General features: G+C 35.4%; 5 protein-coding genes, 2 long non-coding RNA genes and 1 other non-coding gene across 11 annotated transcripts; 4 read left to right on the top strand and 4 right to left on the bottom strand.

The window, feature by feature from the left end:
• Nucleotides 1–15,827: 15,827 nt before the first annotated feature.
• On the bottom strand, nt 15,828–23,912 carry LOC129927310 (uncharacterized). Its single transcript, XR_008778965.1, has 2 exons — nt 21,645–23,912; nt 15,828–16,314 (listed from the first exon to the last, which is right to left on the bottom strand). It is a non-coding gene; the product is annotated as an uncharacterized LOC129927310 (long non-coding RNA).
• A 9,575-nt stretch (nt 23,913–33,487) lies between these two features.
• Nucleotides 33,488–51,023, bottom strand: LOC106062165 (T-cell activation inhibitor, mitochondrial-like). 2 transcript variants are annotated; one of them, XM_056035587.1, is made up of 11 exons: nt 50,969–51,023; nt 47,889–48,137; nt 46,168–46,333; nt 45,367–45,484; nt 43,805–43,916; nt 42,885–42,995; nt 42,440–42,663; nt 41,375–41,466; nt 37,101–37,345; nt 35,647–35,778; nt 33,488–35,459 (listed from the first exon to the last, which is right to left on the bottom strand). In XM_056035587.1, exons 2-11 carry the CDS (start codon nt 47,924–47,926, stop codon nt 35,216–35,218), a joined length of 1,482 nt encoding a protein of 493 aa, XP_055891562.1. In that variant the 5' UTR covers nt 47,927–48,137; nt 50,969–51,023; the 3' UTR covers nt 33,488–35,215. The 2 variants fall into 2 exon arrangements, with proteins under 2 accessions (XP_055891562.1, XP_055891561.1); XM_056035586.1 differs by lacking the exon at nt 50,969–51,023 and having other exon boundaries at nt 47,889–50,956.
• Nucleotides 51,024–51,279: 256 nt separating this feature from the next.
• LOC129927271 (39S ribosomal protein L38, mitochondrial-like) lies at nt 51,280–65,214 on the top strand. Its single transcript, XM_056035588.1, has 8 exons — nt 51,280–51,521; nt 54,873–55,025; nt 55,520–55,728; nt 57,585–57,703; nt 59,539–59,697; nt 61,902–62,038; nt 63,380–63,467; nt 64,828–65,214. The coding sequence occupies exons 1-8, from the start codon at nt 51,374–51,376 to the stop codon at nt 65,042–65,044; spliced, it is 1,230 nt and encodes a 409-aa protein (XP_055891563.1). The 5' UTR covers nt 51,280–51,373; the 3' UTR covers nt 65,045–65,214.
• A 9,633-nt stretch (nt 65,215–74,847) lies between these two features.
• On the bottom strand, nt 74,848–77,887 carry LOC106073122 (CCAAT/enhancer-binding protein alpha-like). 2 transcript variants are annotated; one of them, XM_013233600.2, is made up of 2 exons: nt 77,599–77,887; nt 74,848–77,430 (listed from the first exon to the last, which is right to left on the bottom strand). In XM_013233600.2, the coding sequence occupies exons 1-2, from the start codon at nt 77,645–77,647 to the stop codon at nt 76,580–76,582; spliced, it is 900 nt and encodes a 299-aa protein (XP_013089054.2). In that variant the 5' UTR covers nt 77,648–77,887; the 3' UTR covers nt 74,848–76,579. The 2 variants fall into 2 exon arrangements, with proteins under 2 accessions (XP_013089054.2, XP_013089053.2); XM_013233599.2 differs by having other exon boundaries at nt 74,848–77,887.
• A 3,767-nt stretch (nt 77,888–81,654) lies between these two features.
• Nucleotides 81,655–82,077, top strand: LOC106073121 (CCAAT/enhancer-binding protein gamma-like). Its single transcript, XM_056034397.1, has one exon. It carries the CDS (start codon nt 81,655–81,657, stop codon nt 82,075–82,077), a length of 423 nt encoding a protein of 140 aa, XP_055890372.1.
• A 16,296-nt stretch (nt 82,078–98,373) lies between these two features.
• LOC129927384 (uncharacterized) lies at nt 98,374–122,237 on the top strand. The gene is made up of 3 exons (XR_008778999.1): nt 98,374–98,493; nt 119,715–119,809; nt 121,774–122,237. It is a non-coding gene; the product is annotated as an uncharacterized LOC129927384 (long non-coding RNA).
• A 2,432-nt stretch (nt 122,238–124,669) lies between these two features.
• On the bottom strand, nt 124,670–124,742 carry Trnaa-agc (transfer RNA alanine (anticodon AGC)). Its single transcript has one exon. It is a non-coding gene; the product is annotated as a tRNA-Ala (tRNA).
• A 3,281-nt stretch (nt 124,743–128,023) lies between these two features.
• Nucleotides 128,024–142,914, top strand: LOC106067673 (NFX1-type zinc finger-containing protein 1-like). Of its 2 annotated transcripts, XM_056036604.1 has the most exons (4): nt 128,024–128,191; nt 129,832–129,970; nt 130,817–130,920; nt 136,522–142,914. In XM_056036604.1, exon 4 carries the CDS (start codon nt 136,531–136,533, stop codon nt 140,992–140,994), a length of 4,464 nt encoding a protein of 1,487 aa, XP_055892579.1. In that variant the 5' UTR covers nt 128,024–128,191; nt 129,832–129,970; nt 130,817–130,920; nt 136,522–136,530; the 3' UTR covers nt 140,995–142,914. The 2 variants fall into 2 exon arrangements, with proteins under 2 accessions (XP_055892579.1, XP_055892580.1); XM_056036605.1 differs by lacking the exon at nt 129,832–129,970.
• The last annotated feature ends 1,265 nt before the right edge of the window (nt 142,915–144,179 follow it).

Here is a 144,179-nt window from a genome sequence, read left to right as displayed (position 1 = left end):
ACGGACAAGAATGAAGAACGATCGAGATCGAGACGCCAAGGACTGTGCCCTTTTTATTCATTAAATTTTTTTGAAGTTATCAGCTGGAGTTATTGAATCTATCTCTTGATTATTCTGTTGTTGGTTGTATTCTTGACTTCTTATCTTATATAGGGCCTAATACAGACGTTACTTAAAAAAAGAAGATGATTACGTCCTATGCGTCATGCATTCAGTCATGCATATTAACCAATGATTTAAATTCTGCGAAGTCATTGGTTTTCCTGGCTAGCTTAGGCAACCCATTTCATGCTCTAATAGCACTAGGGAAGAAGGAGCTTTTGTACAAATTTGTCCCAGCATATGGGACGAGGAATGTGCCTTTATCTTTGTGTCTTTCAGAGTATTTTATTAAATTTTGTTTTTGTATTTGAAGATTATGGTTCAGTGTTTTATGTATAATTGCTACTTTACTTTTGAGCCTTCTGTCCTGAAGGCTTTCTAAATTTGGTGATTTTACTAACGGTGTTACTCTAGTCAAATGTGAATATTAGTTTGTTATGAATCTCACTGCTCTATTTTGTGTCTGTTCCAGTTTCTTAATGTTTTCTTGACTTGAGGGGTCTTAAACAGGATGCACATTCTATTATTAGCCTACTCGCGGCCAACATCTACATTTATCAACTATCAACAGGAATTTTAAGTATGGTACTGGGGGCGACAGTGTTGACTATATCACAACTCTCAGCTGGTGTGGCAATATGTTGATTTTGTACACGTTTCATCTTCTATATTCCTTTCTTTCTTTCATCTAAGATTTTAACGAGTAGATTTTTATGAAATCTTATAGTATGATTTAACCTTAGTGGAACCCAACCTTATCTAGATTTAGGGACCCTTTAAATCTATGGCATGTATCAAGTGCATCAGGTCCAACAATACAGAACCTCAGTGGAACCCAACCTTATCTAGGTTTAGGGAAACCTTTAAATTTCCGGCATGTATCAAGTGCATCAAGTCCAACAATACAGAACCTCTGCCGCCTCGTTGTGCACTCAGGAAAAGTTTCGAGAGGCCGAATAACATCTCGTCTGGAGCCGGATCTCGCCTGCGGGCCAGAGTTTGGGCTAGGGCCGGCCTTGACCGATTGCTCCAATTGAGCCATGGCTCTTGTCACAGGTTATCTAACATGTAGGACTTAAAGGGTTAACATATTTAGTGTAGGCCTATCGAACGATTGACGTAACTTTAATTAGCCCACAGGCACCTATGGCGTTTGAGTTGCTTCCTATGTATGTTGTATAGCAAATGTTGGTATAATGATCTAATTAATAGTAATAGTTATTATTGTAAAGAAAAAAATTAGAAGGGGCCTCGCAAGCATACATTAAATAGGGCCACGCAATTCGTAAGGCCGGCCCTGTCTGGGGCATCAAAGTTAAAATTGGACCAAATTATCCACCCCTAAAGATCAGGTGCAAGTGTACAATCCTCATATTCATACAGTCAACCTGACCTAGCCAACGACCCACGTACTTCTTATCAGCCTTTTATCCATTTCTAACCAGTGTCTTCATTTATCAACTTGTATGTATCTCAATCCAATACTATACTAAACTAAAGTAAAGTAAGCCTTTCAGACATTGCGATCTATAGGAAAGATGGTGTAAAGCTCATCTGTTTCTATAGCCGACGGTTAACGTGGGTGTAGTGTAGCCAGCACAATGACTAACCGCTTTAATTTCTCCTATTAATGTCAGATACCCATTAGAGTTGGGTGGGCTCAGGGGAGCCCTTAAATCCCAAGTCTTCACTGAGATTCGAACTCGGGACACCTCGGTTAGGAATCTAAGCGCTTTACTTCTCGCTTATTATAGATTAGCAAACTGCAAACTATTAGAAACTATGAAGAGAAAACTAGCAATAGAAAAAAGAATACTTTTTAAAAACAAAGCTTATAGGGGAAAAACGCTGATTAATGCCATTTATCTGAATATTATATGGTTTAATTACTTGCGAACGCCGGTATGAACAGTATAGAGGGACTTCTTTTGGTCCGACAGTTGCGCTGGGTAGGGCACGTATCCCGTATGGGAGACGAACGTATACCAAAAGCAGTCTTTTTTGGTGAGCTAAAAGGTGGTCGACGTAACAGATGCGCCCCACGGAAATGCTTCAAAGACCAGCTTTGGCGTCAACTTTCCTTGGCTGACATAGAAGAGAGCACCTGGTTGCATGCGGCCTTAGAACGAGACAGCTGGAGGTCCCTCACGAAGGCCGCAGGATACACATTTGAGACCAAAAGAAAATCTGCTGCCGAGGACAAACGCAGACGGCGAAAAGAAAATCTAAATCGACCGCCTGCGGACAATGGTTATGCTTGCCCTGGATGTGGCAAAATATGTAGGTCACAGCTGGGACTGCGCAACCACGGGAAATTCTGCATTCCTCACTAATCTTCGGACTCGAAGATTAGCCTTATTATTATTATTATTATTATATGGTTTAGATCCCTTTCTGCTTTATGAAACAAAATTAATTAATTAGTACTAAATAATTAGCTAAGTGGTTAATTTATGGATTGATTCGTGTATTGTTATTGACTATCAATAATTGTAGGCCTACAACATTTCAACTTGATTCGAAAATGTGAAGTAGAAGAAAAAAGTGTCGAAACTTAAAAAGGGGACTAAATCCACATAGATATCCACATCTCTCATCAAGTAGCATTTATTTCCCTTATTCAATATCAAACAAAATAATTAATCACCAACAGTGAATTAACTAATTGTTAAATTTTGTATTGTTTCATGTCTTGTCAGGTTAAATGAATAATTGCGCAAAGTTTTAATATATCTGGACTGGACATGGAGATCTTGACGTAAAAATGTGAATGTGTTTTAAAAAGTTGAAACAAGGCTTTTTTTGTAAAGTAGGCTAGTTAAAAGAAGTAAAGTTTTTTTGTTTTTTTTTTTCAACCCTAACTTATGTAATATATAATTTAATTTTTAGATCTAGATCTAGTAATTGAACATCAAAAATAAGAGTCTCATAATTATTATTTTGCAATTTTTATATATATAGTATAGAAAGATCTAAGTAATCAATCTATGTAAATGTACATAAGATGATTAAAATCAACAGACGTGAATAATTTCAATCTAGGATATTTGAAACATTATCTCAATGGAAACTAACAGGAAATGGCTTTGTTTCATATATTTGCATGAATTTATAGTTTTTGTGATTAATAGCAAATTCTAAAGAAATCCGAGAAATGATGCTGCATTATTTCTAAACTTTAAAAACTAAAGATCATTAGTTTTCTAAGACAGAAAAGATTGATTGGGGTGACTTCCCTTAGAGCTTGAAAAAGAGTTACGTACATAAAATCTATACATAAAGGTCTGTGAATCGTTCAATCGCGGTTAAGAATTTGTTTCCGGTTTCCAGTCTAGATATAATATAGTTAAGTTTATGGTTCAAACATTTACCAGACAGACAGAAAGGCAGACAGAGTGAGTTGATATAAGCTTTGTAATATGCTTAAAAATCTTTCTTCTTGTCGTCAGGGCGACAAAATGTTGCAGGATGCTGAGAGCATGATATGAGTTCAAATGTCAAAGTTCAACGCCTCAGACGTCAACTTCCTCCCAGGAAATGTTTGGTGACAGGTTAGAGAGATCATGAAAATAGCGATTTCACGAGACGTCTTTCAAAGCTCTCACTTCGTGTCGTAATTGAAACCAGCTCCCGCTTCTCAGTGTTTTGTTTTCTTATGTCAATAATCTTGCAAATTTGTTTCTGTTTAGACTGCTTCAACTGATTAGCCACATTCACAAATAAACTGCTTTCTGTTGCCCCAGAGGAACAGTGTCTGTAATATCGTGTTTATCCAAGACTTCTAATTTTAATATTAACAAGTTTAATTATATGAGGCAGGTTCGTTAACCGCAATTGTCAAGATGAAAACCTCGAGGCATCAAGAGCACGAGGAAGAGAGACACCTCAAATTACTTTTTTATGTTTCGGATATGTTAAAATTTAGTTATTTCCATAGACATAAATAAATATAGACTGGCCGAAGGAAGTAACTTCATGTAACTTGAACACATGTATATCTAGTGTATTCGGATTTCCGAATTATGAAAAATTGCGTGATCTTCATTCTTAGAGATTAAACAAAACTACACTGTCTCCTTATTTACAATATATATATAGGCGTGTGGCTGAAATAGATATGAATACTTAACTTTTATACTGCTCATAAATGCTGTATAATAAAGTACACAAAATTGCAAGTCACAAATTTTCATTTCATAAAACTCTTTAATCGGCCAGTCTATATTTATTTATGTCTATGGTTATTTCTTAAGCCACAGTGTGCATTTTTAAAGTCTCAAAATAGAATTCACGCAAGTGTAAATACCTCACTCAAGAATCGCTGCAATTATGTTATATATAGATACAAAAGTGTTTTAATTAATATGTAGACTACAGACCTATATATAGTACTAGACATATATGTTACCCGCGACCCGCGGGTCTTTATTTGCGCATTACTGTCGATATAGTCACTGAGAGTGTTTTGTAAACAATTAAACGAAATAACAATGTAATAAGTAAAGCGAATGTGTCAATGTAAAAATAGTGTGAATGAAGCTATTAAATCAAAATAGCTAATAGGCTTAATTAAATCCATTTTTTTTTTCAAACTAAAACATTTGCTTGTAGGCCTACATATATTTGATTAAAATTTGAGATGAATAGACTAAATTTTGTATGTTCATGTGTATAAAGTATAAAGTAGATCTTGAGGTAGACGTAGATCTAAATCTACACTAATCTAGAGTTCTGTGCTGCGCATGCGTGAACTTTTTTTCATGAATGAATATAGGCCTATCTCAACACGGCTACGCAGCTTTAGCGAACAGCGAACGAATGTATTAAAAATGCTTTAGAAAAACAAATTTGAATGTTAATTTGATTAAAATATCAAATGAATGGACAATAATTAGTATGTTTATGTGTTAAAGCATAAAACTATCTTTGCGAAAAGAAGTTTTATCATCTTAGAGTTCAGTAAGAGTTTTAGACCTAGGCCTAGGAATAGACTCAGTAGAGAGATGTGTTAATGTGTAACCATTTGGTAATGTCTAATGAAAGAATGTTCGCCAGGAAATCTGTAGATATCAGGAACTAATTTATGTAAAAAATGCTTTTGAATAATCTAGTGGATTGGATTTATATGTATGTTAAACTTAGCTAATGATCCTTTCACGTTATTTCTCTTTCGCTACGAAAATAAAATTAGGTTTGCGAAAATGGGTTTACCCGAAGTCGATATATACATTCTTATCTATTAAAAACGAAAAGAGCGATAGCTTTGTTAAATGAATGGGATTATAAAGTGAACAATTAAACGAAATAATTTTTAGTACGCGATTCATGAATGAATATAGATCTAGGCCTATCTCAACTCGGTTTCGCAGCTTTCGTAGGCGAATGTAGCTTTAGAAAACCAAATTTGAATGTTTATTTGATCAAAATATGAAATGAATGGACTTTAATTAATATGTTTATGTGTTAAAGTATAAAACTATATGTGCGAAGAGAAGTTTTATCATCTTAGAGTTGAATTATAGTTTTAGATCTAAGGATGGGATTATAAAGTAAACAATTAAACGAATTAATATTTAGTACGCGATTCATTACGGAATTGTCTAATGAAAGAATGTTCGTCAGGAAATCTGTAATCACAGATATAAGGAACTAATTAATGTAAAAAATGCTTTTGAAACACAAAATTGAAGGTTAATTTTATTATATAATGAAATCAATGGATCTTCTTTTGTATTTTCATGTGTCAAAGTAAAAAACTATCTGCGCAAAGTGTATTTCTTAAAATTAGATCTAGGTCTAAATCCTTTCCATCTTTTCTCATGTCAACATTGTAGACATGGCCTAGATCCATAAAATACTATAGCTGTAATATAGTCGGACAACTTTATTTTTTTTGAGGGTCTTAAGTTTGTTTTAGGGCTACAATACATTCACTAAGGTCTAAGTTGGTACCCAAGGAACATTCCTGCCTAGTTTTATCAAGATTGGTCAAGCGGTTTTGATGTCTATAAGTAACATACATACATACATACATACCCCTCACATTCTACTTTATAATATAGATATACTAGACATATGTTACCCGCGACCCGCGGGTCTTTATTTGCGCATTACTGTCGATATAGTCACTGAGAGTGTTTTGTAAACAATTAAACGAAATAATAATGTAATAAGTAAAGCGAATGTGTCAATGTAAAAATAGTGTGAATGAAGCTATCAAATCAAAATAGCTAATAGGCTTAAATCCATTTTTTTAAATTAAAATATTTGCTTTTGAATAATCTAGTGGATTGGATTTAGATGTATGTTAAACGTAGCTAATGATCCTTTCACGTTATTTCTCTTTCGCTACGAAAATAAAATTAGTTTTGCGAAAATGGTTTACCCGAAGTCGATACATTCTTATCTATTAAAAACGAAAAGAGCGATAGCTTTGTTAAATAAATGGGATTATAAAGTGAACAATTAAACGAAATAATTTTTAGTACGCGAGTCATGAATGAATATAGATCTAGGCCTATCCATGGAACTATACTAACTCGGCTTCGCAGCTTTCATAGACGAATGTAGCTTTAGAAAACCAAATTTGAATGTTTATTTGATCAAAATATGAAATGAATGGACTTTAATTAATATGTTTATGTGTTAAAGTATAAGACTATCTGTGCGAAGAGAAGTTTTATCATCTTAGTGTTGAATTAGAGTTTTAGATCTAGGGATGGGATTATAAAGTAACAATAAAACGAAATAATTTTTAGTACGCGATTCATGAATGAATATAGATCTAGGCCTTTAACTCGGCTTCGCAGCTTTCGTAAACGAATGTAGCTTTAGAAAACCAAATTTGAATGTTTATTTGATCAAAATATGAAATGAATGGACTTTAATTAATATGTTTATGTGTTAAAGTATAAAACTATCTGTGCGAAGAGAAGTTTTATCATCTTAGAGTTGAATTAGAGTTTTAGATCTAGGGATGGGATTATAAAGTAAACAATTAAACGAATTAATATTTAGTAAGCGATTCATTACTGAATTGTCTAATGAAAGAATGTTCGTCAGGAAATCTGTAATCACAGATATAAGGAACTAATTAATGTAAAAAATGCTTTTGAAACACAAAATTGAAGGTTAATTTTATTATATAATGAAATCAATGGATCTTCTTTTGTATTTTCATGTGTCAAAGTAAAAAACTATCTGCGCAAAGTGTATTTCTTAAAATTAGATCTAGGTCTAAATTCTTTCTATCTTTTCTCATGTCAACATTGTAGACATGGCCTAGATCCATAAAATACTATAGCTGTAATAGAGTCGGACAACTTTATTTTTTTTGAGGGTCTTACATTTGTTTTAGGGCTACAATACATTCACTACGGTCTAAGTTAGTACCCAAGGAACATTCCTGCCTAGTTTTATCAAGATTGGTCAAGCGGTTTTGATGTCTATATGTAACATACATACATACATACATACATACATACATACATACTCCACACATTCTACTTTATAATATAGATATGGGTCTGTGATGTAGATTTTAGAGTCGCTGGACTATAGGGAAAGGACTGAACAATCATAAATAATAGTAACAATAGACATTGTCTTCGATTCCAAAGATTAAGGATAAGTTCAGTATATCACATGACCAGGCAAACCAAGTAAAGGCCTGCATATTTTGCCACATCTATTGCAGACAAATCCGTTGTCTTTGAAATAATTAATTACAACAAAACATTTGAATGTAGGTCTAATTTGATCTACTTTCTAGCTTTGTGTTCAAATAGCTCACTCATTTTTTTTTTCGGTTTGAAAGGGCGTGTTAGAACATGTGAAAGGGTGGTAGGGGCTTTGTGTTTAGGTACCAATTAAATTTCATTGTGGCTGGTATCGTCTGGATTCTGACTCATGGTCGTCTGCTGGATATATAAAAAAAAAGTTGTGCTCTGGTTTATTAGATCTATATCTTCTTTGGCCTCCTTTCAAACCCCCTTCCCCCCAACAAAACACATTCAAAGCATGCTAGCGTAGACTCAACTTGTTGTTGTTTTTTTTAGTCGGGATGTACACAACGTCAGAGGCGTCGCAGATGAAGAAGGAAAAAGAGTGGGGGGTGGGGCATCAAATGAACAGGACATTGTTTCATTTTAACTCTGTGCATGTATTTTGTGCACAGATGTTCGTGATATGGACACAAGAAAAGATCTCAGCGGACAAACAAATCCTTGACAAACTTTTGTAGCGTCTAAAAAAAAAGCAAGCACAATATAAAAAATCATTATGTACAAAAAAATAGTTAAAAAAACAACTTATCTAAGGAAAGAACTCCGCAATTAAAACTTTATCTCCGAAAATGTATATTTTATTTCCCTCATGGGCGTAGCCAGGGGGGGGGTTGAACCCCCCCGAAATGAAATCCCCCCCCCCCCCCCGAAGTGGGGAGTCGGAATTTAGTGACTGTTTTTTGCTTTGATTTTGTTTATTTTAGGTGAGATTTTAATACTAAACCATCACTTGCCCCAGCACAACCAAAGGGGTTTTGAGTTTAAAACCCCCTACCAGGGGGTTTTGAGTTTAAAACCCCTACCAGGGGGTTCGAGTTTAAAACCCATACCAGAGGGGTTCGAGTTTAAAAAAAAACTACTAGGGGCTTTGAGTTTAAAACCCACTACCAGGGTTTTGAGTTTTAATCCCCCTAGCTGGGGTTTTTGCAGTTAACTCCCCCTCTTCTATAAAACAAAACAAAAAAAATGCAAATGAAAATCCCCTAATTCCAAGAGCACAGTTAAGGAAGATTTTGATTTTAAAACCCCGTCTAAAATTTACGATAAACCCCCTCTTTAATATATAAAAAAAAACTAATTACGCACTCAAAATGTTATGAGCGTAGCTAAATTGTTTTGACTCAGTTTTGAGTTTAAACCCCACTTCAGCGGGGTTTGAAGGTAAAAATACCTCTTTAATAATAAAAACAAAGCAAATTATACACTAAAAATGTTATGAGTGTAGTCAAAGGGGTTTTGAGTTTAAACTCCCCTCCAGTGGAGTTTGAAGCTAAAAAGTATCTCTTCAAAATAAATAAAAGAAAATTACTCAGTATAAAATCTATGAGCGTAGTCAAAGGGGTTTTGAGTTTAAACCCCCCGCCAAGGGGGTTTGAGGATAAATTTAAATACATCTTCAGTGTAAGAAAAAAAGCAAATTACGCACTCAAAATGCTATGAACGTTGCCGAAAGGGGTTTTGAGTTTAAACCCCCATTCAGAGGGGTTTGGTGCTAAAAATACATCTTCAATATAAAAAAAAAGCAAATTACACACTAAAATTATTTGAGCGTAGCCAATCCAATCGGGGATTTTGAGTTTAAACTCTTCTTCTACAGATGGCTTTTTTTTTAAGTTTAAACCCCCTCCAGATGGTTTTGAGTTCAAGATCCCCCTACAGAGCATTTTGAGGTGGAAAACCCCCAACAGAAGATTTTGACGTTAAAACTTCTCTTTTCGATATAAAATCTAAAGCAAACTAGTCACTTAATTCCAAGAGCGTATTTAAGAGAGGTTACACATTTTTACCAGTGGCAGGGCTCCATTAATAAACTGCAGTGAATAGTCATCTACCGAAATCGAAAAACACTAAATGTAGCTCAACAAAGATAGCTAAGACAGATTTTAGGAGTCAGTTATAGAGATCGGGTCTAAATCAAGGAAATCCTATGCCGAAATGGGAGTCGACCCCTTAGTAAGATTGTGAGAGAACGACGCATGAGGTTTGCGGGAAATGTTCTCCGACAAACTGAATTACGCATAAGAAGAGTTGCAATGATATCCTAGTACAACTTGACGCCACTCATTCATGGAGGTCCTCATGGTAGGTGGGAAGAGGCTTCAGACATTACCAGTAACAGATTTTTATGGAAACAGCTTGACGTCAAATGCTCCGAACGGCGTGGGAAGGTCTAAGTCAGTAAGAATAGCACATTAGGTTTTTTAAATAAAACTTTTTAATAGCAGGAAAATGCAGTGTAGATACCTCAGAATATGCATTTTGTTGGCTTTCAATACCAGAAATAGTGCTTGGCGGCGGGGCTTCGCCCCGCGATAGGGAGCTCCTAGCGCTCCCCCAGACCCCCTTGCTAGTAATGGCGGGGAGTCTACAATTTTATGAAAACAGCTTGTTGGCAAATGCGCCGAACGACGAGGGAGGGTCTAAGTCCGTAAGAATAACACATTAGGTTTTTGAAATAGAATTTTTTAATAGCAGGAAAATGCACTGTAGATACCTCAGAATATGCATTTTGTTGGTTTTCAATATCAGAAATAGTGCTTGGCGGCAGGGCTTCGCCCCGCGCTGGGGGAGCTCCTATCGCTCCCCCAGACCCCTTTGCTAGTAATGGCGGAGAATCTACAATTTTTCCACTAACTTATGGAAGAACCTATTCTAGGGCACAATAAACGTCTTCCGAAAGAATGAAGGGTAAGAATGTAATAAAGATTTTGTACGCACACACATAAATACATATAGTTTTTTTTTTCGCGGGCGGGGGGGGGGGGGGGGTCGGGAGGGGAAAGAATTCACCCCCCCAACCCCCTCCCCCCGAAAAAAAATCCTGGCTACGCCCATGATTTCCCTTATTCGTTATCAAACACATAACTAAGTACCAATAATTAATCGACGAAATGGTTAATTTTTTAATTGATTCGTGTGTAATAAAATACAATAAATAGTTGTGTAAAGTTTCAACTTGATGAGAGCATGGTGTCAGGGGGAGCTATAGCGAGAGTACATAATAATCTAATATTTTGGTATGATAGTTATATCCCCTTGTGTATGTATTCCCAGGTTGTGCATGTGAACAGTCTTGCACGTGTTGTGACCTGAATGGTTAAGTCTTCGTTGAATGTAAGTGAGAGTGTGTTAAGTTAGTGAGATCTTGCTTCCGGTCCAGGAAGGTTGGACAATAGCTTCCTGGACTGTTGTTTATGTATTATTTACTGACAGTTAATATAATTGTGTGCTTATTAGGTATTAAAGTATTATTTGCATTTCCATGGATATCTGAGTTGGAGTTAAAGTGTATCAAGTAGTAATTGTTCGTATTTGTGTAGCAAGTATTGAGTAATTGAAATTGAGTAATCAAGCAACCCCCTAGCGAGCCACAGGAACCAAGTCAAGACAAGCTATAAATCAACCACTGACACATAGGTGTGGGAGAAATAGCGTGGTCAATTATCTAAGGGGACGAAACCCTACATATTTAGCCGTATATATGAGTACTGAAGGATTAATTTCCCTTGTTGGTATTGAGCAAATTAATTAATTTCCAGTAATTAATCGACTAATTGCTTAAAATTTTATTATTGATTCAAAATAAAAAATGTCTTGTCTATGCTAATGAGTAATTGCGCAAAGTTTAGAGCTTGATCCGAGAACGGTGTGAGAGAAATAAAATGTACAAACTTTTGACCAGACAGACGGACAGACAGAGTGAGCTGATATATAAGTTTTGCGAAGAGAAAGAGAGAGAGAGATTCATTTCTGTTTTATAATTAATCAATTTCCTTCCATTTATTAACATTTTCAACAGCTTACATTTTACGAGAGGTTCAGAGGTTAGAAAAAAACAAGGTGGACGACGCCAATCCCTTGCTTGACTTTGGGTCTGAACGAGCAACAAAATAAAAGAAAAATATTGTATTTATATTTCTTTTTACAACATTGAATATATGTTCGATTACAGTTTTGAAGACTCTACAGAAGTAGTGTTACCAGATACCTGCATCTCCCATAGAAGGGCAAAAAGCAGGACAAAGTCTTAGAAAGAAGACACACATGCACCTGCAAAAATCAAAGCAGACTTTAGAACCTGTGCTTAGGATGTTTTGGTGAAATGTGCCATATTTCTCTTTGTCTGTGTAGGGGCCCTTCGATGACTTGCTGACCAGTGTCCAAAAAACACAAACTGAAACTTTATGGCCATATCGCAAGGAACTCAGGGCTCGTATAGACCTTCCTTCGGGGAATCGCACCAGGAAAAAGAAGACGAGGCAGACAGAGAAAGTGATGGGAAGACAACATGAAAGAGTGGAAGGGCCTGTCATTGAAAGAGGTTCTAATCCTGACAAAAGAAAGAGAAGGATGGAAGGCGATGGTTGTCAATTCATATGAGGTGTCCCAAAGATACAACAGACTAAGGGTCAGGTGAAGGTGAAGAGTATAGATTCAATAGGTCAAAAGTAAACATTAAAAATTACCTGATGTCTTTTTTACCGCCCACTAGGTATGAAGGAGTGTGACAGACAATAAATAGTCTTGCCCTTTGAGGACGAACGAGAATTTTATGTTTTGAGAATGAATAATTTAATTCGTTTGTTTAGTGCAATATCAATGGATAACATTTTTACAAACGTCAGAGATAGTAGAGAGAGGCAGAAAGACAGAAGTAGAGAGAAACAAGGAGGAAGAGGGTCAGAGAGGGAGACAGATGGTGAGAGACACACACAGAGAGGGAGAGACAGAATTATAAAGAAAAGAAACAAAAGGGGAGGTAACAAGCAATATGAGAGTAGATGGAATATTTCGGAAAACACGCAACTTTCTGTCATAAACTTTATAGTCTTCAGCTTCCTGTCCTCAAGGTGGCTCTGCCAACCTTCCGGAAGTGATACAGCAGGCGCCATTGTCCTTGGTCAGGTCAGTGATCAGCGAATGTCTTTAACGGTTCGTATTAAACTAAAAAAAGAAATGTAGATTATGTGCAGGAGGCGTGGGTGAATTTTACAGCTCATTCTATTCGAGATGTGTCTATTTATAGTAAAAAAAAATGACCTCAAAGAAATAGACCATATAGTTTTAGAAAGTTATTACCACCATCACTCAACAAAAATATATATATAACTTTTTAGTACCTAAAAGATTGTACTTCGAATCGCGTGGGATGTATGGGTAGTTAATTTATAATCATCAACGTAATATGGGATTGATAATCAAAAGGGCAGACCTTATTACACTTTGAGCGGGGTTTGTAAACCAAGCCCATTTGCTCATATATAGTGGACGCAATAGCTAATTATATTGTATACGCAGTGGCATAGCAGCTATGGCACGAATGGGCTCATTGCGCTATGGGTCATGCTTTTAGGGCCCAGAAGAGACCTCGAAAATGCTTGCTCGTTGGTTTGTAGCTCCGAACAGCCAGTAGCCACCAACTTATCTTATCTTATAAAATGCAGACTCAGGCAACCAATTTCACGCTCTAATAGCACAAGGGCAGAAGAAGCATTTGTACAAATTTGTGCTAGCATATGAAACGAGGATCGTGCTTTTATCTTTGTGTCTTTCTGAGTATTTTATTAGGTTTTGTTTTTTTATTTGAATCTTATGGTTCAGTGTTTTTTAGCGGCCCCCGAAAGGGGAAAAGACGCTATTAGTTTTGTGCGAAATGTCTGTCCGTCTGACTGTCTGTCCGTCCGTCCCGTTTAGATCTCGTAAACTAGAAAAGATATTGAAAATCCGACATCACAATATTTTAGACCATTCAAAGTTCTGATGCAACGGCTACTTTTTTTTTTCTGAAAGCGAAAAATCTAATTTTTAAATTCAGTTATGCAAGCAGTTTTTAAAGAGAAAAAGCTAATTGGTATGCATTATAAGTGAGACCTAATTTAAAATAAATAGTAATCTTATAAACATCATTTTTATAAACATTTTTTTTTATTGCGGAATTTATTTTTTTTTTTGAGGATTTGAACAAGAGATTGAGCCTTTTCAAAACAATTAGGTCAATTATAAGACATCAGTTAGGCCAAGGGAGGCGCGGTGGCTGAGCGGTAAAGCGCTTGGCTTCCGAACTGGGGGTCCGGGTTCAAATCCTGGTGAAGACTGGGATTTTCAACTTTGGAATCTTTGGGCGCCTCTGAGTCTACCCAGCTCTAATGGGTACATGACATTAGTTGGGGAAAAGTAAAGACGGTTGGTCGTTGTGCTGGCTACATGACACCCTCGTTAACCGTAGGCCACAGAAACATGAACTTTACATCATCTGTCCTATAGACCACAAGGTCTAAGAAGGGAACTAGTTAGGCCAGGTTCACATCTAACTTTACATTCACTTACATCTATCCTTTGATCTGCGGGACCGTTGGGGCACTACACAAGATCTGTTAACCTTCTTTCTCCATTCTTATCTCTCATTTGTCTTTGATATAATTTCATTTGGATGTTCTTTCTGAAAATATTGAAGCCTGCCTGGGTGGACCTCTTCGGGGGCCGATTTTGAGTTTGTGTTTCCATACAAACTGTCTTTTGTAACCTTGTTTTTTGTATAATTGCTACTTTACTTTTGAGTCTTCTATCCTGAACGCTTTCTAAAAGTGATTTTGCCTAAGCTGTTACTGTAGTCAAATGTGAATATTCGTTTGTTATGAATCTCACTGCTCTATTTTGTTACCAGCCCGATTTATGCGTGTTAAATTCTGAATGAAGAACTTGAAATAAACTTTAAAAAACTTCTTTTAAAACAAAACTGAATATAACTTTTACTTATAAATTTACACAGATTCACCTTGAAAGTAGTTATATGTAGAAATACAATTGAAATGATAATTTATACAAGATAGAACTCACTACAAAGTTGCATTACGTACTAGCCCAAACTTCTACCGGACGGCATGTGATTACGCAGGCGGGGTGATAACTAAGAATCCTCGGGACGACAGTCCAAAGCGCAAACCACACTATCAGGCAGCAGTCTTAAAGCTACTCAAATCAACATCTTTTTCCCCTGACTCTGGAAGTATCTGAAGTGATTGCTGTATTACCAAATTACATTTATATTCGATAAAATATTGGGTTGTATTGAGCTCTACTACACTAGTGTGGTCCGACTGGTTCACTTCCAGTTGTTGTCCTGAAACTTAATATAAAAATATTTAAAAAACAAACAAACAAACAAGAAATGTATTAAAAAAATACTTTTTTAAAAGACAAAGCTTATATAAGAGAAAGAATTGCAAAAATAACTACCTTAGTGAAAAATTTATCTCCCATTTTCTATATAAAAGAAAATTAAATAATAACTACTAATTAATTAACTAATTGGTTAATTTTTTGATTGATTCGTGTATTGTCATTGGCAATAAATAATTTTGAAACATTTCAGCTTGATTGAGACTGGGAAATGGGAGAAACAACGTGTACAAGATTTGTACCAGACAGACAGACAGACAGAGTGAGTAGATTTTAAAAATGAAAGTTTAAGTAAATATAACATGTTTAATAGTTCAACGTGTAACAAAGGGATTGTGGAGCTAGAAATCCAATTAACCGAGTTTCCCAACTTGTTTCCATATTCATTAAAAGCTGATAGACTCACTCAGCCATGATTCGCGAGTAAACGTCCAAACTGGCACATCTTGCTACTAGCTCTACGTAAGGAACTCGGGTTAGTCCAATACAGGTGCAGCTCGTGTAGAGGTATGATTCTCACATGCAGACATTTACATGTATAAATATTATAAAGTATCACGAAGGAGTATGAAATTAGTATTTATTTACAGCCAACAGCAAGTACTGTGATGTTGCTAGTTCAGGCTGTCTTGAAGTCAACCAATTACTCTGCAATCGTTTGGGTGTAATTGTTCGGGTGTATTACGTGTAGTTGACCAACAACACAAACAAGAACTGGCACATCAATTGTAACAGGTGAAGAGATGTAGTCAACGATGATGAACAAGTTAATATATATTTATTATGATAAAAGGCCACAGTAGAAGTCTCTGTCACTAAACACGTCGTTACCCTGGAATGTTCTAACGCTAACTGATTTTCCGGTCTCTAACCCAACATATCCCAAACGTCACTAGTCCCGTTCAATATGCGTCTACTATGGTGCGTCGCTAAATAACTAAAATAACTAACCTATATAAATAAGGTGTCTAACAGATTCCTCCCCCCCTTGAAAAAAAAATATGTCAATATTTTTCCACTACTGTCAAGTCTTACAAGGGCATTTTCAATTTAAGGGGAAGACCACAAACATAAAATCTTGACATCTTCATCTTGACATCTTCATCTTGACAGTTCCTCATATTCAATGTTCATAACAGTTCATAACATTCCAAAATCATCTTCATTGGTACACCGTTCATCATGGAGGAAAATGTGGCATCTTATGGGCATGTCCTACACATCTCAAATGTTCTTCACTGGCAGTAATCTGATAAAATACAATATTTCAAAAAACAATTACAAACTTTATTTACACATTCAATACATTTTTTCTTACCACCCTTTTATACGCTTTTGTCCATTTTTCTTTTATACTCACCCTTTTCCATAGAACTAACTTTCGTCAATGATATATGAAATGATTCACACAAAAAAAAATATATCCATACTTACTTTTAAATGCTTAACATCAAATTTACTTATCTCCCTTTTTCATAACATATAAATGGTGTCAATATATTAATATATATTACATACTCAATATAATCATCATCAATATAATCATAGTTTGTTTATAAACTTATTTCATTTCAATGTCATTCTAGACAATAGATCAGCTACAATATTCATAGATCCACTAATAGCTTTCACTTCAAATTTATATTCCTGTAGTGCTAAGAACCATCTATAAACACGACTGTTTTTCATGCTCTTTTGCTGTATATATTGAATAGGTTTATGATCAGTTAATAATATGAATTTCCTTCCTATTAAATAGCTCTCTAGCTTAGTAATTACCCATATTACAGCTAAGGCTTCTCTTTCAATGACACTATATTTTTTCTCTGCCTCTGACAATTTTCTGCTTACATATAATATAGGATGTAAGTTATCATAGTTCTGCATTAAACAACCACCAATAGCATTACCAGATGCATCAGTTGTGACATAAAATATTTTGTCTTTATCAGGTAGTCTTAATATTAGTTCATGACTAAAAACATCTTTAATTCTGTCAATAGCTTTCACACATTCCTCATTACAAACTACTTTTTGAGGTTTTCCTTTTTTAAGTAAGTCATTTAGTGGATTCACTATTTCTGCTAAGTTTTTTATAAACTTTCTGTAATAATTTACTATTCCCAATATACTTTTAATTTGTCTTTTTGTTGTAGGTATTTCAATATTAAGTACTTTCTTTATGTTATCTTCAATAGGGCTAATCATGTTGTTATTTATTTTATGTCCTAAGAAAATTATTTCCTCCAATCCTATTTCTACTTTTTCTGCTTGAATTGTAAGTCCACTTTCTTTTATTATTTTGAATACTTCTTTTACATCTACCAAATGTTCCTCCCAACTATTATTAAAAATACATATGTCATCTAAATAGCAAATAACATTTTCTTTGTTTCCAATTATCATGTTCATCATTCTATTAAATGTGGCAGGTGCATTTACTAATCCAAAACTCATATAATTCCATTGAAAAATACCATATGGTGTTACAAATGCTGTGTAAGGTTTTGCATTTTCTGTTAAAGGTATTTGCCAATAACCTTTAGTTAAATCTAATTTAGTAAAAAATTTTGCTCCATTTAATTTATGTAAAATATCCTCTATATTTGGCATTGGATATGGGTCAAATTCTGTGATGTTGTTAAGTTTCCTATAATCAATACATAACCTTATATCTCCATTCTTCTTTTTGGCTATCACAATTGGTGAAGCATAAGGAGATGTTGATGGCTCAATTATACCTGATTCTAGTAAATTGTCTATTTCTTTCTTTACTTTGTCTTGTAAATGTAGCGGTATTCTATATGGCTTAAGCTTGATAGGTTTTGTGTCTGTTACTTTAATGTCATGTTTAATAATATTAGTTTTTCCTGGTATGCTGGAAAAAATTTCTTTGTATTCCTGTATTATTTTAGTTATATCTTTTGACTTTTCCTTAGTTAAATTATTAAGATTAATCTTTTGCCAAGTTTGATTCTCTTTTGTTTCTATTACAGGTATTTCCTTAATATCATTTTCATTGTGATTTTCATTTGTTATTATCATCAAGCATTCTTCTCTTTCTGAAAATTTATTTTCTATTTCCTCCTGAATGTTTTGTATCAACTCATCTTCTCTATCATGATACAGTTTCAAATTATTTATGTGATATGTTTTAATTTTCCCATTTATTTCAATTTGATAATTCACATCACTAATTTGTTTTATCACCTTAAATGGACCTTTCCATTGTTTACCAATTTTATTTTTCAGGTCATTTATCAATATTAATACATTGTTTCCTACTTCTAGTGTTTTCAATTGTCTTTTCTTATTTATATTCTCATGAGCACTTTGTTTGTACTTCTTATTGTTGTTATATGCTTGAGTCCATATTTCTTTCAATTCTGTTGTGATTGTTGTTTCACTGTCATTATTTAATTTATTCTCATTGCCTATTAGATTTTCTTTAAAAACATCTAATTCATCTCTGGGTTTTCTTCCATGTATTATTTCATATGGTGAAAATTGTGTTGCTTCATGGATGTTGTTTCTATGAGCAAATAGTACATAGTTAATGTAATGATCCCACTTGTTCTGATTATTCTGAATTATTTTTGTTAGTGATCTTTTTAATGATCCACCATATCGTTCACATAAACCGTTACTCGCCGGGTGGTAAACCGAAGAGTATATGTGTTGTATATTGTATTGTTTAGTCCATTTCTTAAATTGTTCTGACTTAAACTGAGATCCCTGATCACTCAATATAATTTTAGGTATACCATGTCTTGTAATTACTTTTTGAGTTATGGCATTAATGATATTCTCTGCACTTGTATTTGATAATGGAATTGCCTCTGGGTATCTACTAAACATGTCTATTACTGTTAGAATGTATTTGTTATTATTTTCAGTTTGAATTAAAGGACCTATTAAATCAATAGATACTTTCTGAAATGGTGCTGTAGGTTCATCCATTTCTTGAATAGGTGCTTTATTCACTATACTTTTGTTAGATCTCTTTTGACATATGTCACATGAGTTTATGTATTTGTTGATTGTTGCTTTCATTTTGGGCCAAAATACTTGTTTTGACAAATTCCTATAACATTTCTTTACTCCCCTATGTGCTGCTAAATTATTATCATGTGTCATGATTAAAACATCTTTCCAATATTTCTGTGGTAAGACAAGTTGTTTTATTTTCTTGTTATCATTACTTGTTTGTCTAAATAATATTTTATTCTCTATACAAAATTTCTCCATTGGGTTATTATTGTTTTTATCTGATATTCTTGAATAAATTTTCCCAATAATATTGTCATTCATTTGTTCTAATGCAAATTTGGGTATTGTTTCTTTTTCACTTTGAGATATTTGTGTTTCAAGACTATTTTGTGTTTCATTTTCTATCTCTCTTTCCTTAGTATCTGTATTTTCTATTTGTATTACATTACTGGTTTCTTTTTCTTTATCATTACTTATTACATTTATTGTATTTTCCTGTTTCTCATCTTTTTTATCCATTGATCTTGTTATTACCATACTTGTTATATTTTGTGTTTCTATGTTTTCATGATTTTGTCTTATGTTTTTGTATTTGTTTTGCCAGTCTTCTAATTCTTTTCTTGAACATTCTTTAACTCCTTTTATGTTTCCTACTAACATATCATATCTCATTTCTGGTATTGCAATGCCATCACAATAACCAGTGAAAAATGGAGTTTCAATGTATACCCTTATAGCTTTAAATTCCCTTACAGTGCCATCTGCTAATTCTACTTTCTTAGTAAACCCTTTATACCAATGAGGTTTGACAAATTTAGTTTTTACTGCCAAAGTGTTACAACCTGAATCCCTGATTAATTCCACTGGAATTCTATCTACAAACCCTGGGTACACTGCAAAATTGTTCCTATTTCCTTCCATGAAATATACCCTATCTGTACCTTTATTTTTGTATTCCCTACTGTAACTCCTATATCTATAATTTCCCTTGTCATTCCTATCTCTACTCCTATATCTATTGTTATTTTGTTCATTGTATCTATTTCTACTTCCAGACCTACTATTCCCTCTTCTACAGTTAGCTGCTATATGACCTTTTCCTTGACATTTAAAACAGGTTATTTCACTATATTTTCTATTTCCACTATTTGATCTGTTTCTATTTCTACTTCTATCAACATTTTCTTTGGTGTATCCTATTAAATCTACTTTGCTCTTATCCCTATCAGAAAATGGTTTATTTGGATAGGCATTTTTGTATACTCTCATTATTTCTGTTATTTCATCTATAGTTTTTGGGTTTCTTTCTCTAATAAAAGATTGTAACTGAGGATCACATTTATTTACAAAGTTGTCCACTAGAATAAAATTTTTTAATCCTTCATAAGAGTTATTCACTTTTTCTAATTTTACCCACTTATTGAAAAAATCCTTTTCCATATTAATGGTAGTTTGGGGTTCTATTCCTAATGATGGTATATTGTCAAAGTATTTCTTTCTAAAAGTTGTAGCATTATGACCATATGCATTTAATAACTCTCTTTTTAAAACCTGATAGCTATCATCAATATGATGGTCATGATTTTGGCATATTGTTAGAGCTTGACCATGAACAAAGTCTATCAGTATTTCAGACCATTCCTCTTCAGGCATATTAAATGTAGACATTTTTGCCTCATATCTTTTCAGGAAATCACCAATGTCATCCTTCTGTTCATCAAAACTTTGTATCTTTCTCTTTAGCCATGTCTGTGAATTAGGGTTGTCTCTTTGAGTGGTATAATTATTTGAGTTATTTGTGTTATTTCTTTGTTCAGTTTGGGCTCTGGCTTGTGCTGCGTCCAATCTCATCTTCTCCATTTTAGCTTCATGCTCTCTCTGCCTTTCTTGGTCTTCTTTTTGCTTTTCATATTCTTCCTTTCTGATCCTTTCTTGCCTCTCTATCTCTTGTCTTTGATGTTCTTCTTGTCTTTCTATCTCTTCTTTTTCCCTTCTTATTTTATCTTGACGTTCCATTTCTTCCCTCACAACTTGCTGTACATAAGCGGCTAAGTCTTTTCCTTTTAACTCCATGGCCTTTCCATCCTGCATAGCTGTTTCCTTAACCTCCTTAAGGTCCACATATGATGATGTAGCCATTGTGTTTTATATTTTATATATATTTTTACTTAGCCTATATTGGTTATGGCTATACTTTAAAAGTTTTTACACACTTTTATACCAGTTTTAAGTGTTATGTCTCTATCTATAGATTTAGTAAATGTATAAATCTAGTCTGAGTTATTATGGTTATATTCAAATCTGTATATTGGATCTAGTATCACACAAATTTAAATCCAGTATATTATAGTATGTATAATATTACCATTTAGATCTAGTTATCAAGAGCACTATGACTATTAGATCTAGTATGACCAACTATGATCAATTTTAAAATCTGGTATGACTGAAATGTCTAGAGTAAATTCAAAGACTGTCTAGAGTCTAGATCTAGAGTAGATTATGGTTCTATTTAACCGTATAAAACAAATATGTTTATACAATGTCAAATATATCTTCAACAAGATATATATATCTAGAATGTACTACCTTCATTCATCTTCAACTTAATAATATTTCAAAGTAGAGTCTAGATAATTAAATTGTACCAAAGAGATGTACAACAATTTGCAGATCTAAATTTAGCCAGACGATAGTGTTTGACTACATAGCCAGTTTCGGCATTATTCTCATGGCAAAATCATATTTGATTTTAACCGCTCAAACTAAAATTATTTTAGTCTGATTCACAGTAAAAGAATCCTACCCGCACTTTCTATCATTAAGTGAAAAAAATTACAGATCTAATTAAATTAATAAAAATAAATAATTTAAAATAATATAAACAAATGAAATAATTAAATGAGACTATCGCTATGGGTTGGGATATGACAATATGGCACACAATGATAACGTCACGAAGTAACCAGGCAACAACGGATATGACGTTTACACAAACAAAACAAATTACAACCCTAAACGTATAATATAGCTTTTCATCTAAATTACGTCTTCTACCCCGACGGGTTTTAAGGCGCACCACCTGATTTTACTCAGGCTAACGTACCAAATTTAGACAAAATCTATTTCTAAGGGCAATCTAAACATATACTAATAAGAAAAATGGCACTTAGCTTTTGATAAGAAAGATCCCTTTGTTCGGACTCCCGAATATGCTAGATCACAACAAATTCCACTGCCTCTCTTCCAGTTCTGACTCTGTTCTCCGGTGCTACCAGTATCCCACGTAATGCCACAGATGTCCTGATATGCCACAGCAAAATGTTCCAGTTCCTTCGACGACTGTTGATGACCGTATGTGTAGTTCCGACGACTTTGTGTACACAGTTACTGACGAAAAGGTTAACGGTTCTTCTGGCGATGACTTGATTTGTTTAGATGACTACTGACAAATAACAGTCTCTTGACGGCAACTTGATCTGGACGACTGACGAATAACGAATTTCTTGACGATGACTTGATCTGGGCTGACGAATAACGACTTTCTTGACGATGACTTGATCTGGGCTGACGAATAACGACTTTCTTGACGATGACTTGATCTGGGCTGACGAATAACGGCTTTCTTGACGATGACTTGATCTGGGCTGACGAATAACGGTTCTCTAAAATAGTTCACTGCTTCTGCTGCTATTCCGGTAGTACGACGAAGTTTGCTGTTGTACTCTGCTTCAATAGACCAAACTGTCCAATGTAGACTAGGTGAAACCAAGGTCACCTCCGACGACGTTCCGTTAGACGATTAACGGTTTTCAACGAAATTAAGTGGATGTAGCTGTTTCCACAACTTCACTGCTAACAAGTCTAGGTATGGTCTAGACCGACGAATACTAGATATATCAATGTTCAGTACTGATAAAGATTACTTCACTAACCTTCCAAAGGTTAAACACAGTGACCGTTATAAACGTGGCAAGCAACCGGTTCAATGAGCAAACTGCTCCACAAGAATCTCTCCAAGGGTAAGACGACAGAGCGATTTCGATTTAGTTAGCTACCAAACTTGTAGTACTCACAATACTTCTGACAGCGGGCAAACTGTCCTTCTCGAACTGGCGAGGTAAAACTTGATACTCAATGTGGCTCCTATGACGAAGAAAAAATATGTCCAACAGGTTCACTAACGATCTCTCACCCGTTATGAATGAACGGTTTCTCTGGTTGTAGGTCGATTCAGCATATGAAGATCAGGCGTTGCGATGATTACGGTCCTGACGAAGGTCACCCTGAGTTAACGGCTCGTTGAACGTGCGATCAAACAGGCGACGACTGCTTGTAGATCTAGAACAAAGTCACTCTGCGATGATGCTGTGTTCAGCCGTACTCCGATGAAATCTTATAACTTCGAGTGCACGACCCTCACCTGAGTAAACGTTCTGCTTCGAGGTCCGGTTCGATGTTCGTCGGGCTTCGAGGTTCGGGCTTCGGGCGTCGGGGGTCGCCACTGTGATGTTGCTAGTTCAGGCTGTCTTGAAGTCAACCAATTACTCTGCAATCGTTTGGGTGTAATTGTTCGGGTGTATTACGTGTAGTTGACCAACAACACAAACAAGAACTGGCACATCAATTGTAACAGGTGAAGAGATGTAGTCAACGATGATGAACAAGTTAATATATATTTATTATGATAAAAGGCCACAGTAGAAGTCTCTGTCACTAAACACGTCGTTACCCTGGAATGTTCTAACGCTAACTGATTTTCCGGTCTCTAACCCAACATATCCCAAACGTCACTAGTCCCGTTCAATATGCGTCTACTATGGTGCGTCGCTAAATAACTAAAATAACTAACCTATATAAATGCCACTGTGATGTTGCTAGTTCAGGCTGTCTTGAAGTCAACCAATTACTCTGCAATCGTTTGGGTGTAATTGTTCGGGTGTATTACGTGTAGTTGACCAACAACACAAACAAGAACTGGCACATCAATTGTAACAGGTGAAGAGATGTAGTCAACGATGATGAACAAGTTAATATATATTTATTATGATAAAAGGCCACAGTAGAAGTCTCTGTCACTAAACACGTCGTTACCCTGGAATGTTCTAACGCTAACTGATTTTCCGGTCTCTAACCCAACATATCCCAAACGTCACTAGTCCCGTTCAATATGCGTCTACTATGGTGCGTCGCTAAATAACTAAAATAACTAACCTATATAAATAAGGTGTCTAACAGTACACATATAATATTGAATGCACAATCATCAATAACTGAAATACTAAAATGTGCCCAACTTACATAGTCCTACTACAGGGCGCTTAGACTAGATTCATTTAACATAGGCCATCAATGCTACACATCATATTACCCCCAAATAATCCGTTTCACACACAAGCAAGAATCGTAATATAAGTTATAACATCTCCTTACACTAGGCATAACAAAACTGATAATAATCACAAGCACCCTACTCAGACCAGGTCAGCTCTCTAACTGCTAGACTGACCGCTAGAAAACCTTATTGTCCCCCCTTGAAATAAAAAACAATTCACAAACAAAAAACTACTAAAATAAACAAACACACACACAATCTCACATCTTACACACCCCTGCTCTAGACACTCTAACGACCAGGAACCATGCCTAGGATTGCCAGATACCTGCACACTCAAAGGAGGACAGGACAGACAACTAAGCCATACACAAGTGGGGGAAAAAAATCTTTTCTTATGAAATACTGACGTTACTTCAAAAAAAAAAAAAAGATGATTACGTCCTCCTAGGTCAATCTAGTCATGCATGTTAATCAATGACTTAATTTAATAGGCTCATTCCTATACATCTCTAAGATAGATATCACTTGAACATAACTACAACTTTACTGTTATGGACTTCTGCCTTTGCAGGTGGGCTGTGATAAACACCACTTCCTTTCGTTAAGACTTTAAAGCATTTACAGATTAAACCAAGAAAAAAAATATTTAAAAAACAACAAAGCTTATATTAAGGGTAGTTGTATCAATTAGTTTCGCCCAGTTATGTAATCGAATTTATAATAGATCTAAACTAAAAAATAATAAATCTATGCGATTAGAAATATTTTTCACCAATTGTTTTTGTTTAGCGCAATTTCATATTTTTAGCTTTCTATATCTTATCTTTTCTTATATAATACAGACGTTACTTCAAAATATATAGGCTATAATCATATCACTTGTTTGGACTAATTGAGAAAGGGTAGTGGGTAAAAGAATGGGTTATCTGTGTGAATGTTAACATTATCGTTTCTTTAAATAGATTTATAAAAAAAAAGTTGAACGACCTGAAATTGAAGTCGAGGCTCAAGCCGCCTCAAGTTAATACGCTAGCCACTATGCCAAGGAAGTGCTTATGAAAATAGAAGATTTTATTATATATTTGTTCGTTTCAAAATTTAAAACTTTCTCTCTAGAAAGTATAAAGGGGACTGGGGACTAAATCAATTTATACCACCACATCAGTCAAGTACAATTTCTTACCACTATTAAAAAAAAAAATTAATTACCAATAGTTAATGAACTATTTTTTTTATTGATTCTTGTTTTTGTTTTTTTGAAGTAAGTAAATAATTGTTCCAAATTTCAGCGTCATCTGAGATTGTGTGTGAGAAATAACGTGCACAAATTGTTTACCAGACAGACAGACGGACGGACAGAGTGAGTTGATATAAGCTTTGTTACTAGATCTGACCAGTCATAAAAACCAGTGTTAGCCTACTGTCAGTTCAACGTAAGGGACAAGCGAAAAAACAAAACAAATTATTTCACGAAATTTTCGCTTAACAAAATTGTTTAAAAAAGAAACATAGAATTGAAAAAAAAAAACACAAAAAAAAAAAAAAAACGAAATGGATGTTTGCGATCAAGCTGGAATCCCAAGTTGTCGTCTGCGACCTCGTTACGGTGGAATCAACAGATAAGCCGATATCCGGACAATAATTCTCTCCCCTGGACATCTTTTTTTCTTTTCAAGATGATTAAGATAAACGCTGCCGGAAGAGTTACCTCCTACCGCATTTGTCAACCTAGAGACAAGGGAACTAACCTTTCATTCCTAGAATTTTAAGCAAAACCATTGTTTTAATGGTTGCATTAATAAATATCGAGATACCTACACATTTAAGCAAATGCCTATCTATCTATCTATCTATCTATCTATCTATCTATCTATCTATCTATCTATCTATCTATGTTCTTAAAAAAAAAAACAACGCCCACACCAAGGATGCACACAATAAAAAATTACAACAAGGTTACAAAGACAGTAATTGTGTGGAATCAGACTTGAAATCGGCCTTCGCAAATGGTCCGCTTAGGCAAAAATATCAAAAACTATGAACTACAAACTATCAACAACTACAACCCTATCTCCTTCGATACAAATAGAAGAGACGTGCCGAGAGAGTGTTGCCCATTCTCTTGTCTTGTTAGTCCGACTAACTACATGATACCACAGGATACGGAGATTTATTCATTGTATTATTACTGCATTGTTATTGTTCATATGTATTCAATGAACTGATAGTTAAGATTAAGAAGATATATTTTAATATGAACCTGGTCAAACTAATCTTATCTTATATAATATAGACGTTACTTAAAAAAAAAAAGAAGATGATTACGTCCTACGCGTCATGCATTCAGTCATGCATATTAACCAATGACTTAAATTCTGCCAAGTCACTGGTTTTCCTGGCTCGCTCAGGCAACCCATTCCATGCTCTAATAGCACTAGTGAAGAAGGAGTCCCTATTTGTACAAATCTGTCCTAGCATATGAGATGTGATATGTGCCTTTAACTGATGTTATTGAATGATTATCTAATTGATTTAATTGTTTTATAAATGGTCTATCTCTCATTCCAGGTTTTTGGTTAAATGGTGAAGTGAGTTTTTACATGTAGATAATCGCGCTTCACGCGTATAATATGAAACACTGCTTTTTAATTATTGTCTTAAATTATATTCGACTTATATATATATATATTCTAAATAAAAATAAACAAATAAAAAAGCTAGTATAACAAAAAATAAATAATTAAAGAATAAATTTTTTAAAAACATTTTTTTTTAAACAATACTGAAATCGTTTGTATAAATGTGTTTTAAAATACTGAAAAACCACCTTCTTTACTAAATAGCCTCCCGTGTTTTCTACTTTTAATAGTGAAAAGTTGTTAAAATGGTGTATTTTTATTTGTATGCTTGCATAGCTAATTTTTAAAAATTAAATTTTCGCTTTCAGAAAAAAAAAAGTAGCCGTTGCATTAGAATGTAAGAAGATCTAAAATATAATGATATCAGATTTTCAATATCTTTTCTAGTCTTTCAAATCCAAACAGGACGAACCACACAAAACTAATAGCGGCTTATTTGCCCATTTCGGGGACCGCTAAAAAGATGTGAGATGTCCGGCAAGATTTAGTTTACGAAAGGTGCACTTCTTATTCCATATACTAGGACTAGTTCGTACAAGTGATCCTGCTTCCCTAGTACCATCAGAGCATTTAGCGGGTTGCCTGAATCAGCCAGGAAAACCAATGACTTTAGCAGAGTGTAAGTGTTAAATTGGGGTAGGGTGGCTGAGTGGTTTGGCGCTTGGTTTCTGAGCCTGGGGTCCTGGGCTCGAATTTCGGCAGATACTTGGATTTTGAAATTTTGGGAATTTCATGGCGCCCCTGAGTCCACCCAACGCTAATGGGTAGGCTACCTGACTTAAGTTGGGGAAAGTAAAGGCGTTTGGTCGCTGTGCTGGCCTCATTGATAAATATATAAAAAAAATAATGATATGGGTGGGCCATAATAATTATCTTCTTTTTTGAAGGGACGTCTGTAATCTATACATTTCATCAGCACAGAATATAAGGAATAAAATATACAAAATAAAATCTCTCATTCTCTCATAACTAATTTTGACAAAAAATTTGACCAATCATAATGAAATACGAATCTAATTTGCCTCAACAGAGGCTGTCTTTTGTGCGTGTGTGTGTGTGTGTTTAAGTGTACATTAAGCTTGTCCTTAATGTTATCAATCGCAAATTTCCGGAATGAAATGACACATCATATAAACCTACAAACGGACCTGACTGATATACTTTTCTCAACATATTACCAATGCTTATGTTCTGATCCCCAGAGTAAACTACACTCTTCAGTTGTTGTTTTTCATAAAGGCTAACATTGCTTCCTCTTCCCTGTCTCACATACACATTTTCTACCATTTAGAAAACGCCCCCCTGGCAGACTCATTTCTCAAGTGACAGTCACAAAGTCTTCCATCAAAAAACTGTCCAGCTAATGATCCGAGCAGGGAATACACTTTTGTAATAGCATATCGGTATCGGGAAAGAATCAATTAGGAGAAAAACTAAATTGAACACAAGTGAGCTAATTCAAAAGTAGTAGATATAGGTTCTAGTTCAAATGAAAACCAACCACTCAGATTTATAGTAAAGCTCATCTATCTATGTGTCTCTATTTCAAAACTCAGAAAATTATATTATTAGTCTTATGTAAAGAAAGTGTTAGGTAGGCTTATATGGTATACATATGGGCCAAAAGAAACACACAGAGAGAGAGAGAGAGAGAGAGACGTAGAGACACAGAGAAAGAGATTTAACATTATTTAGGCAGTTATTGGCAATGTCATTGGCTATATAAAAATAATATTAGGTCAGTACTACGCGTGTGCTAAATTAAATCCCTTTAAAGATCTATCAAACTACGCAAGGGCTTTGTTGAAGCTTTTGCCTATCTTGAGCTCATAAGAGAGATTGTGACATCAGAATAGAACTCTTGTACATTTTCAGATCTCCATATGTCAGACAGAGTGCAGAAAGCCAATTTGCTTTTCCCCTACACAAGTTGTCCCCAAACTCATACAAAATGTTGCCGATGCTTTAAGCAACACTATGCACAACTTTTGTATGTAATTTAATGCAATCAATAAGTTCAATCAATAAATAATTTTTTTTACTATGTGCAATCAGTAAATTATGTTCACATTGTGAAATAAATAAACTATATGTTCATGTTGTGCAATCAACAAATTAATGTTCATGTTGTGCAATCAACAAATTAATGTTCATGTTGTGCAATCAACAAATTAATGTTCATGTTGTGAAATCAATAAATTAATGTTCATGTTGTACAATCAACAAATTAATGTTCATGTTGTGCAATCAACAAATTAATGTTCATGTTGTGCAATCAACAAATTAATGTTCATGTTGTGAAATCAATAAATTAATGTTCATGTTGTGCAATCAACTAATTAATGTTCATGTTGTGCAATCAACAAATTAATGTTCATGTTGTGCAATCAACAAATTAATGTTCATGTTGTGCAATTAATAAGTTAATGTTCATGTTGTGCAATAAATAAGGTATGTTCATGTTGTGTAATCAATATGTTATGTTCATGTTGTGTAATCAATAACACTAATATACCTATGGATTTGAGAAACTTTTATGGGTCTACTTCAAGTTGGAGACAAATGATTTTCACATGTAAAGGTACATAATGAAGTTCCATACATTTTCACTGAAAGTATTAATAATATATTTTTTAAAATGGAAGTTTTAATTTTATTTTTAAATATATATCTCCCCCACACACAAATGTTATATTTAGTTTCAAAAGAAGGATTTTTTAAAAAGGTTGGTTATATATGCATTATATTACGTGTGCCTGACAATGTAAGTCAATTGTGTATTCTCTGTAGACCTTTTAGAAAGAATAAAATATGAAAAAACCCACGCCACACACATCCTAAAAAAAAATAGAAATGAGTGAACAATTTAATTTTCAACAGTTTTATTGTCATGACTAAATGACCCTTGACTGTAACAATTTATCTACAATAACAATGATTCATGGAATCCTATTAGTTTATCAATAGACTGTACCAATGATCATGTTAAAAGCACAGTACTAATGATCATGATAAAGTGAACAACAATATTAATTACATGTCATACATACAATTAGTAGTCTCAAGGTTACTGGCCAGTTTGGTTTTTTTAAATTGTAGGATTCTTTTTTTAACGCTGTTTCAGACTATCAAAAACATTTCCACATAAAAGTAATAAATAAACAAGAATTCAGTCATAACACTTTCTGATAAGCGTCAAGCAACAGATACTCCAAAAGTTCAGGTCAAGAAAAAGATCTTACAAGACTAAGACTAAGACTGCTTTGTTGATCCTTACAGAAATTTGTTGTGATTACAAGGACTCGTTTCTCATATAAAGATAACATAATGAACAGGGGTGCAACATTTATTAACAGATCTACCACATCTTCGCATGACAACCTTCTGGTAAAGGTTAAAGGATAATCTATACTCATTAAAAGCTAGATTGTCATAATAATATAACATTTTGACTATATCTTGTCTACAATTCCTTTTCACAGTATATTGCACTATCAGCTGTAGAAGAAACTCCAACCATCTAGCATGGTTATGATGAGTCTTCGTATGCTGATAAAAACTTATGAGTTAGAATGATCTAGAGATGAGCTGTAAGCAGCTTCATTCCAAAAAGTTTCAATCAGTGTTTTCCCCTTGTTAAGGAAGAGTTCATGTCTGGCTAGTCCACACTACTTGTCTTAGCTCTGTACATTTCTACAAATCAAGGAAAGATCACAGGGAGTAGGAAAGGCAATTACTGTGACCTGATAACTTTATAATGTTTTTCTACCTCAGACTGCTTAATTCAATCTATTTCTTAATATTAGCAAAAGTTTATTTAATGGTTCTTGCAATCTGGAAGCTTTGCATAAGATAGTGAAAGTTACTATTGCTTTCACTAAAACATCAGAAGCTTGGTTTGAGGGTGAAATAACTATGTCATTGTCTGCTAGGTTGCAGAATCTAATCTTGGTGGAGACAGTTTACAAGCAGATTTAAGAAAGTTTCTGACGTGACCGAACTATCTTTGGGAGAAACAAATAACTTGTTAATAATGAGTTTCTTTAAAAAATATGTCACCAGCAGGTAAAAATGATAGTAGAACTGGTACTGTACATGAAGTTCAGATGTAGAACTGGTATTGTACATGAAGTTCAGATGTAGAACTGGTATTGTACATGAAGTTCAGATGTTAAGAAATGTAAACAAAAGGGGAAAATGTTTAGAAAGGGGAGATTTGTTCCCCAATAAATTTGAGTTTCTATTGCTGTTATAAAATCTAATGAGGTAAAAAATGAAAAAGGAGCCCAACAATGTTGTCAACTATTAGAGTGCAAAATTTTCTCTTCAGAGCCATAATACAACAGCCTCAATAATTTGAAGTGGTAGAAATGGATCTAGTTAAACTATAAAGACAATGTACGTATGTTCAGTTGCCTAAATAATACTTTAGGTGTAAATACAAACACCTCACACAAAAAGTAAAGTATGACAATGTTAATACAGAGACTATGCAGTTCTTTTTTCTCTTTTCATCTTCTAAACAAACCAAACAACGTGTTGTCATCATTAGACATTACCATATGACTGGATGCAATATATTGTATCAGTAGTGTAAAATTAAAAATACAATACATTTATGTAAAAATGTACCATGATTCAAATGTCTTGACTTTGGTCTTTTCTAGATTATCAACTACACCCATACAATGTAAAGCTTGCTGTAAATTATTGCACTATCCCTACTTAAAATGCTTAATTCTAAGTTCAAAGACACATCATCAACATTAGCACCCACTTTTTAATACTATATTACTAGATGTACTCATTATTAATAACCATTATAAAACTTAACTAGTGTGTGCACTGTAAGACTAAAAAATAAATATACTTTATGAAGCTGAAGACATACTTTCATGTAACATAAATACCATTAGACATTATTGCTAAAAGGTTACCTATTTTAAAACAACAAAAAAAATGTATAAAGTGTGTAACTTCTAAGGGTTATGATGGATATCATGAACTGAAAAATTGATATGACTATCATTATAAATATCAAGACAATGATAATATTCAAAATGGAAATCAATTCTATGACCAGAACTGTAGCAACCTTCATGCACACTATTAAAACTTCCTATAACTAGTTCAAATCACAACCAATGCCATAATATCACAATGAATAAGTCATCTTCATGAAATAGTCATTATTAGCTAATTCCACAAGACAAATACATCATTAATACCACAAAACAAATACATTAATACCACAAGACAAATACATCAGCTAAACAAAGAAATTAGAATTTAAAAAATTAAATAAATAATAAGGTAGATTTCTATAGACTAATTTGAAATTCATTATAAGGATAAGATCAAATGAGTATAAGTGACAAAGCCCACATGAACACTGTAATTAAATGTAGTCATTGTTTTTCCCCCCTGCATATATTTTTCTGCATACACTTTTATCAACATATATAGGTATGTACAATCAAACTGGATTATATTAAAGAGCAGAGTCCTAACAAAATTGAAGATTATTAAAAACTTTTTCTTTTAGTCCTTGCTGGTTTTTATCCAATTATTTCACACAAGTGTTGACAATTGCTACGCCATTTTCAGAGAGCTGCTAGGTATATGCTTGTTGCATTTTCTTGCAAATGCTACATTTTTATTTCATTTTCATTTGTGTATTGACAAATTGTTTTGCAGCAATACATTTGTTGAACAGCCGCCATGTTCAGTTTTGATTCTGATATGGTTGAGGTAAAGGTACAGACAAACACAATAAGTAGAGCACAATTGGCAGGCCAACAAAATCTTATCTTCTTCTTATCTTATATAATACAGACGTTACTTCAAAAAAGAAGATGATTACGTCCTACGCGTCATGCATTTAGTCATGCATATTAACCAATGACTTAAATTCTGCCAAGTCACTGGTTTTCCTGGCTAGCTCAGGCAACCCATTCCATGCTCTAATAGCACTAGGGAAGAAGGAGTATTTGTACAAATTTGTCCTAGCATATGGGACGAGGAATGTGCCTTTATCTTTGTGTCTTTCAGAGTATTTTATTAAATTTTGTTTTTGTATTTGAAGATTATGGTTCAGTGTTTTATGTATGATTGCTACTTTACTTTTGAGCCTTCTGTCCTGAAGGCTTTCTAAATTTAGTGATTTTACTAAAGGTGTTACTCTAGTCAAATGTGAATATTCGTTTGTTATGAATCTCACTGCTCTATTTTGTGTCTGTTCCAGTTTCTTAATGTTTTCTTGAGTTGAGGGGTCCCAAACGGAGGATGCATATTCTATTATTGGCCTAACCAAGGTTAAGTAACATTTTAGTTTTATGTTCTTATTTGATTTATAGAAATTTCTTTTAATAAATCCTAATGCTTTGTTAGATTTTTTTGTAGTTTCATCAATATGTGGATTCCATGATAGTTTTTCATTTATTATAACACCTAGGTATTTTGCGTTTTTAGTCTGTGATACTGGTTTGCCATGAATAAGATAAGTGGAATTAATTTGTTTTAGTTTTTTTGTTACTCTTAACAACTGACATTTTTCTGGGTGGAAAGACATGCTCCAATTTGATTCCCATTTCTGTAATTCATCTAATTCTCTTTGTAAAATATCTGTGTCTTGTGTTGTTTTTATTGTTCTATATATTATGCAATCGTCTGCAAATAATCTGACTTTTGTTCCTGAACTAATGCAATTTGGTAAATCATTTATGTAAATTAAACACTGGATGAAAGTTGAATATGAAAGACGCTATTGGAAAAATACTGTGTATTGCTGTAATAGAACTGCCTAACAAGACATTATCCCATCAACTAAATCCTATTTTTAATTACATCATAGTCGCTAGCTGTGTTACTGTTAAAAATAAATACAAACCAACCCACAATTTATGAGCCAGATCTATTATTATCTCTAACCCTTTTATGAAATATTTGAAAATATCCTAAAATTTGAAAGTCCATTTTTTTGTTGCGTTTTACCCAAAATAAAAAAAAAAATACATTTACAGTAGCCTCTTCATCTTTTTAAGACAGAAACAATTTGGTTCTCTATCTAACGTCTATGTCTGTCCTCAGCAGTGAACACAGGTAGAGCCATGTACAAAGAAATGACTATGCCTAACAAACTGGACAGTATTAACTTCCTCCCCCGCAAAGAGCAATCTACAATTTCCAACTAAGAACAGGACACACACCACTATTAAATTACCACCTGAACAAAATAAACTCTACACAACTCCCCCTTTGCAGACACTGCACCCATCCTTATGAAACCGTAAACCATATCCTCTTTGAATGCCCCTTCCTAATCCACCTTAGACTGACCCTACTTCCACTACAGCCCAACATAACTAACACCCTGTACGGCAGTGCTGAACAACTGAAGAAAACAGCACACTTTTTTCCTTGGCACAATCTGCAAAAGAGCTCACAGCTCAGCAGCAATAAAGGTGGCTAGAAGAAGAAGAAGAAGTCCTCAGCAGTGGATTTGCTATTGGTCTCAAATGCTTTTAAAAAATTCCATTCATGGTTCAGTGGAACAAAATTCTTAAACATGCTTCAACTCCGAGAGGTGTAATTAAGAAAAGTAGAGTTCAGAAAAGAGACTTGTCACATCGATCATTTTGCTAAGTAAAAAAATAACTACAAGTTATAGAATAGAAGCACCATCCTAAGAGTGAATGCATACTTAATTACTAGTGATATCTAACAAAGTCACAAAACATTTCATTTAATCACAAATAAAAAGAAGACTTTGAGGTATGTATTCAAAATTCTGTGATTTACATCAAGATTAAAGCAACATGAGGTGGATCACAGTAATTTCTTACTGCGCTAAAGAAGGTAAATATTTGACATTAATATAATCCCCATTATATCAAGTTTAAGTCAGCAGTAGATAACTGTAGGTATGGCCAAGGAAAGAATAGAAATCCATTACTTATAAGACACTTTGAGTTAAAAGAGGCTGCACCAGGAAACATTCAATGCAAACTCAAGATAACACAGAAAGTGATCATGTCTTACAATTCACTTCTGGCAACAAGTTTTGCTTTGAAACATTTGTTGAATACTTTACTAAGCAGTGTGGGTTGATGAGTTGCTTAGCTAGAGCTATTTGTTTATGAGCAGCTAGATGAAAGGGTCAACACAAAATTGCTTCGAGACATTCAATCATCATCTCCTAACCAGTCCCAAGGGACACAAATCTGACCATCCTGCATAACAGAGTAGTAGTGGGATATGCGGATCCTTGACTTTGCCAGAGAAACGCCAAATCGCCAGTACTGGTCAGCCAGACGTGAGCAGCAGGAAGTCATTTGGGAGGGGGTGACACTCTCATCTTTTTGAAGATCAGTAAGACAGAGCTCTTCAATTGCTTTTTGTCTACTTTGTTCTTCTTCATAAAGAAACCTGCTTAAACAAATAGACTTTATTATGTTAAGTATATTATATAAAAATATCTTATGATAAGAAGATACTGAGTAAAAGTTTTTTTTTTAAAAAGTCCTTTTAATGCCTTTAATTCAGAAAATTATTATTTTTTTAAATTATATTATTTTTATTCAAAAGATATTTTTAAAAATGAAAAAAGACTTACCTTTCAATATCTTGTAAAATGCTAACAGCATTCAAGGAATTGTTAAAAATAAAGTCCACAACCAAAGTTCCAGGACAAGAGGCAGGTATAAGAAACTGACCAGATGAGGACAACATCAAAGGACTAGACTCCCTACAAATAAAGGCAATAAAAACACATAACATAAAAAAAGAGAAGCAAAATGTATAAATATTAGGGTTTTATTTATCATTGCATGAGAATCTGCTGTCTGGTTAAAAGTATTAGCAGAAGGAAAAAATAATTCAAAATTCAGTATATGACTGACAAGGATCATAGGAAAAAGATGTATAGATTATCAATTAGATAACATTTAGGAAACCAATAGCTATTCACCAGCTTTGTACACTTAACATTTCTTAAAGGGAAACTCCGATGGTTTTGACAATTTTTGATATAATATGTGTTTTGATTTACAGATAATGAATATATTCTTCTTTTTTTAAAATTTGCAATAATAACTTAGTAATTGATGTTTTTCCGACGTAATTTTCCTGCGCATCCAAAACAGTCAGACTTTCACCGGGTTTCTATGTGACGTCACAAAGGTGTTTTAATCTATTGACTATTGAAAGTATAACAGGAGACCATACAGCAAAGTTTACATTCTCGTAAAAGAAATATATCTTTGTCTATGCAGTTAGATCTAGGATCTTGTAAGCAAAGAAAAAATGCGTATTAAAAGTAGATTTACATGCTTGACTAATCACGGCAGTGTGTATTTTCTCGCCAGACCACTCAACACACAACAAACACTATCGCTTGGTTGTCTTGTCATGACCGACTACACGTAGTCTCGACTAGCCTTACACTGACCATCTTGTTCGAATCATTCAGACACACGATCTATTTACTTCTTGGGACAGGGAGAGGCTTAGATGAAAATGTTACTTTTTTTTCTCGAGTTGGTTATCCTAATGCTTTTGGATCTATCTATACATGTTTATATATATAACTGTATCATAGCTCTGGACTAGGCCGTCACTAAGCCTAACAGCTACTGTAAGAATGAAGCGATATGATTGGTTAAATCAAGTTTCTCTTTCAGTATTGTTTAGGGAAGTGACGCATGAAATAACTTAAAACAAAATCTCGCAGAACCCCGTTTTTTGGGGGGCGTGAAGAATTTTCTGTCTAATTTATTAAATATAAAATTTTCTGAGCATTTAAATAAAAAATGATATAATGTTTACTATTACAACTTTTTACGCAGAATTTAAATAAGTCAATAACTAAAATTTGAAAAACTATCGGAGTTTCCCTTTAAAGTATTCATAAATTAAAGGGCAACATTTATACAAGACTTTAAACCAAAATTTTGATCCTGAGGATGTCAGAAAAAAAAAAGAAGACAAGAAGAAATAACTGAAACAGAACAAGCTGAAAAACAAAAAAATGAAACAAAAAGCTAAAAACTGAGAAAACGAAGTGCTCACCCTTCGACTGCTAGCTGCAGGCTTGACAGATCTCTCTTCCCAAAGGTATTGCTGACAAGTTCCTGACAGCGACGAAGTGAATTCAAAATTTTGTTCAGCATAAGCTCATACTGCTCTGCCATCACATGGTAATGTTGCTTCTCTCTTCTCACTACCTGAATGTTGTTCATCAGAGATGACAGCTTGGACTCCATCACAGGCAATCTGGAAAGCACAGCTTTATAAGCTGCCACAGTCTGTAAAAGCTGGATACATAACAAACAATGAAATACAAACTGTTGGTATCTAGGCAGAAAAGAAACTTATGGCACTACCTACTAATTTGAAACTCAAAAATAAGATTGAGGTTCATTCTAAAAAAGCTTTATCTCTAGATGCATAAATAAGTTGTTTGTTGGTATCTAGGCAGAAAAGAGACTTATGGCACTACCTACTAATTTGAAACTCAAAAATAAGATTGAGGTTCATTCTAAAAAAGCTTTATCTCTAGATGCATAAATAAGTTGTTTGTTGGTATCTAGGCAGAAAAGAAACTTATGGCACTACCTACTAATTTGAAACTCAAAAATAAGATTGAGGTTCATTCTAAAAAAGCTTTATCTCTAGATGCATAAATAAGTTGTTTGTTGGTATCTAGGCAGAAGAAAGACTTGTGGCACTACCTACTAATTTGAAACTCAAAAATAAGATTGAGGTTCATTTTAAAAAAGCTTTATCTCTAGATGCATAAATAAGTTGTTTGTTGGTATCTAGGCAGAAAAGAAACTTATGGCACTACCTACTAATTTGAAACTCAAAAATAAGATTGAGGTTCATTCTAAAAAAGCTTTATCTCTAGATGCATAAATAAGTTGTTTGTTGGTATCTAGGCAGAAAAGAAACTTATGGCACTACCTACTAATTTGAAACTCAAAAATAAGATTGAGGTTCATACTAAAAAAGCTTTATCTCTAGATGCATAAATAAGTTGTTTGTTGGTATCTAGGTAGGAAAGAAACTTATGGCACTACCTACTAATTTGAAACTCAAAAATAAGATTGAGGTTCATTCTAAAAAAGCTTTATCTCTAGATGCATAAATAAGTTGTTTGTTGGTATCTAGGCAGAAAAAAGACTTGTGGCACTACCTACTAATTTGAAACTCAAAAATAAGATTGAGGTTCATTCTAAAAAAGCTTTATCTCTAGATGCATAAATAAGTTGTTTGTTGGTATCTAGGCAGAAAAGAAACTTATGGCACTACCTACTAATTTGAAACTCAAAAATAAGATTGAGGTTCATTCTAAAAAAGCTTTATCTCTAGATGCATAAATAAGTTGTTTGTTGGTATCTAGGCAGAAAAGAGTCTTGTGGCACTACCTACTAATTTGAAACTCAAAAATAAGATTGAGGTTCATTCTAAAAAAGCTTTATCTCTAGATGCATAAATAAGTTGTTTGTTGGTATCTAGGCAGAAAAGAAACTTATGGCACTACCTACTAATTTGAAACTCAAAAATAAGATTGAGGTTCATTCTAAAAAAGCTTTATCTCTAGATGCATAAATAAGTTGTTTGTTGGTATCTAGGCAGAAAAGAAACTTATGGCACTACCTACTAATTTGAAACTCAAAAATAAGATTGAGGTTCATTCTAAAAAAGCTTTATCTCTAGATGCATAAATAAGTTGTTTGTTGGTATCTAGGCAGAAAAGAGACTTATGGCACTACCTACTAATTTGAAACTCAAAAATAAGATTGAGGTTCATTCTAAAAAAGCTTTATCTCTAGATGCATAAATAAGTTGTTTGTTGGTATCTAGGCAGAACAGAGACTTATGGCACTACCTACTAATTTGAAACTCAAAAATAAGATTGAGGTTCATTCTAAAAAAGCTTTATCTCTAGATGCATAAATAAGTTGTTTGTTGGTATCTAGGCAGAAAAGAGACTTGTGGCACTACCTACTAATTTGAAACTCAAAAATAAGATTGAGGTTCATTCTAAAAAAAGCTTTATCTCTAGATGCATAAATAAGTTGTTTGTTGGTATCTAGGCAGAACAAAAGCTTATGGCACTACCTACTAATTTGAAACTCAAAAATAAGATTGAGGTTCATTCTAAAAAAGCTTTATCTCTAGATGCATAAATAAGTTGTTTGTTGGTATCTAGGCAGAAAAGAAACTTATGGCACTACCTACTAATTTGAAACTCAAAAATAAGATTGAGGTTCATTCTAAAAAAGCTTTATCTCTAGATGCATAAATAAGTTGTTTGTTGGTATCTAGGCAGAAAAGAAACTTATGGCACTACCTACTAATTTGAAACTCAAAAATAAGATTGAGGTTCATTCTAAAAAAGCTTTATCTCTAGATGCATAAATAAGTTGTTTGTTGGTATCTAGGCAGAAAAGAGTCTTGTGGCACTACCTACTCATTTGAAACTCAAAAATAAGATTGAGGTTCATTCTAAAAAAGCTTTATCTCTAGATGCATAAATAAGTTGTTTGTTGGTATCTAGGCAGAACAGAGACTTATGGCACTACCTACTAATTTGAAACTCAAAAATAAGATTGAGGTTCATTCTAAAAAAGCTTTATCTCTAGATGCATAAATAAGTTGTTTGTTGGTATCTAGGCAGAAAAGAGACTTGTGGCACTACCTACTAATTTGAAACTCAAAAATAAGATTGAGGTTCATTCTAAAAAAAGCTTTATCTCTAGATGCATAAATAAGTTGTTTGTTGGTATCTAGGCAGAACAAAAGCTTATGGCACTACCTACTAATTTGAAACTCAAAAATAAGATTGAGGTTCATTCTAAAAAAGCTTTATCTCTAGATGCATAAATAAGTTGTTTGTTGGTATCTAGGCAGAAAAGAAACTTATGGCACTACCTACTAATTTGAAACTCAAAAATAAGATTGAGGTTCATTCTAAAAAAGCTTTATCTCTAGATGCATAAATAAGTTGTTTGTTGGTATCTAGGCAGAAAAGAAACTTATGGCACTACCTACTAATTTGAAACTCAAAAATAAGATTGAGGTTCATTCTAAAAAAGCTTTATCTCTAGATGCATAAATAAGTTGTTTGTTGGTATCTAGGCAGAAAAGAGTCTTGTGGCACTACCTACTCATTTGAAACTCAAAAATAAGATTGAGGTTCATTCTAAAAAAGCTTTATCTCTAGATGCATAAATAAGTTGTTTGTTGGTATCTAGGCAGAACAGAGACTTATGGCACTACCTACTAATTTGAAACTCAAAAATAAGATTGAGGTTCATTCTAAAAAAGCTTTATCTCTAGATGCATAAATAAGTTGTTTGTTGGTATCTAGGCAGAAAAGAGACTTGTGGCACTACCTACTAATTTGAAACTCAAAAATAAGATTGAGGTTCATTCTAAAAAAAGCTTTATCTCTAGATGCATAAATAAGTTGTTTGTTGGTATCTAGGCAGAACAAAAGCTTATGGCACTACCTACTAATTTGAAACTCAAAAATAAGATTGAGGTTCATTCTAAAAAAGCTTTATCTCTAGATGCATAAATAAGTTGTTTGTTGGTATCTAGGCAGAAAAGAAACTTATGGCACTACCTACTAATTTGAAACTCAAAAATAAGATTGAGGTTCATTCTAAAAAAGCTTTATCTCTAGATGCATAAATAAGTTGTTTGTTGGTATCTAGGCAGAACAGAGACTTATGGCACTACCTACTAATTTGAAACTCAAAAATAAGATTGAGGTTCATTCTAAAAAAGCTTTATCTCTAGATGCATAAATAAGTTGTTTGTTGGTATCTAGGCAGAACAAAAGCTTATGGCACTACATACTAATTTGAAACTCAAAAATAAGATTGAGGTTCATTCTAAAAAAAGCTTTATCTCTAGATGCATAAATAAGTTGTTTGTTGGTATCTAGGCAGAACAAAAGCTTATGGCACTACCTACTAATTTGAAACTCAAAAATAAGATTGAGGTTCATTCTAAAAAAGCTTTATCTCTAGATGCATAAATAAGTTGTTTGTTGGTATCTAGGCAGATAAGGAACTTATGGCACTACCTTCTAATTTGAAACTTAAAAATAAGATTGAGGTTCATTCTAAAAAAAAGCTTTATCTCTAGATGCATAAATAAGTTGATGTTCAATGATTGCCTAGTAATTGTTTCATGTTGAGATTATTTATTATTGCAAGCTATTCAACTATAACTAGTTAATTCAATATCTAATTAAAAACAAACTATATTGATCATTTAAACAACTTTTATGTACTGGTATTCAAAAAGTGATCCTCTTGCCAACTTACAGAGATCCATGTCTGTGGTACATCTTCACTACTAAGAACTATTTCTCCCAGCCGACTAACTCCAGTACTATTGCTGAATATTAATGACTGGCCTGAAGGAGATACAGAGGATGAACATTAGTGCATAGTCATTTTATGAGTTCAAAGTCACTGAATGGAAATAATGGATAATATATCTAAAGACCTAAATAATCTTACTGAAATTTATAAACATTTCTTAAGCACTAAAACAAATATGGAAAAGCTCCAGACCTTTGTTAACAGATGCCGACGCTGGATATTAGGAATTAGGTGGCCAGAAAAGATAACTACTATCGATTTGTGGGAGAGAACTAGACTAAAGCCCATAGCCCAAGACATAACAAAACGAAAATGGAGCAGGATAGGACACATCTTGCGAAAACCAGCTACCAATGTTGCAAGGCAGGCACTTGACTGGAACCCACAAGGAAAAAGGAAAGTGGGCAGACCCAAGCAAACCTGGAAGAGGTCAGTCATCAGTGAAGCTGAGGGTACTGGACTGACATGGGAGCAGATGAAGAAAGCTGCTCAGAACCGAGTTCGGTGGAGAGGTGTGGTTGCATCCCTATGCCCCAGGGAGTGCACAGGATTAAGTCAAGTAAGTCAGTCTTAAGCACAAAGGAAAACTATAACCTATGCATAGCATGTATTTTAATCACTTCAGTTGTTTTTAATCATTCAAAATATTTAATTCTCCTGAATGACACTTAGCAAAGAAACACTGTCAACATTTTTCTTAACATATGTGTCGAGTCAAACAGAGTTTTATGGTGTCTTTCTCCTCAGAGTTTCATTAGATAATTTGTAAACTCAACGTTTTAAATCTCAATGCAATTAAACACACTTGCTGTCAAATTTTGTGTTCTAAACAAAAGTTTTTTTAGGTTAAGTTTAGTTACTGAATTTCAACTAACTGTTTTAGTTTTAAATTAGATTTAGCCTAATGACAAAAATAATTCTTAATCATTATAAAAAGTGAACAATGTTTACAAGCTTTTCCTAATAAAAAAAAAAACTTGACTAAAACGTTTCTTTCTCAACAACCTTTTAAAACATGTTGTAGAAACTTGGGATGTGTCGTGTAAAGTCTGTCGAAAGATTTCAGACAACCCCTGAAGTGATGAAATCCCCAGACACTGTCAAAACGTATGGAATCTATGCCGATGTCTTTCTTTAGCTTGTCTTGTAGTCTCTCTATGTCGTCCTGAATGTGCCGGACAGACTCTTCTAGTTTACGAGATTTGTCTATATTTTCCTGCAGCCATCCCCTGTAGCCACAAGATTACAAGAGTGAATGATGAAAAAAAAAATAGAATTACCAATTAAAAAAATTGAATTTACAAATATTTAAGCAAATTGTTTTCCCCCTACAATGTAGTATTAAATAGCACACATTTATATTACAAAGATTGACATTATAACATTAAAGCTTGTTGTATTTTCTTTTAATTGTTACTATTAAAAGTGTATATTAAGAACAAGTAACAACCTTAATGATAGCTCCAAAGGTTTTTTGTTTTTAGTTGAGGCCTTAGGATTAACTTTGCCTGTTGCTGCATAATAAGATGGATGCCACTCTATAGGACGATCAGTGCCAGCCCTGTAGGTAGACCAGTAATAGCAGAGGTTTTAAATTTACATGTAAAAAGCTTGTATGAACTTCTAAAAGTTTATCTTAACATGCATCTCAAAATATAGTAAAATATTTTATCAAATCAATTTTTTAGCTGTTCAGTATGAAGATTGCTATATTCTATAAGCCATCGACCATAGAAACAGATGAGCTTTACACCGTCTACCTTGTATATCACAAAGGACTGAAAGGGGTACTTTACCTTACTTTATATTCTATAGTGTGGCTGAGTAGTAAAGTGTTTGGCTTCCAAACCAGAGGGTACTATGTTCAAATCCTAGTGAAAACTGGGATTTTTACTTTTGGGATCTTTAGGGCACCTCTGAGTCCACCCAGCTTTAATGGGTACCTGACATCAGTTGGGGAAAAATTAAGGTGGTTGGCCATTATACTTGACGCATAATACCACCATTAACAGTGGGCCACAGAAACAGATGACCATTACATCTTCCCTTTAGACTGAATAGTCTGAAAGAAAAACTCTACTTACTTTTCTTTAGTACATTAGAACAATCTTTCCTTTTCATATTGAGATGATTTTATAATGATATCAATTAATTGAATTAAATACTGTCAAGTCTATTTCTGCAAGGACCTGAGTTGATGTAAAAATTAAAAGTGATGTTGACGTTAAGCTTCATCAGTCCTACTCTTCAATCCTACCGACAATGAGATTAGCATCCTGGACCAATCAATCAATTAGACATCCTAGTGGCTAGAAGTCTGCTAAAAATACTGAAAATGTTTTAATAAACAGAGAAAGACAAAGCACTCACGTGACTGCCGCAGACGGCAAGTGACTGATGGACAGACCACAAGCCACAAGGATTCCTTTCACTGTTTCGTGGAGTCTTGTAGTGGTCAGTGTTATCTTAATCTGTTTCATCTCTGAAATACAAGAGCATTTAAATAAAATGAATGTAAAGCTCATTACAAATTATATTTCTGCTAAATGTGAATCTTTGTTGCTTTTATAAATGAAAAAAAAAAAATAATAATAATTTAATTAACTATATCAAATTTCTGAAATCACAAAATTTAATATAAATTTTATATACTAGTATAATAGCTCCCATCTAGTCTCTATGTAATTACATGAAATACGGCATTAATTTTCTAATTTTTGGACTCAAAGACAATGTGCTATTATTATTTTAAAGATAAGCCTTAACAAGTATTTTTTTTTTTACACTTCGTTTCTTTTATAGCCTGTTCCTTTTTGCTCAGTTAATGCACACAACATTGTCATTTTCAAAGAATCGTTATTGAGATAACTTAAAGCCTTTATGAGCTCATGTTTTAGAATTATTTTTTTTTATCTTATAGATTACAGATGTTACTTTAAAAGAGAAGATAATTACATTCTATGTGTTTTATGTGTCAATCTAGTCATGCATGTTAATCAGTGGCTTAAACTCTGCTAAGTTGTTGGTTTTCCTGGCTGATTCAGGCAAACCATTCCATTCTCTAATGGCATGAAGCAGCACTTGTACGAATTTGTTCTAGCGTATGGAATAAGAAATGTGTCTCTATCTTTGTGTCTTTCTATTTCATTAGGTTTTGTTTTTCTATTTGTAAATTATGGTTCCATGTTTTAAGTATTAATGCTACTTTACTTTTTTTACTCTTCTGTCCTGAAGTGTCTCTAAATTGAGCGATTTTACAAATGGTGTTACTCTAATCAAATTTGAATGTTATTTACACATCTATAATTTTCGTGTGCTAATTGTTGCTCGAGATGTATTGAGTTTGTTTGATAAAGAGGTTTGATGAGCTTGTTTGGTTTGTGATAGCCTCTTGGCATGTTTTCTAAAGGCTGACATTTGAGAAATTGAATATCGCATTTCAAGGATCATGTCTGCCAATTTGTATTACTAGAACAATATCTGAGGAGTCAGACTCTAATGAAAATGAGTATTCCACTGACAAACATAATGAAATTTGACATAAGTAGTCTATAGAATTGCTGTTTTGTGATCTTTCCTGTTTAACCAGTAAGCTTCAGGAAGGAGGGGCTCATTAGCCATCGCTGGCTACCCACCTAGGAGAAAGAAAACTCTGAATTCAAACCTCTGTTGCCTTGCAGCTATACCCAATCATGGGAAATGCTTTGGGAGTCAACCCTGAGGAAAAATCAGGAGCTGGCGACCCTAAGGAAGTTTGCAGAACCTGCGACGCCTTATCCTTTGGATACATCAGCTGCATGGAGAGGGGGGAACTGATGTGTGGGCGACATTATTCCAGTCATGGCTAATGCCCAGGCCCAGTGCCAAATAGTTTTTGTAGGAATCCAAACAATGCACCCTTTCCTTTCCTCTCCAAAGACCTAATGGCTTACCTTGTATGTTACCCTGAGAGCGAATGAAGAAAATGATTTCCTTGCTTTCATATTTGCTCACACTGGAATGAGTAGCAAGATATTCATTCAGCACTTTCAAGGAATTTTCATTTACAGCCTAAAAGACAAAAAAATAATATTGGTAAAAAAAAAAGTTTTATCAACATATAAAGCAGTGAATCATAGACTGTTTTAGAAATTTTTGTGCAGACTAAATGCAGTGTGCAATAGAAGTGGGAGATTATTTGGAAATAGCATTACACCCTATGTCTTATGACAGCAAATGTTTAAATATAATATTTCAATCTTGTATCATATTGTAGAATAGAATGATGCAAACAATTGCTGATAGCAACACATTACAAAGAATGCTGAATATTATCGTATTCATCGTAGGATATTTTTTTTTTCATCTCTATTAATAATAAAAAAAAAAGTAACAAATGTTATAGCTGAAACTCTATGGCTATATTATAAGGTCTTCGGGGCTTGCAAAAACCTTCCTTCAGGGAATAGTACTAGGAAAAAGAAGAAGCGGCAGACAGAAAAAGTGATGGGAAGACAACATAAAAGAATGGACGGGCCTGCCATTGAAAGAGGTTCTAACTAAGGCAAATGACAGAGAGGAATGGAGAAAGACGGTTGACAAATCTTGCATGGTGCCCCAATGGTCCAATAGACCACGGGATAGGTAAAGGTAAAAATAAACATTATATTTCTGAAGTTGTTAAAATGAAAAAGGTAGGCGTTTATATAAAAAAAAAGTAATATTCAAACACAAGTTTTTTGTTCAAATAATACCCTTTCAGTTGGGTATTGACCAAAAAGGTCAGGGTGGACTATGAAAAAGAAAGGCCGTAGAGCTGTTGAAGCGTCCTGGATTGTGAATCTCCTCACAGGCTGCGGTAGAAGACATTGTCTGTTTAATCCAACAATTGAAACCAGTACTTGTTGGCACTTGTGGCATCTGTCGGAAAGAAAGATTTGTTTAAAAAGTCAACTTTACTTGGCCATAAAAATAGCATATAAATGAATTAACATCACTATTGAGCTAGTCACTCAATCAATTGTTTTGGAATCTCCATATATTGGCAATTTTGAGATATTTTACCTGCAGAAGCAAGTAATATTGTTTTTTTTTTTCATTTAGCAAAATAATTAATAACTAGTTGATCGGCAGCGTAGCATACGGCACTATTTTGCAGGGCTGGCCTTAGGCCACTGCAATCTATACGACCACAGTGGGCCCGCACTAATTCTAGGTGTATAAATTATTAAATTAAACCTTTTTATAACTTATAACAGATTTCCCACTGCCTCCTGTCAATTAACCAGGAGCTCCTGGAAATCTCCTGAAATTGCAAAAGGTCCGAAAAAGTCCTGGAAATATCTGGAAATTATTAAAATCTTTAGAAAACAGAATTCTTATGATATACTGTATGACTTCACTACACGCAAGGTTCATGTAGTAATTCTGTGCGTAGTAAAGAATGAATAAAATGCAAAGGTGAATATATTTTCCAATACAAACTCTTAATTTTCACTTATTATCCGTATCCTAACACAAACTGAGCCCCGCGAAATCTGTTGGTTAAGCCCAGCCCTGCTATTTAGTGACGGGTGAATACTACTTGTTCCCCCCCCCCTCTCTTTTCGCCTCTAAAATTACAAGGTGTAACTCTAGTCCGTCCGACTTGCAGAAATAAAAGATCTATAGATCTTTCCATTACTTGGTGTCTCTTGAGCCATGAAGAGAATTATATAGAGAGATGTTTTTATATCTCCAAATTATTTATTTTTTAATAATACATAGTGGTGCAATTTTTAGCGGGTCAGTTAAGAAAAATTGCTGACCAGAGTTTGTAGAAAAACTATGGCCATGTGTAGCTCTGGTCAGCACATTTTCTTCCCACTGTGTGAGAGAGGAAGACTTGGTCAGTTTTTTATAGATCATCTTGAAAAAGCTGAGAGTGAAGAGGAACAGATCAGGTGACAAACCAGCCAAACAATACAGCGAGTCTTAAAAGATATAAATTTAAAGAAAAGAATTATGGAAGAAAACAGCATAGGATATATTTATAAGCTGTAATATAGATGACATAACTTCAAATGCTTTTACAAATAATTTCATAAGAATGACAATTTTGAATAATATGACATGACATTTTCTACAAAAATGAAACTGCCTTAGTCAAGAGAAAGAAAAAGAAAACTGCCCTATCAGCTAGCCCTAAAACAGATGCATATACATGCACAAACTGTGGCAAACTCTGCAGATCCAGAATAGCTAGGCTTGATCAGTCACTACAGATTCTGTCCGTCTCAAGACAAAACAAAAACCTTTGACTCATCTGGGAGCATTTATTGTCTTTTGAGAGAGAAGTGAGCGATAGGTCTATATGTTAAATATGTATTATATATATATATATATTAATTCTACAATCATATCTATTATATGTATATAGGCCTATATATATTAAACTTTAAATAACATACTATCTGTAAATATTAGAAAGGCCTACCTGAAAAACTGTATAGCACTAGATCTAGATCTATACATTATTTATTAAATCATAAACGAAAATTTTTTTTATCTCTAGTAAACTCTAATAGAACTAGATCTAGTTCACAAAACAGGAATTTAGTGATGGAAGTCCACATTTAGTTTGAAGTAAGTTCTAGGCTCTATATTTAGAAACTATCTGGTTCTGATTCTGTAGTCTTCTAGAAACTAGGATTGAGCAGTTAAGACACCTAAAATGAGCTAGTGACTAGAAAAAAAAAAGATTTAGTTTACAAGTCTATTAGCAATGATCATATGGTATAGCTTGGATCTATTTTTAAAGGCTTATAATTTTTAGTTTTGTTCCTAATTATACCAATCACATTGGGAAACCATATTAATCTATAGTTAAAAAATATGGAAAAATATATGCTTTTAAAAAACAACTTGTAGCAAAAGTCAATAACAGCCTAGACCCTCATCAATTTGCATATAAAGCAGCTAGAGGAACTGAGGATGCCATTCTATTGCTTTTGGACCAGCTTTATTTAATAAGCATCTCAATATACCCAAAACATATGCACGAGTCCTCTTCGTAAATTTCTCCTTGGCTTTCAATACCATACAGCCACATCAAATGATAAACAAACTGAGTAACTGAAATGTAAGTCCTTACGTACAAGCATGGGTTCTAAACTTTTTAACCCAACGCCTCCAGTATGTTAAAGTCAACAACACCAAATCGTCAACTCGAGTACTATGTACAGGTGCTCCACAAGGTTGTGTACTTTCTCCTGTACTGTACACTCTTTACACTAATGACATAGGAAGCATCTATGACTCAGTTAAACTCATTAAATTCGCTGATGATACTGCCATAGTCGGTCTTATTTCAGGAGACGAAACTCAGTATCGAAGCTTGATAGAAGAGTTTACAAAATGGTGCCCCGACAACTTTCTAGAACTGAATGCCACAAAAACTAAAGAACTTATAATAGATTTCAGAAAGAAAAAACAAACTATACGTGAACTGCAAATAAACACTACATCTATAGAACAAGTAAAGGCATATATATATATATATATAAATATCTAGGCGTTTTCATCAACAGGAAGCTTTCATGGGAAGACCACCTTGGAACTCTGACAAAGAAAACAGCCCAGCGACTCTTTTTTCTATACAAACTCAATAGCTTTAAACTAAACAAGAAGATCCTTGAGACTTTTTATGGCGCGACTATACAAAATCTGCTAACATACGGAATAACTTACATTTGGCAAGGCAACGCCTCACCTAAACTATTGTGACGTCTAGAAAACATCATAAAAAAAGCATAAAAAATTACACTCACAACATTACCACATTTAAAGGAACTTTTTGAACAAAAGTGCCTAAGAAAAATTGAAAAATTTTGGAAGACAACGGCCACCCGCTCCATCAGAACTATGTCAGGTCGTCGCGAAGTGGGCGACTGCTGTCAATCAAAACAAGAACAGAGCGGTACAAGAACTCGTTCGTACCTCACTCGTTCAGACTCTATCACCGCCACTCATTGATCAGGGAACATGAAAAGCACCAAGATACCTGGGTGTAGTCGCTGAATGAACTCTTTATGTTGTGTCTGTTGTATTTATGTGTATTTTTCTGTTGTGTTGTCTTTATATGAGAAAAGAGTCCTTGTAATCACAACAAATTTCAGTAAGGATCAATAAAGCAGTCTTAGACTTAGTCTATATACGAAACCAAGTTGACAAGTTTCTAGCATTATTAGCAAGTTGCATAATTTTATATATATTGTGACACATAGCATTGTGCTATTTGGAAATGGATTTTTGAATTCTAGCAGTAAACACTGTATTTGTGATTTTTGATTGAACACCTAGTTGTATTATTATTCTATTCATCATTATTTCCATCATTCTCATTGTATCTATCAATATATATATATATTCCCCTTTTTATCTCCTCTTTTAGAGACAGGTCATCTTGAATTGTGGATCCCACATAGCAGAATTCATTTACAGCATCCAGCTTGTTATCGTCTATGAGGATGGAGGGTGGTGCTGTAGCAGGTGGTCCCATAACATTTGTTTTCTTCACGCTAATAGTTAAGCCATATTCTTTACAGATAATAGGCTGTCCACCCAGGCTACTAAATCTAATTGTATCTTTCCGCTAAAATATGATGGGTACAGTGCAATTCAACGGTGCCAGCTCCGAAAGTTTAAGTATAAACAGCGGAGTTAAACAAGGATGTATCCTGGCCCTCTTTGGAATACTATTTTTACTGCTAATCCACAACGTGTTTGACAAATTCACCGAAGGCATCTATCTTCATTCCAGATTTGAGGGCAAACTCCTAAATATTGCCAGACTGAGGGCCAAAACTAAAATCAGAACCACCCTCGTAAGACATATGTTATTAGCGGATGATGCAGCGGTAGTGGCGCACACACAAGAGGAACTTCAGTCACTAATGTCGAGCTTCTCTCAGGCCTGTAAAGAATATGGCTTAAAACTATTATATATATATACTATATAAGTATATACTAAAATGTCTATATAGTATAGTATATACTATAATATGTACTATATAGATATATATAGTCTAGTAATCTAGTATTATATAATAATATTATAATAATTATATAGACTCTATACTCTATAGTTATAGTCATAGACTACCAGCCAGCTATCTTATCTTCTTATCTTATATAATACAGACGTTACTTCAAAAAAGAAGATGATTACGTCCTACGCGTCATGCATTTAGTCATGCATATTAACCAATGACTTAAATTCTGCCAAGTCACTGGTTTTCCTGGCTAGCTCAGGCAACCCATTCCATGCTCTAATAGCACTAGGGAAGAAGGAGTATTTGTACAAATTTGTCCTAGCATATGGGACGAGGAATGTGCCTTTATCTTTGTGTCTTTCAGAGTATTCTAGAATTTTATTACTATAGATCTAGTTTTTTTATTTAGATTTATCATTTTATCTTATTTATTAATAGTTCAGGTCTAGATCATTGTTTGACCAGATCTAGATCTCTAGGTTTACTAGATTTATTTACTAAAAGCTTAAACTAAAGAAGCGACCTTTCATAGATCTAGAATCTAGAGATCAAATAGTAGGCCTAGTCTAAATAGTGCTAGCCTAAACAATTATATATAGGCAGTCTATATCTAGATCTCCAGATAAAAAGTTTAATAAAACTTTGCAAAGATAAATGATCTCCAATCTAGATCTATTGCCTATTTTTGTTTTTCCATTGCCATAAATTTACTTTCGACATTGATATAGGTCTAGATTTAGTATCTTTTTATATTCAAAAATAAAAGAAATGATCAGAAAGAGTTATTAAAATTGTTATTAGATCGAGATATATACTCTACTTTTGAAAAGAATTTTCATTTCTAAGAAAATGCTATTTGTTTTTATTCCTTTCTTCAATCATTAATTTGGCAACAAATTAAATAAACCTGGTAGAAATATTAGTAAACATGGCGACTTGCATGACACTAAATAGTAGACTGTGTGTACAAACAATTTTGAAAACTAAAAATAATACTCTTTTACCTGTTAGATATAGATGGAAGCCACCAGATCCAGATATTCAAATCTTGCCACCCTTTTCGAAGCGCTTAGCAGGTTATCATAAATTTGCTTTACATTTTTTTAATTTTCACTTTGACTAGTTTGACACGACTTTTTCAAACTCTGTGAGTCTTTGACTTTGAGATTTGAGTTGACTGACACTTTCACTTTCACACTTTTGTCTGTCACTGTCAAACTCACTGTCTTTGTTATTGTTATTTAAGATTTAGATCTAAATATTTTTGATAGATCTAGATGCAGCATTGTTTTTGATGATCATGACTCGTTATTATATTTCTTTAGACATAATTTTTTAAACGTTACATTTTGATTTGCCCCTTCAAAAAAATCATAATCATCCCACTTGCTCCCCCCTGCCCTAAGCCAAGGCCCAAAGCCCCTCATCAGTGTCACTAATCGTCTATAATTCTATATACTTATATAGATATAGTCAACTGTATCTAGTTAGACTTACTCTTATATATTATATTATAATATGGATTATAGGTAATCCTGTAGATTAGCATACTCCGAGTCAGTCTCATGACATTCTTTTGTTGTCAAGACTCAAGACTTGATCAACAACTTAGCTAGATTATTGCCCAGAAGGAGGGGAGATCATTTCAAAAGCTGCCAACTACAAATAAAAATTTCTTTTACAAATGTAGCTAGATCTCGATCTATATTAATTATTATTTTAAAAGAAAACGATTTTTTATGCAGTTTAAAAAAATTACAAAGTATTTGACAATTTGGATTTTGTGCAAGTGAAATGTGTTAACCATGCAAAAAAGAAAGAGGAGTAATATAGTTCTAAATATAGCTTATATTTTTTATGGCTGAATTTTTCACTTGCTAAGTAATTGATCTAGATCTAGCTAGGTATATATTTTTAGGGCTAAATTTCATATGCAGAGTAATTGTTTTAGATCTAGCTAGATATAATATATATTTTTAGGGCTAAATTTTTCATTTTTTATATGCAGAGTAATTGTTTTAGATCTAGATTTATTTCTAGGTTTATTAGATAACAATATAATTACCAATATAATTAATAATTATTTCTTATGTTATTATTTAGGTTTTGTTATGCCACATCCTAGTATTATTCCAAAAAATAAAATATAAACTAGTTTAAAATTACAGCAATCAAATTAATCCAGAAAATGTATGCTGGGAGTGAATAATATAAGATATAGAATGGCTGTAAATGTACGAAATATTAGATTTAATTGAATCCAGAATAATTAAACAATAACAAAATTGAAAAATGAACTTAAAGTTAACCAATAATAATACTTATTTCTACCATCTAAAAGGCCCAATTATAATCTTTAAAATAAACAAAAATGGCTTCTAATCTTATAGGTTACAAACATTACTTAAAAAAGAAGATGTCCTAAGCATTTCATGTTTCAATCTAGTCATGCATGTTAATAATGTCTCATCCATGAATGTTTTGTGTGTGTGTCACTATCGTTTGGTCTATGAAGTTGTCTTGATGTTTTACTATAGAATGTAAAGTCCATTAGTTATATTTCCTACTTTAGCATAAGCAGCCAATACATGATATACTATGTGCATTCCACTAGAAAAGATTTTTTAGAAAGTCTTTCAACACACAACACCTTCAAACACATAGTGGCCTTCTCTCCACTGACCTCTTCTATGGTATTTACAATGAAAGTATTTTGTTTCATCAATCTCAACATTTGTAGCTCCGTTTTCTTCTGTGCTGCATCCATCTAGTGTTCACATTCATCTCTGCAAAAATTGCACCAGTCTATCTCTGAAGGAACATCCGAAACATGTAAAACATTTTACAGGCTGTTTTGGCAAAATGTTTCTTTCATGGATAATGTTAAACTGGGGCATGTCAAAACACCAACAGTAAATCAGCTGTAACAACTGGACAAGTGATGTTTGTTCTTATCTTCAAGATAACTAACTCATACAGACCCATTTCACTAATATCCATGAGAATGAGGAAGAGAGAACCAGGAAGACAACCCCTTCAGAAGGCAAAATTGTCGAACGGATGTTTAACGAGCAACTTGTTGGGTGTTTTTAAAGTACCAGTATCCTGGCGCTAGAGCGGGCCGGCTTTAGGGCAAGCTTGAGCCCGTTAGACCAGGTCACTGTATTCGCGCATGTGTCCAGACAAAATATCGCAGATCGAATATTAGAAATTTATCAATATTTTCCCGTCATTTTGCAGTAAGCACTTCAGATATCCTAGGGCTAAAACTTTGGTGGTGGTGCAGATATGGGTAGTTGTGTGTGTGTAGTCAGCCGACAAAATCGCCCCAGGCCAGCGCTAGACGGGTGTATCAACCAGAATGGTTGAGTGATGATCCGTCAGTTTCTGGAAGACCAGTTTATTTATTAGAAATTATAAAACGCCTACATCAGGTCAGTTGTACTAGCTGTCTGGAGCTACAAGCCAACAATATGAAAAGGGGGAGGGCAGCGAAAAAATGTTTTATTTTCATTGTAGTTATTAATCCATATCTAAATATTTGTAATATTAGATGTTTTGAAAAATTTAAAATATCTTAAGTAAAGTAAGAGACCTCGGTTCATCTTCTAATAAGATTTGTCAAGAGGCGTATGCAAAAAATAGGTCAAAACTTTTTGAAGAGAGCATTTCAAAACGTCTTCGCTAGTGTGATTCTTGTGGAGTTTTGTTTGTCTCTAGATGGTTTAATTTCTTCCGACAATTGCACTTTATTGTACTGACAACTTTGTGTGAAAAAAAGGTCAGCGGCAGAAATGTCTAACTTAAAAAAAGATCACGCCCGTTACAACAAAACAATCATCCATTCAACCACAACCAACAAACCACATCTAACCAGCCAACCATTTAACAAAACAATTATCCATCAAGTCAGCCAACATACCAGCCAACCATCACCATCCATCCAACCAACCACATCCAACATACCAACCAACCATTCAAGAAACCACAACCAACATATCAGCCAACCTACCAACCAGCTAATCATTGTAAACCTCCCATCTATCCAGCCAACCAACAACAACCAACCTGTCAAACAACCACAACCAACATATCAGCCAACCACCCATCCATACAGCCAACCAACAAGAACCAGCTATCCATCCTAACCACAACCAATCATAAAAAATATTTATTCATCAATCCAAACAACCACAACCAACCTGTCAACCTACCACAACCAACCTACCAAACAACCACAATCAACATACCATCCATACAGCCAACAACTTGGGTCTGGCAACTGAATTGCTTTATGTTTAATTAACGAATAGATTTTTTTTAGTATAAAATAGTTTGCTATTTTTAGATAACTAATTAGAGTATTTATTTTTCTTGTTAAGGAAAAGTAAATCTCATTCATGTTGATAATAATTTATTTATTTCAGATTGGAAATCTAGATATCAGTTGCCAGCCAGCCATGGAATCAATATTGGACTTCGCTATGACAACACACAAAAAAGTTCAACAGATAGAACAATGGTTAAGAAATGGATTGAAAAGAGGCAGCCTTTAGAAGCTGCAGCACGCCATGGGGAATGTTTGTATTATTTGAAATATTTGTTTCTTTGTTTAAATTTTCTGCTACATTTTCATTTCAATAAATGAAGAAAAAAAGTCGTAGCACCTTCCAATCTATATATTTCTGTATCTATGGGAGGGCTTATCATTCTAACTCATGAACATTCTTAGTAGTATGTATTAGAAGAGAAGGCTGAGTGGTAAAGCGCTTGGCTTTTGAACCTAGGTCCTGGGTTTGAATCCTGGTGAAGACTGGGATTATTATTTTGGGATATTTGGGCGCCTTTGAGTCCACACAGTTCTCATGGGTACCTGACATTAGTTGAGGAAAAGTAAAGGCAGTTGGTCGTTGTGCTGGCCACATGACACCTTCGTTAACCGTGGGCCACAGAAACTTTTGAAGTAAAGAATGTATGTTAATTTGTATAGTTAGTTGAGGTAGAAGAAGAGTGTGTAAATATAAAACTGCTTTTTCCAGTCATTCATTTGAAAGACTTTTGTTGATCTCCTCAGTACACGTTGACCTTGATCAAGTGCGAGATGAATGGTACAGAGAGAGGATGCCAGAACATGTGAAAACTATTTCAGAGCACTACGGTATATTCCGAGACTTGTTTGATGGGGCTCACTTCCTCCCTGTCATACCTCTGCATATATCCTATGATTATAATGAAGAGTATGTCACCCCTGTCAGATTTGGAAATATTATACCAGCCTGTGATGTAAGTCAACTTTTATGATTTTAGTTGCTTTTTTTTTAACATAAGGTAGACATGCAACATTATTTAAAAGGAATTTTCACTTTTGAAGATGGAATCAGCATTTCCAAGCTTTGCCTGGAGTGACAGATGACCAGTTCCACGTGCTGAAAATAAATGTCCATTATATTGAAGAATCTTTTTGACTAAAATTTAATAATTTAATTGGCTAAGTATGTATATTTTGGGGACGCTGTGGCTGAGTGGTTAAGCGCTTGCTTTTCAAGGGTCCCGGGTTCTTATTCTTGTGAAAACTGGGAATTTGAATTTCAGGATTTTTAGGGCGCCCTGAGTCCACCCAACTCTTGTGGGTACCTGACTTTAGTTAGTGAAAGTAAATGTGGTTGGTCATTGTTTGTAAAAATGTCTTACATGTTTCAGTTGATCCTTCAGAGTTGAAGATAGTTTACTTCCTAGTCCAACCCTCCCACAGGACATCAGGGGATGGGAGTGGGCAGGGTTGCAACCCATGACCATCAATAAGTCCTAACAACAGTCCAGCGCGCAAACCTGTGACCAGGCAGCCATCCACATGACACCCTGCTCATTAACTGTTGGTCAAAGAAACAGATGGCCTTTACATCATCTGCCCTATAGGCCGCATGGTCTGAAAGGGGAATTTTTTTTTATGTATATATTTTAATTAAATGGAATGAGAGATGCTGAAGATAGGGTAGTTTCTGAGAAAAAAAAGTTAACAATGAAATAGTGAGACTTTCAAGAAGTGTGACTATAGTCATTGGTTTTCATCAAGTAAATAGGGTGGAGTGCATGATGATGTGATAACAAACAATATTCACCAGAACCAAATAAATGTAAGCTTTTCAGCATTGTTTGAATTATGTTTTTCAGGAGGGTATATATATTTGTTTTAATTTTTGACAAGAGGTGTAGTTACACAGATAAAATATTATATAAATACAAAGCCTTTAACATGGAAAGCAGAAGTGGCCTTTTTTTTTCTAACTTAAGAAAAATAGGATGCCCTCCAAAACTACCAAAGTTCATTAAGTGTTTTCATTTGGGAACAGTATGTACTGTGAAATGTAATGGAGCCCAGTCAGCACCTTTTGAGGTCAGCAGCGGTGTCTAGCAGGGATGTGTAATCACACTTACGCAGTTTGGCATTTTTTTCCCTGCCTACTACATTATGCTGACAGCGACATCATCAAAGGTGCTGCTTATTCAGATTAAATCTGAAACATTATTAGGTTATTAGGATCTATATGGTTTGATTTACTGGAGTTGACTGTATTTAATAATACTTTTAAAAAAATGGTAACATGAAATAAATAAAAAATTTTCTTTCCTATAGAAAAATTACGTATAAAAAAAAAGAGTTGGAAAACTATTAAAAAGATAGCATTATTAAAATTAATGAACACGTTTATGACTTAATGTTGTTGTTTTTTTAATTTATATATTATATATTTCTGTAATAATATTTTAATAATAATAATAAGGCTTGTCTTAGAGGAATGCAGTTTTTCCCTTGACTACGCAGCTCTAGCTGTGACATACATATTTTTCCACATCTAGCTTAGGCATAATCATTGGTTGATTTATATTTTCTTTTTGCCGTTTATGTCTGTCCTCTGCAGCAGATTTTCTTTTGTAATACTTCTATAGTTATATACAAACTATCTAAAATTTGAATCAATTTTATTAATATTATTGTCACTCTTAATTGCTACTATTGTAAATAAAATCTTTATTCATTATATAATTGCAATTATTAATAACTTTTACAAAATGAACATTTGTATTTATATCATGCTCAACATATTGTAAAAGATTTTTTTTTTCTTTCCTAAATTCAGGCTTCGTCCAAGCCAGTTGTGAATTTTGAATCATCAGATGATAGTTTGTGGAGTTTAATTATGACAAGTCCAGATGGTAATCTTGAGGATAGCAGCAAAGAAATACTGCATTGGTTTATGTGAGAATCAAGCCTAATAGTTGCTTTTTAATTGATATACCTAGTTCATATAACAACATCTACATAGTGAAATCAAATACTGCTCAATTTCTTAACCATTTCACAATTAGAGTCCTCTACAATCACCGATTTAGAGTTGTTTTGTTTGCACATGCGCTGCTAGATTTTAAACCATACCTTATACTATACCTTTACATTTCTGACCTAAGTCAGCGATAGTGAAGCTATTTTTAGAGTGGATTTTTATCTTTTTTTTTTTTTTAATTAGGTGTTTTTATTTTTGATAGCCTACAAAAATGGAACATGTTTAGGCTAATCTGTAGGCTTTAATTGAATATGATTTTAGTGGGAATATTAATGTTTCAGCTGTAGAATAAGGAAATAATGGTTAGGGTAAGTGACTTAGAGTCATTTGAGACCAGTGGTGTAGCACCAGAGAATGCAGACCACATAATCCAAAACTGCTCTCTGTACCAAGAGGCCCGTATAAGACATTGGCCCCAAATCACCCCAATAGAAAGGAAACTATATGGAGAGCTCCCTGATTTGGAAACCACTGCGCAGTTCATCTCATGTATTGGTCTACTCATCTGAACACTCCAACATAACAATGAGAACGAAAAATAAGAAGAAGAATTTGAGACCAATAGTAGGGATAGTGAAGAAAAAATTGAGCTAGATCCAGCATTGATTATGTTAGGTCTAGTCAAACTGGTCATTAGAATGCCACTAAATCTGACATGATATTTTATGGAGCTATTTATGACTTTAAACATTATGTTAATCCCAAGGTCTAGTCTCCTCTCATTAAAGGAAGAGTGTTTTGTTTTTTCTTTTTTTTTTTTTGTGAATTTAGTAAAACAAAAGCAATTTTTTTTAAATAACTGATACAGAGTTAAACCCCTTCTCTCAGGGATGGGTGATAGTTTCTGACAACACTGTCATCATGGCTTCACATAACATCAAACAACGCTATGGCACCCCTGTAATAATGCAGTGGGTACCGAGTCACATAGGTGTGACTGGCAACACAATCGCAGACTCTTTGGCCCACCAGGGAGGGCAAATTCCACCCACTGATCAGGCTGTAAGCTTTCATCAAGCCCTGGCTATAATACAAAAAACAGAAATGGAAAAGTGGTTTGAGTGCTGGGACAAGTCCCAAAAAGCCCGTGGAGTCTGGGAGCGCATGAAGCGCCCTGACCGCACTTCCCCGTGGTGGAGGCTGTCCAGGCCTGAGCAAGCTATTATAGCACAGTGCAGGACAGGCCACTGTCCTGTTGGCTCATATTTCTCGCGGCTATGGCCAAATTTCGATTCACGGTGCCCTCGCTGCGGGGAAGAAGAGGAAACCGTGCCTCATATTCTGTTTGACTGCCCCAGACTTGCTGATCTCCGTCTCGACAGGTCTGGGAAACCCAAAATTCTCGACCTGTATGGCGACATTCATGCACTACGCAAGACAGCAGGGTTTCTGTCCAGGGCTTTTGCAAGAGAGGATTTGAGCCTCTCAAGCCCTCACTCTAATGGAGTTTGATGATGATGATGATGATGAGTCTCCTCTCATTAAAGGAAGAGTGTTTTTTTTTTTTTTTTTTTTTTGTGAATTTAGTAAAACAAAAACAATTTTTTTTAAATAACTGATACAGAGTTAAACCCCTTCTCTCAGGGATGGGTGATAGTTTCTGACAACTGCTTTAGGGCTATATGGTTAATCGTTAGACTTGAAAGCCTTTTTTTTTTTTATTATTGCATATAGTTCATATAATAATAATTTTAATGCCCAGAAGATGTATTTTTTGTAATTTATTTATTTTTTTTGTTTCTTTTTCCAGAGGAAATATACCTGGTAGTCTGGTTGACAAGGGGGAAACAGTGTGCAATTATCTTCAGCCGTTCCCACCTAAAGGCGTTGGGTTCCTGAGATATGTGTTTATCTTGTTCAAACAGAAAAAAAAGATTGATTTTAAAGATGTTCAAAGACCTGAAAATTGGTATGAATTGTTGTTTTTAAATAGTACACCAAACTGTGATTTATTTTTGTATTACTTTTATTTTCACGTAACATCACACACATTGTAACAAAAGTTTAAAATCAACTTATGGGTAGACAACTGAAGCCTTACTGGAAATAGTTAAAATATCTATAAGGGGACAATACAAAACCAGTTGCAGAATAACAATCTGCATTATAATGGTTCATATGCTTGCTTAATACACAGCAGAATGAATTAGCTGGTTATTGTTGTGGTTGATCCAGACAGATCAAATATAATAATAGAAAGCATCTTCTTTTTTTTTTCCTATTAGCTTTATAAAAAATTATAGTTATAAAATGTGTGTTGCTCGTGTATAAAGAGGATGTATATTGTTTTACAATACAGTCAGTGTTCTGTGTTTCCAAATGTACAGCATTGGCTGTGAATTTATTGTTATTATAGCAGACCTGCCTACCGTTACGCAAAATGCGTATTCGTTACGCAAAATCTCCCAAAAATGACCGTCAGTACGCAAATACGCATTTAACCCGTCGCGTTACGCATTTCTTATCCTTTTTTTCCCCCCCTCTCTAGACTAGCTTACAAGTGGTCACGGAGGTCACGCTAAGCCGTCCTGTTGGGGGGGGGGGGGACAGAAAAGTTGGGGGAACACATTGTGTCCAGATCTATACGTTGATTGGTTCTTAAAAGCAATTAGAATTAGTCTAGAAATGAAGAACGCGAGATTGAGGGAGTGGCGGGTTGGTACCAGGTTGGTACCGTCAGTTAGCTGATACACCAACGTGACTTTTTTTTTTTTTTTTTTTTTTGTAAGTTGAAAAGTTCATTAGTAGAAATTAATTATGTTGAATCCCTGATTCCCGTATTCATTTGTATAGAAAAAAATATCGAAGTGCTATCGATTCAAAACACATTGAGTGACATTGTAGATATCTAGTCTAGATCTGGATTCTAGAATCTAGATAACTTGTAATACAGGAATAGATCTAACTAGTCATTACCGTATCATGATTACGTTATCATTATGTCATGATTCTCTACATTACTCTACAATCTAGATCCAATTTAGTTGTAGTATGATTTAGATTGACTAGAATAGGTCTAGATCTAGATCGATAACATCTACTACCATCTAGTCTAGATCTAGACTAGATTCTCAGTCTTAGTATAGAATAATAGATCAAGGATGAAAGTAGGCCCACGAAAGTTTGGAGTAGACCTACGTTTGTAGCGGATCGTGACCTCCGTGACCCGAGCAGATCCACGGCATCGGTAACACTCTTGAGCACAGATCTAGAGTAGATTATATTCATTATATAGACTATAGATCCAGATCTAGTCTAGATATCATCTCTATTGTCCGACAATTGTCGTATTGATCTAGATTTAGATTGTAGATCTAATCATGACATCGCGATCTAATATTATATATATATATATATATATATATATATATATGACAAAATAGTGGATCGCGTAAGTGTTACGCATTCTGGTGCCAAAATACGCATTTTGACCATCAGCGTTACGCATTTGGACTTTTTTTGGTAGGCAGGTCTGTTATAAGGAGTTACTTATTTAGAGCCTGAGTTGCCAAGTTCTTTGAGTTGGTTGTGTTATGTTGTGCAGTTATTTAGAGGCCTGATTGTCAAGTTCTTTTAGTTGGTTGTGTTGTGCAGTGTAAGCAGAGAGCCTGGTAAGACATTTGTCACTGTGTGTTTAATAAAAATAATGTGACCACTCCTGGCGGCACAGACAACATCAAGCCAATATGAAAATTCATCCTATACGCGCTTTAGGATGTCCCCACTCTCTGTGTTGATTGCAGCTGTTATTCAATCTTTTCATGTCATTGATATTTACTGGCTAAGCTGGAGCAAAAACTTTGTTGTTAACATACCTCCACAGGAAAAAGTCACACACTGTGAGGTCAGGTGACAAGGTCTTTAGCACTTCTTCTTTGTTTGAACCCTGTGATGCCAATGTGGCAGTGCCCCATCTTGTTAAAAAAAAAAGTCAGTTGAATCTGTTAGCAGTGGAGTGAACAACCAGTTTTGGAGCATTTAGAGATATGCTGTTTTGCTTGTCCTGATGACACATTCTTTTTTAATCATCCATTTTATGTTTTGTTATTTGTTCTTGTTTTTTTTTTTTAAAGTTCATTCTTTTGCTCAAACAATGTTTTGTTTTTCTTTCAGCTTATCTTTAAAAGCAAGGTCATTTAGCACTTTAGAGTTTTACAGAAGCCACCAGGAGGACATGACGCCTGCTAGCTTGTTGTTTTTCCAGAGTGAATGGGACAAGTCTATCACCTCAGTTTTTCATCATTTGTTAGGTCAGTAAGCTTCCAAGGTTCAGCTGAGTTGGCATGCGTCTTTGCTCTCTGTGTTTGTCTTTTGAATAGGGTACATTAAAAAGTACATGATAAGATGACTGTTTCGCTAGTAGTTTTAAAACTTTTAATAAATTATCATGAACAAGTACAATCTTATCTTATAAGTTACAGATGGTCCTTCAAAAAAAAAAGATGCTCATTTTCAACTCTTCTTGTTATTATTATAGCTTTTATATAGCGCTACTTTCATGCTTATAGCATGCTCAGAGCGCTTTGGTCCAATCTCATTTATGGACCAGTGGCGGGGAGGGGGTATCTAGGAGTTGGTTTTCCATGCTGCCTTTTGTCGCTAGTAAACACAACTCTGTCCGAGTCGGGTGTCAAACCTGGAGCCCCCTTCTAGGTAGCCAAGCCAAGTTCAAGTGCACTTAGCCTCTCGACCACGCTTCCCACTAGATATATATATAATATTACTGTAGTGTTTTAGTCTTCCAAAAATATTTAAAAAATCAACATTTTATGCAAGTATTGTTTTTTTTTTTTTTTTAGTGCTACAATAGCTAGCACTTTGGTTGCAATAAATATTTAATGCAACTGTGTAACAACCAAGACCTGAAAGGGTTCTTGCACCTTGGCCCTTGACTTATTGAAAGATAACAATTCTTTACTTTTAAGAGGCGTAAGAGTGTTGGGTGTCATGACACAGTTACTTGTAAAAAGTTGCTACTGAATTGAATGTAAGCTCACAATTATTTTAAAAGGCAGTACATCAAATTGAATGTCATTTTTCTACATGTTCTGATACACATTTTTTACTTTGTCCCTCAATCTTCTAGTTTCTATAAGTTGGAGGGGGTGGGGGAACCCGCATCATATTCTTGAACCTGTGCCCGTGAGTACATTACAATGCTGCTGGGTCTGTGTTGATATCTCAAAGTGTAGCCTACATTGCTACAATCAGTTTGAAAGCTCTATGTGCAGCTGTGTAGCTCATGATTGTATGTAGTGCTAGCAAATGGTTGTCTCATAACTTTTGTTATAGTTCTAATTCTTTGTGACAGAAAGATGCTTGTACTTGGTGACCTGTAGGAATGGACAAATGTTGATTGGCTGGACTGAAGTTGATAAGCATGATTTGTGAAAGTGTCTGGGTTTTTGAATATTTCAGTGAGTTATGATTTATGAACATGTATGTATCGAGACTTGTAAATAATGAAGTAAGTGGCTGGTAAGTTGTTTGATGAGTGACTGAGTTTCTTCAGAGTTGCTGTGCGGCGTATGGTACAGAACATTCTGACATACATATGGTGGACCATTTATTTTTTGTCTTCTACTGATCAGATATGAAAGAGCCAAGATTTGAATTTCTCCATCCACCCGAGTACTATCCTCTTCAGGAGGACTTTCCTCACAGACGGCCTTTCAATGTGTAAGTCTATAGTTTTTTGTTATGAATCTGTACAGATAAAGTATTAGTAATTGAGAATTAATATAAAACTCCATTTTCATAGTTGAAATAGATGCATCATGCATTTTGTTTAAACATATGTATATTAACTATTTTTACCATTTTTTAGATCGCTTTTGTATAGCGTATCTTTCATGCTTATAACATGCTCAGTGCACTATGGACCAGTGAGGTTAAAGGGTATCTGGGAGAAGGTTTCTGTGCTACCTTAACGCTCAGCAAACACATCTCAAATTCGAGCTCCCTTGATAGATAGTGTTATTGGTGTGTACCTCTTAGCCACACATCATGCTTTTTAATGTTGTTGAAGATGAATTTGCTATCTAAAGATGATTTTTTTGAAAAAAAAAGCTGTGTAAATCTCATCAACAATTCTATGATTATGATATAAGGAACCAGGGCCGTATTTAAGTATCTGGAGGCCCCTGGGGAAAGAGTTTTGTGGAAGCCTCTGGGGCAAGAGTTTTGTGGAGGGCCCCTACAATTTTTCGAAAGCTTTAAAAAAGATCTACTTAGAAATGAAAATATTTATATCTGAAAGCATGCTATAATTTAGAACAAAGAAAGAGTTCTTGTCAATTAAATCTCACTTTCTATTAAAAAAAAAAGAGCTTGTGGAGAGTAAGGCCCTTTGTTGACACACTGTTGTAAATCCAATGGTGTATTTACTTATTCCAAGCATGCTACAAGCGTACACTTCTTAATCATGACATTTTTGCTAGCCCTAAAAATGTTAGAAAAAAGTTTCGGGTCTATCGAAATTTGGATATATTTTTATATATTTTGCGGGGGCCATAGCCCCCCCCCTCCCTTTTCACCTCCCCTCCCTAAAATCTGGTCATGTAAAGAACAAAGCTGTATACATGCATTAAAAGAAAGATGGATAGGCTTAAGATAACACTTTGTTGGCACATGTGAACGTCCATCATCAATAGCATGAACTGCCAATAAAATCTTGTTTTAAAAAAATGAGTTAAAGTTTGAATGTACTTTTTATTTTAAACAATAGTGCGTGTGATCAGTAAACATAAGTAGCATTTGCACCCAAAAACACATAAATACTTGTTATATAAATTATTTATTACAGTACTTTTGAATTAATTAAACTCTGTATAAAAATTTAAAAAAAATATAAAAATTTTCCTTTCTGAAATTATGTAGGCTACCAACCTATTTCAGTTTATATTGTGTAAGTCTTGTTTGAAAACATAGTTTTCCTATCGGATTTCAAAACAGAATGGTTGAGTTTCAGAAAACCAAACGTAGTCGTTGCTCCTATTGTTCATTTTGTTCTCACTGCTCATTTCAATGAATCTTTCAGATACTTAGATAATTATCGGCACATCAAGGACATACAGGAGGAGGTTCTGAAGGTCAAGCTGAAGGATGTTGATCCTCTGAAGCCCCCAGCACCTCGACCCAAGTACCCCAACACAGTTGTCCTCCCCCCATCAGTCCCCACTTGGCTGAAGTGTAAGATACAGGAGATGAAGCTCGGCAAGAAGCAGTGGGCTAAGTTGACAGACAACAAAGACTGATTCGCCCAGATTGTTTATTGTAGTTCTTCACTCCGCACATTTCTTTTTTATTCTAGAAATTTTCATTATTTTTTGTGTGTGTACTTTAATCCAAGGTATTCTTTCACTGTCTTGAACTTGAGAAGTATGCAATTATTTTAACATGGGGGTGGGGGGGGGGGGGGGGATCAGTTCAATATTTTTGTAATGTATAGTAACATTGAATAAAAAAATTGTCAATCATTTTTAAATGTGTGAATGTTTCTGTTTATTTCTTTTAAACTTTGTCTGATGGACATAAAGATAGAAACAATCCATTTTGTTTCTACCGGGGAGTCAGCTTAACATGACAAGATTTTGTTTTGTTACTATTTTACACAAGAAATGTATTAAAATAATAAGTAAACATTCAATTGAAAAATTATTCTTCATATCACCAACACCTACTATACAGGCTTTCTACTTTGGTAGAGTATGGGTATCCAAAACATAAATCCAAGGGCAGTAATTGCCCTCAGCAAGTGGCTCTATTGTATATTACCTAGTTCTTCCCCCATGATTAGTAAAGTGTTATAGCTCTTCACTGATCTTGTAGTTCTAGAGAATGCTTCTCATCCTAAACAATAAAGAAAAATTGAACATCCCTAGTGGTCAGCAGCTTTGGTAAGCAATTAAGTATACAAAAAATATTTTGAGCAAGGCAAATTTGAGAAGGAATGGACCTCATTCACCAATCGTAAACAGCATTTAGCCACGCGGTTGTCTATCTCTTCTATACAATTTACGCAATCCATAAAGGATGTCACGTGATACGTTTTTTCCATTGCACGTTGCTAAATGTTGTTTGTTTACGATTGGTGAATGAGGTCCATTACATACAGCATTTTTGGGGGATTTTTTTTCCCGTGTCAAATGGTAACTACAAACTACCGTAACAAAAGTTCTATCTTCCATCATACAAGATATACATTTAAGATATGATTATAGGCTGTGGACTACTCACATCCTAGACAGGAGGTTGTATAAGTCATATGCGCGATTAGGACCATAGAGCTTTTTTTTTTCTTTCTCATTTCTATTGCACATAACAGGGTTCGTAGCGCTCCTAAAAACTCCTAAAATCTCCTAAAAAATGAAAAGTATCCTAAAATTCTCCTAAAAAATGCCGAAAGTCTCCTAAAATTTTGTCCACTCTCCTAAAATTTTTACCCAATATTTTTTTAAAAATATAATTTTGCTTATTTCTTGCTAAAAATGTGAGGGGAAAAACAACAGCGTAACTAGGCCTTCTGATCGCATGACCTTACGGGCTGGCTGTGTTAATGAGCTGACCAGTGACGCGTCTACACCGCCTTTCACCCACTTGTGAAGCGCGACCTCGTGATTGAAGATGGCCTTGGCTCAAGCAAGCATTTCACCTAGCAGTATTTTTCTGAAGTCATTTATTGTTACCACTAAAGACGCGCTAGATCTAGTCTGTAGTGACTATTAGAGCAACTACAAGACTAATTTGTAGGCTACACTCCTCCGGGCCCTCCCTCACCTAAAATCTTCTTGTTGTAAGTGTAAGACTAAGAATGATTTCGCGTGGAAAGTCCGTAAATCTTCTAGATCTAGCTAGTATCTAGTAACTGTAATAGTATCTAGATTTAGATTTAGATCTAATTTAGATCTATTGAAGATAATTCGCACCTAACCTGAAAACTCCGTGAATTTTTGTCAATTTAATGATCTCGATACATCTAATTTCTAGATTACTCTAGAAATACGCTAGATTCTAGATTTATGCTAAATCACTTTGAGTCTAGTGAAGATAATTAGCACAAAGAAGTGAAAAGCCCGCAAATTTAGACTCTAGATCTACGGTATATCCAGTGAAGATAATTCGCATACTGCCGCGAAAAGTCCGCAAATTTTAGTGACTTAGATCTAGACTCTAGATCTACTGTATATTCAGTGAAGATAATTCGCACACAGCCGCGAAAAGTCCGCGAATTTTAGTGACTTATGTCTAGTCTTTACTCTAAATCACTAGAATCTAGTGAAGATAATTCTTACACAGCCGTGAAAAGTCCGCAAAATTTAGTGACTTAGAGTTAAAGTCCGCGAATTTTATCGAATTAGCTTTATAGTCTAGATCTTCTGTAAATTTAGTGAAGATAATATTCACACAGCAGTGAAAAGTCCACGAATTTTCGTGACTTTGATCTAGAGTCTAGATTTACGCTAAATCACTAGAATATATATAGTGAAGATATTTCTCTCACATCCCTGAAAAGTCCGCGAATTTTAGTGACTTACATCAAGAGTCTAGATCTACTGTAAATTCAGTGACGACAATTCTCTCACAGCCGTGAAAAGTCCGCGAATTTTAGCGACTTAGATCAAGAGTCTAGATCTACTGTAGATTTAACGAAAATATTTCTCACACAGCTGTGAAAAGTCCGTAAATATCATTTCACTCGTAAAAAGCCAGGGAAACTATATGGTTGAAAATGATTCTGCTAGGAAAAAAAACGCGAATAGGTCTAAATCCCCCCCCCCCCAATCCAAAAGCCATTTTTTAGTAAGCAAATGTCAACTAAACATTCAAATAGGCCAATATTGCCCTATATATTACTGGCTCTGTTTATGAAAAGGATTTAAGTTAACTAATAGAAGAATAAAACATTACCTCAAATGCACACCATGACTCTAGTATCTATAAGATACACATAGGAACTAAAAATGTACATTTCCATCACAGAGAATATATATCATGAATAAGGCACATCTAAGAATGTTTCTTATTTTTAAAAAAATTGGAAAAGTAACCATTTGTAATGTTTTTAAATAAATCTTTGAAAAAAAAAAGGTTCTTTGAGGTTTTGGGATGACAGTCAAGTTGTTACTAGATAACTTTCATTACATTTTCTGTGGTCATACCACAGCTGATAACATTGTTTCTGTGGCATATTGGCAAGATATTTATTATTTTAAAAATCAAATAACAATAATTGATTTGATAAATGCTTAGTTTTGTGTATGTTTTACTATGTATCACACAAACGGATAGGAAACACACACACACACATACATTTCATCCTTAAAAAACCTCATAAAATCTCCTAAAATTTCGTCATGGAAAAGTGCTACTAACCCTGACATAAGCAATTAAAACAGGCAAGATTGAGAAACAGTCGGTGACTAGAAAAAAAAAAGACTACTCTCGAACTGACGCACACGAAACAAATCCAAACTTGATCAGTGCGGAACACACTTTTTAATTATTTCACACATTTAATGACGTCATAATGTTTCCGTACATAAATCTCGCTGACAAATTCAATACAGCAGACGATCTTTCTCACGCACGCATACAGATAAAACAAACAATACAGTCGAGAATGATTAAAACCACGCGCTAAGATAACAAACAAAGTTCTCTATATGCACTGAAGATTTGCAAAACTTTTTTTTTTTTTTCTAAAAGCATTGGCGTAAAGCTTCCGTCTGTCTCTCCCTTTGATTCTGGTTAACACAAGGGTCCATTTCAAAATGTCTCGGAGATTAACCCAATCACCCGTGACGCCTACTGTGCCATGGTCCACAAAGAAGGGAACAATTGAGTTCCATATTTTCACCTAGTCACCATTTCGTGTCATTTGCACTTGCTCGAATGGCTCTCAACATGAGCTCAACTCTTACCCCGGAATAGAGGGTAGGACTTAGGAATGTTGATGGTGCAAAGTGCATTGAAGTAACGATAATTATAATGAATAAGAACTTGTATTTATTGGTGTAAATAACTCTTTAATTTACGTATATAACAAGACGATAGGATACCGATTCACAGTTATCTAAATAAACATATAATAAAAGAAACAATAATACCTAACTAACCCTAACCCAATAAATTACTCCGAAAGACACAGAGATGAGGGACATTTCTTATTCTGTATGCTAGGACGAATTCATACAAGTGATCATTCTTCTCTAGCGCAATTAGAGCATGGAATGTGTTGCCTGAATCACTATGGAAAACAATGACTTGGAAGAGTTTAAGTCTTTAAGATGCGCGCAGGGCGTAATTATCTTATCTTTCGAAGGAGTATCTGTAATTTTTAAGATAATGAAGTTTCATAAGTACAGTTTATGTGAAGAATAATATATACAAAATAGAACCTATATCCAGGTGAACTATAATCCGATTTAAAATCTTGATACACTTTACAAATGTTTAACTGACCTTCATATCTCTATAGGGCTATATTTAGATATAGCTACTCCTACGTGGTCGAAGATGAGCACATTTCTCATTCCCTGTGAACTCAAAGAAGGCTAAAAAGGCCTATCTTCACTTTAAAAAGCCGGCCACGTACAACTCATGCGTTGGTAAGTTGGGTCTACTGCAGATTAGCCACTTTTGCTCTATCTTTTGTTAGCTCTGCGTATCTTGAGACTACGACATTTACCGCTTCACGCCATGAGGAACAATCGAGAGCTAGTATTTCTTAGCCGTCAATGTCAATCTCGCACTCATTAGGGTTGCTTTTAAGCATGTCTTTGTAACGCTTGTGAGGGGGCACTTTTCTGCACACAGCTCCCAATAAAGAATTTTTTTGGGACGCCATTTTCAGGAATATGGATTACACGTCCCGCCCATGGATCAAATATGCTTATTAAAATTACAATTTACGCTTTTGATGTAAAGTAGGCCTATCTCTCATATTTAACTCATTCAAGCCCTCAGTAACATGGAGTTTAATGATAATGATATTCTAATAACTCTATGTCATTGATCTGACTTCTATAACTATTGCCTTTCTTCAATTATCTCGCTAGAACACATTCCACACAATACAACCAATAGGCCTACAACGTATTCTTAATTATACCTTACAAAATAATTTGTAGAAAAGGCCTATGGTTACAATTTGTTCACAAAGAATTGGTAAGTGAGATTAGCCTTTGAGAATATTTTTTTTTATTTGTTCATTTTAAGGGTACCGGTACTTAGGGAAACAGCTTGAGAAGCGTTTTGATCTATAGACAGTAAAGACTGGTAAAAATATCTGATATCAAAGAGCTTAAAGTAGTACAACAAACAGACTTTCTTTAAATATAGACAGATGAACGTATTCAGAGGTTATTTTTATCCCAGGCGACGTCCTAGATTAAATTAAAAAAAAAAAAGCCTTGTAATCATATTTTTTTTCTTATGAATGGAATCATAGGTAGGTCATGACGTAGCTTGTCTCCAGTAGCGTTGACGAAGACCGCAGCACATGGGCCTACATTTGAGATCTTAGATAAAAGCTATAGAACTTGAAGCACAGACAATATAGATAGCTTATGAGACCTCCCCCAGAGAAGACAAAGACTTGATTTGCGTCATTTGTGTCAAAATGAGTAGGTCAAAGTCTGGTCCCTAGAGTTCACATAGAATAATCCACCAAATCTTGGAACTCAACCAAACAACGTAGGCTATATTATGTCTCAAAAGTAGGCTCTACGCTAATACCTTGACCAATGGATAATGTATAGCCTACGGCACGCTATGCAGTAAAACACAGTTACAGCCATTTGCTTTTTTTATTTTTTTCCAAGGAGAGAATGGTGCATGCTATGTCGCTACATTCAGCTGACCGCAGTGCTGTTGACGCTCGTTGACTTGTAGAACCAAACTGCTGGTAGACTACTAAACCGCTGTAGGCGTAACCTGTAGCACCAAACTGCTGGTAGACTATTAAACCGCTGTACGCGTAACCTGTAGCACCAAACTGCTGGTAGACTACTAAACCGCTGTAGGCGTAACCTGTAGCACCAAACTGCTAGTAGACTACTAAACCGCTGTAGGCGTAACCTGTAGCACCAAACTGCTGGTAGACTACTAAACCGCTGTAGGCGTAACTTGTAGCACCAAACTGCTGGTAGACTACTAAACCGCTGTAGGGGTAACTTGTAGCACCAAACTGCTGGTAGACTACTAAACCGCTGTAGGGGTAACTTGTAGCACCAAACTGCTGGTAGACTACTAAACCGCTGTAGGGGTAACTTGTAGCACCAAACTGCTGGTAGACTACTAAACCGCTGTAGGCGTAACTTGTAGCACCAAACTGCTGGTAGACTACTAAACCGCTGTAGGCGTAACTTGCAGCACCAGACTACTAAACCGCTGTAGGCGTAATATATCTTAACTTATATACTTGAAATGACTTGAATAGCTTTTTTTGTGAACAATACTAAATATAACTTTTATTATGATATAGACACGTTCAAGTTGATGTGAGATAAAATAAATATACTAGACTAGACTTGAGTAATAATATTTTTTAACAAAATCTAACTCAGTCTAGGGTTCTGGAGCCGTCTGTCTAGGGCAAAAGACGACACTGCCACCTATCTGGCATCCTTCACAACCAGTTGCTACCGTCACCATAGAAACACACACACACACACACACCATAACACGCAGCTTTCCCTTTATTAATTTTTTAAAATGCGAAATGAAGGCAAGTCAAAAATAATTTTAATGACCTCTTCTCCAACCGCCCCCCTACCCCAGATAAAAAAAAATAAAGCATGATATTTGCCATGCGACAATTACAAGAAAATTGCAGGGAGCAGAACCTGGACAAATAAGCTCCCTTTGTGAAACAAAGGCTTTTTTCTTTGACACTGTTAGTCGCGATCATGGTCTATGGAAGATTTTGTCCTAGCTCTTTGTGGAAACACAAACTGAAAATCGCCCCCCCCCCTCCCGAAGTGGTCCACCCAGGCAGGTAAAAAGGCAGGTTTCAATATTATCAGAATGAAATTCTATCAAAGACAAATGACAGAGAAGAGTGGAGAAAAAAGGTTAACAGATCTTGTGTGGTGCCCCAGCAGACCAAAGGATAGGTGAAAGAAAATGTGAAGTTAAATGTGAACCTGGCCTAACTGATGTCTTTTAATGAATATGTAATTGATCTAATTGTTTTTAAAAGGAACAATCTCTTAAGGAAGAAACATTCTCGTAAATTTTTGTTTGTATTTCATAACAATAATGCAGCACTGCAGGTCACGCGATAATATGAACAACTACTTATTAATTGTTGTTTTAAATTGTCCAACTTATATGCATACTAAATAGATTTTTTCTCTTTAAAAAATAGTAAACTTGTGTGTGTGTTTAAATATAGTAAATAATATAACAGAACTTACATAAAAAAAAAAATTTGACAAAAAAATTGCGTTTGCATAAATGTGTTGAAGATATTTTATAATGACTAAATGCATGACGCGTAGGACGTAATCATCTTCTTTTTTGAAGTAACGTCTGTATTATATAAGATAAGAAGATATAGAACCCTGATAAAGAGCCTCCTGTTTGTTACTATTAATAGTTGTAAAAGTGGTGTATTTTTATTACAAAACTGCTTGCATAAGTGATTTTAAAAAATTAGATTTTTCGCTTTCAGGAAAGAAAAACGTAGCCGTTGCATCAGAACTTTGAAAGGTCTAAAATATTATGATGTCTGATTTTCATTTTCTCTTCTAGTTTACGAGATCTAAACGGGACGGACGGACAGACATTGCACACAAAACTAATACCGTCTTTTCCCCTTCCGGGGGCCGCTAAAAAAACGCTTGACACCGGGGGTTGTCCCCGGACCTCGCTGATGAAGCTGATGAAGCTAGAAGCATTTTGTATATGTGCGTATGTGTGGGTCTGTAAATATATATAAAGGGGGAAAATGTATCCCCACTTTATCCCCCTCCCCACCCCGAAAAAATTCTGGCTACGTTATTGACTTAAATAGCATATTATCCATCAATCGAAGTATTTATTGTTACTTGGGGTCGTCTCGCGTGCTTTACACAGCTTTCTTACATCATTCTATAAAACTAACATTAAATTAATGCTCTCTCTTTCTCTCTCGCTCTCTCTCTACAACTTACAATAAATACTCCATTTAACATAGGAAATACGCACACACACACACACACACTCCATAACACATACAGTTGAATATGCAGCCTATGAGTTGTCAACATGTTTCAATTATAATATTTTAAGACTTGTTTTTAAAGCTTTTTTTTTATCTTGCTCTGTAAAGATATACCTTATTTTCTGTTCTCCTTTGGCCTAGCATTATCTAATAACCTAATACCATCTTTTGTAAACAACTATTTTAATGGAGAAAGATGCTAACTACAAATCTGTTTAGTAAATACAAGTAAAGTTTCCCTTTGAGACCTTGTGATCCATAGGGCAGACGATGTAAAGGTCACCTGTCTCTGGTCCTCAGGTACCCATCAGAACTGAATGAACTTAGATGCGCCCTAAAGATCCCAAAATTAAAAATCCCAAGTCTTCACCAGGATTTGAACTCGGTACCCCCAGTTCAGAAACTAAGCGCTTTATCACTCAGCCACCAGGTCTCCATTTAGTAAATAATATCCATAAAAATGTATCCATAAAAAAGAATTTATATCAAAGTTATATAATAAAAAAAAACTGGTTCATATAGTAATTTCCTTAATAGTTACTGAATTATTATACTCATTTTGTAATAGAGCAATTTTCTTCTTCTTCGCCATTGCCCTTAGAGTTGAGTCCTAGGCTCTTGGAACTCTAAGACTCAAAGAAGCTCGCCTCAACTGTCCGGTCTGAGCAAACTGTTCTACGTGGGAAAGATCCAAGCAGAAGTCCATTTTTACATCCTTATTACCGATGGCTTGTATCCCAAGACGCTCGCATCAGAAGCGATACATCAATCTCGTTATTGCCTTCAACAATCGTTGCCTTCTTTTCTAATTTGTATGTGTAGTTAGAAGATAATTGAGATGAAGGCGACAGAATATTGCACTTCAGAAATTAACTTAATAAAATAACTATTTTTCTATCTCTCCTTCTCTTACTTTCGTTTACTCTCTCTCTCTCTCTCTCATTCACGCCAGGTGAAATATAGTGAACATTGTAAAGAACCCCTCTTTGGATTGTAAAAGTAAATCTATTTATAAGGCGAGCTATATTTATCCACATTATATAATGTGCCTATTTTTAGCAACAGTACACTTTCTGGCCTGTGACGATATGCCCCAAATTCTCAAACTTTGGTACAGTTCAAAGCGTTCTTTTAATTCTATTGATTTCGACAGCTAGCAGTCGACATGTGTTGTTTTGCATCTTTCATTCACTGCATTAAAACTACCTACCCTCATCTGTTTAAATGACGACGGGCTGTTTTATGTGGGTGTACTATACACAAGGCGGAAGAAACTGCTCAGCTTAAAGGTTCGTACGTGGGAGTTCTTTGGCTTGCTTGTTGTCTGAAAACAAATCAATACGCGCGGCTGACTCGCCAGAAAAAAAAAATAAAAGAAAAGTGGGTCATCGCCTAAAAGCAGATGTCATTGACGTCACGGGGTATTTTCCTCACTTATAAATAACTACCTAATCTCTACGTCAGAGCCGAGTTTTAAAAAAAAAATTGATCCAGAGTGCATGACCGCCCGTCCTCGAATAGCACGTCTATTTTTAACCTCACAAATGATTGAATCTGCATTTTTTTTTATACTCTCTTTGCCTTGAACGAATAATTTTATATTATTAAAACTTTTAATAGCGTATAATTTACTGTTGTTTATCCTTTAAAGCGTAATTCTCATATGTTTCAAGTGATATACACGCTAACTAGACTTATGTCTTAATTACATTGAAAGTACTTTCCCCTGTAGGCCTATATTGGTAGTAGGTGAATAGAGGCTGTTTTCTAAATTGCTGTGCAGTGTAAACAAAAACAAAACAAACAACTTTGTTTACAAGAACAAAATCAACAAATAAAGTCAAACCATGATAAGTTTGTAAGATACTATCTTGTATTTGTATCATAAAAAATATCAATTTTTTGCTCATCCTGAGCCAACAATAGAGTGGAACAAAATCAAACAAATAATTGGGTCACACAACTTAGTATGTATGTAAAAGTTACCGGTATGGTTTATGTAAAATTATACTTGAAGATCACGCTGAAACAACCCAGACAACGAAGAATGGCACCAACAAATGTCGTCGAATCATTTGTCATAGTTTACAAATATCGTACTTTTAAGAACAAACTTTAGACAAAATGTAAATTTATTTCATGTATTTTCAATGAAACAAATCACAAATAGGAAGTAACAATTTTAAACAACTGTGCAGCTAACGACTAGAAAAAAAAAAACAACAACAACAATACTTTAAGCTAGGGAGTAGAAGATGGATCAAGGAGAGAGTAGTGATATATGTAGTGGTATAAAGTAATGGTATGAAGTAGTGGTATGAAGTAGTGGTATGAAGTAGTGGTATGAAGTAGTGATATATGTAGTGGTATGAAGTAGTGGTATGAAGTAGTGGTATGAAGTAGTGGTATGAAGTAGGGAAATGGATTTGTGATGTTGATATTTACAGTAAATACAAATGGTGAAGACCGGATTTCATTTGGAATAAACTTGTAATGTGTTTGTTAAAGTTCAACTTCTATTGTGCATTATTCAACTATAAGCAACTGATTAATGCTAAGAACCTGTGTTCCTCCTTCTTTCTATTGCAAAACATTGTGAATACTCTACCTAGCTTAAGACATTAAAAAACACGTCTGTATGGGGAAGTGTATCAAAACAGAGTGGCTTATAGGAACCTATTGGCTATATATTGAAGTAGACCTAATTAAAATGAAAGATACCAGAAGCATGTCAAGTTGAACAGTAGCATATGAAATGAATCGTGAAAAACAATAAATAAGTCTTGTACGTATGAATTGAATCACATTTGTTTTCTAAAAACAGTATATATATATTCATCACAAGTTTAATTACACCAACAAGATTCTGCTAAGTCTTCGTTTTATAGATCATTTCTTTTTTTTTTTAGCAATATATATATATATATATATATTCACAAATAAATAGAACGAAAATAGAAATAAAGAAAGCGAAGGTTTCGGGGAGAATGGGTTAAAGTTGATGACGCTAAAATAGATAGTGACAGGTGGGATGGAGGAACAATGTTTGCTGCTTTAAGTACGCCTTAGACTAGAAATAACAAATTACCCAGTTTGCAGTGTTGACGGTCTAGCTTAACTCTACCACTGCATCTATCTAGATCTCTATCTTTCTATTTCATCACAGCTTTACGACAAACCTATTGATTCAGTTGCAGTCAATGGTTTGAGGACTACTACTAATTCAACAATTTAAATATAGATATTTAGTAATAATAATATATAAAAAAATAACATGCATTAAATATAAACATCGAAAAGGTGGAATATTCAAAGATTGTTTAAGCTAAAAACGTCTGCACACAAAAAAAAAATATAAAGAATAAAAGATATTGAAGAGTAAAAGTGAGGCAATAACTCACTGTGGCATTTTGTTCTGAATAGCACAAGAAGGAAAGTACACCGGGCTGCCTTAATAGTGATCAAATAGTCTTGTTGGCATCGTTCGAGAACTTACAGTATTCACAGAAATCATGGTTCACTAATACTTGTTTTATAAACAAACAAAAAATTAGAGTATTTAGGTTAAAATTTAGTGTCCATGTCAAGAAGAATCTGCTAATAGTCTTAAGAAATCGTCAGGTATAGGGCTTCCAATACTCGATAGCACATTTTTCAACACACTAAGTTCCTTGCTGAGCATGTCCACCTTTTTCTGGAGCTGGTGGTTCTGGTCGAGTAAGTCTTTCACACGGCCTTCGGTTTCCCGCTGCTTTTCTTTGGCTTTGGCGCGGCTTTTCCTGACCGCCACGTTATTGCGGGCACGTTTGTCGACGTACTCCTGAGTGCCCTTTTCCACATGCCGCCTCCTTGACTTGCTGGAGTAAGGGGCGCTAGAGCCGTGCGGGCGGCGTCCCCGGCTTGAGCCTGACGGCCCCGGGGTGCCAGGACTAGATACTGAGTATATTGTCGAGGATGGAGAAGGTAAAGACGTTGAAGGTGACGTCACGAATGGAAATGGTGACATCTCGGAGACAGGTGGGTGGGGCTGGGACATGTGCGTTAAGGAATTCGGTAATCCAAAGCCGTCGGCGTCGAAGCTTGGAAACTCTTCCTGCTTCATGCCAAAGTTACTAGAGCTAGGTGTCCTTATTGGGAATTTGTTGTCGTTGTTACTGATCGCATTGCTGCAGCTGGGCCACTGGAAGCTGGAGGTGCTAGGCGCCTCGGCTGCAGGAGACGTCAGTTGGCTGAACTCTGGTATGTGCGGCGTGCCGCTGTTGCTGTCGTCGCTGTAATAGCTGGATCCATCTGAAGGCGTAGGGCTCTGTCCGGGCTCCAAAAAGTTGACCACCGGCGGAGGCAACACTGAGCCTTCGCCTGGGTATTTCCCTTCATGGACAACCGCCGTTGCGTCCAGCACCACTTGAGGCAGACTCTGGCAGTCGGGGAAATCTGAGGAAATGTGAGCAGAAAAGTTGGATCGATGATGGTCGTAAATGTCTGGACAAATGTACTCACTCAGATCTAAGGCACGCTCAAGCATGGGGTCAAGAACATCGAGGGGGGAGCAGTCGATCGACTCCACAAAAAACTTCCTAGAAGCGTAACAAGCCAGCTCACCTTTATTAGCGAAGAAAGTCTGCAACTCGGAAAGTGGTAGTGAATCCATTAGTTCACCAAGAGTAGGGCATTTCTGTCCACAAGCAACTGTTGTCAAATCTTCAAAAGAAGAAATGTAGGCAGGGTGTAGTGGCTCTATCTTGACGGTTAAAGGAACACACGTTCACAGTGACAAGAAATAGAACAACTTTCAATGTTGATATCAAATGAAAAACACTATTTTGTAAACACTATAGTTTTTTCCACTAGTTCACTCTCTATTGGTCTAGCTCAGAATGTTGGGTTTCCACTCCAGCCGAGGCTTTATATTGGAAACTAGAGGGAAATCTATGACGTAGGTTACATTTTCTGAAATTTGTATTCATACGCGACGACATTTTTTGCACAAAACATAATAAATTAGGCAAATAGCAGTGCATTTTTCAAGCTAGACTTATACTTAAAATTATTATCTATGAATTTATACAACTAAAACAATTTTAAATGTCTTAAATATTAAAACTGCATAAATATATTTTTAATTATGTCGCGTAGATAGAGAGAATCCTGGCGGGCTGTGTTCTTTATTCTTAGACTTGGACGTCATAGTGACGCACAAAGCGACCTTGACCGGCAAGGGAATCCTTCCCTAGTCGATGATAATAATTGCGGGTCACAGTAGACGATACCTTTAGGTTTGCTAAAATTAGAAAACCCCTACTAAATTACACAAGACTTTTGATTCTAAAAAAAATATATATCAATATAGCTTAAAAATAAGTAATATTAATGTATATTTTCTTAATTTTTTTTGCGAATTATTTTAAATGTGAATTTAAACCATACGTTACTGCGGATCAGCTATCGAGCTAAAAATAACTGGATAGTAACTTATTGGTTAACTGTCAGTACTGCTAATAATACAAATTTATTGAATGAAAAGCTTTATTACAGGTTTTGTGAAGTAGAGAGAACAGGTTACGTTAAAAAAATGGTATCAATGTATTAAATTTATGCCTAAATGATTTCTATTAACTTGAATAAAAATTAAAAGAAGTATATATATTATTTCAGGTTTATAAAATGTTTGAAATGGACGAGGTATCACCACACGAACAAAGCTAGGGGTCTATCAAGCTGTCATCCTCTCTCTCTCTCTCTCTCTCTCTCTCTTTCTCTCTCTCTCTCTCTCTCTCTCTCTCTCTATATATATATATATATATATATATATATATATAAATGGACTATGCCTCAGAAATGTGGACTGTGTAAAGAAAACATGCAAAAAGAAAAAAAAAAATAAAGAAACATTTGTATTTTTATAAAATAAGATAAGAATATCTGAATGGTAGATGGCAAGAAAAAATACCTGATACTGAAGTCTTTCGAAGAGCTAGCCTGTGCAAAGCATCCACACAATTCTGATGCAGTCCCAGCTATATCTATAAAATGAAAAACTCACGCATCCTATACGACTCCTGTATGGCTGCAGTTAAGGGAAGGGAAGCGCTCACAAGGTGGACAAAAAAAAAAAAACACAACAACAAACCCTTCAGCATCAAAGCTGCTTTGAAAGCCTTGACGGAAGCACATGATAGAGCATCATGGGGTTGCATTGTGAAAACTGGCGAGCAGAGAACAAGAGAAAAGCGCTGGCACTAGAAAAGCATCAGCTAGAAAAAGCAATTTAAGGCCATATATGACACTATTTGACACTAGCTCCGGTTGGAATAACCTGCTTAGTGTGCAGCTGAACATTCCAGGCTCTCATTGGTCTCACCAGTCCCTTGAGGAGGCACAAAACCCCAGTGCAAAGCCCTTAGGACCCTTGATGGCATAACATTTGCTAGGCAGATAGCCATTAAGTGTAATAAATAAATAAACTGTAAGCCAAGTTTTTTTTTTCGTCCTGCTATTTGCCACTTTTAAAAGTGCAGATGCCTGGTTACCTTAGCCTAGTCAATATAATACTATATGGGTCTTGTTAGCTCGCCTGAAATGGTTACCATCTAGACTCTTGTTTAAATAATAAGGCCCTCGTAGTTGGCAATACGTTCATGAAAACGCTTTTACGAGGCCTGTTGCTCTGTATCTTTTTTTCATAATCTGGTGTATAAAAAGTTCATAAATTACAGAATTAAAATCCACAGATTAAGGGATATTTCGGTAGTGTATTTTATCTTACAAAAATTTATACATCTTTTGTTGTAGAAATCTAGTGTCCCAACTAAAGCAAGAAAGTAGCGATCAGCTGGTGGTTAGTCTTAGTGGTTAGGCTTCCGCAATCTTGATTGCGCAATAGTTTACCGAGACAAAAGTCGCCAAATGATAGATCTAGATCTAATAGAATCTGATGTTGTAAAATAAATTAGATCTAAATCTATAGGTCTTGAATATAGTAAAACCAGAATCTTTTTATATTTATTTTAGATCTAGAATGATGATCAGAAGAAAGGTTATGACTTTAATTATTATGCCTGACTTATGATTATGGAACTTATGCCATGGCCCATGGTCATTTTATGTTGCATCAGACGGTGATAATATAGAATAGAGTCTACTGATATATCATATAGATCTAGACCTAGAATAGATATAAATAGAGTCTAAGACCTAGGCTCTGGCTGAGTCTTTAGATGTAGAATCTACTAGATTGTAACTATAGATCTATATACTAAATCTATACTATATAATATAATAAATAATAATCTAATTAAATCTAATATGATCTAGATTCTAGATCTAGATTCTGTTTTCTTTTTTTTAAATCTATGCTCAGTATATATATCTTATACTAAATTACAGACGTTACTTTAAAAGAGAAGATAATTACGACCTAAGCATTTCATTGTTAATTAGTGACTTGAACTCTGTCGTTGGTTTTCCTGGCTGATTTAGGCAACCCATTCTATTCTACTCTTAATATTAATTAATGAGTATTAGAACACACCTTTTGAGTCTATAAGATTAAGGAGGAATGTAGTATTTAACATAGTTATGCAGACATAGCTGTAATCTACATATACAAATTTTTATCACATCACCATTGTCTGATGGTGGGAGGTTCAGTTTCTTTTTGCCATTTACATCTGTCTTCAACAGTAGATATTGTTTGGTCTCAAATGTGTATCCCGTGACCTTTGTAGGAAGCATTCAGCTGTCTCATTTGGAAGCTGCCTGCTGCCAGTTGATCTTTTCTATGTCAGCTGGCACCTAAGCTGATCTTTAACGCATTTTATTTTGGGGAAAAGGGGGGGGGGCTTTGTTATGCCACCTACCTTTCAACTCATCAAAAAAGATTGCTTTTGGAATATGGCCTTACCCAGTCTAGCTGTTGAATTAAAATAAGTCCCACTACACTTTCCCTTTCATACGAGCATAAAAGTAGCAAGAACATCACTATTTGTAGTTTAATCTTACTAACGTGTGCCAGGAGGCTGAACAGTGAAGAATGGAATTTTTAATTTCGGTGTCCTTGAGTCCACCCAGCTCTATAGGCTACCTGACATATGTTGGGGGAAAAAGTAAAGGCGGTAGGTCGTTATACTGGCCACATGGCACCCTCATTAACCGTGGGCCACAGAAACAGATGACCTTTACATCATCTGCCATATAGACCACAAGGTCTGAAATGGGAACTTTACTTTACTTTCTTACCATCATATGCCCATGGCGGAATGCCATAAACATCTTTGGTGAAACATTTGTATTTGGTATATGTGTGAAAATATGGTAGTTTTTGAGTAAATTTCCATCAAGACTTTTTTGAAGGTAAAGTAAATTTGACATGCTCCTGTTGCCCACCTTCAGAAAAGTTATATATGTTATTTGTAAGCGCCATGAACCAAATTTATTAGTACTAGTATTAATTTTAGCTAGATGAACTTTTGCTACCCCTAACTATCAAAAAACAAAAGCTCATCTTCCAAGTAGACTTGCTCACTTGTCATCTAATCATCTTACTATATGGCTACAAGTTTGTTTTTTTCTTTGTTTAATTACTGTTTTATTTTTACTTGTATGTTATTTTTTTTTATTAATATATAGAAATATTTCTTTCACAGAACTGTCTCAATTATGCCTCCGAAGAAATCGTATGAGTCGTATGAGTCAGAGTCAGAAGCTGACTCTCAGTCTGGAAAAGGCGGCAAAACAAAACGTCAAAAGCTGGAGAAGAACAGTGATGAATATAAGCGAAGAAGAGAGCGGAACAATGTTGCTGTTCGCAAAAGTAGGGAGGCAAGTCGTCAAAAAGCCAAAGACACTATTGAAAAAGTAGCTCGTCTGCGAGAGGAAAATCAGGCCTTGGAACAGAAAGTGACTATTCTGAATAAAGAATTGGGTGTTTTGAGAGATTTGTTTCTAACACATGCTACAGCAACAGCTACAGTCCAAGCTGGCAATGTGGCTAACGTTTTAGTAAAAAAAGAAGAACAAGAAGATGAATCTTCAGAAAACACTGCAGACTCAGGAAATGAGCCGTTGTTTTTTATGAGCTAATGAAATGCCCAAATGATACCTAGTAATTAGATCATTTCTTGAAGGAACAATCTTTGTGACCTGTGATCTTTGCCTCTGTTCATGCCAAGTTGTATATTTGGCTGACCTGAACAATGGATGGTGTTGCTTGAGAACACCTGGCATCAAAAAAGACTTTGTCATTGCAGAGTTCGGACGAAATCTAACCAGTGGATTCTGAAAAAAAGTTTGCATTGATTTGTTTATCTATATTTATTTTTGATCTTGAAACTTAATTTTTACGCAGAGTTATTAGAAATTTTTTTTTTATTAAATTAAAACCCAATGTTATGTTTCTTACAATTTCATAGTGCAGTATAAAAAAAAAATATTTTGTTTTTATTTGTGTATGTGTAGCAAGAAAAAAACACCATTATATTATATGAAACAAATCTACCGATTAAGAAATTTAAGAAAAGAGTTAAAAAAAAAATAATTAAAGAAATGTTACTAAATATTTGATAATTTGAAATCTTTTAAAGTCTAAAATCCTTGAATTCATTCATTGTCATTACTGGAGACAATGTTTTTATGTTTGAAGGCTAGATGAGCAATATCAGATACATTCTTTCCTTTAATGTCTTTAAGAATTTTTATCTATATCGGTACTAAAAATTTTTTAAACACAAATGTTAAATCTTACCACTAGTACACTGGTATAATATCATTTGTTGTTTATTTTCATGATTTTTTTTTAGTCATCAAAATGGCATAGAACCAATAATATGTTGTGAGTGAAAATCCTTTTATGTGATTTTGTAATTAGGAATTCTTTTTTTTTTAATTTCATCTGTCTTTGTTTTAAAATAAAACATTGTCTTACTATCTTCTTTAAAATATTTAGCTGACTGGTTGCCTGATTGTGTGGTTGAACACTGGACTGTTGCCTCGATAATTCCATGTTCAAACTCTGCCCTGCTGTCCTGTGGGGGTTTAAGATAGGATGTAATAATCTTCCATTCAAAGGGAATTTTCCAAACCTGCAAAACAAATATGTGTATATTGTGTTTATATATATCTCGCAGAAGTTAGAAAGAAAACTTAAATAGACTGCTAGCGGACAACAGCTTTGTCTGCACAAAATGCGGGAAAATATGTAGGTTTGCGCAGTCATTCTTAATCTTCGGAATCGAAGACATTGCCATTGTTATTATCTCTACCATTAGAAACATTTATCTGTAGAAGAAATTTAACACAATCATCAAGTATAATTGTCTCTTTTTGTCATTTATTCAAGTAGAAAAAAATTATATTATAAAAATATTTTTTCTTCCATAAAACATTTTAAAAGAAATGTATTTATCTTTCATCTTATTTCCTTTTTTTAGGTTAAAGATTCACAAATTTAAATTAATATTTTTAAAAGTGTATTAAAAAAAATTGTGTATGGTATATTTCTCAAACTGTGTGTGGAAGGGGTTGTCAATTTGTCGAAGGGGGCACAAAGACATTCAATTATATTTTAAAATTACAAAAACATCTTTTGTATTTGAATTGTAGATACTAATCCGTGTTTGAATAAGTAAAATGACTTCATTATCACTGCATTAAAAATTATATTGTTTAAATTTTTAATTGGTATTTTTTTGCGAGAAGTGTTTGCAAAATGATTGACTTTTATTTTTTCAATTTTAATAAGTCTTTATGAACACGATTCATCAAATTTTAGAACGGTCAAATTCCTATGAGTGTTTTACATCATAGTGCTGATGACTTTTTGTGTGACTTAAACAGGCAAGATGTCTTGCTTAAAACTAAGATAATCTTAAAACAAATCACGCTCATTCCAAATGTATGTGTGCCATATATGTTCTACCTATACCTCAAACAACATGCTTCACTACATTGAAGAGGAATATTAACTCTTTCTCTCCTGATTGATGATACCATCGTTGATTCGACCACATTAAGTTATTTTTTGGTTTTATAAGCATTAATTTGTGTTATTTAAAATGAGCATGCATTCCCATTTAATTCTATACCAAATAAAATATGTTTTGATTAAAAAATTTTTGAAGCTTTATCATAACAGGGTAGTGAACTATAAATGAGCAAAATGAATAATTCCGTTGGATCACGGAAAATAATTATGGAGAGAAAGAGTTAAAAGACCTATCTGTTCAAAACTTATTTTAGACTAGTTTGTCATTTTAGATCTTGTGTTTATGTTTGTACTGTTATCACAGCGCCTTGAGCCTACATTATGTTTGTTAACAGCTTTCTATAAATTAAGTTATTATTATTATTAAATGTCTCTCTCTTTTTTAAACTTTTTAGTATTAGCTGTGCTATCTTATTCTAAATTTGACCAAGGTATGTAAAAAAAACAAACTAGGATGAATAGGCACCAAAGGAATGCATTTCTGCAGCCCAGAATGCAGGAAAACACTTGGCATTGGGGTCCCACCTCAATCTCATTGGGTTAGTTTTCATTGTACATTCAGATCCCATGATTTGGGGGGAGGGCACAAACCTTAACTTAGTCGAAGGAGGAGTGTCACACATTAAGGTTTGAGAAATACTGTTGCACATGCTGTTCTAAATTTATGAAATTTTGTTCATGTATATTTGTATTCAATGTTTTGAACATTACTAAAGAGTTGAAAAGCTGTTTTAAGTTTCCTACTTAAATGTAAAAGATATTGGGGTTGGGCTATGCTACATTGATACAAAGATCTAGGGTACCAGTTTGGAAGTGAGCAGAACCAAAAAGCACCAGTTCTATTTCTCTTCTCTTTGTATTTGTATCCATCTCTCTTTTAGCAAAGAAAAAGCTGAAGTGATGAAATGAAATTTTGTTCACGTTATTCTGGTTTATTGATCTCCTGTGATGGTGTCGTGATCTTTGAATGGACATAATTTAATGTGAACATTGCTACGTCCTGTAAACTTTGGTTGCCTGGTCGTGCGGTATGTGCGCTGGACTGTCATTCTGGCTTGTCGTTGGTCCTGGGTTCATACCCTGTTTGCTTCCATCCCCCATCGTCTTGTGGAAGGTTTGGACGAGGAAGTAAATTATCTTTAACTCTGAAGGAACATCCGAAACATGTTTAACATTTTACAAACAAACCAAACTTTAGTTTATTATAATTATGATAATACAATATCAAATAATTTTGGGTTTTAAACTTCAAAAGTAGGTATGTTGTTTTAATATTGATGCCATTTCATCTAATATTAATTATTAAAAATATATTAATGAAATATATGTAACAGTTGAACGGACAGATTATGTTAATCTTTTGACATGATATTTTATTGTAAATAAATTTTTTAATGAATATTTTGTTATTTTACATAATTGATTGTTTTGTCATAATTTGTTTATGGATTGACTTAAACAGAGAATGTGTTAAAGTATTATACAATCAGTGCTGATAACCACATTATGATTTGATATATGGATGCAATTATAACTGTATTTGTAAAAACCATCTTCTGGCTTACTTTGATTGTGTTGAGACTTGTGTTTACTACGAAGTATATTTTACGAAACCAGTGATGTTTAGGCATGGGGGACATAGAAACCTTGGACACACATGTCAGTCTTAATCAAGAAACACACACACAAATCATGGAGTCTAACTGAATATAAGCCTCTGCATCTTTATTGAAAACATTATTGAAAATCATATACCTACTAAATACACATCTAGCAAAATAAATAAATGCTGGTTTAATAATAGATTAAAGAAGTTTTGTAAACAGAAGGAAAACCTATATAGAAAATTTAAAGAAACTAAGGCAGAAAGAGTTTATAAAAAGTATATAAAAAATTAAACACCTAACCCAAAAAAGTAAGCAGACAGCTGCAGAGTGAATACATAATTAATGTAATATCTAAAGATAACAAAAAAAAACTATGGTCATACATTAAGTCTAAGAAAATGGAAACAACAAGCATAGCGCCATTAAAATGAGAAGATAACTTAACACATAATGATAATGAAACTAAAGCTAACATCCTAAATAAATACTTTGCATCAGCATTCTCAGCCCCAGGAGACAAAGACATTTTACTTAATTTGAATGTGAATCTGTCCACTGCGTTTATATCATGTCCATTTATCTTGATGCTTGGATCCGAGTAGGCTTTCCCAGGAGCAGGTAAATATAAGACTTCTGTCTTTTTTGTGTTAATGGTAAGGCCAAAGTCTGAGCATGCTCTTGAGAATTCACTGACAATGCTCTGCAGATAATTTTCAGAGCGGGCGTTTAGGGCACAGTCGTCAGCAAATAGCAAGTCCTTGATTAAGATAAAAAGATATACATGCTCTGTAGGCATTTCATGGGGGCCAGATTGCAAAGAGTCGGGGGTATGGCCTGCAGTTGGGCATCAATGTTTTAGTTATTTTATTCTGTGAAATGAAACGGTGTGCGTAACTGTTATTCGAATATGCTAAACAATTATCTCCCTTTCCTAATATAGTCTATCCTTTTTTATACTAATAATATTAAATAATTTAAAAAAATGGTGTTTTTTTAAAAAAGAAATATGTAAGCTGACATATATAAAAACAAAAGATAGAAAAGTAGCCGTTGCGCCTAAACTTTCCATTTTCAATATACCTACGTTCTAGTTTTTGAGATAAGGACGAAACAGAAGGACAGACAGACTACACAAAACTAACCAAACTTTTCCCTTTGGGGGCCGCTTAAAACAAAAGTAGGCTACCTCTTACCATACAGTGCATCAGGTAGAGAAAAAAAAACGAACCTGTAAACAAGCCAAAGAAAGATGGTTATTTCTAATTTACGATATTATTTTGAAATGCCGGTTATTACGAACAAGGATTTAACTATTTGCAAAATTCAAAACATGATCTTATTACCTTGACCATTATTCCATTAAAAGAAAACAACAATTCAACCTAGTGCATAGCAGATCCAGGGAAAAGGCGGCGGAGATAATAACCCAACGTAACAGCTAATACCCATTTCGCATTTCCCGCACCACATAGAGTGGCAAGCTGTTACTACACACAGATTGGTACTACGATTTCCATTCTCTATAACAAATACGTTTTATGTATTCAGTGGCCTGTGTTGTGTTCGAGCTAGTTCAAAAGTTAATCTCGAAAAAGATCTAAACTAATAACTAACGGAGGCTGGGGGGGGGGGGCTGTTTCGGTTACCAGTACCAGATTTTCCACTAGAGAAAATGGAGCTCTTAGGAAGGGTCAATGAATTTCTAAACTAGCAAATTCCACTGGCAGCTTAATAATTAGCCTAGACTATTGAATTCCACTTAGGAGGCACGGTGTCTGAAGGAGGTGCGGTAAATCGCTTGGTTTCCGAACCGAGGGTCCCGGGCTCGAATCCTGGTGAAGACTGGGAGTTTTAATTTCGGGATCTTTGGGCATCTCTGAGTCCATCCAGCTCTAATGGGTACCTGACGTTAGTTGTGGAAAAAAGTAAAGGCGGTTGGTCGTTGTGCTGACCACATGACAGCCTTGTTAACCGTAGGCCACAGAAACAGATGATCTTTACATCACCTGCACTGTAGACCACATGGTCTGAAAAGGGAACCTAAACTTTATCAAATTCCACTGGCAGCTTAATTATAAGCATCGACTAACAAATTCCACTGACAGCCTTATTATAAGACTCAAAACCCCAAAGATTTACTGCTGCAGGGGTAAACGACTGTATAGAAAATACGATAAACATGCATATATGTAACCCTGCTGGACCAAGTAAAACAAAGAACGTTTGGGCCACGAGGCCTTCATCGTGCAGCTTCAAAACGTCCTTTGTTTTACTTGTCCGGCAGGGTTACATATATGCATGTTATTCGTATAGCCTTATTATAAGCATCTAATTGCTTGTCAAACCATGTTTTACTTTTTTTTTTAATTGCTTAACATCGATTATCGATATACACCTTTTGCAACATAAATCCCCTTGTTCGGAACCGAAGGGGCATAATTTAACTTCAACAACAACCTACTCACAGTCTTCATTCTGAGGAAGTCGATGTTTGGCTTTGACAAAGAGGCGGGAAAAAAAAATGGGTAATTATTTCTTTATTGTAAGCTTCCACCCTATCCCGAGGGAGTGTTTTCCAATTGATTCCACTTTTAAATATATTATCTGCTGCAAAAAATAGCAGTGACCTTTTGTTTTGTTGTCGTTTGGGGTAGTTCTGTGGGTATTTTCCAATGTCTTTTTAAACATTGTTTCCAGCGTGATGCTCTGTGCAGAGGCGCAGATAATTATTATTTGGTTCCCCTCCATTGAAAAGCAATTTGATGACGTCAGATGAGCGCGTGCAGGTTACAGTTAGGGTGCATTATTATTTTTTTTTTCGCCGGGCCACCTAAATTTAGGGGTGTTTTCCGAAAGACGTCAGCAGCGACCTACTTTATTATTTTTGCGCTATTCATTGGTTGCTTATAGAAAACCCTTTTTATAGAAAATTTTAGGAGTGTGTGCGAATTTTCTGTTTTTTTTTTTTTGTTTTTTTAGGAGTTCCACCATTCCTTTTTTCTGATTGGTTTGCTATTTTTAGAATGACGTTATAGTTTACCGCTGAACTCTTATTATTTCTCGAGATATGATTGGCTGAGCTGGTTAAGCCCTAGAAAACACTCTCCAAATATAGTTCGAGAAGCGCCAACAAACAATTCTTCTTTTAGATCTAATCGAGCCGTTTTTATAGCAACCCCCATCTCTTCTGGAACTACTTTTTCAACGATTTTCGTCTATTTGTATACACAGTTATATATTTTAAGCTTCAAACGATAAGGAACTTCCCAGTTGTTTTCTTCTCCTTTTCAGAGACTCCATTTCGTGCCAGATCTATTTTCACGTTGTCCGACCCCGTATTTTTCACATCACTTAACAGAGACAACTCATATTTTAACAGTAGAATCTTCTGCATAACATATTATTACATTTTTTTAAGTTTGGAAAGGAAAAAGTGTATCTTATTAAATATAGTCTATTTTTTTTTATTTAATCTTAAAAGTAAAAATGAAAAAGTCACGATTTTTTTTTTGGTGGTGTGATGAAGGCTTTTTAAAAAAATGTCACTTCCTAATTAAGCATTGTCTTAATTGTCCCTTCCCTACATTTCAATTATATTTGTGATCTCTCTCTCTCTCTCTCTCTCTCTCTACCGCCTTCTAACCCTTGATCTCTCTATATTATTGGCTTCTTCTACAAAGCTATCATCTGCCTTCTCTCTATCATTATAAGCCTACTTCTATATAGCTTTCATATACTCTCTCTTTCTTTTTCTCACCTTCTTTCTCTCTCAACTGTTTTTTTCTCTCTCACCAGTTTTTTCTCTCTCACCCGTTTTTTCTCTCTCACCTGTTTTTTTTCTCTCTCACCTGTTTTTTTTTCTCTCACCTGTTTTTTTTCTCTCTCACCTGTTTTTTTTCTCTCACCTGTTTTTTTTCTCTCTCACCTGTTTTTTTTTCTCTCTCACCTGTTTTTCTCTCTCACCTGTTTTTTTTCTCTCTCACCTGTTTTTTTTCTCTCTCACCTAATTTTCTCTCTCACCTGTTTTTTTTCTCTCTCACCTGTTTTTCTCTCTCACCTGTTTTTTTTCTCTCTCACCTGTTTTTTTTCTCTCTCACCTGTTTTTCTCTCTCACCTGTTTTTTTTTCTCTCTCACCTGTTTTTTTTTCTCTCTCACCTGTTTTTCTCTCTCACCTGTTTTTTTTCTCTCTCACCTGTTTTTCTCTCTCACCTGTTTTTTTTCTCTCACCTGTTTTTTTTCTTTCTCACCTGTTTTTTTTTCTCTCTCACCTGTTTTTCTCTCTCACCTGTTTTTTTCTCTCTCACCTGTTTTTTTTCTCTCTCACCTGTTTTTCTCTCTCACCTGTTTTTTTCTCTCTCACCTGTTTTTTTTTCTCTCTCACCTGTTTTTTTTTCTCTCTCACCTGTTTTTCTCTCTCACCTGTTTTTTTCTCTCACCTGTTTTTTTTCTCTCTCACCTGTTTTTTTTTCTCTCTCACCTGTTTTTCTCTCTCACCTGTTTTTTTTCTCTCTCACCTGTTTTTTTTCTCTCTCACCTGTTTTTCTCTCTCACCTGTTTTTTTTCTCTCTCACCTGTTTTTCTCTCTCACCTGTTTTTTTCTCTCTCACCTGTTTTTTTTCTCTCACCTGTTTTTTTTCTCTCACCTGTTTTTTTTCTCTCTCACCTGTTTTTTTCTCTCTCACCTGTTTTTCTCTCTCACCTGTTTTTTTTCTCTCTCACCTGTTTTTCTCTCTCACCTGTTTTTTTTCTCTCTCACCTGTTTTTTTTCTCTCTCACCTGTTTTTTTTCTCTCACCTGTTTTTTTTCTCTCTCACCTGTTTTTTTTCTCTCTCACCTGTTTTTCTCTCTCATCTGTTTTTTTTCTCTCTCACCTGTTTTTTTTCTCTCTCACCTGTTTTTTTTTCTCTCTCACCTGTTTTTCTCTCTCACCTGTTTTTTTTCTCTCTCACCTGTTTTTCTCTCTCACCTGTTTTTTTCTCTCTCTCACCTGTTTTTTTCTCTCTCTCACCTGTTTTTTTTTCTCTCTCACCCGTTTTTTCTCTCTCACCTGTTTTTTTCTCTCTCATCAGTTTTTTTTTCTCTCTCACCTGTTTTTTTTCTCTCTCACCCGTTTTTTCTCTCTCACCTGTTTTTCTCTCTCACCTGTTTTTTTCTCTCTCTCACCTGTTTTTTTCTCTCTCACCTGTTTTTTTTCTCTCTCACCTGTTTTTCTCTCTCACCTGTTTTTTTCTCTCTCTCACCTGTTTTTTTCTCTCTCACCTGTTTTTTTCTCTCTCACCCGTTTTTTCTCTCTCATCAGTTTTTTTTCTCTCTCACCTAATTTTTCTCTCTCAACTGTTTTTTTCTCTCTCATCTGTTTTTTTCTCTCTCAACTGTTTTTTTCTCTCTCAACTGTTTTTTTTCTCTCTCACCTAATTTTCTCTCTCACCTGTTTTTTTTCTCTCTCACCTGTTTTTCTCTCTCACCTGTTTTTTTTCTCTCTCACCTGTTTTTTTTCTCTCTCACCTGTTTTTCTCTCTCACCTGTTTTTTTTTCTCTCTCTCACCTGTTTTTTTTTCTCTCTCACCTGTTTTTCTCTCTCACCTGTTTTTTTTCTCTCTCACCTGTTTTTCTCTCTCACCTGTTTTTTTTTCTCTCACCTGTTTTTTTTCTTTCTCACCTGTTTTTTTTTCTCTCTCACCTGTTTTTCTCTCTCACCTGTTTTTTTCTCTCTCACCTGTTTTTTTTCTCTCTCACCTGTTTTTCTCTCTCACCTGTTTTTTTTCTCTCTCACCTGTTTTTCTCTCTCACCTGTTTTTTTTCTCTCTCACCTGTTTTTTTTCTCTCTCACCTGTTTTTCTCTCTCACCTGTTTTTTTCTCTCACCTGTTTTTTTTCTCTCTCACCTGTTTTTTTTCCTCTCTCACCTGTTTTTCTCTCTCACCTGTTTTTTTTCTCTCTCACCTGTTTTTTTTTCTCTCTCACCTGTTTTTCTCTCTCACCTGTTTTTTTTCTCTCTCACCTGTTTTTCTCTCTCACCTGTTTTTTTTCTCTCTCACCTGTTTTTTTTTTCTCTCACCTGTTTTTTTTCTCTCACCTGTTTTTTTTCTCTCTCACCTGTTTTTTTCTCTCTCACCTGTTTTTCTCTCTCACCTGTTTTTTTTCTCTCTCACCTGTTTTTCTCTCTCACCTGTTTTTTTTCTCTCTCACCTGTTTTTTTTCTCTCTCACCTGTTTTTTTTTCTCTCACCTGTTTTTTTTCTCTCTCACCTGTTTTTTTTCTCTCTCACCTGTTTTTCTCTCTCATCTGTTTTTTTTCTCTCTCACCTGTTTTTTTTCTCTCTCACCTGTTTTTTTTTTCTCTCTCACCTGTTTTTCTCTCTCACCTGTTTTTTTTCTCTCTCACCTGTTTTTCTCTCTCACCTGTTTTTTTCTCTCTCTCACCTGTTTTTTTCTCTCTCTCACCTGTTTTTTTTTCTCTCTCACCCGTTTTTTCTCTCTCACCTGTTTTTTTCTCTCTCATCAGTTTTTTTTTTCTCTCTCACCTGTTTTTTTTCTCTCTCACCCGTTTTTTCTCTCTCACCTGTTTTTCTCTCTCACCTGTTTTTTTCTCTCTCTCACCTGTTTTTTTCTCTCTCACCTGTTTTTTTTCTCTCTCACCTGTTTTTCTCTCTCACCTGTTTTTTTCTCTCTCTCACCTGTTTTTTTCTCTCTCACCTGTTTTTTTCTCTCTCACCCGTTTTTTCTCTCTCATCAGTTTTTTTTCTCTCTCACCTGTTTTTTCTCTCTCACCTGTTTTTTCTCTCTCAACTGTTTTTTTCTCTCTCATCTGTTTTTTTCTCTCTCAACTGTTTTTTTCTCTCTCAACTGTTTTTTTCTCTCTCAACTGTTTTTTTCTCTCTCATCTGTTTTTTTCTCTCTCAACTGTTTTTTTCTCTCTCAACTGTTTTTTTCTCTCTCAACTGTTTTTTTCTCTCTCAACTGTTTTTTTCTCTCTCATCAGTTTTTTTTCTCTCTCACCTGTTTTTTCTCTCTCACCTGTTTTTTCTCTCTCAACTGTTTTTTTCTCTCTCACCTGTTTTTTTTTCTCTCTCACCTGTTCTTACTCACCTGACCTTTCTCTTTCTCTCACCGGCTCTCTTTCTCTCGTCTGTTCTCTCTCTTTCTCTCTCTATCCTTTTCTCATTCACCTGATCTTTCTCTCTCCCTCGCCGGCTCTCTCTATATATATCTTATCTGCTTTCTCTCTCTTTCTCTCTAACTTCTCTCTCTCTCTCTCTCATCTGTTGTCTCTCTCTCATCTGCTCTCTCTCTCTCTCTGTGTCTTTCTAACCGACATTTCTCCTTACAACCCCCATCTATGGTTTGTCGTTCAATCCACGCCCGCCACTCGGAGTATAAAAATCCATATAAAAGTGCGGGATAAACACAATGTAATTCTAAGACAAAAGTGCATAACGTAGTGCCGATGAAACCGAGATAACATGTGCGCACATTCCTAAACAGGGAACTGACTAGAGTGCAGAGGTTCCAACCCTTATATAATAATATATATATCTTGCGTTAAAAGTTTGTCAACGCACTTTATTATTTTCGAGACTTAAAACAAAACTCTAGTTTGAATCCGTTGAAATGGCTTAATCTCTTATGTATAATAAAAATATAGCCTCTGGCAAGAAGATCGTGTTACGTTACATGGATTGGGTTTCTTGATTAAGCAAATCATTGCTAAAGTGGTTTTACCTGTAAGGATAACACCAGGAGATATAGGTCAGTTTTAAACCAACAAGAAGACATATCATGAACCTATAAGTCAGCTATAATCTTTAATGACATAGTCGTCAGAGGCGTAGGGTGGAAAGGTTACTTACTATGGCACCAGTCTATTTTTTTTTTTCATCAAATGAAAGTAAAAAAAAAAAAAGTTTCTATAGGGCAGATGATGTAAAGGTCTTTTTTTTTTTCAGTGGTTAACGAGGGTGTCATGTGGTCAGCACAACGACCGACCGCCTTTACTTTTCCCCAACTAATGTCAGGAACCCGAGCTGGGTGGACTCAGGGGCGCCCAAAAGATACCGCAATTAAAACTCCCAGTCTTCACCAGGATTCAAACCCAGGACCCTCGGTTCTTAAGCCAAGCGTTCTACCACTCCCTATATTTCAGAATATAAAAGGTAAATCTAAAAACCATTAAATAAGCTGATTGTATACGTTAGAGTATTGCTTTCAGAGCGCATGCGTATCGCACGAGTTCTTTTTACACACATATTAATATGGAAATGTTCACAAAATGGAGGCAACTCCATAACCAGCGAGCTTTTTTTTGGTGTTGGCTTATTTTTTATATTTTTATAACCATATGCAAATTTGTGTCCCCTTTTTTAAACACTCAATTAAAACATCAAATGAAAACCAGATTCTAATGGAAGGGGGTGCACACCATAAATACAAATAGATGAAGTCCATTTTTTAACCTCAAAATGTTGTGTCTTTCCACTGAAACATTACAGTTATTTAGTATGCTGGTTTCAGGCCTTTAGTATACTACAAGAGTAGGCCTATATTGTAGTCTTCATCGTTCGGTAACATACAAATGCATACATTATAATATTTATGTTTCGTTTTTTTTTCGATAGGTGCAAAGAAACACTAATGATATGCACAGTGAGCGCCCTCCTTTCAGGCACGCTTCTGCATCCCCGTCATTGTTTGAAAGTACCAGTTTTAAATCTGTTAGATAAGAAATATATTTAGTGTCCCTTACTGAAAATGTAGTGCATGTGTTCCCCTCAGAGTGGATAACTTACATAGTGCTTATAATAGCCTATCTTTAGACCTGATAGCGTATCAATGATCGATAGCTGTACATGAATAAGTTTGTAAGGTATCTAAATAGTATGCGACATTATTTGAATGTGTAAAGATCACCTGTGTAAGGCTGTCTGATCGTGTGATATGCAATCTGGACTGTCTTCCCGATAGTCCCAGGTTCGAACCCCGTCCGCCTGAAGGCCTGACTAGGATGTAGACTTAATAATCATCCATTCTGAAGGAACTTCCAAAATCTTTAAAGCGAAGCAAAACAGAGCTAAAGATGATCCAGTGGCGTAGCTAGGAATTGGCCATCTGCATCGAGCTGATTCAGCATTTGTGTACACATTCTATCCATATTTTTGTACCCATATTATCGAAAGAGTGTAGAACAATCTTCCCTTGTGATATTAGAGCATAGAAGGGTTGCCTTAATCAGCCAGGAAAACAATAACAGCAACATCAATGACATGGCAGAGTTTAAGTCTCTAATGAATATTCACGACTACATTAACCCATCGTAGAACGTGAATTTCTTCTCATTTGAAGGAAAGTCTATGCTTTTTAAAGATGCGCGAGCATATCTTAAATATGTTAGTGGCAATAAGACAACATGCAACAATTGATCTTCTATTGATAGGCCAATACGATCCCAAACTACTGCTTAACGCACTGGCACGTGAAGCTCGAAGGCTCTGATGTGGAGTGCTTGAAAAATAATTCAATGTTAAAATTGTGTCGGGTAGCCTGCGAATGTAGAATGGTGCAAACGTGTGTGTTGAAAGGAAGTGACGTCAGAAGATATAAAGCCGGACAATTATATTGACTTAAAAAGATGGTGATTGTATTTTGTGGGTTTATTGAAATACAATTAAAGAATCATAAGAAGCCGAAAATTGTGTGTTTGCTTTATATGGTAGTCATTCCTTTCCAAAATGGCCATCTTATAGGCCTATAAACCACGATTTTAAAGCTAAATTAACAAAAGTAAACAAATAACTCCAGATCGTCCACGTGAGTTTAAGATAGTAAGGTCTAAGCCAAATCAGGCCAAATGTTATTTTCCTGTAGACTATTTTTCGTTGACCACACTCAAAATATAGACTCCCGAGATAGCCTTCAGAAGGATATGATCTGTAGTAATTTTAGCATTTATCTCGAGGAAAATAAAAATCTGGATGAATGTACCTTAAAATAGCCACGTCCTATTACTATTATTGTGACTAGAAGACGACGCGAGATAAAAAATAACATCGCCTTGGACAGATTTAGCAGCACTTGCTATTTCTGGCTTCATCAATGAGCTATTTTTGGTTTAGCTAGACTTCAGTTTTAAATGTATCGATTATTTTCTTCACCGCGCCGGTTCTTAGTTGCTTCCCCTTTATCCGTTTCTATATTTAAAAAAACTTTATGAAAACGAAAGATTTTAATTTTGTATTTTTGTTTTGTTTTTCTGAACATAATTATCACAGATATTCCTTTTTCGTCTGATGATGCTATATTCATTACGGTAGTATTATTTTAATTATTTGTGTCCTGTCAATTCCAATCTTACTGGTTATTGGATTTTGTTTAAGTTATCAGAAAATTGTTTTTTTGTTTTGCTAGCTAAAAGGTTAACCTACAGAAACAGGACGAATGATAATATGTATAGTTATATACTAATGCTGGCCTGGTTACACGCTGGGATAGCTCCGCCTTAAAAAGTGTTGTGGAAATGAGTAGGCATCCTGTCGTCTGGTTGGCCACGTTTGCTGTGCATTTAAAAAAAAATAAACCAGGGTGAAGGTCACGTTCTCAGAGGGAGTTTCTCTGCTGACATGCGCGGGGATCTGTGACGTCAATCGATTGTGCTTTTTGTACCACTGTCGACCAAGAACTAGACCAAAGGATTCTCTACGTTGTGGCTGGGAAAAAAAAGAAAAAGCAAGGGAATGAACGGGATAATTCATGGGGTTAAGGCCCTTGATATCGCTGATCGATTTATTCCCCTTTCTTCATATCGATCCAAGTCTGTGCTAAGTGTGCTTTGGTAGGCTGCTGTCTCGCAACTCTTTATATTATAAATATAATACACCGTTCAAAGTATCGGTTATAGAAATTAAACATGAAAAACTTGGTTACGGTACCGCCCTCATGTACTTATAATACACCCTTCTAATTGCATTATTATATCATCCTTCTAACAAGTGTCTACCCACATCTATACTGTATTCTCACACACTATCATCATCATTGGCCTCCTTCAGTCGTAGAACGACTATGGTTTCATCTCAGAGCACACTTCCTCTTGTTGCTGTGGAGCCCTATTTTGGAGAGACACTCCCGTCTACAAATAGCGCAGGTTAAGTTGGCTTTTGCTTCGGTGGTAGAGGAGCTGGCCATTTTTCGCATTGTCCGTTTTTCTTCCAGGGCTGAGGCCCATGTTCTTTCGCTATCCATAGCTTTCTTGGTCATTGTCACACATCACGCATTATTTAAACCAATGCATCTGCAGTCGAGGGTAATTATGAGAACTACTGCAGGCTAGAGCGAGAAAGTAAGAGAGAGAGTAAGAGAGAGAGAGAGAGAGAATCAGATAGAGGCCTTTAACAAATTTAACAATAAATAAGCATCATTTCCTAATAAACCAAACCAATACCTATCCACGACAACAAAATTATTGAATATTAAAACTTAAATTTTACAAATAGGTCTACAACCATCGAAACGTTACCAAAAAAAATCCTGTCTATAATAAACATACATATTTCCACTAATCTCCAGGAGCTGCTTGATTTTATTTTTTGGTATAGACCTATTCGTTGTAGGTAGATGGCAAATGAATGTATCATATCTCATTCCCTATGTAGATCATTTATTCATCCAAATAAATAAAACAAGCATATATATTGACTAGGGTCGCTACTAGATGATTTGGTGCGAAAGGGTACGTGACGTCACTAACGAGACGCCTGTAAGTTTTATTCATTAGAAGAAATAAACAAAAAAAAGTGACGCTTCTGATATACAATAATATCACCCCCCCCAACCAATTATTTATATGCATTTGGTAGGCCTAAATACAGGATGCAATCTTTGGTTTCGTATATTTACGTAAACAAAGTGGGCTTACACAATAACATATTAAAAAAAAAACTTTTTAAAATATGCATAATAAATATAAAAAAAATTAAACGTGCAAATTGCCTAATTATACGCTGCTGTGTCATCAATTCAGCATTGTTTAAGATGATTTTCATTAGTCTTCAGAAATACTGCCCAGGGCCTCCCATTAAATCCGCCCCTGGATAAATGTATTCACTATTGAACGGTCGAACAAAATCTTTTGCTTTAGTGCATTGTCTGTAATAGGTCTAGTTTATCAAGATCAGTAGAATAAATCTACAATTTCCTTAAAATAGGTCATGTTAAAAATAAAATTATGAGTAAGCGCTCCTATGGTCTTTTGTATCAGTTTTCCTTAAAATTTAAATGTGTCACTTAGGCGCGCAGCATTCAACTTTCAACTATTTAAAGTGTGCACAAAAGTAGGACATTGATAAGTTTTTATTTTTAGAACACAAGGGCATCCTCTGACGTCAATGCTCGCTATCAATAGTAGCGAGAATCAATGAGGTCATTCATATGCGACCTCAGTCGGCTGCGACCCTGACCCTTCAGCCGAAAAAACTCTCATGAACCGAGACGACGATTTTGTATGCAGGAATCCTAGTGACGTCATAGCCGATCTATTTTTAGAAAATAAGTAGTCCCAAGGTTATGACCCCCCTATGCAGAAAACACTGCAGGCGAATAGGAACTAGGTAACAGTTTGTTTATTGTGGTATCTGCGTCGAACGATAAATGCTAATGACATCATTAGCATTCTTCAACCGATGTGCTAGTTAGTAAATGATGCGCGCGAAGAGAAAGTAGTGCCACATATACGCCTTACGAGACGAGTTGTGTTAAGTTCAAGTGTCCCTCTCGTGTATAGTAGGCCTGGTTCGCTACACCACAATGGTTCAGAGTTCAATAAGTCTACTTATTGCCAGCCGGGGACAGGACCGTGTAGGCCGTGTTAGTTAACACCGTGAGAAAGGATCTAACCATTCACAACTAGATTAAGTGATGTGTGAGTATACAGTATAGATGTGGGTAGACACTTGTTAGAAGGATATAATTAAGGGTGTAACTACACGAGGGCGGTAACATAGCCAGTCTTTAAGTTTCCTGTCCGCCATCTCGCAAGCATCAACAGTAATTCACGGAGGGCTGCTTAGTCATGGGGTAAGGGCTCTGGGCTGTAGTCTCGATGGTTGTGGGTTCAAACTCTGCGGGCCACCACCACTTCCCGCCGTCATGTGGAAGGTTTGGTCTAGGATATAATAATCTTCAATCATAAAAATAAAAAATAAGTGACTGATGTAGTAATAATTTTTAGGATTAATAAATAGACCAAGCAATACTGAAATTTGTAAACAAATATAGACACACATAGGCCTAGAACAGCGGTTCTCAACCTTTTAAGCTCGGCGACCCCTTTTTAGAATCCCTCACTCGGCCGCGACCCCCCCCCCTTCCCCACACACACAGCAAAAGAAGAGTAGACAATAACAATCCATATTTTCGATGGTCTTAGGCGACCCCTGGCAAATCGTCAATAGACCCCCAAGGGGGTCGCGACCCACACGTTGAGAACCCCCGACCTAGAACATATCACGTATACAAAGAACATTTCTATGCACACACACACACACACTTATGCTTATAATAAGAACGCTTGACTCCGAGTGCGAAGATTAATTCAAAGAAGACAATTACCACCTTGTTGAACCAATATTTTGCTAATATCATCAGGTCTGCCAAAATGTCCTGAATGTTGTAAGTCACTTAAAATAAAGCTTTTTTTTTATTTTTAAAGCATTTTTTAAAGCTTTTTGGGGCTTTTTAAAATAACTTTTTTTAAATACCTTTTTTTTTAAAATACTTTTTTTTAGCTTTTTTTTTTAATGCCTTTTTTTATATCTTTGTTTTTTGTTTTTTTTTTTTTGACGACTCTTAAGTCTTTGCTGTACCTAGAAAGGATGACTTTGATAGTAAGTCTTGATGTCCTGCTGACCGGGAAAAGGGGATGGATTTGGTTGCGCCAACTTTCACAGCACCCCTTACGATGAAGACAATGGACAGATGATGATGATGACAATGATATATGTTATCGGAGATTTTCATACTAAAGGTTATCCACAGTACTCTGTTCTTCGTCTACATTTTGATTTTTTGAAATAGCTCTATTTAAGTCAGAACTTCATGGAACCTGGGTAGGTGGAACCTGGACAAAGATCTAATAAAAAAAAATAAAAAAAAAAAAAACAACGTCTGTAACGATGTTTCTAGAAATGTAACAGTTGCTGTATGTCACTGAGAAAAGAGTTACTAGCTTGTTGGCCACATGTGGAAAACTCTAGTTTGACGGCCAAATGTGGAAAACTCTAGTTTGACGGTAATAAATCTACAAAGTAAAAAAAGAAATACATTTGTTAGTCTAGATCTAAAGCCCTATATCATTGGACTATTATAAAGTGTAGTAGATCTATACATTCGCTTAACCAGGATTCTTTCTCGGGTGGGGGTGGGGAGATGGTACGGGGTAAAGAAAATGTCCCCCCCCTTTTTTAAAAATCTAACATTCATTAGTTATTAAGTGACACAAAAAAGGCTCTTTAAGTTGTATCAAAGAAGTATTGTCTTTTTTTTTTTAATTTAAAATTTTAAATGTGTTTCTTGTTTCTACACAGTGGCGTATCTAGGAAATTGCTATCATTTTGGGGTCTCGGAGCTTGACCTCTTTGGGGGGGGGGGGTGCATTTTGCGTACTATTTAATATTTAATGTTAAAAAAATTCGAACACTCATTTGGGGGACCCCCCTCAAATTATTATTGACCCCCGTTAAATTCCCCTCCTCCCCCCACCCTAGCTACGCCACTGATTCTACAGAGCTTTAAAAGTGCACAAATTTTGACATGGTTTTAAAAATGTTTATCCATACTTCAGTATATCGCACTGCAGCTACACTAAAAAGCCCAAAAAAAAACTTGCTGCTTATAGATGTGCCCCTATTTGCTAAAAACAAATCTCCAATTGTAGCAATAACTAACATATTTTAAAATAGATTTTAAAAATTAAATGATGGATATTTGTTCGGAAGTTCTTTCAAGACGCATAGCATACGATTAAATGCATTGTTTAAAATAACACTTAATATAGCTTGTAATATAAAATTTATATAACCTTGATGTAACAGTTAATACATTGAAAGATAAATATTTGGACTTTAATCTAACATTGTATATTATTGATTGTTTATTTATCGAATTTGATATCACATTTGACCTAGCACTTAATGTATTATTTAATGAAACATTAATTTAACTATAGGTACATTTCATACAATTGTATAACATTTGATATAAAAGCCATGCATTGATCGTAATAATGAAATTCCAGCGTGCTTTCAAATCACTATTAACTATTATCGTACAGAAAACAAAGTGATATAAAAAAAATCACCGTCTGGGTACACGGATAGAGTGCCATAATGTTTTGCATTCTCTCCCTTTTCTATAGTACTCCCTCTAGTACCCACTAAAACCACAAAATGTAGAGGGTGTTACCTAAACTCGGGTTTTCTCTAACCTTGTCTTACCTTCCGTAATAAGCTGACATTAATGAACTGACATAAATGAACTAACATAAATGAACTAACAGTAATGAACTGACAGTAATGAACTTCTTCTTCTTCTTCTTCGGTCTCATTGTTATGTTGGAGTGTTCAGATGACTAGACCAATACATGAGATGAACTGCGCAGTGGTTTCCAAATCAGGGAGCTCTCCATATAGTTTTCTTTCTATTGGGGTGTTTTGGGGCCAGTGTCTCATACGGGCCTCTTGGTAAGGAGAGCAGTTTTGGAGGACGTGGTCGGCATTCTCTGGTGATACTCCACATGGGCAGATTTCACTGGTTCCAATTTTGAGCTTCCGGTACTTGTGTTGTCGCATTCTGTTGTGACATTAATGAACTGATATAAATGAGCTGACATTAATGTATTTCCAGCTATGAACTGTTGTGTGGCACATGGGAAGAACATAGGCTTTCCAACCAAATGTTACAGAGCTCGATTCTCTGTACGGTATATTTCTTATATAAACTTTTGGGGGCGGGGTGACTGAGTGGTTAAGCGCTTGGCTTCCCAACCTGGGGTGCTGGGTTCGAATCTTGGTGATGATTGGGATTTTAAATTTTGGGAATTTTAGGACGCCTCTGAGTTTACCTAACTCTAATGGGTACCTGAATTTAGTTGGAGAAAGTAAAGGCGGTTGGTCGTTGTGCTGGCCACATGACATATCCTACAGTTTCACTATAGACATATCTATCTATCTATCTATCTATCTATCTATCTATCTATCGATCTATCGATAGATAGATATAGATATAGATAGATAGATATAGATATAGATAGATAGACTGATATAGATATATTCGAATGAGACTACGCAATACAGATTAATGCTGTTCTAAGCATTTCTATTCCAGTAACGCTAAGTGTCTACTTTTATAGCTCTGTGTTTGACTTACTGGGTTGTACAATTTTTATTTTTTTTTTTTAGTTGCAATGGGATGTCAACACATTTTGTTACTAAATTGGTCGATTTGGTTCACTCGGAACCTCCAATCAGAAATGTTGTAATGCCATATCACGTGACAACGTTTGAAAAGGTGGCGCTGGCACCGCGATCCACTTCCTGTTTTTACCCCCCTCCCTCCCAGGGATTCTGCATGATCAGGCTATTTCACACATTTGAAACACCTTATACACACCCAACCCTTTATACAAACACAGGACAGAAGTTGGTGATGCGATCGAAAAAAAAAAAAGAGGATTGTCATAGTACGGTATATTATTACAGAACCGGAGCAAGAAGGTGCCTAGGCTCGCGTGCATTAAGGAAAAGTAAATTACTATTTTAAACCAGATAATTGCGAATTCTGTTCTCGATACCTGTGTCGCTGGTGTTATTGTCAAGTCGCTCGTGATATGCCATCGTGTACATGTGATATGCTAGCGTGTACCTCTGATATGCCATCGTGTACATGTGATATGCTAGCGTGTACCTCTGATATGCTAGCGTTTTCCTGTGATATGCTAACGTGTACCTCTGATATGCTAGCGTGTACCTTTGATATGCTAGCGCTTTCCTGTGATACGCTAGCGTGTACCTCTGGTATGCTAGCGTTTTCCAGTGATACGCTAGCGTGTAGGTGTGATATGCTAGCGTATACATTTGGCTTGCTAGCGATTACCTCTGACAGGCTAGTGGGTACGCATGACGCGTAGGACGTAATCTTCTTTTTTGAAGTAACGTCTGTTTTATATAAGATAAGCAAGCGTGTACATGTGATATGCTAGCGTTTTCTTGTGATAAGCTAGCGTGTACGTGTTATATTTTAGCGTGTACGTGTGTTATGTCAGTGTGTACCTCTGATATGCTTGTGTGTTCTGTGATATGCTAGCGTCTACGTGCGACATGTCTCTGTGTGTAGATAAAGCTAGAATTCCCTTCATGTTTTCTTCTTGTTGCTTGTTTAAATACCGTGACATGAGGCTACTTAAAAAAAAAATTTCCTTGAAATAAATATTTCGATACAGAAAAATCTAATACTCGCAATATGTGTTTTAATATGTGTCTCAAAGAATAACTTTTTAAACAATGTTACATTTTGAAATGGTTTCTTTAAAAGGGCTTTTGTAACTAGACGCTTTTCAGTTTCCTTCATATTTAAGCCCTCTTAATGTTTGTGTGTGTGTGTGTAATCTATATCTTATAGGAAGAGTAAGAGAAGAGGTCGGTTCGACCTTTTGATAAAGAGAAAATATGGGAGCTTCTAGACGCGCTGGCTGGCTTCATCGGAGATCCTCAATGGCGCATGTCTGAGAGTCTCGATATCCGATCCTGAATTGAATGTGTCCCGGGGGTGAAAGGAGATTGTGTGAGAAATTCTAAACTGCTAGCAGTGCTATTGGACGTTAGAGCGATATAGTGACATTATATAAAATATTTATTGACACAAATAAGCGTAATATTCATGCTTCTAGACACCTTTTAAATAACACTTTTTAGAAAAGTACACTCACAAACACAAATAGGATGCCATGCACCCATGTACACCATCCGGTAATTCAAATACTTCGCAAATTAAATCTTACAAAATAGCGGTATTATAAACATTAGACCTACACTTACAAATCAAAGTGGTGGGTGTAAGCCAGAGTCGAATAAATAACATGATTGAAGGCTATTTCAAGTCACGATTAAATGTTCCAAGGTATTACTGTAATGCAGATAACACTGACAACGATATTTACCAACAACAATAATCAATAAGTCATAATCAACATAACACTATATAACAGTCGTCTTAATGGACCTCTTTCACCAACCGTAAACAAACCACCTTTGAGACATGTGCTCCGCCATATTTTCTGTACACCTTTACGACTTCGTTTGAGCCAAAACGAGGATGTCACGTGGTAGTTTTTTCGGTGTTTCATCCATGAACATCACGTGACCGTTCTTTTGGGTGAATGGGTTCCATTATTGTCTATAGCAAAGAGGCCTAAAATACGGCCCGCAAGCCTTATCCTGCCCTTGACGTGGTTTCATACGGCCCTCCGAAATGTCGCTACAAAGTGTATAAAATCTAAAAAATCTATAAAAAGTTTGAAAACTGTATCTTTACCTACGTTAGGCCCCTGACCATAGATATAAATAAATATAGATTGGAAAAAGTAAATAACTTCACGTAGCTTGAAAACATGTATATCTATTGTTGTCGGATTTCCGAATTCTGAAAAGTTGCATGATCTTCATTCTTAGAGATTAAACAAATCTACACTGCCTCCTTATATACAATATATAGAGGTGTGTATCAAAGTTAAAAAAGCACTTTTATACTGCTCATAAATGCTTTATAATAAAGTATACAAAATTGCAAGTCACAAATTTTCGTTTCATAAAACTCTTTTATTGGCCAGTCTATATTTATTTATGTCTATGGCCCTGACTTTATCTCTGATGCATTGATACCATGACATATAACATTTGTAGGTTTATGAAATGGGATAGCCGAAGAAACTAAAAAGGAACTCTGAATTTAGAATCTACCAGAAAAAGTGAATGGATCTTTACTTTTTTTTGTAGGACATGATAATAAACCAACCTATTTGTTTTCTAAAGTGTGTCTGCTATAAAGCACAACATAGAAACGGATTATAAAACATTCCTAGTTTGAGCTGCGAATTAAAGATCATAAAACTACGCCTGAAGGATCGATGGGAATATTTACCAACAAGAGACAGAGGAATGAGTCATTGGTAAAACTATCTACAATGATGCTCACATTTTAAGTAGAGAAATGAAGCCAGTTTCCGACGCATAAAAAAAAAAGATATACCGATATCCCATTAATTAATGTAAGTACTAGATCTACAAGTTTCTAATAAACTTGTTTTAGGCCAATCTCATTTCGTTTTGTACATTTTCGGTCATGTGGCCCACGACACGAGTGTCATAAATTATAATGGCCCGCACTACCACAGGTTGAATTAGGTTGGGCATCACTGGTCTCTTGTGTAACAGCCTCAACGTGGCGCACGGGTGGAAAGGGTTGATAATGGAGAAGATTAAGCCAATAGGGAAGCGAAACATGAACCTGTTGGGGTGCATAAGGACCAAGTCCATTTCACTGGCGGGGATGGAAGAAAGCCCCATAACCATGCCACCATCCACACACCGTTACACAATGGGTCGTTTTATGGCGGGCACCCGCACGGCTGATGTGGTACAGAGAAGGAATATAAAGAAGCCTTCCTGGTGGGCTCCGTCCTCGGCCTCGCCTCTAAACTGAGAGTCTTGGGATGCGAGTAAAAGGGGTGTAAAAATTACATTTGCTTGGATTTCCCCCCACCCCATACAGAACCAAATGGTAGTTTGGAGAGATGTGGCTGTATATTTGGAGTTATTTCCCTTTTTACGTTTTGTACACGTTTTTTCATCCACTTCGCAATTCTTGGATCAGGTTGAAATTGTGCACAACTAGTCATAGTCTAGGACAATAGATGAATCAATAAAAAAAAAACATTAAACCAATTATTTAATCATGTAGTGGTTATTATTTTTGTTTTATGTAGAATAAGGGAGCTTATAACTGCAGTACTGAGATATATGGCAGTTGTTTTCGATTATTCCCATTTGATAAGCTTTGTTTTTTTTAAAAATGATTTAAAAAAAAAATATTTTGCTTGTTTAGCCATTCTCCTGCTACCTCTGGTTGAAAAAAAAAGTTGGTGTACCGAATGCAAACACACGGCACATGTACAGACTCACGCACACACACACACACACTTACACATATTCTTTCACACAGATAGAGACACACAGTTGCTTTCTCACACACTCTCCCCAAATTCTATCTCACACACGTTGACGTACCCACACACTTATCTACACACACATTGTCATACTCCCACTCACATAATCTCTCTCACACATATACACACACACACACTGACGCATTCTCTCACGCACACGCGCCCACTCAATTCACACACTCTCTTTCAGACTCACACACACACACACACACTGACGCACACTCTTACACATTCACACACTCCACACACAACAACGCTTTCTTTCATCCACGAAACACATATTCCACACTCGCTCGAGTACAACCTTACACTCACAACCGTTTCCTGTCACGACCTTATCTCTCCCCCCCCCCCCCTTTTTATATCTATGTTTTCATTACGTCTCTTTTTTTTTCACGAGTGATGGCCCCTGTTACCACCGCCACCACGCCCGTGCGTCCTGCTTGGTCATCCTGACCTGCGAGGGGAATATGACGTCACCGCGGCCTCCAGATGACATCACTTGAACCGTGCGGCGAAGAGAAAACAGCACATGCTGGGGGAGGCGACTCACATACACTTGAGCAGCTCCCAGACACGAAACACTTCAACGTTACTTATTCGCTGACGTGTTACAAGTTACAACGTGTTACTCTCTCATCACTTGATAGTGCTTAATAGCTGTCACACTGAAGCCATTGTAGGCGGTTGTAACATTTCTTTGGATGTCATTTTGTTTTTTTGTCTATCATCTAAGCGTACAGCACGTCCGCCACATGTCATATGACACTTGTTCTAAGATAAGACATCACAGACAGGAGCGTCGCAATCATGGTTCGAATGAATTCGTTGCGCCCGGGCCCAGACTAATAAGGGCCGACAGGGGCATTGTAGAGATAGTTGTTTATTACTTTTAAGAAAGCGTACATGATTTGAGCAAAACGACACACTTCTATTTGCTAAAGATGGTAGATCTAGATACTTTATAATGTTTTCTTGTGGATGTACCAGTACATACAACTTGGCACATTTTTTTAAATTTTTTTTGCGAGTTTGTACAGGGTGGGGTGGGGAGCACCATCATATTCTAGAAATCGATCCCACGGGGATGTTGCTACGCCACTGATCACAGGCAACGTCAACTTTTATACCTTGACCCTCTTTTCAATTCTCACCTTTGAGTGACACGCTGTATTTGTTTTTTTTTTCTTCTTATAACTACTTTCGATGAAATCACTCAAACACGAACACACACAGACACACAAAGACACACACAGACACAAACCTACAAAGTATACCCCCCCCTTTTTTTTCCAAAAACAATAACAACAACAAGGATGATGAAATCAAAATAATAATGACACTCTTACTGATTTTGGTGGGTACGTTTAGGTTTCTTTAAGCTTTCTGGGCAATAGTTATTACAATATTGGTTTAATTAAGGTTTAAATTGTATTGTCAAGCTGTGTTAATAAGATACACACTCACAGCTGGGGCTGCGTAGCAACGGGAGATGCTGCATTCCTCATTAATCTTCGGACTCGAAGAGTAGCCGTAATAAGATACACTCATAATCTGCCCCCCCCCCCCCCCAAAAAAAAAAAAAAAAAAAAAAAACTAAATGTTAAATGGCAAAGCAAAATACCTGACACTGAAGTCCTCCGAAGAGCAGGCCTGCAAAGACTCCAGACAATCCTGACGCATTCTGAAATGCGATGGGCAGGCCACGACTGCAGAATAGAAGAATCCTGCATCCCTAAGAGACTCCTTAATGGCCATCTATGGGAAAGAAAACGAGCACAAGATGGACAAACAAAACGTTTCAGGGGCGCCCTCAAAGCCTCTCTGAAAACCATACACTTTGACCCTGCCTTCATAAGCACATGATAGAGCATCGTGGTCACGTGGTGTCGCGTTGTGGTGCAAAAAAAAAATGCAGCGGGCACGATAAAAAAAAGTGCTGTCAGGGGAAAAGCGACAGAGAAAAAAAGATTCCAGCTGGAATAACCTGCCCAGCGTACAGCAAAACATTCCGGGCTCACAAAGGTCTCACCAGTCACACGAGGAGGCACATAAACACAGTGGAAATCCCCCCCCCCCCGAAAGGGGGTCATCATCAAACACGATAGACGAACCAGGGGCGCAGCTAGGAATTTTCCATAGTTTGAGGGCACGGGGGGGGGGCTTGACCTCTTTGGGGGCCCCCAAACGATGCGTAATACGTAATACTTAATTATTAATGTAAAAACACTCATTTGAGGGCCCCCCTCAAGTTGGGGCCCAGGGGATTTTCATATTCTCCCCCCACGCCACTGAGACGAACTATATAATATAAAGAGGCAAAATGTCCCCCGATGTTATAGTGTTGACATGGAGTTGTGGATGCAATCTCAAATTTGTCAAAGGATGAGTCAGGTCTGAATCCCAAAACTTAGGTCACGGCTTTAACGACAAAGTAGAAATTACTAAAAAAAAAAATATCCTGAAACTCCACAAAGTTAATGACCTCTGTCGTAAATGCGAGTCTCTAAGAAAGTTCATTTCATGATTTAGAGCACTAGGTCAGGATGTCCTTCTTGGTCCACGTTTATGGGTGGACACTGGACACGATCTAGTGCCAAAATAATTCCAGGAGGAATGCCCTTTCTTAATTGTTAATCGGATAAACAACAAACACACAGGGCACTTAAAAAAACAAAAAAAAAAAAAAAAACAACAACAGAGATTTGGCTCAAAGGGGCACATCGGTGTCTTGTGCTAAAGATTCTCTCTCTAACTAAGAAAGTTATCTCATCATATTTATATCTATATTTTCTTTGGCTTTTGTTTTTCACGCCGTAGCGTTGCGATTTGGTCCAATCTCTTTGATAGACACCTATGGCAAGGAAGCATCTGGGAGAAGGCTGCCGTGCTGCCCATGCTAAACTTTTTAACTTACATCGTCAAATCCCAGTTCAAAACTCAATATCAAAATTTGAATTCGAGTCCCTCCCCCCTTTGTTTGATAGCCAAGCGATGTTTGCTACTCAGCCGACATCTTTTCAAATCTCTTTCTTATTTGGAATAATAGAAATATTCTCTGAACTGTTTTCGTAATTTCATAATAGAATCAGAGACAAAACAAGTAAAAAAAAAAAAAGTGAAAGATTTAAAAAAAAGGAGGGGAGTGTGTTGAGTTTGTGTTATTCGTAGGCGGACCCCGCGGTGGTCATTGCTTTTTAAAAAGCAGCACGAAAAAGCTGCTCATCTTCCAGACCCCCCCCCCCCCCTCCACCTGCCCCCAACTGGTTCACAAAAGTGATTGAATCCTAGCGCACTGAGCGTTCTAAGAGCAAATGAAAGGACCACGATCGCTTTAGCAGAATTGAAAGATAGCTAGAGTCCACTAAAATAGTTCAATCTTAATGCAAACATCATTATATAAAAAGACTGTGTGTACTATGTATATTAATCGGTTATAAAGAAAACGAATGATATTTCCGTCTAGAAAGATATAGAGGCTTACCTACATCAGTGGTCGCAGGTGATTGTCAAAGATGAAGACTAAAAAGGCTAATATGATAAAAAAGTTAAAAAAAACAACAACAACAAAAAAAAAAACTGCTTATATAAAAACACACTAAATATAGATAACAAAAAGAAAAGATGTTTGGTTTGAATCAGACTAAACACAACCAGCGCTTTTTTTTTTTTAAATTGTATACTTTTTTTAGTGCGTTTTTTACAAAGCTTATATCAGCTCTCTTTGTCTGTTGTCAGGGGTTCTAATTATATGTTTGTTTTTGTGTTTGTCTTGGCTCGCTAGAGGGGTTCTTCAATACTCAATTAGAATTACTTAATACTTGCTTAGATACTCAAATAAGAACAGTTACCACTAGATACACTCTACTCCAACTATAGATATCCATCAAAATACGAATAATACTTTAATAATATCAAATAGAGCACAGACAATGAATCAACTTCAATAAATATTTTATACACAAAACACCAGTGCAGGAAGCGACTATCCAACCTTCCTGGACCGGGAGCAAGACCTCACTAACTTGACACACTCTCTCACACATTCAACGAAGACTTAACCTTTCAGTTCATAACTCGTGCAACACTTTGCATTTATAACAAGGGGATATAACAATCATACCAAAATATCTAAGTAACATGTTTGGTTCGAATTTCATTTGAACTCAGACTAAACACAACCAGCGCTTTTTTTTTAAATTGTATACTTTTTTTGTGCTTTTTTAACAAAGCTTATATCAGCTCTCGTTGTCTGTCTGTTAGAAAGTTTGTGCGTGTTATTTCTCCGACACCAGATCTCGGATCAAACTGAAATTTCACACACTTATTTTTTTCACCTGAGAATACAAGCATCAATAAAAAAAAATTACCAACCAATTAATCAACAATAATTAACTAATTAATTATTTTGTTTGGTGTGCCAAACAAGGGAAAGAAATTGTAATTGACCGAAGTGGAGGTATAAGCTGAATTAGTCCCCTCTATAGGTAGACGCTTGCACAAGTCCTAGGGTTTACAAGACTAGTTGTATCTTCGAATCATTTCTGGGCACCCTGCACTAGCTAAAGGTGTGTTTTATAGTCTCGTCTGAGGTGTAGCAGTGTTGACATCTGGGATCATGATTCTCTCGGATCCTATTGGACAGTGTCTCGTGCGAAAACATGCCAAAATTGATTGATCCTTTCTGCCTAATTGTCACCATGCGCCCTTCCTGTTTGTGCTCTACTTGCGAATGCCCAAGTCACGTGAAATTCAAGGCACTGGGGAGGAGTTTCATTCCTTGTCCATTCATTGTGTTCTCGGCTACGAATCTCACTTGTTATAGCCAACTCTATCATAGAATTTGGTGTCTATAGTTTTGTTTTTGAATAACATTGAAGAGAGAGGTTTTCAACATCAAAACTATCTGAATGGGGGTATTTAAACTCAAAACCACCAGGAGGGATTTTATACTTTTTTAAAAAGCCCTCTGGAGGAGGGGGGTTTTACCTTGGATTGGCTACGCTCATATAATTTTGAATGCGTATTTTGCTTTTTTTTTATTGAAGAGGTATTTTTTTAGCTTCAAACCCCGCTGAAGGGGGGTTTAAACTCAAAACCCCCTATGGCTACGATCATAGAATTTTGAGTGTGTAATTTGCTTTTTTTATATTGAAGAGGTATTTTTTTTAGCTTCGAATCCCACTGAAGAGGGGTTTAAACTCAAAACCCCTTTGGCTACGTTCATAGAATCCGGTGACTGGTGCATTGATTGTCTTATTTTGTTTATGTTTATCCTAAATTTCGGAGGGGGTTTTAAAGTCAAAATCTTCCTTAGCTATGCTCTTGGAATTCGGGGATTGTAGTTTCTATTTTTTTTTTAATAGAGGACTCGTTCATTCTCACACTTCTCATTCTCCGATCAAGTTGAAATTTTGCATAATTATTTATAGTCGATAACAATACAAGAATCACGACGTAGGAAGTAATCATCTTCAATCCAAAAATTAACCAATTAGTTAGTCATTTAGTAGTAATTAATTAATTTTGTTTTATATAGCAGAAAGGGAGCTAAACCCTGAAATTTTCAGATAAATGGTAGCAATAAGGAGTTATTTCTAATTAGATAAGCTTTGGTTTTAAAAAAGTATTTTTTTTTATATTGCTTGTTTCGTTAAATACATACTACTTTGCCTTATTTTATTATTATTTTTTTTTGTACAGCTATTTTTTTTCATTTTTAATTAATCAAATCTTTTTTGTTAATTAAAATTAATTAATTAATTGCAAAATGTTGTGTGTTTTCTAATATATGTACATAGAGAAGAGAGCCTACCAGTTTAGGTGTCTGATGCTCACCTTTGCTATTTCTGACTTCAGTGATAAAAGTTCCGCCGGACTCAATATCTGAGAAACACGTGAAGGCCGAGAGTCAGAAATAAGAAATAATGTAAATTATTCATAACTAGGATACCCATCTAGCATTGAAGATTTTCAAGATAAACTAAACAATGTCAAGGACGTAAATACATGCAAATGTCTCATATAATGCTGAAATCAAAGAGCTTAGAAAATCATTTAACTTTAAAAAACCCACCTAGCTTTTCACCACGCATATTATTTTGTACACCAGAGACATACAGCTTGTTATTTATAGATTTGCCCCCTTGAAAGAAACTTTTTTATAGAGCTTACATTAAATTCTATAATATTAACTTATAATATTGACCTCTTTCAGTCGTAGAACGACTATGGTTCATCTCGAACACTCTTTCATATGGCTGTGGAGCCCTATTTTGGAGAGACACTAGCGTCCACATATATAGCAGGTCAAGGTGGCCCCGGATACGCTGTTCTGCCTCAACGTGGCACCCGGGTGGAAACGGTTACTTGAGGGGGCAACTAGGCTAAATAAATGGCGAAACATAACTCCCGTGGGGATGCCCACGGGTAGACGAGAGTCCACCCATTGCACGGGCGGAGTTGCAAAAGAGTCCCCATAAACCTGTCACACATCCATGTACTGTTCCTCAAAGGACGTTACATAAATGGCGAGTCCCCCACGGTTAGCTTGGTATAACGAAGGAAAATGGCGGAGGCTCCCGGTGTCCTCGGCCTTCGGCCATGTACAGCCAAGCATGCGTCGGGGGCCAAAGGCATTGGAAACAACAATGCTTTACATAGGCATTGACTCGGGTCTATCTCAAACTGAACTGTGTTTCCACAGTTTTTTTTTTTTTTACTGTTTGGCATCCAAAGAGTTTTTTTTTTTTCAAACTTAGAGCTCGAAAAGCCTTCGGCTCAGCTCTTAAGACGATCAAACGGTCAAGATGGCTTTCGCATAGAGGAGCTGGCCATTTTTGTGTGGCACGCTTTTCTTCAAGAATCGAGGCCCATGTTTTCTCGCTGTCTATAGCTTTCTTGGTCACCGTCTCTCTCCAACTAGTGCGGTGTCTAAGGCTATGTCTTCCCAATGGTCAGTATAAATGTTTACTGATTTTAAATCTCGTTTTATCACATCAACGTAACGGAGGTGGGGGTGACCAGTCTTTTGTCCTTGCGTTGAATTTCACGCGATAATATGAAAAACTACTTATTAATTGTTGTTTTAACTTATGTCCAACTTATATGCATACTAAACAGATTTTTTTCTCTTTAAAAAAAAACATTTTTTTTTGGTAAATGTAGTAGTTAGTAGAAAAGAACTTACATAATGTAGCAATACAAATGTAAAAAAAAAAAACAAAAAATCTAAAACCATTTGCAAAAATGTGTTGAAAATATGGTAGATCAATGTATCCCCTACTAAAGAACCTCCCGTGTTTGTTACTATTAATAGTGAATAGTTGTAAAAGTGGTGTATTTTTGTGAAAAAACTGCTTACATAAGTGATTTAAAAAATTAGATTTTTTGCTTTTAGAAAATAAAACTTTGAATGGACTAAAATATTATGATATTGGATTTTTAATACCTTTTCTAGTTTACGAGATCTAAACTGGACTGACGGACAGACATTTCACACAAAACTAATATAGCCGCTAAAAATGTTATTTTAACAAATAAAAACATGGATCGGAAAAAAAAAATCGATGTTAATTACTAGAACAAAAAAAAAAAAAAAAGAAGTAGGCTTACTGAAAAAGAAATAGATGTAGGGCTTTCTAAATAGAAACGTCTTTTCGTTACTGATTGTAATAAACAGATATTTTCAAATGAAATGTTATAGTCAGAGAGCAAAAAATTGCCTGTTTTGTTTAATTACTCCGTCCTGCACGCTTCTGACTTTAATATCTACATTAATGGCCAAGTCACCCAATACGCAGTCAACATGGCGTCACTTATCGTCTGCTAGACAATAATGTGACACCAAATAAGCCCAGATCCAGGATAAATTGTAATTAAAATATTTATGAATTTAGAAAAAAAAATGTGAAATGAAATTGTAGTTTACTTAGAATAAGTTTTTGAACGAGAGGAAAAAAATATCTCATCCCCATAGTTCTGTGTCTGATTATGTATCTCTTTCTCTAGATTTCTAAATCGCTATATCTCTATTCCTGTGAATGTTTCTATCTCTTCAGTCTGTGTCTCTTTGTCTCCTCCTCTCTTTCTCTCTCGATCTTTATCTGTCTGACTCTCTCTGGGCCTTTACGACAAAAGTCAAGAGTGTGTGTGAGAGAGAGAGAGAGAACTAATATAATATCTTATCTTTTCTTATAAAATACAGACATTACTTCCAAAAAAAAAAAAAAGATGATGATTACGCCCTACGTGTGTCTCTAGGTGAATCTAGTCATGCATGTTAATCAATGACTTAAATTTAAAATTTTAAACTTTGCCAAGTCATTGGTTTTCTTGTCTGGCTCAAGCAACCCATCCTATGCTCTAATAGCACTAAGGAAGAAGGAGCACTTGTACAATTTTGTCCTAGCATATGGAACAAGGAATGCGGCTGTTATCTTTGTGTCTTTCTTAGTATTGTTCTAACTTAAGGGAGGCAACTCAACGAGGCACATATATGTTTATTTACTCAACATCACAAGTTCACAAAACATTATCTTTCTTAGGCACAGTCTTTTCACTTCGGCTCTCAACTTAGGCGGAAATCGTTCTCCTCTTCTCTTCCTAATGTTGACATCCTTCTCAGTCTAGTTTATCACAGTGCGCACCTTCTAGCTTAATGGCGGTGCGCACGGCAGAGTTATAACAGTATTTTATAGCGGCCCTAGAAAGGCAAGACGCTATTAATTTTGTGTGGTTTGTCTGTCCGTTTGTCCGTCCGTCCCGTTTAGATCTCGTAAACTAGAAAAGATTTTGAAAATCCGATATCATGATATTTTAGACCTAGACCATTTAAAGTTCTTCATACACAGCTGCGATCGCAGGTTAGGCATATGTGATCACCAGGCGCCGTTGCATTTTCACCCTTCTTTCTGCTTCTGTTGGGTATGGAATCTGCAATCAGAGATCCTTCCTTTATGCTCTCTCTCCATGTGGATCTATTCAGTGCTACTTTTTCCGAGTTGCTAGTGTCGATTTTGAACAGCTTCATGTTGCGTATGCATACATCCGTATAACGTAAAAGTGGGCGACCAACGGCTCTCCTGCCTTCTATTAGATCGCCATACAGAATGTCTTGTGGAAGTCGACCTACTGGCATTCTACGAACGTGGCCAAGCCAGCCAAGGCGTCTGCTGCTGATAACAGAGCGGATGTCCTGGCATCCTGCTCTTCGTAGCACTTCCTCACTGGTTATCTTTTAAATTTATAAACTTTTATAAATTTATAAAATGTATAGAGACAAAATCTATTTAATATGCATATAAGCGGAACATAATTTAAAACAATAATTAATAAGTAGTTTTTCATATTATCGCATGAACTGCAGAGCGACACTTATTGAATATGACACATAACTAAAGAAATTTTTTTTTTTTACGGAAAAGTTTTTTTTTTCCTTGAGGGGGCAACTAGGCTAAATAAATGGCAAAACATAACTCCCGCGTCATGCATTTAGTCATGCATATTAACCAATGACTTAAATTCTGCCAAGTCACTGGTTTTCCTGGCTAGCTCAGGCAACCCATTCCATGCTCTAATAGCAGTAGGGAAGAAGGAGTATTTGTACAAATTGGTCCTAGCATATGGGACGAGGAATGTGCCTTTATCTTTGTGTCTTTCAGAGTATTTTATTAAATTTTGTTTTTGTATTTGAAGATTATGGTTCGGTGTTTTATGTATAATTGCTACTTTACTTTTGAGTCTTCTGTCCTGAAGGCGTTCTAAATTTAGTTATTTTACTAAAGGTGTTACTCTAGCCAAATGTGAATATTCGTTTGTTATGAATCTCACTGCTCTATTTTGTGTCTGTTCCAGTTTCTTAATGTTTTCGTGAGTTGAGGGGTCCCAAACGGAGGATGCATATTCTATTATTGGCCTAACATTTTAGTTTTATGTTCTTATTTGATTTATAGAAATTTCTTTTAATAAATCCTAATGCTTTGTTCGATTTTTTTTAATAGTTTCATCAATATGTGGATTCCATGACAGTTTTTCATTTATTATAACACCTAGCTATTTTGCGTTTTTAGTCTGTGTTACTGATTTGCCATGAATAAGATAAGTGGAATTAATTTGTTTTAGTTTTTTTGTTACTCTTAACAACTGACATTTTTCTGGGTGGAAAGACATGCTCCTATTTGATTCCCATTTTTATTGTTCTATATATTATGCAATCGTCTGCAAATAATCTGACTTTTGTTCCTGAAGCAATGCAATTTGGTAAATCATTTATGTAAATTAAAAATAGTAGTGGACCCAAGACTGTTCCTTGAGGTACACCTGCGTTTACTGTTATCGGTGTTGATTTAGAGCCATTTATTATTACAGTTTGATAGAATTTCATTCTGATATTCTTTCTGAATTTATTGAAACCTGTCTTTTCATCTGCCTAAGTGGACCACTTCGGAGGCCGATTTTGTGTTTTTGTTTTCTACTCAAGCTGTCTTTGTAACCTTGTATAGGTTTTGTTTTAGTATTTGAAGATTATGGTTCAATGTTTTATGCATAACTACTCCTTTACTTTTGAGTCTTCTATCCTGAAGGCTTTCTAAATTTAGTGATTTTACTAAAGGTGCTACTCAAATGTGAATATTCGTTTGTTATGAATCTCACTGTTCATTTTTGTATCTGTTCCAGTTTCTAAATGTTTTATTAAGATGAGGGGTCCCAAACAGAAGATATTTATTCTATATTATTGGCCAAATCAAGGTTAAATAACATTTTAGTTTTTAATACGTATGCATAATATAAAATATTAACTAATTAGCATAACAACTGCAATCATTCAACAAAGTCATTTTCCTTTACAGACATGTTAAGGTCATCTGTTTCTTTGGCCAACGGTGAACAAGCAGGTTGTCATGTGACCAGCACAATGACCAACCGCCTTTACTTCCCCCCAGCTAAATTCAGGTACCCACTAAATGTCAAAATTTAAAATCCAAGTTTTCATCGACATTTGAACCCAGGATCCCTAGTTCAAAATCCAAGCGCTTAACCACTCAGCCACCGCGCCACCTGAGATTTATTCCAAGCGTTGGGTTAATTTAAAAAAAAAAAACTCTTTTAAAAAACATTCTCGCAGCATAAAACATAGTTCGTATGTATTAATTTCGTGTTAATAGACACATAGCCATTGAAAAGAACATGATCTCTAGTAGACATGAGAGTCTCCGTTCAAGCTGAAATATTAATGAAGACGAAGACTGATCAACATTATTAAAACACGTAGGCTTCCAGTGGCGTATCAAGATACCCGGGTTCAGGAATATCTTGGTGCCTCCCCCCCTCCCCCCGCCCATTAAGACCAATGTTGTTTGAGACAAAACAATCAAGTAATTTGAATGTATCGGTACAGTTACCAAAAGACATTTAATTTAGATTTACAATTATCACTTATATATAATCAGCACCATCCCTATAGACGTAATTGTCATTGTCGCCCCCTCCTTGTTTTCTGTTTTTTTTTTTAAACGAAATCTCTCTCTCTCTCTCTTTCACACACACACACACACGCACTGTCGCTCTCTCTCTCTCTCTCTCTCTCTCCAGATTCCTGCAATAGGTCTACTATCAAGGATTTTACGAACATTCATTGAAAAAAAAAAAAGAATGTTAAGATCTGGCGACAATTGCCACTACAAACGCTAGTAACCATTACAATAAACCTGATCCTTGCAGTGAAACTATCCAAACTCTAGAAGAAAATATTTAATATTTAGGACATTAAGGACATTTTCAGGGACATTTTTAGATTCTATATTTTAAAATCAGTTTTAACAAATTTTTTTTTTCACATTGTTAACTCTCAAATCTCTCAAACTCCTACTAGTCTTGAGTCATGGGCCCAAGCGCAATAAACCCCTTCGCACCACTGACGCTACACCACAGGTCGTGGGTCCCTAATGGTCGTGGGCCCGGGTTCATTGGACCCCTTCGCGCCATGGATGACAAAAGTGGTTATCATTGCACCACAATGAACGAACTATATATACGCCGCTGGCTTATACTATTATTTTACAGCAATAAAAAAGATCATGTCTTATATTATTAAGAAAAGTAAAACTAAGGTTAAATTGACCAAAACAAAAAACACAAAAAAACATGCTATTTAAAAAAAATGAAATTGAGATTTGGCTGAAAGAAAACAAAAAACCAGACAAACACACAAAAACATAAATAAAATAAAAAACATTTACAAACAACAACACCAACAATAACAACATAGGTACAGTCACGAAAACTGAACCAATGTGTGTACACTTCACAGACATGTCTAGATGTCTATATAGAATAGATCTATACTGGACAAGGGCTATAGGAGATTTTCACGATAATCTCATCAATGTCAAAGACGCTAAATTTAACGTCACTGTTGGCAACTAAACAACCAAAATATAAAAAATAATGATAAAAAAGAGTTAATCTAAAGGCGAATGTTTACAAAAAAATAAGTTTATTTTTATTTTGAAAGAAAAAAAATCTATTTAGTATGCATACAAGTAAAACGTAATTTCAAACAAAAATTGATAAGTAGTTTTTCATATTTCCGCGTAAACGGCAGTAGCCACAATATAGAGGTACATTACGAAACTAAGGATTTTAAATTATCTTTTTTTTTTACGAAATGTTATATTTTTAAATGAGGCTTTTAATAAGAGATTAATAAGAGATTTAGATCAAATCATTATATGACTAAGACTAAGACTGCTTTATTGATCCTTACGGAAATTTGCTGTGATTACAAAGACTCTTTTCTCATATAAAGACAACGCAACAGAAAAATACCAGGTTCACATCTAACTTCACCTTCACTTTCACCTTCTCTTTGCTGGACCGTTGGGGCACCACACAAGATCTGTCAACATTCTTTCTCCATTCTTCTCTGTCATTTGCCTTTGATAAAATTTCATTGTAATATTCTTTCTGAAATTATTGAAACCTGCCTTTTTACCTGCCTGGGTGGACCACATCGGGGGCCGATTTTGAGTTTGTGTTTCAACACAAACTGTCTTTGTAACCTTGTTTTGTCCGAGACAGTAGCTCCAAGGTATTTAAAACGTTTGACAATAGATAGCTTTTTGCTTGCAATACTGTTGTCCATTATAAAACTCTATTGGCTCTTGGTCACATAACGTATGTTGAGTACCCAAGTAATCAAAGTTGGAGGGAGTGATACAGCATTTTTTAAAGAGCTTTTGAAACAAAAAAGACAAAAAAAAAAAAAAATCAATAAAAAATGATTAATGAAATAATTTAATCATCATTAAAACTTCGAAGAATCCATCAACATCTGATTGCCACACTAACGGGTGAACTTTGATTTATTTCATTTTTTCATGCAAAAATTCAACATTAATTAATATATGCTGTAAATAAAATATGGCTAATTGTCATCAATATGAAACAAGTAATGCTATAGATATTTATAATTTTTTTCCCCAGACATTATATTTTACATTTCTTTAAAGGAACTTTCCATTTCTGTGTCATATTTTGTTTAGATATGCATCATATAATATTACATATAATGAATGCTATATTGCTTAGGCTTTCACCCTACAAACATTTGACATATGTGCTTACATCCAGCGTCTAGACAATATTTTGGACTGGCCTCTGTCTATTCTCTGTCTATTCATAAATATTATATACATTTAAACCCCTGAAAGTTACCGGTTATATAAGTCTGGCGTCTGTCACCTGATATATTTTATATATATATATTATATGTAAGTGTGGGTCTATAAGTGTAGTGCTGTCTGTATAAGCTATTATAAATATCAATAATATTGCACTGATATATGTTATCTATTCCTGTGTAGACTGGACTTGACAGGGTCGCTGTGACAAGGCATCATGAACTAGGATTTCTTTGAAGAAGGACAACTGACATTCGCAATTACTTCATGGGCGACAGGTCTTGTAAATATGTCTACGTGCAGCATCATCGCATATAAACAAATGTGGAAAGTCTTACTTTAATTGATACCTTGATTAGAAAAGTTGAAAAGATCTATTTAGAATAAGTCCAATTAAATACAATTGAAGAGGCAGGGGCATAGCTAGGAATTTTCCATCGTTCGGGGGTCGGGGGGGGGGGGAGCTTAAGCATTTTGCTTAATATTAGATTTTTCTGTAAAAAAAACCCCACTAATTTGGGGCCCCGCTCTAGTGGGGGCCCGGAGGGATTTTTAAATGTTTCCCTTTCTTCCACCCACCTTAGCTACGCCACTGTGAAGAGGATATAATTCAATAACTAAATAAACGGATCGAAGATTTACAAATATGTGTCCAAACCTTGAACAAATTACATTAAAGTGATGAGAAATTTTTGCTCTGTTTTTAGGTCAGTTGGATCGCTGGGGCATTAAACATGAACTTGATGTATTTTGGCCGGACTTAATATCTTTTAATAACAGGCCCGTCTATTCCTTTATGTTGTCTTCCTATCGCTTCGCTTTTCTTCTTCTTTTACAAAGCTTATATCAACTCACTCTGTCTGTCTGTCTGTCTGGTAAAACGTTTATACACGTTATTTCTCCCTCACCCAAAATCGGATTAAGCTGAAATTTTGCACAATTATTTCATTTACCTGATAACACAAGAATCAATTAATAAAAAACCAATTAGTTAAATAACTATTGATAAAATTTTTTTTATTTCTTATCTCAAACAAGGGAAAGAAATTGTAATTGACTAAAGAGGAGGTATAAGCTTAATTACCCCCCTTAATAGGACGTCATCTGAGTCTTAGTGAACACAAACCTGCAAAATAGGTCGAGACTATGGAAACAATACAATCGTCCTTGTTCATAAGCTTTACGCTAGCTGAGTGGTTACCGTGTAAGGATTAGAAGCTTGGGTCCGAATTCAGATCGTCCCCCCCCCTTTTTTTTTTTTCATTCAATTTTTATTTTTTTTATTGTTAGTCTAGATGTATTACAAATTTAATGACATGACTGATCCAAACTAATTGATAAACCTACGCTTAATAAAAGCTTTTTTTTTTTCTTTTTTTTAAAAGTATTTTTAAAATGTTTTTTTTTTGTTCCTCATTCTGTTTTCTGCAGAAGCGTCCTTTTTTTTTCCTACTCGCCACTGTGAACCTGTTATGGATTTCCATGTTTATGGTGCGGTTTTGTGTGTGTGTGGGGGGGGGGAAATTAAATCCTGCTATAACGTCTCCGTGGTTATACGATCTCTCTTTGTAGCTATGGAAATTAAACGGAATGTCGCCATGACCAAGGAGCTTACCATAAACTCCAACCAAACCAAAACTAAAACAAAGGAGTTGGGGTCGCACGAGGTCTTCCTTTTTTATCCACAACGTTGTAACTTTGTATATATCTGTTTAACTATATCTCTCCATAATTATTTTTCATAATCCGACGCAATTATTATTATTATAGCGTTTATATAGCGCTACTTTCATGCTTATAGCATGCTCAGAGCGCTTTTGGTCCAATCTCATTTGTGGCCCAGTGGGGGTGGAGGGGGTATCCAGGAGTTGGTTTTCCGTGCTGCCTTTAGGCGCTCAGTAAACACAGCTCTGCCGAACCTCGAGCCCCCTTCTAGGTAGCCAAGCCAAGCCAAGCACTTGGCCTCTCGACCACGCTTCCCACCAATTATTCATTTGCTAATTTGTAATTCACTTCCCTTTTATCATTAAACTCCTATAACTTTGTAATCAAAACATATTTTATTTGTCATAGAATAGGGAATCCATGCTCATTTTATAGATCCTAAATTAGTGTTTATAAAACTAAAAACAGATAATTCAATGTGGTCAAATCAACGATCGTATCGTTGATCAGGAGAGAAAGAGTTACAATTCTCTGCACTACTTATGTACACGGATACGTTTCTGTTTTCACGTTTCAGATGTTCAGCTTTGAAGATGTCAACATCCCAGGCTGAACCTCCCGCAGGACGACGATGGATGGCAGCAGGCAGGGTTCGAAGCTCAAAACCGGGACCATTGTGAATTTATCATATCTCCTACAATATCATTGTTTATGTAGCGTCAGATTGTGCTATATAGATATAATATAAATAAATAAATAAATAAATGTATATACATATATAAACAAAACAAAACAAAACAAAACCAAAAACTATCATTGGACTTCTGTGATGAAACTTAGTCCTATTGTTATAAACAAAAGACAGAAAAAAAAATTATACACAGACATGCTGAGGTTTTGATCTTTTATTCCGACATTGAGGTATTTTTCGTAGTCCTTTTACCGAATGTCATCGTGGATTATATTTTGTTAAAATTAAAAATGTCATTTTATTTCTTCTTTGACGTCATTCTTTTTACTACCTTTAGGATGACACAATCACTATCACCATGGTGAACTGTCATTCAATGTCATGTCTACAAAAATTACATTGTTTTGTAAGTCTGAGAATAGTATGACTTTTGTGGCTTTTTTTTTGTCATTCGTTCTACATAAAAACATAGATAGATAGATAGATAGATAGATAGATAGATAGATAGATAGATAGATAGATAGATAGATAATAGATAGATAGATAGATAGATAATAGATAGATAGATAGATAGATAGATAGATAGATAGATAGATAGATAGATAGATAGATAGATAGATAGATGGATAGATAGATAGATAGATTGATAGATTGATAAATTGATAGAAAGATGGATAGATAGATAGATAGATAGATAGATAGATAGATAGATAGATAGATAGATTAGACAGATTGATAGATACATTAGACAGATTGATAGATAGATAGATAGATAGATAGATAGATAGATAGATAGATAGATAGATAGATAGATGGATAGATAGATAGATAGATAAGACAGATTGATAGATACATTAGACAGATAGATAGATAGATAGATAGATAGATAGATAGATAGATAGATAGATGAATAGATAGATAGATAGATAGATAAATAGATAGATAGATAGATAGATAGATAGATAGATAGATAGATAGATAGATAGATAGAATATTAAACTTCTAACCATTTATAGAAGATCTCTAAAGGGCTGAGAACTTCAAGTAACGCCACCAACTCTCTCTGATTGAAACCTCTCTCATTGAATGGACGTATTCTTTGCACCGATGGCCATTTTATATTGACCCAAGAATATATGCCATACTTTATTGTGATAGATAATAATAGAATAAAATAATAAAATTATTCATTGTTTGCATCGTGAAGCCTATGAATCTCATTGCAGGGCCGCCTCTAGATGATTGCGAAATGAATTTAATGGCAAAAAAAAAATAATTACGCAATAAACTATAACGGCTAACGTACTCCAACAATAACACTGGGCACAAATGTTGCTATTTCTTCTCTTAAAAAGTTGTTTAGAGTCCTGTGCGAGAACCCACCGATCGGTGGCCCTAGGCAGCTGCTTAGTTTGCCAATGCCTTAGGCCGGCCCTGCTCATTGGTCTGTAACAGTAGAGTGGCGATGTGCCCTTGTGCCAAGTATATGACAGTGTAGTAGTTTGAGTTTAACGATGACCACTGACCACTGTAAAAAAAATTTACATGATTTTACATAATTTTACATAAACTGTATGGTCCTATCACAAGGTCCTCAGAGCTCCCAAAGACATTCCTACGGGGAACAGTACCATGAAAAAAAGGAGAGACAGACAGAGAAAGCGATGGGAACATAACATCGAAGAATGGAGGGACATGTTGTTAATGAAAAAGATTTTATTCAAAGAAATAAAAACAGAGAGAGATGTAGAAAGACAGTAGACAGATCATATGTGGTGCCCCAGCGGCTAAGGGATAGGTTGAAAAAAAGTCCAGTCAGCCTGTATGTATTAGAACTTTGAAATGTAAAAAAAAAATTCAATACAGTTACTTTCTTTTAACATTAGTAGCCAGAGGCCTATTCACGAATATGCAAAGCTGTCATTCCATTTTCCTAATCCTTAAAGAGGGGCTCCACATTTAAAAAAACAAACTTTACAACCGATGGAATGTGCATATTAAATATAAGAAAATAAACGAAATGGCATTAAATTTACAAGTGCTCTAATACTTTCCACACAAATGCGACAGGCATTGTAAAAGTACTAATATCTTAAAGGACATTTATATTGAAACTTGCAGAAGGTAAGAGCCTCTTTATAAATCCTCCCTGGGCCTCCACTTAGTGCAATAAAGCACTGTTAATGTCAGTACTGACTTCTAACAGTCAATTCAAGGTACACATTATTTCTTTTTTTTTTTCTTTCAAAGGGTTAGTGTGGGCCCCCAATGGCCAGGGCCTGGTTGCAATGAGCCCAATCGCGACATGGTTGCTAAAGCATTGGTCAGTAACTATTTGTTCTTGTGAGGATATATTACATCTATAATACATTATTTATTGCTTATCAGACATTTGCAATTACTTGAAGTGTAAGGTAGGTAACTCAACAAAAACTATCCAGTTCTATTCCGTAGCATTTATGCCCCATTTTTAAAAATATGTTTTATTTTCGTTTTTTTATTTATTTTTATTTTACGGATTAGCCTAATGGCTGATGTCAATGTAACATTGTAGTACATTTCATTTCATAATGCAAAACTTGTCCCTAATCACTTTCACTTGTTTAAAGTGGCCTACTTTCTTTGTTCACATCGTTTTGCTAGGAAAGTGTATGACTCACATCAACATGCTTAGATTTTTTTGCCATATTTTAAAAATACATTTTGTTAAGAACATTAATAAAATATATTTTATTAATTTAGTGAAAAAACGAAATTGCAAAAAAATAAAATTAAAAAAGGATGGAGCAGCAGGGTATCGATCCCTGTACCTCTCACATGCTAAGCGAGCGCTCTACCACTTGAGCTACAGCCCCAGATATTAATATGCTGAAAAAGATAGTTGCCATTGCAGTACCATTTTTTTTTCGGCATCGTTTAAACTGTTTTATTGGTTTTGTAATTTATTAATTAAAAGTGTTTCAACATTTATATTTTTGTAATTGATTCCCAAGCATTGAATGATTACCTGATCTATCTATATTATTCTAGATCTAGAGTCTATCATATATAGATAGATCTAGTATTTAGAAGTCTATCATATCTACAATTTAGACTTTTTCTAGACCTGTGTCTGTAGCGCTGCTGGCTAGCATTTAGAGTCTGGACTGGATCTAGAATCTAGATCTATAGTTATAGATAAATTAGATCTAGATCTAGGTCAAACTCTAGGATATTGTCATAGACCAAGGCTTCGAAAAGCATCATGCCACTGAATTCCATGTTCATTTTACATTTATTTTGTTAATTGAAAAGGCGGATAATAAAGAAAAATACTCCTTACTACAATATAGATCTATTGTACGCCAAACCAACAAAAAGCTGAGAGAAGAAGCAGTCCTCTCTGCAACTGACCAAACCCCCCTTGCCACGTAAGCAGCAGTCCTTTTAAGCGAGGATTGGACGTCACCTTCAAGTCCACAGGAATGCGAAATGTGCTCATCTTCGATCACGAGGGAAAACCTATATTGTAGGCCTACGCCATTTAAAAAGTAAAGCAAAGAAATACATCCATTTCTTTCTGATAGGGAGAGAACAAACTGTAATAATAAATGGCTCTAAATTAGTGATACCCAACCTAATTCGATCGGCGGGCCATTTAAATTTCCAACACTCGTGTCACGGGGACATGAGCGAAAAGGTAAAAAAAAACATAGGCTATATATATATATACCGTGACACGAGTGAGGAAACGATTAGGCTAAAGGGTAGCAAAACAAGACTCCCGTGGGGGTGCCTAAGGGGGTGCGAGAGCATCCTCATTGCACTGCGCGGAGTTGTAAAAAAGCTCCCACAACCTTGTCACAATCCAGGCGCCGTTCCTCAAGGGGCCGTTACATAAATGGCGTGTCCTGCACGGTTAGCTTGGTATAGAAAAGGAAAATGGAGGGGGTCTTAGTGTACGCGGCCTCTTGCCGTGAGTCTGACCCACCCGCCAGACAGAACAGTGTACACTGTTCCCATTCATGCCGGTGAGAGAGAGCTCATGTTCACTTTTGCTGGCCTAGAGATCCAAGAGCCGGAGGTTCAACTCTACCTGACAGTTTCAAGAAGAAGAAGAAGAAGAATGTCTGTTCCAGTTTCTTAATATTTTCTCGAGCTGAGGAGTCCTAAACAGAGGATGCATATTCTATGATTGGCCTAACCAATGTTAAATAACATTTTAGTTTTATTTTCTTATTTGATTCATAGACATTTCTTTTAATAAACCCTAATACAATAAGCAGCTGAAACCTTTGAACTAATTATAGCAGTAATAGAACAAAAGAAGCTCACATCTAAATAGTTTAGATTTCGCCCTGTAAGAGACAATGGACTCGTCACGAATACTTTTCCAAGACAAGAGTTAAATATTAAAGACTCTACACATAGACTCATATTCACGAAAAAATTCGGACATACGATCAGCATTAAACCGAAAACGATTTTTTTGTTCGTAATTGAGCTTCGTGTGAACAGCACTCTCTTAAGGCGGATTTGAAGAAAAAATATCTAGGTCAGCGATTGATTGGTTTCAGTTTCGATAATATTTCAAAATTGCGCGAAAAATGGGAATGTTCTGAAACTTGAAAACTGATTTATTTTAACATTTTCTTTCTTGCTTTTAACTTTTAAAACCTATTCAGAGAATTTGACGTGTGTTGACTATTTTATGTGTATTTTGTGTGTCGGTTTAGAACAACGTACACACCCAAGAGTTTGTAATACGAAAGTAAGTAAAGTGTCTTACACATATAATAAGGCTTGTCTTCGAGTCCGAAGATTGGTGAGGAATGCAGTATTTCCCGTGGCTGCGCAGCCCCAGCTGTGACCTACATATTTTGCCACTCCTAGGGCAAGCATGACCATTGTCTTACACATATATTATTACAACTAAATGAACACTTTGAAGTAAGGATAGTATTTGATAAATTGGTATAATAAATATAATCCCAGTTTGATCTATAGTCTTGTTGTTTAAACCAAACCTTATAAAAAAAAAAATAACAAGCACAATATTTACAAAAATATTTTTAAAAAAATATAAAGCTTATCTAAGAGAAAGAACTACGCACTAACAATATCTCTCAATAATGTAGAGGTTATTTACCTTATTCGATATAAAACAACATAATTAATTACCAAAAATTGACTTATTAGTTAATTTTTTAATTGATTCATTTTTTGTTAGGTACAATTAATCATTGTTACAACTTGATCCGAGAATGGTTGTGGGAGAAATAGCGTGTTCAATTATCTAAGGGTACGAAACTCTACATATTTAGCCGTTACTGTGAATACTGAAGGATTAATTTCCCTTGTTGGTATCAAACAAACTTATTAATTACCCGTAATTAATCGACTAACTGGTTATTTCTTTAAATTGATTCATGTCTTGTCTATGCTAATGATTGATTGTGCAAAGTTTCAATTTGATCCGAGATTGGGTGAGGGAGAAATATCTTACACAGATTTTTTTTTTTACCAGACAGCCAGAGTGAGTTGAAATGAGCTTTGTACTAAGAGGAAAGTGTGCTGGGATGCTTATATATATATGCTGTAGGTGAGGGGTGCAGGCGGTATTCATTCTACTAGTAAGAGAAACTGCTAACACAATGATTCTCAAACTTTTTGTACTCGGGAATACCTTTATATAGTCAAAATTAGCCCACGTAGCCTACCCCTACATGAAAAGGCAACATAAACATAGTAAACAAATTAAAAATGTGAAGATAACATTTTGTTGAAGGAGCGTTTTTTTTTGAAATTATAAACTTTCGTTTAAACTAAACTTTAAAAAAATAATAACTTGGATAAAGGTGAAGAGATTTTATGAATGTATTTAGATTTTCGTCGGATCCCCAAGGGGGTGAGCGGACCACAATTTGAGAACCACTGACAAAGATAATTTGAGTTTTTAGTCCTGTTAAACTAGTTCACCGTGAATAAGATAATGATATAACAACGTTACGTTGAATTAGTTTGACATACTTATTGTGTGATGTAACTCTTATATTACCAGTATATCTCCACACATGCCTACATGACTTACCTGTGTTGCATAGAGCCTTCATGTTAAGTTCTAATCACATTTGTTACATTTTTTCCCCATACATAGATATGAGCGAGTTGATCTGAAACTAGATTCGAATCTTCTTAGAAGTTGTGCATGACGTGTGACTAAAAATAGACACTGTTCAGGGAGCCAACATTGTCATTTTATATCAACCATAAAATTTCGTAAAGAATGAACACATCGCACTAATCTTGCGGTCCTGTATACAAGGTAAGTTAATCTAATGAAAATAATTTTATTTTTGCTCAAAAATGTATTAACAGATATTTAGTTTTCGCGTCATCGTGAAAAACGTGATGTACACATTTGGTTATCGTCTTGATAAGGAAATCGTTTTTTTTTCCTATCATTTCTTATTGTTTTGTTTTTTTAAAGTACGTTTTCTGTTTTCAAACGCATCCCAAATTTTTGTGTCTGAATAGAATTGGATTTGTTAGCTAAAGTTATTGATAAGACCACGGACAGGGCCGGCCTTAGATAATTTGAGGCCCTAAGTGAAGTGATTTTGTTGGCCCTAAATGAAATAGAAAAATAAAAAATAAACGGCATAAAAACAAATGACGCCGTTGATTAAAAGTCGAGTGTCCCCCAGCCATAACATTGGACACAAGTTTCACTATTTCTTCTCTTTAAAAAATTGATTTGAGTCCTGTGCGAGGCCCCCACTAATCGGAGGCTCTAGCCAGATGCCTAGTTTGCCTATGCCTAAGGCCGGCCCTGCCAAGGGTCCCTAAAGAAGTTTAGTATAAAACATATCGAATTTCAAAGCATTAGTTTAACATAGGTAGCAGTACTGAATTCTTATTTTCACTAACATATTGATCGTGTCTGTACGATCTCGCCAAGCGCAAAAGAAAAGAAGCGGTCTTACTCAAGAGAAAGAAAGCTGCCTTATTCAAGAGAAAGAACAAGAAAGCTGCCTTACTCAAGAGAAAGGAAAAAAAAAAGCTGCCTTATCAGCCCAAAAACAAATGCATACACATGAACTGTTGTTCAAACTCTGCCGCTCCAGAATCAGCACGATCAGGCTCGCCAAATTCTGCCCCGTCTCAAGACGAAACCAAAACCAGTGACTCATCTGGGCGCATCCATTGTCTAACTTAGACAGAAGGAGCCATATATATATTCTTGACATATAACCTGTCTTGAGAAAGTTTCAGATGTTCCTGCCCAGATCCAACCTCCCGCAAGATGGGTCGGGATGGCATAGGTATAGGGTTCTAACTCGTGAATAGCTTGATAACACACCGGAAGTGCATAACACACAACCAGTCAACCTTATACATTTTTATGTTATACATATACTTTTTTTAAAAATCATAGCTCAGATAAAATAACGTCATGTTGTAATGCTGAGACCGAGAAGGTACTTAGGAGCAGCATGTATTGATTTCTTGGAGGCTGAAGTGAACTAGTGACATTTCAAAATGCATGGCTGAACGGGAATTCAATTGGTGACATTTTAAAATTCATGGCTGAACGGGAATGCCCACATTCCCACATAGAAGATATAAGATAGATGGCAATGATTAACTACATTAACACTATTTCTTAATTTTAGCCCAAACCATAGACTATATATGCCAAAACTTAAAATCGCGCTTCCCTGAATACCTCACCTTTTTGCCTTTCTTACGAAATAGCCCCCTTGTAAGTAGGGGTTTTGATGCGTCTGTTAACATCAATGTTAGCACCATCTCTTTGGTCGAGTTGGTTATCCTTACTACAGAAATGAACTTATTTCCATTCTCTGGCACTGCCAGGATCGAGCTTTGTTAGAAGGAAACAAAATTCATTATTGTCCTTTAAACAGCGTCCACATGAATTTGATCTTATCTTATAAATTACAGATGTTATTTCGGGTGATGTGATAGGTCTGCAGCAGTACCGCCTTTTGACAGACAACTAGAATCATCTTATGGATGTTTAAGGCCTCGACTGTGTCTGCAAGGAAATTGTCACTTTCCTCTTACCTCATATAACAACAGGGTACATTGTTTACTTTACTTTCTTAGTATAACTAAAACAAAATAATTATAGCTTTTATATGGCGCTACTTTCATGCTCAGCTCCTCTACCACCGATGTGAAAGCCACCTTAACCTGCGCTATTTGTGGAAGGGAGTGTCTCTCCAAAATAGGGCTCCACAGCCACATGAAAAATTGTTCGAAATGAACCATAGTCGTTCTACGACTGAAGGAGGTCAACAACTTTCATGCTTATAGCATGCTCAGAGCGCTATGGTCCAATCTCATTTGTGGACCAGTTGGGGGGGGGGGGGGTGGGGGATGAAAAGTTATCTGGGAGATGGTTTTCCGTGCTACCTTTGGGCGCTCAGTAAAGTCTGCTCGAGTCGGGTGTCGAACCTCGAGCCCCCTTTATAGATTAGGCAAGCCAAGCCAAGTTCTCGACCACGATTCCCACTATCACCAAGTCTTTTTCAAGAGAACAGTGCTGGCAGAAGAAAAGCTTCAGAGAACAAAAAAAAAGCAAGACCAATAACACTAGCTCCAGCTGGAATAAGATGCCCAGTGTGCGGCCGAACATTCCGGGCTCACATAGGTCTCACCAGCCACACGAGGAGACACAAACACCCCAGTGCAAAGCCCACAGCCCCTCCTGGATGACAAAAGCGGTCTTAATGGAACTAAATAGATACACAAATATTTTGATGAACACAAATCACAACGACGTTACAAAATGAAGAAAGATAACTCAATGTACACTTCTTTCATATTACATTGCAATTGTAACTAGGATGAAGCTCAGGAGATTTACAATGTCATTTTTTCTTAAAGCCGTAATTAATCTAACGCCATTATTGTTTACACACAGAACTGTGTGCGACATGCCACTTTTCTAGATGAGGTAATGTCTACTATCATGAGCTCAACACTAAACTACGAGTGTAGTTGAAAAACTAAAGAAAAAAACGTCAGGTAACACTTGATTAATATTTGTACTGCTTAATGGTTATTTTAAATAAGTAATAACAAAACAAGTTATAAAAGAAATCGAAAATTACTTTATGAAGTTGATAGTAGTCTTGGATCGGATCAAATCGGACCTAATTAGACCAATTCTCAGACAAATGAAGGTCTGTACTTTTTTGTTGTTGCTTCAGTTGTTCACTATGATTCAGTCACATTCAGTAGAAAATCCTTGTCATTAAAGATTCTTATTTTAGTCTTGTTAGATTGGTTTTACCTGTGTAAATGCCTGACGTGCTCGATTTATTTGACGTTTAATGTCTTTGTCTCTTCCACCTGATACACTGATTACACTCCCAGGGTCGGCCTTAGGCATAGGCAAACTAGACAGCCGCCTAGCGCCTCCGATTGGTAGGGGGCCTCGCGCAAGGCTCAACATTTTGTTTTAAGAGAGAGAATAGCGAAACGTGTCCCCAACGAGTATTGTTGGAGTACACCAAATTCACTTCTCATAGGGCCTCCAATTACCTAAGGCCGGCCCTGATGCTTTCAAGGTATAACACAATGATGGGAAAAAAGATATTGAAAGCAAATACACGATCGCATGAAAAGTGAAGGAAGTGTTGTGATGCCCTTGCATTCACTAGTTTCACTTTCAGTATGACATAACCACTAAGCTGTATTGCATATTCAATGTTTGTTATTTTTCAACGAAAATATGATCTTTTTTTATAGCTATGCTTGATCAACGCCTGTGAATAGAAATCACAACTGTTTGATTGACACCTGGTTGGCAGACGTGTTCTTAGTCAGCCGTAACCATGTTGCGCTACCGTATTATGAGCTAGCAGTGTGATATAGGGCCGGGGTCGGCAACCTGCGGCTCGCGAGCCACATCCGGCTCTTTGGAAGTGAAGCTGTGGCTCTTTAGTTAAACAAGCAAATATTATTTATTTGATCGAATTTTGGTAATCAAGATTATTAACAGCATTTTGTCAAAAGCACTCTACCATCGTCAGTTTAAAGAATTCTTAAACGAAATGGAGACTAATTATTCCGACCTCCTTCTTCCCCCCCTCCCCCCCCCCCAAAAAAAAAAAATTGCTATGACTTTCCAAATTTAAGTTGATGAAACGTTTTGCTTTGTGCTTGAATGAAATAAATACATTTCTAAATGAAAAAGGCATTTATCACATCGAATTAGAGAACGACAAATAGTTGCAAAAATTTTATTTTATGATCGATATAACAGAGAAATGAAATGAGCTGAATCTAAAACTGCAAGGAAAGGGAAACCCAGCCTATGTTTTGGTAAAAGAATTGATTTGTTTTGTAAAAAAAAAATGAATTCTTTTTGCAGAAGAAATTCAGAGCGGTCAATTACTTCATTTTGAATGTCTAAAGCAGTATCGTTATAAAACCAATGCAACTTTTGACACGAATTACTTCAGCACTTATACAAAAATCAAAGATGAATTTCTTGACAGATTTGAGCAGTTTAAAACCAACAAAGCCTTTCTAGCATTTCTAGTACATCATCTCAACGCAAAAGTAACGAAACTCTTAACCGGTATTCCGGAATTGATACTGAATCTCTAGAAATTCAATTACCGGTAATGTATCTAAAAAAGTGAAGCTTTGTGGGGTGAAAAATTTACAGAGTTGAAAAGCAATTTAGAAGTCCAGAAATGTATGTACGTAACGCAACAAAATTGGACAGATTTAAAAGGAATGCCGCGAGTTGATTCGAAGCATGAAATAATATTCCAGATGGCTACAGTGAGGTGAAAAAGTTGGCATTTGGATTGCTGACTATCTTTGGATCGACATATTATGTGCAAGCAAGGGTTCTCTTGTATGATTACAATTAACAGTAAAGTAAGAAGCCAAATTACAAATGAAAATTTAGAGTCGTATTTGAAACTAAAATCAAGTTATGAGCCAAATGTATTCTAACTTTCTAAAACCATGCAAGGCAAACGCTCCCATTGAATTGGTTTGCTCAATCGTTTGTTATTGAAGTACTATTTAAAGTTGTAAGTAAATTTTTACTTCTTTAGTTGTTACCGACAAAAAAAGTATTATCTAATAATGCCATATTTATATTATCTGATGTGTCAAAACGTTTGTCTATCTGGAAAGCACTTTATCAGCAAACGCCAACCTAGATGATGAGGTAGACTTCCGTATTGCTCGTGCCAGTGCTGCTTTTGGCAGACTTCAAGGACAAGTTTGGCAACGGAGAGGACTCAGCATATCAACAAAACTGAAAGTCTACAGTGCTGTGGTTCTCCCGTCACTCTTATTTACATCAGAGTCCTGGATCCTAAATTCCGCCACACCAAAAAATTAAACTCCTTCCACCTACGCTGACTAAGGAGTATCCATAATGTGCGTTGGTCCGACCATATACCAGACACAGAAATCTTAAAGCTGTCCAACATGGCGACAGTGAAAAGGTTCCAACTTCGATGGGCGAGACATGTGGTCAGCATGCCAGACAATCGCCTTCCCAAACGACTTCTGTACGGGGAGTTGTGTGCATGAAAGCGCTCCCAGGGAGGTCAATACAAGCGCTATAAAGACACTCTCAAGAGCTCCTTCAAGGAATGCGATATCAACTTTCATGGCTGGGAAGCACTAGCTCTCGATCGCTCCTCGTGGCATGAAGCTGTGAGTCTCGGAGTCTCAAGATTTGAAGCAAGAAGAGTGGCAAGAGTGAAAGAGCGCCGAACCAAGAAAAAGCTGAGAGAATAAGCAGGCCTACTGCAACTGACCAAACCTACCCATGCCACGTAAAGCCGGCTTTTTAAAGCGAGGATTGGACTTTACAGTCATCTTCGAGTCCATAGGAAATGAGAAATGGGCTCATCTTCGATTACGAAGGAGGAGCTGTATATATATATATATGATTTGTTGTGAAAAACACTACTTATATATGAATTTTTTTTTCAATAAAAAATTTTTTGTGTGAGTACTAGTTGGCAAGAAAAAAATTTGTGGCTCTTTTTAAACTTTGAAATTTTGTAAATTGTAATTTTTGGCTCTTCCGACTGAAAAGGTTGCCGACCCCTGATATAGGGATACGTTTAAATCTCATTTTTACAAAGCCTGTATCAACTCTGTCTGTCTGTCAGTCTGTCGAAAAGTGTGTACACGTTATTTCTCCCACACCCTATTCTCGGATCAGATGAAACTTCGCACAATTATTCATTGGTATAGACAAGACATGAATCAATAAAAAAAAAAAAAAAGGTAACCGAATAGTCAATTAATTGCTGGTAATTAATTATTTTATTTTTATACCAGCAAGGAAATATATTCCTTCAGTATTCACAGATATGACTAAATTTGTTGTCTCCTTAAATTATTGCTAACGCTATTTCTCTCTCACGCATTCTCCGATCAACTTGATGCTTTAAACAATTATTTATTTTTATCTAACAAAAACTAGCCAGGAAAACCAGTGACTTGGCAGAATTTAAGTCATTGGTTAATATGCATGACTGAATGCATGACGCGTAGGACGTAATCATCTTCTTTTTTTGAAGTAACGTCTGTATTATATAAGATAAGATAAGCTACAAAGCGTAGATCAATAAAACCAATTCAAATCAGTCATTAATTATTGGTAATTTATTTCTTTTTAAAATATCGAATAAGGGAAATAACCTGTAAAATTATAGTCTCTCAGTTGACAGTTGCTGCATATCCTAGGTGAAAGAACTACTAGCTCGTAGACATCACTAGATAAGCCCTAGTTTAACCGTTATATTTAAAAAAAAATAAATAATAGATTTGGGTAGGAGAACGAGAAAATATTTATACGTCTTCGGGTATTTCTACATGTGGATACTATTCATTGAAGAGTTTAATAAATTAATATTCAGAAATATTTTGCGAATCTTTTTATAATTGAAGGGGTAACATTTTTAAATTTTAAAAATATAACATAAATTGTCCATGAACACTGGTACACATTTCTATCTGTTATATAAAGGAGATATTTACTTTAAAAAAAAAGTATGATTTTCATTTTATCTTTCACACTATTACAATACCTGTTTTATAGTCACACATTCCGAGTAGGCAAAACCTACAACCTCAGAGATGGACATGCTTCTGGAAACTGGTTCTAACGATTTTCCTAGAAATTAGGCAGTTGATGTGTAACATTGGGAAAAGAATGACTAGGTTGTTGGCCACATTAGGAAAACTCTAGCGTGACCGTTATAATTTTTCAAAGTATAAGAGATAATAATAGTCTTGTGTCTAATTGTGTTCGCCTCTCCCACAAGCTGTGTTTGACAATAGATTGGATCTCTTTTTCTATTACAAAAAAAAAAAAAAAACAGCAAAAAAAAATACTATATAAATAACACATTTAAACGCATTATCTTAATCATGTTATGAAAGTTTACCACAAAACAATTTTCTGTAAATGTATACATATTAAACACAAACTGTACATAAGGACCCAGGACAGCATCTATAAAACTCAACAACAACAGCAAAAAAAAATGCATTATCTTAATCATGTTATGAAAGTTTACCACAAAACAATTTTCTGTAAATGTATACTTATTAAACACAAACTGTACATAAGGACCCAGGACAGCATCTATAAAACTCAACAACAACAGCAAAAAAAAATACTGTTTCACACATATAGAACTAAAAGGAAATGAGAAGGCTGACACACAATTAACCATTGCACTCTATACAGAAGAAATGAAGAAACTCATAGTAAATAAAATAAATGAGAAATATATAGGATCTCCCACGGATCACTAGAAAGATGATGCTTGTTTTAAGCTATCCCGACAAGATCAACGTCTAAGCCCTCGACTCATACCGGACACAACAGAATGAGACAACATATGTACCGGAAGCTCAAAATTGGAACCAGTAAAATCTGACCATGTGGAGTGTCACCATAGAATGCTGACCATGTCCTTCAAAACTGCTCTCTTTAACAAGAGGTCCGAACAAGACACTGGCCCCAAATCACCCCAATAGAAAGAAAACTATATGGAGAGCTCCGTGATTTGGAAACCACTGCGCAGTTCATCTCATGTATTGGTCTAGTCATATGAACACTCCAACATAACAATGAGAACGAGGAAGAAGAAGTAGTTTAAAATAAAAGTTAAAAAATTAATGACTTGGATGAGCCTAGGTTGATTTATGAGATTTTATGAGTGTATCTATGTCCAGCTCAATGTTTGTAAGTAGCTACCACAAATCTCTACGAGTTCATCTCATGTATTGGTCTAGTCATCTGAACACTCCAACATAAACATGAGAACAAGAAACTAGAAGAAAAACACAAATGCGTGTAATTCATATACATTTTAAATATTATTTTAAAAAAGACAACCAAAAAAAAAAAAAAACACTATCTAATAAAAATATCTTAGTACAGAAAAAAATATTTTGAAATGGTAAACACATGACAATATACTATTAAAAAGAATTACTACTAGCTAATTGCTGATAGCTACTCCTGTAATTCTTATCCTTCATTGAAATAACATACATAATTATTTTTTAAAATCCTAATTTCTAAATGTAAATAGATAAAGACCTGACATTTTTGTTGCATTTCAGACTATTAAGATGAATCCCTCAAGATTTCGTTATCCCAATGCCCGACGGCCACAAACTGGTGAGCGTCCTATGGGATTCATCGGCTTAGGACGCCTAAGGGATTGGGCGAGACTTCAGAATGATCCTTCACAACTTATCGCTTGGATGCTGTCAAATATTCCAGAACTTGAGAAATTTCTAAACTCAGGTTCCATTGACAATTATTCTCTTGAACTTTTAATGATGTCTCTAAAATCAGTTTTACAAGTTTCAAACTATGACCAGAGCTTGACAAAACTGCTCACAATATTGGCTACCACCAGATTTTATGACCACGTGATAACATTTTTAAGGCATCACAATAACATCAACGGTAAAGGGGAGGCTGAGACATGTTTACATTTTATTATTGAAACAATTCGAAAGGCGCCAACACTCACAGAAAATTGCCTGGAAATACTCAAGTTTATATACAATAACTACCAGAAGTTACGGTGTGACGAAGAACTGCTCCAAAATGCTCTGGAAATGTTTACTACGTCAGGTCAAATTAAGGCAAAGAAGGAAAGACGCCATCTGAGAAAATGGCGCGATGACGATGAGCCCCCCGATGACATCAGAGATGTTTCCATCTTCCCAACGAGCCGCGACTTGAACACCGATTTCACCCCCTTCCTTCGAGCCAATAAAACTACTGGAGCGTATCGAGATGTTGACCACTACTTTGATGTGATGTTCCGACTCATGCGGGAAGACTTTATCCAACCGTTGAGGGAAGGAATAGGAAAGTATCAAATAAATGGAGCCGCCCCTGAAGACTCTGATATGCTCTTTTATGAAAATGTGAAGATTATAGGTTTGGAAGTTTTCAATGGCATAGACCACATTCTTATGTTGGACATGTCGAAGCTCCAGAAAGTTCGATGGGACTCGGACCGAAGACTTATATTCGGAAGTCTTATTTGCCTAACCAATAATAATTTTAAGACAATCATCTACGCCACTGTCACTCAGATGGATAGGAGCGAAATAAAAAAGGGGATCTTAAGAGTCCGGTTTCAGAACTGTCTGGAGGACGTCTATGGTTTTTCGAGTGAGGAGGCTTTAACCTTGACTGAGAATCCCTCATTCTTTGAAGCTTACCGCCATGTCTTAGAAGGACTGCAAGAAATGGTTGAGAAGCGTCTGCCCATGGAACAATATCTCGTCCGCTGCGAGAAAGAAATAGATGCTCCAGCATATTTGAAAAGACAGACACAATACAATCTATCATGTATTGTTAAGACACGCAGAATATCAAGCACTGTGCAGGTTATTAAAACTGAAAATTGGCCTGATTTAGCCTACGTCTGCCTCAACGAGCACCAATATATGGCCGTTAAAGCAGCACTGACGAAAGAACTGACCCTTCTGCAAGGGCCACCCGGGACCGGAAAAACGTTCGTTGGTCTCAAAGTCATGAGATCACTGCTGGAAAATCTGGCCAACACCAGCGCAGCTGGTAGCCCCATTCTAGTCGTCTGCTACACAAATCACGCGCTGGATCAGTTCCTGGAGGAGATGCTTCCGTTTTGTGGCGACGGAATCGTTAGAGTCGGAGGGAAGAATGATTCCGTCAAATTAAAACAATTTAATTTAAAAGAGCTTCGTTCAAAGCAAAGAGATTCTAGATCTACAATAAACTGTATCAGAGACTGCCACAGAGAAATGGATGAAATAGGAAAGAAAATTAAAGCACTGGCTGACAAGATACAGATCTCACATCTGTCAATTATTTCAGAAAAATCATTACAGAGATGTATGTCCTTGCGCCATTCTCACCAATTCAACCAGACCTCTGGCAAAAGTATAAGGCATTGGTTGTGCGCGTCTGAACTAGAGCTTGAAAACCACATTCAGTTAGTCGTAGAAGCACATCTCGTAAAGCTCTTTCTCTCAGAAACTACGAGTTTGAACGATACCCATCTTAATTTTCGTTACATAATTCCAGTAGAACAAAGAAAGAAAGTTTACAGATTTTGGTTAAAACGGTATGAAAAAAAGACTGGGATATTAAACTCAACGAGTTTAATTAGTGAAAGGGAATTAAAAGAATATGTCAACCCAGAAGTCTACCAAAAAATAATAAGACATTATGGTAATTTAAAAGCTTGGCTCCTGGGATCTAATGTGAATGAGATGGTTGCTGCTATTGAAGAAATTCAGCGCAATTGGCAGCACAATCAGCTATTTGACGACTCTGAGGAATATAATCGCATTAGAGAACAGAGGCAGTTTGACGACGAGAGCGATGATGAAGATGATAGAAAACAGGCGCCACGTAGCAGGGTAGTTAGATCACAGACGTCATTGCTACAGAAGTGTCATCTTCTAGGTATAGATATAACAAGTGATGTGACCCAAGAGGTCAGCCACAGAGAAGCTTGGCAGGAAGTGCAGAAAAAGCTAACCTTCAGCCAAGTGATTAGACTGCTGAGGGTTAGCAAACCAATGACTACAAAGGAGGAAAACTCAGTTGTTAACATTTGGACGCTCTCTCTTTCAGAGAAGTATAGGCTCTACAAGTGCTGGCTTCTAAAATACCACTCTTCCCTGAATGCTGAACTAAAAGCCCTTGTTGAAGAATATGAAAGTGTGCTCAAAATCAAACTTGAGCAGAGAGAGATGCAAGATGTCAATATTTTAAAACAGTCAAAGGTCATCGGCATGACTACGACTGGTGCGGCCAAACATCGTAAAGTGCTACAAAAAATCGGTCCCAAGATTGTTGTGGTAGAGGAAGCTGCTGAGGTCCTAGAAGCACACATCGTCACAGCGCTGAGTGAGCATTGTCAGCACTTGATTCTCATCGGAGACCACCAGCAACTAAGGCCAAAGACTGAGGTCTACCAGCTGGCAAAAAAATTCGGATTGGAAATCTCTCTCTTTGAGAGGCTCGTGAAAAACAACATTAGCTGCGTTCAGCTAACGGAGCAGCATCGGATGAGACCAGAGATATCGAAGTACATGAAACACATTTACCCAGCGCTAAAGGACAGCAGCTCAGTTCATGGGAGAGATCACGTGATGGGCATGCACAAAGACATTTTCTTCATCAATCACGACAGACATGAAGGCGTGATCCAGAATAGCAGAAGCAAACTAAATGAATACGAGGCTAAGTACCTGCTAAAGCTGGCACTGTACTTAGTAATCCAGGGCTATTCAGCAGGGGAGATAACAATTCTTGCGACGTATGGAGGTCAGGTTAACCTTATAAAGGAATGCCTGGCAAATATGCGAACACATCGTCTCCAAGGAATTCGCGTCTCCACAGTGGACAACTTCCAAGGAGAACAAAATAAAATCATATTGCTTTCTTTGGTCCGCAGCAATACTCAAGGAAGTGTTGGCTTTCTGAGCACAGACAACCGCATCTGTGTGGCTTTGTCAAGGGCGCAGTATGGTATGTACGTCATCGGGAACATAGATCTTCTCTCTCAACACAGCTCACTTTGGTCGAAAATTCAAGCCACTGCACAAAGCCATTCAGAACTAGGCCAAGTTCTAAGATTATGCTGCAAGCACCATCAACGTGTCACTCTGGTAAAAGATGCCTCAGATTTTGATTTGGTGAAAGCTGGAGGCTGCGGACAAGCTTGTAAGCTTCCTTTGTCTTGTGGTCACATTTGTACTTACCTGTGCCATGCTGTTAGCCACGATACTTTGCCTTGTAAAGAACCATGCGAGAAAAAGTGCCCTAAAGGACATGCCTGTAAAGGTGTATGCTCCAAGCAATGTCCCCCATGCTCAACAGAAATCGAAGTCAAACTCAAATGCAATCACATTCTCAAAGTTAAATGCAGCTTATATTCTTCTGCATCTTCCTATTCTTGTGTTGAAGAATGCCAAAAGTTTTGCTTAAAGGGACATAAGTGTAAAGGAAAATGCTCGCAAAGTTGTCCTCCCTGTCTAGAAAAACTGAACTGCGGTCACGTCTGCAGTAATGTGCCATGCTGTTCCGTTAAACCTACATACATTTTAGGGTGCCACGAGAAATGCCAGAAAGAATGCCAGAACGGACATAAATGCCCAGCTCCCTGTCTAGCAGAATGCCCAACGTCATGTGACAATACTCTCAGATTATGTGGCCACATTTGCGGAAGCAAATTTAACATTGTAAGCTCGCAACATTTACTACCAATCCGATTTAGAAAACAGACATGTTCTCATCAATGTCCCAAACTATGTGCTGGAGGTAGACATCCATGTTCGGGAAAATGCAGCGAACCGTGCCCACCATGCCAAAGTGTTGTAAGGTACAGATTAACATGTGGACATATCGGAGTGCTTGAATGTCACAAAAACCTCGACACTCACAAATGGCATTGCAAGGAATGTCATGCCAAAAAAATGACATTTCCCTGTGGACATTCTATAGAAGTCTCAGACCCACCTGTCAAGCAATGTCCATATTGCCTTCTTGATGACAAGTTTACGAAATTACAAATCTAGACGCATAGGGGCAAGTAACTGAAGTCGATTTAGTATTTCTTACAAAAAGTAACTTTTGCCTACAAAACTTTATATTTTCAAGAATTGCACACAAAAAATGTGATGTTTACCATTAAAAGTGTGTGTATTTTTAAGAAATTAACAAACTTACCATGTTGTTGCACAATCACAGACATTTAATCTTTATGTATATGAATGATATTTCTATTTATTTTAATTCTCTATATTAAGGATTATTAAGAAAAAATAATATAGTCAAACAATCATTCTCTTTTTAAAAAGTTTATTACAAAACTTATATTAACCCACTCCGTCTCGTACATTGTTTGTATACAGTATTTCTCCCACTTCCCCTACCAATGAAAAATTAATCATTGGTAATTAATAATTTGTTGGATATCGAAAAGGGGAAAAAAATCCAAAAGTATTGCGATATATGGTTGTAAGTGAAAAGTTAGATAGATAATCCTTGCTTTTTAAAAATATTTTGTCAATATTTTCTTGTTTCATCTCAAGGTTTAGTTCGCTGGTCATGGCTCTTTCTTTGATTCCAATCATTTCAATTTATTGTATTTAATTTGATATCTCACTTTTCGTTGTAGTCAGGTATTACAGACTTAATTAACAGTATGGCTATGTAATGTTATGTTATGTTATGTTATGTAATGTTTATTGATAAACACATTGCACACCATATGACATTGTTATAAATAATAGAAAAGCGAGATCTATATATTCAACGATGCCAGATCCTATTTTTTATTTTAGGTGTAAACTCTAAAATAGTAATTTGAACTGTCTATATTCATAATGAGGAATCCAAGACTGTGAGAAAAATGACAGCGAAATGCTGTGCGGGTATCAGAAACAAGGAAATGTAGACTTATGTTTTCTCCGGGTATTTGGCTTGGAGATATATGTGGTGCCAAATGATTTATAGGACATTTGACACTTTGACTAAAACTATTGAACAAACCAATAGAAGCAACATCTAGTTAAAAGAAACAATCTCATTGTTTTTCCTCTTTGAGACTTTGTTTTTCGTAAGATTTAGTGCTTATTTAGAATTAATGTTACGATGTGGACGACAACTATAGCAAATACCTTACAGTTTCCCCTCATCTTAAATTGCTTTTTTATTAGCCCCCTCCCCCCGAAAAATAAATAAAACACACATACACCTACACCACCAGCAGGAAGACTTGGAAATGTCCTTTAAATTGTCAGTGATATAAAACAAAATATAGTTAGATAAGAATTGAGATTCCTCTACAAATGAATACCTATTGCTGTCTATGTTTACTATTGTCTATTGCCATATCACTAACAAATCTATTTGAAATATGATAGATGCTAATCAGATCTATTCTTTTTTTAATCGCTCCGTCACTAAATATGAATTGTTGAATAAAAAGATGGTTGAACTGGGACTACTTTAGGAAGCGCAAGTTTAAAAATGTACATTCTACTTAATGATCGATTCCAATTGTTATTGAAGTAGAGTTTAAGTTCAATGTAAAATTTTCTTAACGTTTTCTGTATTGTGGCATAGTTTGGCCTTTTTGTATGATAATTCCTTTTTGAGTCAGAATGAATGTCACTTGATCGAAATTAATATCCAGATTTAATTATGCTTCTAACAATATTTCAAATGATCTTGATTGAATATTTAATGAAAAGTTTGTTGATCTGTTAATGTAGTTCAATGTTGTATTTATTTTTAGTATATTTTAAATGGAATGTCTTGTTATTAATGAATTGAAATAAAAGAAGTGTATTACTGGGTGTGAAGATGTAGTATATTTATGTTCTTTTTATATATGTAACAATGTTGTATCAATCTGCAATGGTTATTCCCATTGATGTCACGACTGCGTAATTTTTTATTTCCACACTAAATCATATTGTTTTAACTACGTTTTGAAAATGGTCAATAAAATAATGAATAGAAAGAAACATTGACATTGAGCCTCCTATTTTTAAAAAATAAATATAATTATAACTTTAAATGAAGTATTTGCTAGGAAAACTGTCACCTGACCAGTCATGTTAAACATATGATAAGCGGATGTCTAAAGCGAGACAATCCAGTATAAAAGAAACACGTAGAAAAACGTGCATTGCCTGCCCCTACTACTGGAGAACATATCTCATTTTAATAAATGTTTCTTTTAATATCTAAGGCGAGTGAGAAAAATCATACGTTTACAATTTGACTGCAAATGCTTATTGTCAAAGAAAATAAACCATCTGTTTATGATACATGTATATTAGGCCTATATATTTATTCTATAATACTAACAAGCAATTGTTCTAAATCCAATCTTAATTAACTTTAAGCCTACTACAATTAAGTAACCAGCACTCAATCAAATTGTTCAACTTTTTTTTCTGTATCAAATATGCACATATATTAACCATTCCCTTTTTAAAATGGTTCATCCCAGATCTTATTGAACGGTAGACAAAATACTTAAATACAGATCCTTCACCCTCTGTTAATAATTTGAAAAATTCATTTCAGCTGTAGGTGTCCAAAGTGATGATTTGAGATCCGGAAAGAATCAAAGAGGCATAAACAAGATTTTTTAAAGTTAAAATTATGGGACACCATAACTGTGTCCTGGAGTTGGACCACGAGGTTCTCTATTATCAGATTTCTTTATTGTAACATACGCAGGGTTTATGTATCTGTACATTTACTTGCTTCTTTATATAGTTCAGTGATGAAATTTGGTATCAGCTTAATAATATAATATTATAATATAATAATGTAAGTGTATTGCTTTTGTAGCATGTAATTTACTGTCAAGGGAGAGTAGCGACACATGGAACAGATTAACTTCCCACAAAGTTGTCCAGACTTCACTTCACAATGTTTGTCTATCACTAAAACTAAACAATCTAAAATTCATTAGGACACATCGTTTCTTTGAGCTGCCAGATAGAACAACGGTGAACATAAATGGAAATGTGAAACTTAAGTTCTGAAAGGAAATAGGCTTGTCTTTGGGTCCAAACATTAGAGAAGAGAGCAGTATTTCACCTGGCTACACAGCCCAGCAGCAATGACATACAGGATTTGACGTCACATTAGCCATTATGAATAATACAATAAATAGGAACCTATAAAGCGAAAGCATTGAAATAAACAACTTTATAGAAAAAAAACCTGTAATAGATTA

Source organism: Biomphalaria glabrata, chromosome 7, assembly GCF_947242115.1.
Source record: "Biomphalaria glabrata chromosome 7, xgBioGlab47.1, whole genome shotgun sequence".
Classification (NCBI taxonomy): Eukaryota; Metazoa; Mollusca; class Gastropoda; family Planorbidae; genus Biomphalaria; species Biomphalaria glabrata.
Note: the sequence above shows the minus strand (reverse complement) of the source record. Positions and strands in the feature narration are given on the sequence as shown.

Coding starts and splice junctions, on each gene's coding strand:
- LOC106062165 (XM_056035587.1), bottom strand. CDS start 47,926: ATGTATAGATCTAGATCTAGTGCTATACAGTTTTTCAG. Junction 45,485..46,167: donor GTCAATACCCAACTGAAAGG/GTATTATTTGAA, acceptor TTTGTCTTTTAG/GCTGTAAATGAAAATTCCTT. Junction 42,996..43,804: donor TTGCCGTCTGCGGCAGTCAC/GTGAGTGCTTTG, acceptor GTCTACCTACAG/GGCTGGCACTGATCGTCCTA.
- LOC129927271 (XM_056035588.1), top strand. CDS start 51,374: ATGGCGACTTGCATGACACTAAATAGTAGACTGTGTGTACAAACAATT. Junction 55,026..55,519: donor TGCAGCACGCCATGGGGAAT/GTTTGTATTATT, acceptor TGATCTCCTCAG/TACACGTTGACCTTGATCAA. Junction 57,704..59,538: donor GAAATACTGCATTGGTTTAT/GTGAGAATCAAG, acceptor TTCTTTTTCCAG/AGGAAATATACCTGGTAGTC.
- LOC106073122 (XM_013233599.2), bottom strand. CDS start 77,647: ATGGATTCACTACCACTTTCCGAGTTGCAGACTTTCTTCGCTAATAAA.
- LOC106073121 (XM_056034397.1), top strand. CDS start 81,655: ATGCCTCCGAAGAAATCGTATGAGTCGTATGAGTCAGAGTCAGAAGCT.
- LOC106067673 (XM_056036605.1), top strand. CDS start 136,531: ATGAATCCCTCAAGATTTCGTTATCCCAATGCCCGACGGCCACAAACT.